General features: G+C 27.2%; 7 protein-coding genes and 1 long non-coding RNA gene across 13 annotated transcripts; 3 read left to right on the top strand and 5 right to left on the bottom strand.

Annotated features, from left to right (window-relative positions):
• The first annotated feature begins 31,019 nt into the window (after window positions 1-31,019).
• LOC114127588 (mRNA (2'-O-methyladenosine-N(6)-)-methyltransferase) lies at window positions 31,020-41,290 on the top strand. Of its 2 annotated transcripts, none has more exons than XM_027991867.2 (13): window positions 31,020-31,228; window positions 31,889-31,999; window positions 32,728-32,942; window positions 33,007-33,159; window positions 33,221-33,351; window positions 35,692-35,846; window positions 35,917-36,148; window positions 36,885-37,005; window positions 37,066-37,207; window positions 37,389-37,564; window positions 37,705-37,964; window positions 38,214-38,477; window positions 38,563-41,290. In XM_027991867.2, exons 2-13 carry the CDS (start codon window positions 31,963-31,965, stop codon window positions 38,768-38,770), a joined length of 2,094 nt encoding a protein of 697 aa, XP_027847668.2. In that variant the 5' UTR covers window positions 31,020-31,228; window positions 31,889-31,962; the 3' UTR covers window positions 38,771-41,290. The 2 variants fall into 2 exon arrangements, with proteins under 2 accessions (XP_027847668.2, XP_027847672.2); XM_027991871.2 differs by lacking the exon at window positions 31,020-31,228 and adding an exon at window positions 31,251-31,702.
• Window positions 41,291-45,002: 3,712 nt separating this feature from the next.
• LOC114127591 (neprilysin-2-like) lies at window positions 45,003-61,735 on the bottom strand. Of its 3 annotated transcripts, none has more exons than XM_050208172.1 (11): window positions 61,592-61,735; window positions 59,211-59,344; window positions 54,298-54,426; window positions 53,900-54,145; window positions 53,216-53,349; window positions 51,559-51,932; window positions 50,284-50,586; window positions 50,078-50,186; window positions 49,785-49,953; window positions 47,729-47,979; window positions 45,003-45,514 (listed from the first exon to the last, which is right to left on the bottom strand). In XM_050208172.1, exons 2-11 carry the CDS (start codon window positions 59,278-59,280, stop codon window positions 45,173-45,175), a joined length of 2,127 nt encoding a protein of 708 aa, XP_050064129.1. In that variant the 5' UTR covers window positions 59,281-59,344; window positions 61,592-61,735; the 3' UTR covers window positions 45,003-45,172. The 3 variants fall into 3 exon arrangements, with proteins under 3 accessions (XP_050064129.1, XP_050064128.1, XP_027847675.2); XM_050208171.1 differs by having other exon boundaries at window positions 45,015-45,514; window positions 53,138-53,349; XM_027991874.2 differs by having other exon boundaries at window positions 45,017-45,514; window positions 50,090-50,186; window positions 53,138-53,349.
• A 14,304-nt stretch (window positions 61,736-76,039) lies between these two features.
• LOC114127594 (uncharacterized) lies at window positions 76,040-80,696 on the bottom strand. The gene is made up of 2 exons (XM_027991878.2): window positions 80,589-80,696; window positions 76,040-76,947 (listed from the first exon to the last, which is right to left on the bottom strand). Exon 2 carries the CDS (start codon window positions 76,938-76,940, stop codon window positions 76,155-76,157), a length of 786 nt encoding a protein of 261 aa, XP_027847679.2. The 5' UTR covers window positions 76,941-76,947; window positions 80,589-80,696; the 3' UTR covers window positions 76,040-76,154.
• A 4,261-nt stretch (window positions 80,697-84,957) lies between these two features.
• LOC114127589 (atypical protein kinase C-like) lies at window positions 84,958-98,402 on the bottom strand. The gene is made up of 11 exons (XM_027991872.2): window positions 98,144-98,402; window positions 96,715-96,874; window positions 90,354-90,515; window positions 90,173-90,283; window positions 89,948-90,111; window positions 89,101-89,335; window positions 88,794-88,974; window positions 88,532-88,632; window positions 88,296-88,465; window positions 88,069-88,184; window positions 84,958-85,186 (listed from the first exon to the last, which is right to left on the bottom strand). The coding sequence occupies exons 3-11, from the start codon at window positions 90,379-90,381 to the stop codon at window positions 85,126-85,128; spliced, it is 1,167 nt and encodes a 388-aa protein (XP_027847673.2). The 5' UTR covers window positions 90,382-90,515; window positions 96,715-96,874; window positions 98,144-98,402; the 3' UTR covers window positions 84,958-85,125.
• A 6,036-nt stretch (window positions 98,403-104,438) lies between these two features.
• Window positions 104,439-106,598, top strand: LOC114127592 (uncharacterized). 2 transcript variants are annotated; one of them, XR_003592689.2, is made up of 3 exons: window positions 104,439-104,796; window positions 104,886-106,013; window positions 106,338-106,598. XR_003592689.2 is itself a non-coding variant. In XM_027991875.2 (2 exons), the coding sequence occupies exons 1-2, from the start codon at window positions 104,595-104,597 to the stop codon at window positions 105,941-105,943; spliced, it is 1,260 nt and encodes a 419-aa protein (XP_027847676.2). In that variant the 5' UTR covers window positions 104,439-104,594; the 3' UTR covers window positions 105,944-106,123. The 2 variants fall into 2 exon arrangements, 1 of the variants encoding a protein (XP_027847676.2); XM_027991875.2 differs by lacking the exon at window positions 106,338-106,598 and having other exon boundaries at window positions 104,886-106,123.
• A 6,952-nt stretch (window positions 106,599-113,550) lies between these two features.
• Window positions 113,551-119,874, top strand: LOC114127590 (protein TRC8 homolog). 2 transcript variants are annotated; one of them, XM_050208173.1, is made up of 9 exons: window positions 113,551-114,005; window positions 114,087-114,321; window positions 114,447-114,721; window positions 114,782-114,972; window positions 115,232-115,487; window positions 115,548-115,777; window positions 115,836-116,082; window positions 116,140-116,463; window positions 118,335-119,874. In XM_050208173.1, exons 2-9 carry the CDS (start codon window positions 114,132-114,134, stop codon window positions 118,368-118,370), a joined length of 1,749 nt encoding a protein of 582 aa, XP_050064130.1. In that variant the 5' UTR covers window positions 113,551-114,005; window positions 114,087-114,131; the 3' UTR covers window positions 118,371-119,874. The 2 variants fall into 2 exon arrangements, with proteins under 2 accessions (XP_050064130.1, XP_027847674.2); XM_027991873.2 differs by having other exon boundaries at window positions 114,393-114,721.
• An 11,688-nt stretch (window positions 119,875-131,562) lies between these two features.
• Window positions 131,563-135,217, bottom strand: LOC126552975 (uncharacterized). The gene is made up of 4 exons (XR_007606420.1): window positions 134,808-135,217; window positions 134,371-134,470; window positions 133,120-133,376; window positions 131,563-131,873 (listed from the first exon to the last, which is right to left on the bottom strand). It is a non-coding gene; the product is annotated as an uncharacterized LOC126552975 (long non-coding RNA).
• A 5,107-nt stretch (window positions 135,218-140,324) lies between these two features.
• Window positions 140,325-143,236, bottom strand: LOC126552967 (uncharacterized). Its single transcript, XM_050208163.1, has 2 exons — window positions 140,532-143,236; window positions 140,325-140,490 (listed from the first exon to the last, which is right to left on the bottom strand). The coding sequence occupies exons 1-2, from the start codon at window positions 143,234-143,236 to the stop codon at window positions 140,325-140,327; spliced, it is 2,871 nt and encodes a 956-aa protein (XP_050064120.1).
• Between the last annotated feature and the right edge of the window lie 943 nt (window positions 143,237-144,179).

The following is a 144,179-nucleotide window of genomic DNA, read 5'->3' as shown; positions in this document are numbered from 1 at the left end:
TGTAATGTATTTAAAGGTATATATATATATAAGATATAGAAGGTATCATTGGTGGCAAAATGGGCATTTGCCTCTATCTAATTTTAAAAGCAGTCCGATGGGCCTGTGACTGCCTGTTGTCGTTTAACCATTATTATTATAACAATTAATTCAACAATTAGTATTTAAAAATTTAAAAATTATAAAATAAGTCAAGTGCAAATGGTAATTTGATAAAATGTAAGCAGATATTTGTTTGCAAGCGAAACGATCGGTATTTTTACGTACCTATTGGAACCGGTAAAAACTTTTGCCCCCTCTATTGAAAACCGAAATTACGCCACTGGAAGGTATCTATTTACTTTCCAAAAAAATAAATAAATTAATCTATATATCTGTATCTGAGATACAAAATATTGTGGATCTTAAAAGAAGTATCAACTAAGATATTTTTTAAAGTACAATTATTACTATATTAGTTGAAACAAAAATATACTTATAGATACTTATACATTTTATTGTATATTTACTTATTATTTCGCAAAACTCAACCATTGGATGGATTTTTCCCTCAAGACTACAGCCATCACTACCCTTATATATCACATAATATATTTATTGTAAAATATATATATATATAAATTACAAATTATATAATATATAGGTAATTGAAATACAAAAAATAAAAATTCAATATTAATTTAATAAGGTTTTAAAATTTTTTTTGTATTGTTAAACTATGATGTATAAATTGATAATTATTAATTATTATTATTTATTAATTATATTCAAAAACTAGCAAAAAATGATAGTATTTTAAATCATGTGTTATTTTTTTTACTTTAATTCTGCAACTCCATATTTTTAAAATATTAAATATTTATGGAGAAAATACTCCATTTTGTTAAATTATTCTTAGGATATTTTTTAAAAAGAAATAAGTACCTGTATCTGTGGATAGATCTCTTTAAAGTAAAGTATTTGTACTTGTATTTAGATACTAATTGAAAGTATCTTAGGTATTACTGTTTATAAAAGATTGATTGTTTTCCAGATTTCTTTGTAGGTAAAGAATAAATATAATCTAGTTGAAAAAAACTAATTCAAGTCAATGTGAAAATCGATAATGAATATAACATATATTCAATATTGGTTAGTATAACCTATATTGACTATAACAGAGGCGGCCAAACAGTCGATCGCGGACAATTTCAAAGTTAATCAAATTAGAATTAATTTTTAGGGCCACGCGCCCTATATGTTTCTTAATAATTATAGTTATTCAATAATAAAAAAATTTCTATGAAAGCCGATCCTCAAAGGTGAAGTATATTTTTAGTAGATCGTGACCAAAAAAAGTTTGGCCACCCCTGAAATATAACATCTTAGTTATTCGTAGATCGAGCTCCGAAAAATATAGTTTTGAAATAAATGCATAATTATTTTTAAATATGAAAACACCAATCTTTGATTACACAATAATATATATATAAATACACCTTTATAACTCCTGTAATATCGATATTATTTTATTATACAACTATTTATTAAATGTATCCATCAAGGCGTCAACTAATAATGATTATAGTAATTATTATATACTGTATTTTTATTCACTTAGTAATTTAACTTGTAATATATAATAATAAATAACTATAAAATTAAAATGTTATATATATTTCATTATTATATTTGTTTTACTTATAGTAGTAAACTAAATTTGCTAATTATAAATAAATTATTATTTTTATTTTTATTAAATATTTATATTTATCTGTTAGTCAATTATTGTTTAACAAATTCTTGTATACATTTTCTACTTTAGGGAAGCTACTGTAAGTTTAGAATGGACATAGTCGATAGGGATTAACAAACTAAAATAACATTTTAAAATTAAAAATAATATTTATAAGAAAACATGCATTATTTTACTTTGATTAGTTTTCTAATTAAATATTCTATAACTTTATTAAGACATTAAATAGGTACCGAAAAAAATATTGTAATTTTTCAATTTTATAAATATTATTTACTTTTTCAGTGTTATAATTTATGATTGTTATGAGTGAAATAATTTTATTATGCTTCTATATTATATAACGTTTAAAACACTGCATATTAAAATAGCTTATAATATAATATAAAATATTTAGTTTAAACTTTAAACTTAAGTTTATATAATAAAATTACACTCTTTATTCGTATACACTCCCCCTCTCCCACTATTAACAATAATTCCAAAATATTGTATTTCAAATTGAAAATGAATATGTCATAGTGATTAAAAACGGTTTTATATTTATTTTATCTAAACAAAGATTTCTGAAATGTATAGTTGATGTTAACGTATGATTTAAAAAAAATGTAACTATGAGTTATAGTGTATATAGGAATGTTTGTTTACTGGCAATTGCACAATGATAATTAATTAATTATATTAACATTAATAACATCATAACAATATTTTTTACTCAATATAAATTTATACCTTATAGGTAAGTTTAATTATACTAATAAAGTAAAAAAAACTTCTTATACTTGGAATATTGATGAAATGTAAATATATACAAGAGAATATAGGTACTATAGAATACACATATTACAGACGACCATTAACGTTATAAAATATAATATACTCGTACATGCATTTAGCATACTATTATAATATATGTTTTAGCGTATATAAGTCGCTAGCATAGATAGAACCTAAGTATAATATTGTATTGAGGCAACATAATATTATGTTGTTAATTAATACCACTACTGTCATAAAGTTCGACAGGATTAAGTGTGTGGCAGTTGTACACGAAGAGACTAATGGCTAGCATACGCGAGCCTCAGAAAAGTAGGTATTATGCTTGTTTTAATGTAATAAAGGTGTTTTCGACCATAAACAATTGTGTTCAACTTTTCCTTAAATTATTTGACGTTTGGCTTTTAAGAAAATACTGAAGGGTATAATAAATACTATATAAATCGGCAATGATGTATTAATTAAAATACATTAATAAATTGTGCTAGGACGGCATACGTATACTATTTATATGAGTCGAAAAGATCTAAAAAAAAATAACGGCCGTGAAAAGATAAATGTAACATAATATCATCGCACTTCACTGTATAAACAGTATTGGATCTAGGGGAGGGGCATGTGGGTATCCTCGTCACAAGCGCTGTTGTTATAAGGCGTTCTTATTAATTTATGAAAAATCAAAAAAAAAAAAAAAATCATCAACATAAAATATGTATACATAAAGAAAAAAAAATAATATTAAACATTAATTATTTAAAAATATATAATGTTTATTTTTAAACTATTTTTGTCTGTTGTTTACTTCTTTTATACAGTTGCGATGTACGAATGTGCGATAATATATATTTACCCTTCATTTTTTCCTTAGGAGTAGTCGATTTTATTTAAACATTACAATTTTGTTATATAACATTCATTTTACAAAAAAAAAAAGATAAAGAATTCAATAAAAGCTTAGTGGGACCGAAAATATAAAAAGAAAACTTGAACTTGAAAATTAAAAGGAAAGAGTTCAAGTACGACTAATTGAACTTAATGAACTTGCAAAATCCTTTGCTTAACACATTTCTTAAGTTTAATTGGTGTTCCTAGATGAGATTTTTAACTTATGTTTATGTTTTTATATTTTTTATTGATATGTTAAAACATTATGTGACAATGATTTTAATAAAAATATTTTGTGATATAAAAATACACCTTTTGATTTGTGTTTAAAAATTGTGTTTCACGTTGACGCCCGGCACACCTAATAGTTTTATCTATGTACATAAGGGCGCTGATTTTTTATTAGCCTCGAGCGTCAATTTTCCTAGATTCGGTATTGCGTATAAGTTGACATGTTAAATTAAATTTTGGATATAGCAATTATTAACTTGAAATGTAAGAGATAAAAATGACATTTTAGGTTTTAGTATAGTCGATACGAGTAATACTCGACATAATATTATATTTCATGAAGCAACCATTAACAAATTAATTTTTTTTTCTAATGTAACAAAACGATAAATAATGTTATAATTTATTATTAATATTCTCTATTTATTTAAAACAAGCTATTTTCTTTTGAATATTTTATCCTTTGTTTATTTTGACGTTTGAGCTTCGATATTTTTACTTTAATAATTGAAATATTTAAATACAGATATTTTATTTATTGACGTAGATTATATTTTATCCCAATACCAATTTCTAATAAGACAAAAAGCATGTATAATCAAGTTAGTCAACATAATAAAGCTTATTATATTTTCTAAGACAAAATACTAAAGGGCTAAACAAAAAATTATAAATGTATAATAATTCATTAAAATTGAATAGATAAATCATAAATCATTGGTCACTATAATTCATGTTTAATTTAGGACCATTAATTCGCTGTTAATTCATTTCTTTAAATACTTCACATCTGCTATACAATAATACCGACACAAGCCTAATCTAGATTAATTGAATCTAAAAAAAATATATAATTACTAGAGACTAAAGAAAATTGATAGAAAAAGCTTAGTTCCATTTTTAAGTTACAAGTATAAAAAAAGGCGAGTAAACTAGATATTATACAATTATTATAGGTATAATATATGTTGTTTTAGGCATAAAAAACTTAAATATTAATATCTTGATATGAAAAATAACTTATTGAACAATATACATTTATTTATAATAATTACAATATACCTAACTGATTTTTATATGTTTTATTTATACTTTTTTAGTGCTCTATTTGAAATAATTTTTAGTAATTTTCCAGAAATATAACTATTAAATGAACTTTATTATTTGTACCTTATGAATCGAATCAGAGCTAACCTTTTTAAGGCATCATATTATTCCAAACTCTAATAACAATAATAACACCTGTGACATATCAGTACCTACATATTATTACAATAGCAATTAATAATAAATATAAACCACAATAGTACCCCTAATATTTCTACATCAGAAAATAAATCAAAAATGTGTTGATTTCTTAGAAGTTTTATTAAATATCTTTAATAAATAAAAATGTATTTAATTCTGAGATGAAAAAAAGGTAACTGGATGGAATGACTTAATATTAAGGATATTTAACTCAAAAAATTATTCAAATAGAATCTAATTTTTTAATAGTTTCAAAACAATTATACATTTTTCGGATGTTACATACTATAATGTATTAATAATAGGTACTTGTATAAATAATTGTTTAAGATCTGAGCTCTCTTAAACTACCTCCTTCAAATATCAGCAAATATTTATACACGAAACACGTTTAAACCTGTATGAATATTATAATATAATATATTTTGTGTGTTCTATTGGTATACTTATTAATATTTTTACTCACTTCATACATTAACTGTATTATTTACACAGAGTGGTCGAAAAATGACTCAAAATAAGTGAGAAAGGTTTCGGTAACAAACATTCAACTAATATCAATAAATTTCTTTGATAAGGTACCTACTAATTTTTTTATGTTAAATTCTTTATTTTAAAAAAAAAAAAAAAAAAAAAAACATTAATTTCATTAAACAGTCAATAGACAAGAACTGACTATTATAAATAATACAATTAATTTATTAAATTGTGACCTTGGAAAAAAATGTTTGCGTTTTAATAAAATAAAATACCACAAGGCTTTCACAATCAGTGTCAAAATACATTGGCTGTCTGTATTTTACAATATATTATATTTTATAATATTCTTTATCATAATACAACTTATTATTTCTCAAAAGTTATAATAAAAATATTATAAGACTTAATAAAAAAAGAAAATACCTACTACAATGCATATAGTATCATTTCTTAAAAGGGATTGCAATGTTTTAGATAAAACTTGTTATAATAGGATGAAAATCAAATTTAAAAAAGTCGGCAAGTGGGTACCGCTCTACTGTACATTAGGGGGTGGGGTGGAACTCGGACTAGAGTAGGTTAAATTTGAATGCAATGATAGGTATCATTGTATACGAAAAACGATTCTGAACGGAGATGATTTGTCAGTCTAGAATATTTAACGTTAGGTATAAATATAAACAATTTTATGAATTTTGAACTACAAAATAATTTGCAAATATTCATGGTTTTGACTAGTTTTTGTCAAAATTTGAACTTCAAATGCTAATAAAAAAAAATTGTGCCTATGTATTCTTATAATTTTTTTATCGCTATAAGAATAACTTATGAGGAACTTTGTATTAATTTTTCAAATATTTTGCCAAAAAAATTTTATCGACACTTCAAAAAAAAAAAATTCTTAGGAAAATTGATAATTTCATTTGTCTATAAATAGCTTAAAAAAAGTCAAAATATTTTGAAAATCAAATCACGTAAAGAAAATGACAATCTAAATAACTGGTAAAATTTTTAAGTATTTACGACTTATACTATTTGAATAATAACAAGTATCAAAAATCGTTTGAGGCTAAACCGTTATTTAACGCGGTTTTGTAAAAATTTAAATTTCAAACACTCATAAAAATTTTTTGTCTCAATCCGGTAGAGTTTTTTTACAGATATTTGAAGAAAACTTTATGGAGAATCTTGTACCAAATTTTCAAAACTTAGTTATAAAAGAAAAAATTGTTACGATTTTCCAACCACAAAATTACTTGCAAATTTTCGCAATTTTGACATATTTCGTATAAATTCAAACTTTAAGTACTTATAAAAAAAAATTGTGACTAACAATTTTTTTATCACTTTAAGAACAACTTATAAGAAACCTTGTATTAAATTTTCAAGATTTTCTGATCAGCAAAAACATTTTTATCGTTATTAAAAAAAAAAAAATACTTAGAAAAATTGAAAATTTCAATTGTCTATAAATAGTTAAAAAAAAGTCAAAATTCTTTGAAAATTTAACTGTGTATGGAAAACGCTAATATAAACATTTGGTGAAAATTTCAAGTATTTAAATCGATTAGTTTTTGAGTTAAAGCAAAATAAAAAATTCGATTTTGACCAAAACTGGTTTTGCGTAAAAAATCCCGTTTTTCTCTCATTTTTTTAGGGTTTTTCCCTATTCATTTAAAAAATATTAAAAAGTACCAACTAGATTCAATTTTCTTTTCAAAGAGGGGCTGAAGTCAAAAATCGAAGCATTTTTACTGTTCCAAATGTTATCGACAGACACAAAAAAAAAAAAAAACACACATCATTGTAAAATCGATACATTCATCACTCCGTTCAGAATCTAAAAAAATGAAGTGATATTATCCACCCTTCGCTTACACTAATTTTTCCACTTTTTACACATATTATAAACAATATATAAATATGTACGAGTATATATGCAAGTATATATATATACTTGTATATATATATATATATATATATATTATATACACAGTATACACACCTAAGCATAAAATATTGTTTTTTAATGAATAAAAAATAAAAATTCTACGAGTGGTTCTAGATGAAATAACAATCAGATTATCACATTTGAACAATTTTAACACCCATGAATAGGTACCTACTTATATAATATTATTGTACTGCGCACAATTCATACTCACCTACTATTAGGTATTATCGTATTTATTATTTTTAATTCGCACACACGCGAATTGCGACCGCACGTATAATGCGTGTAACTGTGCAGGTACTTTAACTTTGGGATTAGATTTAGAGAGATATTACTAACAACCCCTTCCCCCATAAGTTCGTGTTAATTTTCATGCTTAAACCATTAATTAATTCCCAGTATCATAAAAATATAAAATAACAAGTATACAAAAAAAATGGTTTTGAGTCTGAACAACTGTTTAAAGTGATCTGTACCTGTTTCAAACTTCATAAAAAAATAATCCTAGTTTTTCCGCCGATGTATACGTGTAAATAATAGCACAATAATATACACTCGAAACGACTTGCTCGAAACACTATTACTCGAAAATTATAGTCGTCAATTCAGCTCGGCCGCTGTGAAATGAATTCTGTACGTAGGTACTACGTGCACAGTGTGGCGGGGTACAGTACACGTAGACAAATACACCGCGTTTATAGTAATTTAACGTTCTCGAGAACGGACAAAATCAGAAACACTAAATAAAAATAATAAAATAGCGAGGATATTACACGAATAAAGTGTCGACGCAGTATAAAGCCGTGATGTCCAGTTTTCCGGTTTTACGGCGAAACGTGCAAATCCGTGTGGGTTACCTATATAAATATATATTATTATATACCACGCCATGTTTCGATCACGTCGTCGACGACGTTTTAATATCGTTTCGTTTATATAATGTGCCGAAACGAACGCGAAAACACGCACAAACGCCATAAACCTCAGCAGATAGACATTGAATATAAGAAAGGAAGAGAGACGGACAGACAGAGACAGAATCAACTTAGAAAGACGCTTAACGAGAGCTTTTGGTACAGGTGTACACAGCCGTTACTTGTTTGTAATAGTAATTTAGTTAGAAACTAACTGTTAGTTCATAATATTATTTTGCAGTTTACCGTGAACCGAAATTAAAAATAACGCACTTTCCATTATATAATATTACTTTTTTTTTTTTTGGAAGTGTACACAATGGATACAATGGAACGGGTCCAAATTTCCAGTCTCCTCAGCACCCTTTCCCGCCGCTACCGAAGACACACAATTTTTGAGATAATCCCACAACACTAAACTTTTCTTTTCCCCTCACACCAACAGGTTTTACAGTATCGAAACTGTAAACACGAGTGAGGTTTTTATTAAGCGCATACGAAGTGATTCTGTACGGAATAGGTTTGTCAGTCTAGCTATTTACTCGTATTACTAAATATATTTATTATTTTTTAATATTTATACGCGTATTGAAGTAATTTATTTTAGTATAAATTACAATAATAATAGGTTGAATTGATTTTTGCTAAAAATATTGCATTTTAACTATGTCATTGTAATATATATAATATGTATAAAATATAATAATATATAGATACGTTAAAAGTTTCGTTTTTTTGTGAATAATATTTAAACTACAACAAAATAACTAAAGTAGTTCTTAAATAAATAAATAATTCTTTGTTTAAATATCAAATTAAATTTTTTTTTAAAAAATGCATTTATATTTTGGATTTTTGGATTTCAGTACCAACTACTTACGAGGAATATTATGTATTACATTTTTATAACTTAATTATAAACATTAAACATTTTATATATTTTCAACTACGAAATAAATTGCAAAATTGTTTAATTTTATCAAAATTTAAATTTAATATTTTTGAAAAAAAAAACTGTGCCAATACGTATTTATTTTTGGTATTTTTTTATTAATATACCAACGCTTATAAATTAAAAGGAATATCATAAGAAAAATGGTTTTTTTGACAATCAACCTATGTGATACACAAGTAGAACATACATCAAAGACACAAGTAATTATATTATATTATAGAGACATAATTATATAGATAGTATAGTATAATATTTTAGGTGTGTATATAAGCATAAAATTAAAATAACATTATAATAATAAATATAAGATTCTTAAATTATTTAGATTCTAAGCGGTGAGGTTTTATAGTTTATTTGCTTATGCTTAACATTTGATCAACCGCACTTGTTCACATAAAAATAAAATAATTTTTATTTAAACGAATAATAAGTGATTCCCACATCTATAGCAAAAAAAAATAACATAATTTTATACTTCCATACGATCACATCAGTGCGTGTAACCATGGTGAAGGACAGGAAAAAGACACCGTTCGAAATTGCAATTTTTGTTCTTCCGCTTTAATAGGTACCTAATAAACACAACTATATAATTGTAACTCATAAATACTGTCGGGGGACACTGACAACGATCTACTAAATATTTTCGACGCAATATTTGTTCTAACACGTCAGGTCGTCAGCTATTTAATTTTTTAGCTTTACATTATTGTGTTTATTATTATTTTTTTTTTTTAATTGGTATTTTAAAATCAAATTATGACGTCGTTGTGCACTGTTTAAAAAAATCATCTACATTAAATTTCATTGCTTTGTTGTTATAATTATTATAATCATCCGTTGACATATATATTTATTTATATATATAGTGTTAGACTGTCAGAATAACAACCCAAACAGTCCCTAACAGTCCCACAGGACCTATAGACTCCACTTATTACTGTATAGCGCGGCCTGTGATGCGTGTGATCAAGAGAATGTGTTGAAACATTTAAAACGATGATAAATTTGTTTTCATCTACCCCACTTGATAGTTTATACTCATCCGCTCTCTTAAACTGGAATTTAAAAGTTGTTGACTTGTTTTACTCACCTACCTATTACTATCGCCGGTGAGAGTTACTAATAAATTAAAATATATAAGTAGGTATACAAAGTGCAATAAAAAAACTGACAAAATGAAATGAAATTGTATTCTAATCAATATTTTTAATTTATTCATACATATTAATATATATAATACTAAATGTGTAATATTTTTTTTTATTTTTTTATAATGAAAATTTAAAAAATTTGATTTGAATACAATTTTTTTTTTTTTTTTTGAAATAGAAAATTTGTAGAACATGTTAATACAAAAATGTTGATGATTAAAACATTTATGTAAGTAAAATGGTTTATTTTTTACAATTTTAAAAATATATATTTTTTTTTAGATTAAATGTTGATCTAATTAATGAAGAAAAAACATTTTCAATTCAAAAAGCATTGTATTTTAAAATGTTTTAAATGAAAACATGTTAAAAGGTATACCTCGAAAACTAAATATTTTGACTTATATAGTTATATAGATATTTTATAATATGCAGACGTATAAACTTACCAAATTATAGGATGTTGTATAAAACTCAAAAATGTATAAAAAGTTATAAAAATTATAAGAATAATAAATATTTATCAAAAATAATCTTACTCTACAAACATATTGATATTTTAAAACTGTGACAACTAAACTATTTAACTCAAATAATTTTTTTTAAAAAAAATCATGTTTACAAGTTAACTATTTTAAATTATCTACGAATATTCAAAAAAAAACATTAAGTTTAATTAAAAAATTTTATTTTAAAATGTTTTCCACAAATATAACTCAAATAATTAAAAATGAAATGCAAAAAAAATAATTTAAAAATATTGATTTGAACAAAAGATATTTCTTTTGTCAGTTCTTTCTGTCTTCTATACTTATATACTTATACACCGTAAATTGTGTGTATATAAACAAAGACAAGAATAATAATTATTTATACTATCTTTAGTATCAAAGACCTATATATTGTCTGACCTGATTAAAAACAGCCATGTTTATACTTAGGTTTAAATAAAATTCTATTATATGTATATATATTATAGCGATTATTATTATTTTTATTTGTATTATTATTTGTTTTAACTTGAACCCATTTATTTATACAAGATTGCCTGATTGCTGCTTGAGTTGAAATTGGGAAAACGGTGGAAAATAAATTAAATTTTAAATCTTATATTTATATCTCGGAATTTATAAAATTATGAAATCAACAAGAAATAAAATTATTACTTATTACGCGTTTTATGGTAGTACCTACGTTATTATTTTTTTTTTTTTTACAACGTAGCACGGCGTATTTGCACGACTATAGGCGTGTAATTTAAATAAATAGAATCAACACAAATTTGTAATGGTTAAACATGGAATGATTTATTACCAGTTATGCACATTGAAATATAATACAAAGATTGTTGAATTTTAAGATAACGAATATATATTCTACCCAAAAAATAGTATAATAAGGTACCTATAATTTAGGTAACTTTTTCTGTCAACTGCAGGAAATTAACCTAGAAGTGTATGCTGCGCGATATTACCACCTATAGATATTGCAACGAATTGTCTAGATCTGATTATATCCATATAATTAATATGCTACCCACTCACAAATTTTAGCTTTATATAAATTATTTATCTACATTCAACAATATAATAGGTATTTGTGTCACTCTTTTTATATTGGGTGAGATTCATCAAGCATGCTAATCCCCATTGTTTCCTTAAATAATGAATTTTGATTTTTGGAATTATTATTTTATACTATTTGTTAATAATGGGTATTAGTTATGACGATGAACGGAAAGAAGTAGTGTCAATATAAACTTTTTACTCAAATGACAAAAAAAAAAAAAAAAAAACCACACGTTTTACTGTGAATTATGAAACAGAAGATATTTTTGAAAACTTTGATATATTTAAATACGTTCCAGACTTATATTGAAACTAGTAGTTATTGAGTTATTAAAACATTTATACTAAGCATATATAAGTTTTTAAAAGTATTAAATAGACGCAATTTTGAATCTAGTATTTATTACTCTTTTGAAAAATGTTGATAAATTAATAATTACTAATATTTTCATATCATCATTGCTAATCCCATACCTATTTCACACTTATTATTTTGGAGCTATTATAATTATTACACACATATTAAAAATTATCTTTATTGGGTTATTTTACCTTATAGGTAAAAAGATTACTAATAATAATAATATTTATCGGACAATCGCCGATCTTTTCTTTTCGAAAATATTAAACACACTTTTTTTACACTTTTTTACTTTGTCAATGTAACACATTTATTGTTTAAAATATTTACATAATATTTAATCGTTTAAGTAATAAAAAGCATATTTAATGTATAAAAATATTAGCATTGCTTAGATGAATAAAATAATAAATAATAACACTTTAAAAACGATAATTTATTATTAAAATTGTTATGATATTTTTTGGTACTTTTAGGTCACCAAGTTCCGGGCCCTAATTATTATCATTAAATAAAAGTAGTTGGTATCGCTTAAGAAGAACTTTTTAAATGATATAAAAATATAGATATTTGAAAATATACTCCTTAAATATACTAAAAAAATTTCAAAAATCGAAGTTTGACAAAATATATTACTGAATGAAATAATGAGGGGGGGGGGGTGAACATGCTTGATAAATCATTCTGTATATTATGTAAACCAAATATACATATCTCATAGGTACTAACTTAGACATACATACAAAATAGAATTGCGTATGAAGCAGGGGCGTCATTTGCGGTACGCAGGGTATACATTTGCGTAGGTGCCTAAACTTCTAAATTGTAATTTTTGGCCCGCAAGGCACACGCACACGGCCCGCTCGGCCACATCACAAAAAATAAAAATTATATTTATATTATTATATTAAAATAATAAATTAATATGTAAATATTATGATAATTGAAAATTGATTGATTGATCACCTCTTTATAATCACAATACAACCGTTGTATGATTATTACTAGTAACCACAAAATTTACTGATTTATTTTGTACATATCTATTGTGTTGCTTAATATTGTTAATTGCTTTTATTTAATTTGACTGTTGAAGTTTCAATTTGTATTAAATTTAGATATTTATAGATTTTTTACTGCTCACTGCTTGTATTATGTCATTTTACTTTATTTTAATTGTGTTAATAATTATTATTATACTACTATAATATTAATAATGTCAAATATGTAAAGAAAAAATAAATAGTGGTCTGCTCAATAATTATGCGTACCAAAAAAAAAAAATTGAAATGACGCCCTTGGTATGTAGGCTTGCCACATTTTTATCTATTATAAGTATTTAAGCACAGAGACGAAACTATGTTCATAATTCCCCTTCGGTCGGATTCGTATTTTAATTTAGAATACATTATATATTATTATAAAACAAACACATACTATATTATAAAAAGATCCACAGCTACGTACCAATAGCATGTTCAACTAACTATTTTTTTTTAACAATATGTAAAATAATCTGATTAATAATCATGATACCTATTAATAATAATATTATAATGTATAATATTATTTTATACATTATATTTATAATATCATTAATATTTATAATCTTATTTTTGGAATTTTTAAATATACTTTAATATCGTTTTTTGGTGGATTTAAGATTGTACCATTTAGATAAGGAGTGTGCTGTGGTGATACAAAATTTTGTTTTTCAAATTAGAACCACCCTTTTCACATTAAATTATTCAGAAACTACTTGTTTTGAATTTTGATTAAGATAAGTTAAAATTTAAAAAAAATCATTCACGGAATAATTTAAAATAAAAAATACAGTGAAGTTTCATTTGAGAAACAGAAGAATTTAATGCCACAGTATAATCATTAAAGTTTGATACAAAAATCTTTAGTATTTAAAAGTATGGTTTAATAAGGTACATATTTTAAGATTGTCCTAGTTAATCAAAAAAGAGGGTGAATATGCTTGATGAATGCCCTATATATAATATATTTTCTAAATTATAATACCTACACGTTTCTAAATTCCAAATAATTTTCCATCGGATCAATCTATTCGGACGATTCGAAATCAAAATTCATGTGCGCAAGGTCGTATATTTCACACGAATATATATCCTGTAACCTCATATACATTAATTTTTCTATAATTTAATTAATATAAGCATAATATAGCGCCTGCTACTGATTATTTGTACAGCGATTTGTAGGTATTATGTACCGATTCTTGTCGAGCGAGCTCAAGAAAATAATATTACATACTTGATATAAAAATATACTTACCACGAAAAAAAAAATCATGCTATGTGTATACGCAGGTTACTATATTACCCTATATATTTCGTAATATAATATATATTATAGTGTATAATTAAAGTCTAGACGCATTCAAAAACTTAACCCACATTTTGTGTTACTTGCAGTAACTTACAAATCAAAACCTACGCTGTTAAAACCCAATTTTTTAAATTTTTACTTCCTTAGCAATAAATATTTTTAATAGAATTACCTTCTAAATAGTTGACACATCATATTACAATAAAGAAAAAATATTAGGACTTAGATTCGGTTCCTATATATGAATTCATATTATCTGTACAAACGAGTACCATGATAGATACAGTATATATTATGATGGTGTTATATTTAATATTATTCGATGGACATCAAAACATAACGGATATAGGGCACATAGGATCTTATCAGAACTCGAGGGAAAATAAAAATAAGTAGTGTGTGTAAAAAAATAAACTTTTTTTACGCCGGACGAAACTTTCATCTCGCTCGAGCGACCGAACGAATAGAAATCCGACGTGTGCTCTGAAGTGTATACAAATAAAATTAGTCGAGTCGGGTGAATTCTGAATTTATTAATGATTGCTACCGAACGCGCAGTATTTCTTGTTACTCCAGTATATTATTATCGTACGTACCGTACACGCGTTCGTAGCTGCGCAATAAATATAAAACTATTTTTGTACAAGTTTTCTAATACATAACAAATAACAATGTAATAAAAGTATGTACATACACAACCACTTTTACTGCATACACGCGGTGTACCGTGTTTAGCAAATCTCAACTTACGCATATAATAGGAAAACTGCTTAATATATATATATATATATATATATTATATTATACTTGATTGATAAACGTCCATAATAATATATTATATACTATTATATGTGCATTGTGCATATACACCGCAACGTGGTGCGGATGATGCAGCTTTCGACGAACACGGCACCCTATATGCATATTGCATGTTATACGCATTATCATATATTAATATAATATAAACGAATAAACGTGCGCATAAATGTATATGTATATAGCATTTTAACAGCATCGAATGCGTTTCAATTATAATATAGTATAATAATAATATAATACTACTACACAATCGCACACTTAGTGCATTAGAACATGAAGTGGAATAATTGTATTTGTTTAATATATAGGTATAACGATATAATAATAATAAGTAATAACATATTGTTACGAATGAATGTTTTCTAATGTATAATATTAATTATCTGTTATATACTGAAAATTACACAGAATATTTTTTTTTTTTACCAATCGTTATTATAGGACGGTGAGAAGTCGTGTGTTCGAAAATTATGTTGTCGATTAAAAACTATTAGTAAATAATCGATTGATTTTTTTTGTTCTCTCTCATAAAATAATAATAATAATAATAATAATTTACATTTTCTTCGTAACATTTTTTGGTCTAAAATTATATTTCTAATTTCTTCAAAATATTAAAATATTTAGCCGATGTTTTAGCGTTTATTCTGGTCGTGGTATTATCAATTAACAACAAAACACTATATCATACGACTATACTCACAGTTAAGTACTAACAGTCGATACTTCGTAGCGTCATAACTTTGATTAAGTCTAATTACGATGCACATACACGGGCGTGGGTGTATACGTAGATACTTTTATTCGTGATGTTTACCACAGATATTACTAATTTTAATGATGGTTGGTTAAACGCAGACTTCTGTAAGACAGACACTCGAGTGTAGCAGCTTCAGCAAAGGAATATCCACTAGTCCACATTGTTTTTATATCTTACAACTAATTCTTTCTTCATGTTATATTTTTCAATTTTTTTTAGGAATTCTACCCTATAGCCAACATAAATTGTTCAAGTAGGTATTTGTTCTGTATTTTTTGTAGAAAAGTTATGCATTTATATATGTACCTAATTGTTTCGATACCAATCTTAACGCCAGATATATTATAAAATAATAAATTATATTAATTGGAAAATTATCTACGGTTTAACCAAGATTCAGTGATATTGGTAGTGCGTGGTATTCAGAATCAATCCGTTGAGCTACTAACTATAATTCTGATGAACTTAACAAAGATCATACTTGTTAATTTTATCCACGGTCTAACTGTTCATCATATTACCGCTGAAATACATAATTGTATATTTTTGAATAAATCTAGCAATTTTGTTTTTTATTGAAATCATTCGAATACATAGTTTTGAGCTGTTAAAAATTTTCTTCTACCTACTAACATAAATAAATAATATATTTATTTGAAAAGTATGCACAAATGTGTTATTTAATATACTTACAAATTTTATTTTTATTCATATATTATATAATATTATATTATTTTCGTGATGTACGAGTATATGTCTAGGCATATAGTCAAAGCATTTAATTTTTATGTAATTTCACTATCCACCTAGACATTTAGTTAAATGCCTAGTAATTTAATAAACTGAATAACAAATATCCTTACTTTTAAAACTAAAAGGAAATCAAATGCTGGCAAGTTTTGATAAAGTAAGCAAAACTTTTTATTTTTCTTATACTTGGTAGTTAATCTTTCTATTTGAATGTGACAATAAATAATGAAAATGAGATAAATGAAAAACATGCCAAATGGATATAAAAAATACCAATATGGCGTTAATGGTAGTAATTTCAAACTCAGCTAGAATTTCATTATTATCATTATTTTTAAAATTAATATTATATTTTCCAAAGCAAAATCATTAAGGACTGTAAATAATGAATATTAATCTATACATGTATTTTCAGTTTGATTTATCTTAATGGTGAACAATAAGCCATAATGTATTATATATTTCGTAATTTCCTTTCTTAATATATTCATGAGTTGTATACAAATTTTCAAACAAATTAGGGCAAGATTTATATACTGCATCTACAAAATGTTGATTATCGTCATAATTTGTCGCGATAACAGTACATGACAATCATAAATTTATCATTTTGGGTTCTAACCGGAGTGAGGAATTTTTACAATACTATTTAAAACGAAAAAAATCGTGGTCAAGTGGTTACCGTTCTACTGTACATTAGGTGCCGCGTGGATCACTATTATACATAGGAGTGTTAAATTTGAATCGTAATGCGTACTTAAGATGATTCACAGGTTTAGTTTAAACCTTTAGTTTAACTTCTCAAGTCACTACAACATAAATTATGTTTGTGTTGTTAGAAAAATTCTTACAATTGAGCTTGCTTTTCTAAAAATGGTTTTAATATATATATATCTTTGACGTAGTTTATAATTGTAAAACTAAATGACACGAATAAAAATAACAAGTACGAGATCTTTACTCAACAACGTGATTGCAATTTGTTCAGAAGGCAGCACATTGTATGCTCAAATAAATTTATGAAAATATATGAAAAAAGTTTAAAATAAACGTTTTTATGTGATCTATAAAACTAACCTTCGCGTTTAATATAAATTTTGTATTTTCCATTTTAATAGTTCGTAAAAAGTTCTGAAACATTTAAGTAAAATTTCTCTAAGCAAATATTTAAAGAAAAACATTCATCAAAAGAAGACAATATAAGTAGGTTCCTATAAGGCTATAATACCCACGCTTGTTCCGCTGACAATGGAAATGCTATTATACTGAATAAGTAATTTTCATGAATTGAACGTTGATTTTACTAAAATATCAAACACATAAAGCAATATCGATGGGTATTTTATAAAATATAAAATATACATAATAGAATCCGAGACTTTTATTTTTTATTTTCATTTATTTAAGGTTTTTAATATTTAATCAATCGTATCAATACGATATTTTATGTGTTTACAATCTTACAATAAAAATATTAAAAGATATAATGCATAATAGTATAGAAATATTTTCTTCATTATATAGTTGTCCGATATATTTTCAAGCAATCATTGAGCTAGACGTGGTTTTATTCCTAGTGTTTGAGGTATTTTTGCCGATTTTGAAATGGAGAGCTCCTTCGATTTTATCAGGCTTTAGTGAAAGTTTTCTAATTGATATGCTATCAATGTTTATAGATATAGTATATAATCCCATGGTTTTATTTTGAAGCTGTTATAACAGCGCATGAATCATGTAGGGCTTTAAGTTCTATTTTCAGGAATTTATTTTGGATAAATTGTAATCATAGGCAGATATTTCAGGGGGGACTTAAGCGTTAAGCCCCTCAAAACGTAATCAAGCCACTCCGGACGGTTGAAGCGTTTAAAAATATGTGTTAACATGCATAAGACAAACATAAGCCCCCGGCCCCCACAAATGTGACCAATTATCCGCTTAGGCTTGTAATTATGTAATTTCTTCTCTGAGACTCTGTAGAAACGTATACCAGAAATATACGTAGGTTAAAAGTAGTTTTAAAAATGACATAATAATAATTCTTTGTCAGACGTCTTTAACGTATCGTTTTCATTTACCTACTATAGGTACCACGTGTAATCGCGGAGGTATTGGCTCGCAAACTGCATCTATAATAATAAAATAATATCGGCAGTGATGAAACTGTGTATTGTTCATTTTATTTTTATTACGCCCGTATCAAATGTATGTACGCCTGTATGTACTGATCCTCGCAACGCAATTGTCAATATAACATGTACGTTTACTAAAATATATATTTTATATTTTTTTTTAATACACACACACACACCCACGCAGTATTAATGTATGGGTAAAATTTAAAAAATAAAATATTTTAAATTAAAAGAACTAAAATTAAGTATGACGCGTAGTTATATTATACTCAAAACGTGTAAAATATTTGTAAGACGAGAATTTAAAAATACAAGCATGGTATTCAATATCTAATATGAATGCATAATATATATTTTTTATATAGTGTGGGATTTATTAGATAATTTATTAGACCACTCGTTATTATATAATATTAATTTCACGTTTATTGAACCATTCGGTCTCCACTCCATCGTATCTCGTCAATTGGTATAATATTATAAATTATTATACTTACAATTTATAGTTTGGAAGTTTGGAGACAAATTAAATATGTATATGTAGGTATTAGGTAACAACCACTAATTTTATTAATTTGTTTCCAACGATATTGTTATTATATTACTTCATACTTAGAGTGATCACTACCAATAGTATATTAGTATGATTTATACTGATGCATAGATCAATCACAATGATATTAGAGATGTATGTCATGCAAGACATTAAATTTTACGTTTGTTATACATTTATAATATAACTCGGTAGACGTGATACTTTATTATTATTGTTAATAATGTAATAAAAATGGAATTATAGAAATGTTTTTTATTAATTACATTTAAAAAAAAACTGTTAGCGGTTATGAACAAATTTAAATATGATATCTAAAAAGAGATAAAATCTCTAAGAATCTCTCTCACCTATCTTTCACACACACAGTAATTGTACATATAACCACCAATATATCTAGATATACCAGGCATAATAACTCGTGACTGTTAATGGTCTAGATTGAGGATTCCCAACGTTTTTTAATTCACAGCTTATCATTTTGTCCTTTTATAAATTTTCGCGACACACACATTTTATTGGAGTCTACGGAGTCCATGTTTTGCAACTCATCTGTACGGCGGTTTTACTCTGAGAAAGTGAAACTCGGTTCAAGAGTAAATAGAAATAGTATAAATATTCGATAGCCGTGTTTGGATGTCTAATTATTAAGTCAACTGTGGGGAAAATCAATAACCGGCTTTGCATCCACCTACGGTGTATTGGCTAAAGTCGATTGGTGATTATTTTGTTCCTTAAAGAAGTGTTAAGTCAAAAGCAGCTGTGTTTGTGGGTCTGGTGGGTGTGTATATGTCATCACCGGATACGTGCCAGCACCTACAGTAGCTAATCGATTGCTTCGACCCGTCGCTAATTATATTGTCTTATTGTGCGCTGAATGTTTATTTGTATACATATAAAAAAAAAACTATTAGGTTGAAAACCGTGTTTGATCAAACCGATATTTTCGAGTTCGTGTAGAATATTATTATTATTATTATTAAATATATTTAACACAAAGAATTAAGACAAAAATATTTTACGGTAAACCCGAAGAACTTCACGACACGCCATATTGTGTGTGTGAGAGGGCGGATGGATATTTGTGTGTAATAACTAATAGTATATTAGTATCTATACTAAATCCGGTTATATAATAATATACAATTATGTGTGAGCTTGTAGTGAAATGATCTCACAATTCGCATTATATATGCGTACAAATAAGATACGTATTTAAAAAGTACGATCGTTTTATAAGCTCTCCGCCGGGAAGTCTGTCTAGCCGCCCTTGATATAATGCATGCACAATACAATACAATATACGTTTTACATAATAGAAATGTAAGCGCACTATGTGTGACGTGTATGATATTATATAGCAAATATTATCGTTTTCGTACGCGGCGAATAATAATAACCGGAACAACGGTGCAGCGCTTTCAGTGGCATATCTCTCAAGATGGAATTATACATACTGTACAATATGTAACGTGCGAGAAGTCCCGCCAAACAATTTTTTTGTTTTATTTGTTTTATTCGCATATATTGAGCCCAGGAATTATTTTTTATTGTAAATTTCCGTTATTGCGTCCATAACGACTTGAAATACAACGGTTTATTTATTTTAAAAATTTCCATCTTTCGAGCGATAAAAATTGTCTCCCTTTTAATGTACACAACAGATTATTTAAATATTACAAAATCGTCAAATTTTACACATTTTATAGAACTTGAACGGAGTAATAAATGATAGACGAACAATGTTAAATTATTTATTGTAAAAATATTGTTATTGAAATAGTTATTTATATACTACTACTATCTATATACATACCTAAACATATATTTTAATAATATGCAAATTTCTATTTACATAAAGTATAGTTGATAATCTGCAGTCGATATAATTGGGTATAGATTTCTAAACATGCACGTGATTATTTTATTTTATATCAATGTGTATTGTGTTTTATAGCTAATCTCGCCAAAATAAAATTATAATATAAAAACATTAAAATCTCAAATATCAGACTATAATAATTATAGTTTATTAATTATTAATAAACTAAATAATCAAAATTTAAAAAGTATAAAAGTCTGTCAAGTTAAATTTATTTGAAAATAAGATATTATTATTGAGGTATGACTTATTTATTCGTACAGAGAACGTATAAAATATATAAAACAAAAATAGTAAAATTTATTTTATAATAAGTTTTAATTTACAAATATTAATAAAAATACATAGTAATAAAAAATAACTTAAAAAATAAAAAAAATTATAATAATATTTACCTAAAATATAAATAATGCAAAATATGAGAAAAGTTGGTAATTACTTTGATGTATATTCTATATATATCGAGAGTACCTCACCATTGAATAAGGCATTGTAATTTTAAAACCCTTGCATACCTTAATACCTACATAAAACAGTTCTGAGCGTTCTAATACAGTATGACTATAAATTACTCTAAGTATATTTTATCATTTAAATATCTAATTTTATACAAATTTGAAATTAAAATGTCTATAAAATAAACTGCATTTATATATTATTTTTTTTTAAATGTTGTAGTTACAATATATAGATTACACCTTACAAGAAACTTTTTAATACATTTTTAATTCTTAGCTATACAAATTAAACATTACTATTATGAATTTTTAACTACAAGATGATTTGCTAACTTTCGTGATTTTGATTAGATTTTAACTGTATACCTAAACGTTTATAAAAATAAACATATTTTTCAACTATGTTTTTTTCAATATGTATACTTCTTAGTCGATAAATACAAATGAGGAATCTTATATTAAGAAATCTACAAAATATTTTTAAAATATTATTATGTATAAAAAATACTGATATTAAGATTTATTGACATTTTCAAGTATCTATGTTTTTCATTTATGAGTTACACTTTTTTTCTTTTTTCTTGTTATTTTAAAAGGTACTGTGAGTTCTACCTTTGACCCCTCAAAGTAACAACTAAATTTAATTTACTACCAAAAAAAGCCCCCAAAGTTGAAAATCAAAGACACAAAAAACTACATCATTTAAAAATCAATACATTCATCGCTCTGCCTAGAATCGAAAATTTAATTCGTTAGTAGGTTCCTTATTCAATATTTTTGCTTAGGAAACTATGTTTTAAAAAGCTAAAACATGATTGTATAACAATTGCTCGTCTTACCTTTTTACCTGCAAAAAATACAAAACAATTTCGCTCCATGAAATATAAGTGTTGTTCTTTCAACAATTTTCCAATACTTTATTTAAAAATATTAATACATGATCAAATGAACATTTGTGTTTTCTCATTACGAGTCATAAAATTAAAATATACAATTTTCAAAACCGATACACTATAATCCAATAACCGGGTATTTAATATAAAGTACGTACTAGTATATTGGCGTGTGTAGTTTTTAATTAATTGTAATTTTTAAATAGTGTATGAGTGTTCTAATGTCATACAATGAAACAATTTTTAAAATATTCAATAATTTACTTTTGTTATTAGTCCTAAACCTGTAAAATTTGGAAAAAAAATTATTAAAAGGATCAACACCTATTTTTTTGGGCTCAATCGTGTTGTAACGGTTTTACAAAATTGGATAAAAAAAATATATTTTTCTAAGAATGTATATACCTAACAATTATTACAATACTAGGTATAATTTTCGACTTTATTATACCAAATTTTATTTTACATGGTGTTAGGCCTTAGATTTATACTGTACATAAATGAGTATACATCTGATTTCGTATATAATATGATAGAGCTATAGCAGACGTTCTCGTAATAATAAAATATACTATAAATATATTATTATATAGATGAGTATATTATATTATATTTAAGTATACTATCCGGAAACGTGTGTTACCCTTATTATTATATGAAAACGTTTATACATATATATTATATGTATAAGTGCATAGCTATTTATTTACAGTCAACAGTCGCGTATAAATAGACGTACAATAGAGTGTATTATTGTTTATTAACGTTTATAAGCTCAAAAGTCATATGTTATACAATATACGTCCTATATTAGATTCTGAAAGAAGTGATGAATGAATTAATTTTACAATGATGTATGTTTTTTTCCTGTGTCATCTATGTGTCTGTGTACAGCATAACTTGTCGAAATAATGCTTCAATTTCAAACTTCGGGGGTGGTATTCGATGGCAGTGAAATCCTTGGTGCATTATAGAGGTAAAAAATAAGAAGGTTCCACTAGTTTTCAAAAAAATCGGCAATAACAACAAAAAAATGACAAAAAAACAGGAATTTTTACGCAAAACCAGTTTTCGACAAAATCGATTTTTTAAAACAGGTACTTGAAATTTTCACCAAATGACTATCCAAAAAAATTTGAATATTTAATACAAGTTTTCGTATAATTAGCTCTTATTGAAGTTAAAAAAATGAAAAATCGTTAGTCACAATTTTTTTATACGTGTTTAAAGTTTAAATTTTTATAAAATATGTTAAAATTGAGAAAATGTACAAGTAATTTTGTAGTTGAAAATTCAAAAAATCTTTTGTCTTTATATCTAAGGTTAAAAATTCAACACTAAGTTTTCTTTCAAATAGCTATAGAGAAAACTCAAAACGTCATTATAGGAAAAAATATTATAAGCTAAATAAAGCCGAAAAAAATTTTATCAGCGTTTATACAAAAAAAAACTAATCAAAAATGAATATTTAAAATGCCTATAAATAGCATTAAAATTTTTTTTAATTTTGAAAATTAAATCATGTAAAGAAAATACCTCTAAATAACTAGTGATTTTTTCAAGTACCTACAAATTATACTTTTTGAATAATAACAAATATTTAAAATTATTTGAGGATAAATTAGGCAATTTCAAAAAAATCTAAAATTCAGACGTTCATAACATTTTTTGATTTTTCCTAAAATGACGCTTTGAATTAATTTTCTCTATAGCTATGTAATGATATGCTCACATATCATGATTGTAAATTTCTTATTTCTATTCAATAAAATAAATAACGGTTAAGTTGTCGCTCGCAATGTCTGGTGTTGAAATATCTAAGTGCTCATGCACTCATCAGTTTAATGGGTGCTCATGCACTGAGGAGAGAAGACGAGTTGGTCAAGCCGGCCAGAGTCGCAGGCGGCCCATCAAAGGTCTCCACATTTCAAAGAAATTGTCTTTATACCCGGCAACAGAGACCCTTATTGGACCATCCATTGTCTCCGTCGGCACACGAAATAGATCACATGTACCTATGTCCTATTGTGCTACACTGTCACAACTATGTATAATATATTAATATCTTACGTGACCAAATAATGTAAATCGTTCCTTCCATCACTGGTTTAAGATGTATGGGTAATAAGGATTATCTGTTTGCGACAACTTGCCGTTATTTATTTTATTAAATAAAAACAAGCAATTTACAAACATGATAATATAAATATATGATATGTATACATATTATATAATATATTACGTTATATACCTATTATACACATATTATGTGAGCATAATTTATCATTACATGTATATGAAAAAAAACTTATGGAAAACATAATGTTGAATTTTTTTAACCTTACATATAAATACTAAAAATTTTATGAATTTTCAACTACAAAATCATTTGCAAAATTTCGTGATTTTGACATATTTTGTAAAAATTTGAACTTGAAACACTTATAAAAAAAATCGTGAGTAATGATTTTTATTATTTTTTTTTTTTAACTAAAATAAGATCAATTTATTAGAAACTTTGTATTAAATTATCAAGATTTTTTGGGCACCCAAATTTTTTTATCAACATTTCAAAACACAATACTTTGAATAATCGAAAATTTCAGTGGTCTATAAATATCTCAAAAGCCAGAAATTTAACAGTGTATAGATAACGCTAATATAAACATTTAATAAAAATTGAAAGTATTTACAGTGATCTGTTTTTGAGTTACAACTATATACATTTTATGTGTTATAAAAAATCGATTCTGTCGAAAACTGGTTTTGCATCAAAATTCCCGTTTTTCCGTCAGATTTTTGGGGTGATTCCCGATTTTTTTAAAAACTACTGGAAACTTCTTACTTTTGATCTCTAGAATGCACCAAGGATATTCAATTTACTAACAGAAATCACCCCTGAAATTTTAAATTCAAACATTATTTCAACAAGTTATGATGTACACAGACATAAAAACAAAAAAAAAAAAAACATAAATAATATTATCATTGTAAAATCAATACATTCATCACTCCGTTCAGAATCTATTATATACTTAATATTTCAATTAATAGATTTTATAATAACTATTTAAAAAATACAACAAAACAATATTATAATGAAATATCTATTTATTAACAATTATAAAAATTAATTTCAATCACTGTTGTTTGTTAAGCATTGATTTTAAATAATTTAAGTGAATATACTTATTACGATTACCTATTATTGTTATAATTTATAGACATTAGTTTATTTTATGATATTTTATCGATGTTAAAATAATTTAATTTTAAGAAAACAAAGAAAAATTGTTAAATAGCTATGGTAAATGTAAAAGCACAAAATATAATATGTGACACGAGGTTAAACTCTAAATAGATACTGATAACAATATTTTTTAATAATTTTTATTTATTATATCATATTGACAAACTTTAGTGTTTACAATGCTTAATAAACTATTTTATCTTTATTTACATACACTCGTCAAATATTTAGACATGAATAGACAAATTATTTTTAAATATCAAGAGATTTTTGACTTTTGTACTGTTTCAACATTTTATATAATATTTATTTATTTTTCACATCATATTTACATATACCAGATTACCAGCTATATACATGTGTATCACCATGATCAGACACATTCACATGTAATTTTAATATAAAATTGTTATATACATAACACACTATATTTATTTAGGTTTTTATTTATACTATAGTGACTAGATTATTAAAGATTGGTATAAACTATAATAAAAATTAATCTTTTACAATCTTTGAGATAGGTACCTAATTGATAAGGTTTTAGTTTAATTTACTTTTATTATAAATTATTTTATAATAGATGTTTTAATTTTCTTATACAAGTTTAAAAAATGATCTTAGGTTATACACTTGTATAATATATTAAAATCAAGTATAAATTACAACTTGAATGTCTTGTTTTTTTAGATTCTGAACAAGGTATTGAATGTATTTTTTTACAATGTGTGTTTGTGTGTGTGTATGTGTCTGTGTCTGTGTACACCATAACTTGTTAAAATAATACTTCAATTTAAAACTTCAGGGGTGATTTTCGATGGCAAAATGAATATCCTTGGTGCATTAAATGCTTGATTTTACTATATGTCTATGACATATTGTACCTTTACACAAATACATAATCGAACGTGTCCTTCGTGATAACTGAGTGACTTACTAATCAACGTACAGCCAAAACTACCGTTCACCGATTCATTTGAAATTATTTTGAATTAATGCACCATTGTTATTACCATGTACAGATGAACTAAAAGAATTTAGTAAAATTCACATTTTAAAGAGAAACTCCCACATTATGATTTATTGTGGGCTCACAAAAAAATGATTATTTATTTTTAAATCCTATGTAAGAATTCAACATGTTTGGAGGTTTCAGGTTATCAATCAATGACGCACAGTTGACCTAGTCCTAGTATGGCTATATCTATTTAAAATTAGTTAATCATATTTTAATATTTCATAATTTGCAATTTGTCCTTATATATTATAATAAAACGATATTTTAGTATATATTAGGTATTTATTAATTTTATTGTTATAACAATAAAACATTATTCTCGTTGTTTATTTGTTTTAAGCCATACAAGTTCATTATTTAATTTTTGTATATTTATATTTTTTTAATAACTATTATTACCACCCTACCTGATTTATTGTACCACACTAAATAAAAAACTAATCCACAATCAACATATTAATTAATTTTTGGTTATTAGTGTTATTACAAATAACCGATAAATACCGATACTATAGGTATATTTAATATTATATAATAAACGTATTTTTAAATTAGTCAATAGATATTATAAAAATGATATTCCAACATTTATCAGAGGAATATCAAATAATATAGCATTAAAATAAAATTTTAACTGTAATAGTAACTTTTTTATTTGCACCTACATAATTTAGTTAGACGTTAGTTGACTTTATTATAATATTATTATTTTTTTACTGATGTATATGTATTTTTTTAATCTATATTATTTTAAACTAAAAATAATTATTGTGCATGTATTTTGTCATTATCGCCAAAACAACAGTGCCAAAAAGTCCTATTCCCATATTATTGGTAGGTATTTGGTATATATGTATTAGGCTAGACGCTTTTATACCAACATACTTAAGTATATATACAAATGTCCTATACAAATACATTGGTCAGTGTCGTGAATTATTCTGTTCAAATGTAGCATATATGCTATACATACATCACTACGTATAAGATATTGGATCATGTAAAATAATTGTTTTATACCACGTGCTGAAAATAAAAATAAACCTATGCCCTAACGCCCTAAACTCCTGAAGTTAAGACGGTCTATACTTCTTCCTATAGCAGTGTTTATAATACGATATTATAATTAATGTGACATAATTTACTAATGTGCTATTATTAAATTAACATTTTAAATACAACCTATTAAATTACAACCTTTCAAAAAGGCAAATAACTAACATACTAAATTCATTCTACATCATCGAAAAAGGACGTAGGTGTATAGAAATTAATTCGTTGCGGAAGTACTATCCATGATATTATGATAAGAATTTTACTAATTTTTATAAGTATATATATTATCAGTACATAAGTGAAAAATACAATTTTCAAGTAAAATGTAAAATAATTTTTATCTTGATATTATAATAAGTAATAATATATAAAATGGTTTTTGTATGGATAATAGTGAATTGTTTGTATTAAGAAAACGTCAACGCTGACGTTCTTTTAAGAAAAGAGAGTTTTATAAATATTCCACCACTTCACTAAAAGTTAAGCCCAATTTACGCCACTGTAACCTATAGATAAATAGGCGGTCGACGGCTGGTATTGCTAAGCTATAAATATACCTGCAACATTAAATCATTATTCTACAACCAGTCCACGTCTCCTTAAGGTATAAATATATAGTATGCATAATACGCATCGAGTTTCGCGATCTCGCATGCATAATGCATCCTTTATTCATTTATTGTATTATATATTAGGAAATGTTACGCACCGACATCCGAACGCGGCGCCCTTGCGATGTACCTACCCGTTTTATACATAATATGCGTTTTTCATAATGTCAAGGGGCGGCTTTCATTTGGGCGAATAACCAAAAATAACATATCATTTGGGCGAAATTTACACAGACTTATAAATCGCTGAACTGTACTTTTCACGATATGGACAACGTTTGCATCCATTTCACGAAATGGAGCCACGTTTCTCAACTTCACGTAGGTAATTACACAATATGGATTATATTTCGTGAAATGGATATCTTACCATCATCGATTTAAATCAAAAATTAAAAAAATATATAATTGTTATATAATATTATTCCTAAAAAATCATTTATAAAATTATAACTAATTGGCGTGACAATAATTAATTCTTATCTGTCCTATCATAAACGATAGTCACACAATATTATTATTAGGTACCTATTATCTGTTTTGCAAACATTATTGTCGATCAATAACCGTAGATAATCTTCGACAATTCGATCAAGTAATGCATGCCAGCTCTCATTTTGCTAAGCGATTTAACATAATTTAATAATTAGTGTCAAGCGGTGGTGTCGAAGTAAGTATTATAAGCGAACTGTAGCAACAGTACGTCCAAACGTTTTGTAACATTATAACGTATAAATAGGTGCGGAAATGTAAAAAATTATATCGAGTAGGTACAATAATTAACCTTATTTTTTACACCCTATATGCAGTAGCTAATATTAAATGTGCAGTAGAAAATTTAAAAGAGTGCATTACTTTTTGTACCTACTTTAAGTGAAGTTACTTTGTTTTTAATTTTAAAATTTTTATTTATATAGGTATTGAGGAATTGTATAGAAGATGATCTTAAATTGTATTTATTATAACTAATTATTATTAAATACCAAAAAGAATTATGCTACGAAGCTATATGTGGCATGTGTACTACTAAGTCTATGTTTATTATTTAAAAATATTTTGTAGTATGAAATTAGATGTGCAGTAGTAGATTACCCTAATTTTAGGCCTTGTAAACTAGATATAGTAGATACATATATTTTCTTAAATTATCTGTAAGTCGAATTTTTCACTTCCGACAGATTTGAGTTATCGAGGTTCCACTGTATTATTCGGACAAAAAATCGAAAATAAACATGTTTACACCTATGTATGTATTTCGTGAATCTTGATAGTGACGACGTATGGAACGACTTGCAATACGACTGTAATTAAAATCGTACCGTACCTACTATACATATGTTTTTCTCTGGTTGAGTTCAGTGTGCTGGTGGATTATTATAAGTACCTATATAGTTTCTGAAAATGTAAAGCTCGTTACACTACTGCAGCAAACGAGTGCAATAATCACGGAACATGGATGGCTAGGAAATGCAAATCGTATATACATAATTACCATGTACTATGTATGTATGTATAGTATATTAGCATACATAAATATAAATGATATTTTGTTATTTTGCTCTTAAGTGCTTAACCTTCCGACTCATAGTTAATTACCTACATCTGTCAAATTATACTATTAATTAAAATAATCAAGAAATGTCGTAGCAATAAAATATTAAATTTTAGTATGTGTGTATTTTACACGTACCTATATAATATATTATATTATATAGGTACATTGTATATAGGTAGGCGGCAAGTTTGCAGTAATCGTATTATTTCGCGAAAAAAAGCCGTTTACTACCTTGGCGTGTAGCGAAGGATGCAGCCAATATGAATGCGCCGGGCGATTAACGGTCGTCATCTCTATATTATTATAATATTTGCGCCGCACGTCCTGTCCTCCCTCATCATCTCGAAACCACCCTTCTAAAACTGCACCCGCCGTCCGCGTGTACTTTTCAATGTTAATTTTTTGAAAAGCTTTTTCGAGAAAAACGGTTTTCGAAATATCAAATTGCGCAGTTTCGAAAGATCGCTCGTCGCCGCCTCCACGCCACCACCGCCGCCGAAACATCCGCCGTGAGTCAGTCGTCAGCCACCAGAGGGCGCGCGCGCATGGAGGCTTACTACAACCACGGACAGCGGCTATTGTCTCGGTGGCGATGGCGCGCACTCGCACTACCTGTGGGTTGGACGCGGCGGTGAAGTGGCGCGCGGTGACCGTGGTGGTGGTCGTGGCGAAGGTGGCGGCGGGCTGGTGGTGACGACGTAACGCAATGGAAAGGACTTTTTATCATTATCAAATTTAGTTTACTTTTCGTTGTCGTTCGGCTGGTCGTCTCTGCGACCGTCGCCTGCGTGATTTTACTTACGTCGTCAGATCAGTTGTGGCGGGACCGCGACTCTGACGCTGCGTGCCGTTTTTCCATGGATCTCAACCAGAGGTGAGTGTAGACGTAGTCGACGGAAATGCGCCGCGCGCATCCGTCGTCGTCCCGACCGTAGCCGCCGCAGCGCGCGTCCCGTTCGCCGTCGCGGCGCGTACGCATCGCTCCCGAGTTTTGATTCTTCCGCCTTTTTGAGCGCGTTGGCAGTCTCCTTTGTCCCTTTCAACCGTCGTCACTTCTTGGATGCTCGAGCGCTACGACCCAACGGCCGCCGTGTGCTATCCATCATCACGGGATATGTCCTGGTCTTTGATTTTTTTTTCTGTTTGTCTCGTTAATCTTTGGTCCATAACTTCGGAATGCAAAGCTCTACAGCATGAGCGATTTTTACATGACAATTGACTTTTTAGTTTTTTCCCTGCAGTCAGCGCTCTAAAGTATTTCCTATGCTACGATTTAACTTCACGGGTTTGTCGGATCGCTTTACAGCGTCAACGTGTTCTAGATTTTCTCAATTCGTTAAATTTTACGGTAATTATATTATAATATACAATATAAATATACTTTGAAAAGAATCTATCAATTTACCTAAGCTCTTTTCAATGTATTTTATATTGTGCAGTTATAAATCATAGATATTATACAGGTTATATACACTACCTATTTTGGTAGTTGATTACATTTTTTTAAACTACTTTTACATGTTTTTTTTTTCAGATTGTTTGTGCCAACATAATTATTGAACACCATAATAATGTTTTATAAGAGCCTGTGAAATAACTAAATAAACCATGGAGCTCCAAAATTGCTTACCTTCTATGAAAAATGGTATGTTAATAAATTTTTTATTCTATATTAGGTAGGTACTATATTTTTGTTTATTAAGTGTTTTAAACAGTTTAATTATTACCATTAAATTGACATTTTTATGTTGGTACAATATGGAAAGAATTATTATACTCAGATAGTTGACATATTTGCTAAAAATATTTAATTTTATAACTAAAGTAAAATTAGTTAATACTTTGGTATTCAAATCATTAGATAGTAAATGTAATGTTACGTACCTAAAAAAACAAAAATTTTATAGTTAGGTACCTATAGGTTTTTTTTAATTTTTTACTCAATTTTGTGTGATAATATTTCAAAATAATAGATTTTTCTTTTTAATTTTTTAATATTTAGTATTTGAATTAATGTAAGCATATAGGTAATTAGTTTTACATAGTAAAACTTAGTAAACTTACTCATAAATAATATATTTTTAGCTTGATAAATGATTCAAAACAGTGTAATCTAGTAATTTTTCTAATATTTAAGAAACAAATTCAATTTTGAAATTTTGTTGTAAATTTATATTTTTAATTAAATGTTAAAACTATATTGTCATTATTTTCTCTTATTTAATATCAAAATCCATAGAGCTATTTTTATTATAATTTTGGAAATTTTATTTTGTTTATGATTAAAATGTATTACACTTAAGTAGTTTATAAACGATGCATTTTAGGACAAATAATTTTAATTAATGTATTACTTTATATTGTGTATTATAGATTACAAAATGAATGAAATGAATGACCAACAAGAAATTATGAATAATGTACAAGGGTGGAACACAATGGCAATGCCAATGTCATCACATGATATTATGATACCAGTTCCAATAAAAATCCAACCTTCACTTGGTATTTTGGACCAAAATAACATCCCAATGAATAATGCTAGTCCACATCCAAGCGTCATACACACGAGCCCTCAGACACCTCATGTCAGTAACTTATTTAACATACTAATAGGTTTTATCTATTTTAACATAATATAAAAATTTTTAGGGCTTGCCAATAAATACATATATTGAACCTGAATTACCAATAGAGTTGTTGCAACAAGGATGGAAAAAATTTTGGAGTAAACGTGAGAATCGACCTTATTTTTGGAATAAGTTGACTGGTGAATCTCTTTGGGAGTTTCCACCTTTGAGACAGGTGTGTATGAATTCAGTCATAAGTCATATGTTGTATTATGATATACAATCAAAAATTTTAGTTTGACGTTACATCAGACCCTTTGGGGATAACAAGCGATGGTCAACATAATGGAACAAATCCAATGTTATTGAAAAAAAGACCTGCAGAAGAAATAGTCTTAGGCCCTGCAACCAAAAAAATGATACTAACGTAAGTTTTTAATTTTAAAAATTAGTAGAGTAGTCGGTCTATCAGGAGTATCATATAAAATGTGTTGAATAAGTTTAGTTAATACCATGCTTATATTTTATACATATATACGTAATACGTATATAATATATATATATACATACATTAAATAAAACAATAACATATTGTTATTTATCGGTCATTAACATTATCAAACAAATACATGAAAATATTTTCAAAATCTAAAAATTATATTATATTATTATTTATTTATTTTCACAAGTAGTACTGCTATTACATTTATTATTACCCAATTATAGCCTTTCATCAAGTATAATATTATATAATAATATATATTACCTATTGTGTCCACTTTAAAATTAATTTTAACACTGGTACTCTTATGAGTAAATATTATAATATAATAGGATTAAACTTATAGAAAAATGAAGTTTTAAAAATTCTACTGTTAAAATTTTTTCGATATTATATTGAACCATTTTATCATTTATATAAATTTCTTTTTATAATTTAAATTTTCAAGAATTATTTTTTATTATTTTTTCATGAGTGGTTAACATTTAGTTAGTATTTAATTTATTATCTTATATATTTTAGTATTGAAAATCCTATCCATAAAAAGCCCTTAGCAACTATTTTTCATACACCTCAACCTTTCAATTTCATTTTTAAGTAACTTTGTGAAAACAAAACTTAAAAATAATTTTTAATATTAATGTTTTATTTATTTTGCTGAACATATTTGTAGAATTAATCTCCATATTCTTCTATGTATCACAAAACACTAATCACATTGTAATACTAGTGGTTTGTTACAAGCAATGGAAACTAATGTTAAAAAGTATTTTTTTACTCTGTATATGCAATTATAATATAATACATTATACATATATCTGATAAGCCAAAACTCAATATATGTATCATTTTAAAAGTTGGTGGGATTCAACTATTATATTATATTATGAAAGTGGGCTGACTCAATTAGTATATTAATATTTCATTACAAATGATGTTGGGACTCAACGAGCATATTTTATTTTATAAAACGGGACTTAATTATGTTTCTCTATAAAATTTAAAGGAATTCAAATATCATATTTTGTTATATTTTATTAAAAGTTTGTAGAACTTAACTAACATATTTCATTTATAATAGTTAGCAGAACTCAATTAGTATATATATTTATAAAATTTGGGACTCAATTCATATAATATCATTTTTAAAAGTCTAGGCTTAACTTGTGTATAATATTATCATTGTAATAGTCAGGATTGAATTCAAATAAACAATTATAAAACTTGAGAATTCTCAGAAAATTTCCAAATTGTGTTTTTTTTTTTTTTGGAACTTAATTCAAATGTACTGGTATTTATACATTTTAAAGAAAAAATTCAATTTATCGGATGAATAGTTTCAGAAAACATGCATGACAAAAATTAGAGCTTAAAGTATAATTTTAAAATCTTATTAAATTAGAATACATTTTTTTTTTAATTGTACGTATTATTTCTTTCTTAACACTGTGATGTAATAAAAATTATTATTATTATTAAAGTAATAAATTATTTACTATTATAAATAATTATTTCATTTTATTGTTACGCACATTACGAAATAACATAATTTAAACATATATTTTTAGGAAATAAAATTCTAAATTTCTATTTTATTTTATTTAACAATACTATACAATTTTACTTCCAATTTAATTTACAGAAATTACATAATTTACTATTCAATAAATTGTTCAAGTCATTATTATTTTAATAGATGCCCAATCCTAATTCTGATGTAAAGAAAAATACATACAATTAGAAATAAAATACATGTTCAAATGTTTAATTATCAATTTGATTACGATTCTACACAACGGAGGGACTTTTGAACAATTTATTGAATTTATAATTTATTACTTTAATAATAATAATTTTGATTACATCACAGTGTTTAGAAAGAAATGATACGTACAATTAAAAAAATATATATTCAAATTTAATAAGATTTTAAAATTATACTTTTAGCTCTAATTTAGCTAATTTTGAGTTTACAAGTTGATACATCAAAATCACTTGAAAAAATCGATTAATCGGAAAATGATATTTAAAAAAGGGGTTGCCATTTAAAAATTAAATTTGTGTTGCACATATGCGCAATACTTGAGTTAAAAAAATTTTAACTCATAGGAATTTATGATCTATAAGTGTAATTTAATGTCCTGTAAACAGAATTGTAAAATATTAAAAGGGTAATGAGTGATAAAGTGTACCCTGTTTCTTGGGACACACAGTTTATAGATTATATTACTTTAACAAAATACCAATTAAATTTTTTGTTTGTAGTGGTCCATGGGAACTTGAAATACCTACAAATGTTGTTATATTTGAGCGATCGCCATCCACAATGTCTCAGCCACATCCAGATATTGAGTTTTATCGTGGACATTTGGTAGCAAAATTAAGACAATGTTACCAAGAACTTTGTCAGTCCCGAGAAAGTAAGTATTGTGATTTAATTTTATGAATTAGAATTACGTTGCATTCATAAATATTTTTTTTCATTATTAGATATCAATGCACCAAAAGAATCTTTCAACCGTTGGCTTATTGAGAGAAAAGTAGTTGATACTGGTACTGATCCATTATTACCCTCGCAATGTTATCCAGAAGTTTCTTTAAGAATGTATAACGAAATAATGAATGATATACCATTAAGATTGGCAAAGCCTAAGTATACTGCAGACGCTCGGAAACAGCTGTCCATATATGCTGAAGCTGCAAAAAATCTCATTGAGTCTAGGTATATTATTTAATTTAAGAATATAAAAAAAAAAATCTCCTCAATGTTTTGTTTAAGAAAAAACATTTTTAGCTTTATGATGTTGTGATATCAATATTGTATTGATCTATCTAAAAATATTAGTATTTAATACTTTAGTTGTTTATTTTCACTACAATCGTATTGTGAAAATATAATTGTAGTAATAATTGTAATAAGTTGTTTTTACCCTTATACATAATGCAAATTTTAATCATTTATAATCTAAAAAAATTCTACAATATTATAAATAATTAAAAATTACCTTGTTTAAGGTCTGAAAAGTATAGTTAGATAGAATTTCATAGTTTGAATTTCTTAAGTGTTCAGTCTGGCAACTAGAATAGTAATTAAGGATATTCATTAAAAAAAAAAGAAAATTATTTTTATTACCACATTCTTCAGTTTTAAAATGATAATTAAATTTTCATAAAAATTAAAATAGTCAAGAATAGCTGTACTATGCTTTTCTTAAGGAAAATTTATTATGTCAGTTACAATAACAATCGCATAATGATCTGAAAAACTTGAATGCCATTAGGAATCAGAAATGTTTGAGGTTGTTTATTTTAGTGTGTTTTTCATTATTAAAAGACATATTTTTAATTTCAATCAATATTTAGAACCAAGTTATTATATGTTCATTTAAATAAAATAAATTTAAAACTTAAAGTTAACTAGTATTTATTTGTTAAAAATTCATTTGTGGGCTGTATAGAAACACATTACAAGAGAGTAGAAAAGTCGTAAAATGGAACACTGAAGATACATTGCAATGGTTAAGGAAGACAGTGGGTGCTACTTATGTTGATTTTCAAGAGCGATTAAACCATCTTAAGGTAATAATCACACAAAAATATTTAAATAAAAATATTATGTATAATTAATATATTTTATAGATGCAATGTCAACCACATATAGCTCAAACTGTCAAAGATTCTGTGGAAGGCATCTGTTCAAAGGTGTATCATTTATCAGTAGAATATGCTCGCAAGGTCAAAGAAAAAAATAGTGAGCTTTTGATTGCTCAAGGAATTACAGGTTAGTTAATACTATTTTTGTTTTTTCAATTTTTAGTTATATTATATAGAATCAGTCGATAAACATCCTAAGCATTATGATATGTTATTTAACTTTACATAAAGTAGTTAATTAAATTTATTATTTATTTTTTTTTTTTTAAATTTATAAATAATAATTTATTATTATAATATATTTTTAGAAATGGCGCCAGCTCCTGCAGTATTAACTCTACATAAAGTCTGGTGTTATCCTGTCCAATTTGTCACACCTGCTCCGCGTCTTCCTCCTGTTGAATACATGGCTGACAAAGAACAGACTTATGTCCGATTCAATGGAGAAAGGTTACTCATCAATACTGTGTACCTCCAAAAGTTGGTAAGTAATTGTGTGACTTATTATCTACTACAGAATTACTACAGTAATCAAATATATAATATAAAAATATATATATGTAAATAAGAATAAATAAATATAAATGTATAGTATAATTTTATAAAATGTGTGATAACTTACAGGAACAATTGTATCGCTACAGCTGCTATGAAGACAAAAAAATGGAAAACTTCATGGCAAGAGTTTGGTGTTTATTGAAAAGGTACAGTGTCTTCTGCTCTAACAGTCCTGATACACAAGTATCAGTGCCAGTGCCTATCCTAGAATCTCTGCACAGAAATTTTGGTGTGACATTTGAGTGTTTTGCGTCACCTCTGAATTGCTATTTCCGGCAATATTGCTCCGCGTTTCCAGACACCGACGCCTATTTTGGATCCCGAGGGTTTGTTTGCTTCTCTTAAGATTTTATTGAATACAGAACTACACATAAAATTATGTTATGTCTGTACAAACCATAATGTTCACATTATATCTATACATAATATATTAAAAGCTTTTGGAGTTTAACTATAAACAAATTATAATTTGTAATGTAATTTGTGAATATTTAGCAAAAAAATGTTTTGTTCTGTAGATGATAAAAAAAATTTTATATAATAATTATTAATCAATAATAACTTTTATATATTAGATCAATTTTGGATTTGAATGCTGTAAGTGGATCATTTGTAGTAAATCCTCCTATACACTGTGATGATCTAATTGAAGCTGCTTTAAATCATATTGATCGATTGTTATCTGAATCAAGCGAACCTCTATCTTTTATCATATTTTTGGCTGATGGAGAAACAACATTTATTCAGAAATTAGACTCTAGTCAATTCAAACGACGTCAAGTAGTTATACCAGCGTATGAACATTATTACAGACATGGTTTCCAGTACAGTGTTCCAAAGTATATATTCAACATAGATTCAACATAGTGTATAATAAGGATTATTAAAAAATTATTTATTTCATAACTCTGGTTGGTTTTTCAGGACAGATGTAAACATTCGTTCTCCCACAAGCACATTAGTTGTATGGCTTCAAAACAATGCTGGGTGTCAGCGATGGAGCCCTAGCGAAGACAGGGTTGAAGCTTTGTTGGAAGCATTCCGCCCAGGCCGTGAACGTGATCGTGACCGCCAGGAACTGCTTTCACCAACACCAAACTCTCTATTAGGCCCACCGCCACTTCCTGTTTAGAGTTAGTAAATATTGTATACATTAGTTGTATCAATGTATATATATATTTATTGTATGTGTATGTGTACATGTTTGTACATCCACTAACTTAATAGGCAATTATGGTGTCTAGTTTTATTCAAATTTATTTATATTTTTATGTTCATTATACACCAGTGTATAATGTACTCTCATTAAATTATAGTTTTTTTTATACATTCATATAATGTATATGGTTATAATATAATTATTGAATCTTAGTTAATGCAAACTCTGAGCCATAATTGCTGTTTAAATTTCCTTTACCTTATAATAAGTGAAAACATTTTTAAATGTTAAAAATATTTGTGTATGTGTAGGTAGGTATTTTTAGTTATCGTTTTGTTGATTTATCTATTTGTTAGTATAAGATAATTTATTATTCTGTCGTTAAAATCGTCAGAGTATAAATTTGAAACAATATGTATCAGAATTTCGTCCAAATATTCATAATGGTTGCAATGGATTATTTGCTGTTTTTAATATTTTTTATAAAAACAACATTTTCCTAAAGCACATTTAAGAATATCGAATTAATATAATTTATAATTTGTAAGGGCTTAGTACTTAAGTGTTAAGTGAAAAAAATAGAAACCTAATAATCGTCTTTATATAATTCCACTTAAACAACTATTATATAAGTAAAATACCTATTAATTGAAATTTTAAAATACCTTAATTAAGCTGTTGTCACTTGTAAATTTAATCAATTAATTGGACAACAATTGATTGTTGTTCGAAATTTATAACTAACCAAGTATTAAATTGATTTTATTCTATGTATTACAGCTTAGTTGCGCACAAATGTACATTAATGATATTCTATTTATTGATCATCATTAGCGGACTTATATCAGTACTTAAGTGTTTAATTATTAATTTCAATGTAACGTAACTCTTATATCATATTGCTTTAAATGTTTTCTATTTATTTTATCCTTAAATATTATCAAGCACAAACATCTTAGTTTATTATCTTTTAAATATATTATTTTTTTTTAGTTTTTATCCCATACATCTTATTATTGTTAAACATATATTTATTATTTTTCTTTGAATTATACCTATTGTACCAATTTTACTCATCCTTAAATAATCAATAGCTTTAAGCATTTACCAAAGTTTTAATTGTCCTTTAATTCTTATACTCCTGTTTCATATTAATTGTGTTTTGTCTTTGTGGGTAGTCACAGTAGATGTGAATATATAATATATTATAATATGTAAAATGACATAATTGTATAATACTGTTAAAAAAAAAAAAAAAAAAAATAGTGAGTAAGATACATTTAGTTTATTTTGATTATTGTAAGATTGTCGTACTTTGTTATATCTTTAAGCTATTTGTTAGATAATTCAACCCTCCTTTTTTAATTTCATTTTTGTGCAATTCATAAATATTATGTAGTATTCAAAAATATTATGTAGTATTATTATTCAAAAATATTTTCTATTGTTTCAAGTTTTCAATTTAAAATTTTGTCATTGTAAACTAGAGTAGAAACTGTTTATAATGACAACCGGTTGAAATAACATATTGGGTGTAATTGATGGTCCCTGCAAAGTTTCTATATTGTATTTGATAATTTATATCAATTATTATTATGTTTGGATAACTATACTGATGTTATGGTAGTTATTTTTGGTTATATTGGAAAAATCTTGTCCAAAATGTCCAAAAACAAATTTTGAAGAACTAGAAAAAAAATAGAACTTGATTTTTGTTCAAAGTTCCATCTAAAGTAAAAGATTTTTTAATAAAATGTAAACCAGTTATTATGACCTATTTTTTGTGATTATAAACAATTTCTACTGTACTTGAATTTTCATAAATGTTTAATTTTTTGTATTTTACTTATTGTATTATCCAAGTAGTTAGTTGATGTATTAATATTTTTAATGTATGTAAGAAAATGAAATTATTAAAATTTATTGTACATCAGGGGTCGCCAACAATAAATTATTACTATTATTATATTATGATTATTAATACTATGAATAAATAATTATTGTTAAGAGCTTATTTTTTTATTTTGCTTATCAAACAAAATCTTCCTTAAGACCTAAATTCTTCTGGATGTTGATCACTGGGGGCATAAAATTTAAAATGTAGCTCACTTGGTTGAAAGGGTTGGCGATCCATGTTGTATACAGTAAACATAACATATTCATTACAATGGTTATTTTGTGTTTCAACATTATTGTCAATTTGGGTTGAGTAATCTTATGTTTATTATTTTTTTTTTTTTTTTAATTATTATTTATCATTATTGTATAACAAGCTATATTTTGTATGTAATGTGATTTCTATTTGATTTAATGGTATCGAATTTAAACATGCAATGGTTTGAGCGCGCATTACATTATTTTGTTTTTGTAATTTTTACATAAATATTATATATTATATTATATAAAACTATTATTTTTAAGTTATTATACCAGAAATTTGAATACTATTCACTTGTTTTCACATCAGTATACATTGTGTTTATTATGGTTTTATTTTTATAATTTATTAAGTTAATGTTTCCCCTCCCCCTAAAATAAAAATATTAAAATATATACGCTTATTCACTTTAAAATGCATTTTAAATTATGTTACAAAGTTGGAACTGTCAGAAGTATAATCTTTATGGTCAATGTGGAGTCAATGCAAATGTGTTGAATGTGCTATAATACTGGCCATTCATTTTATAGAAGCATAGCTAAATTTTTTTGTATAATATTATTTATAGTACAATTGATTAACATTAGCTAAAGATTAACTTGATGTGGCTAATTTAGACTATTTTAAATAAAAAATTGTGTTTTTTTTATTAATTTTATTGATAAATGGAACTTTTACTTTCTTACAACAAAAATAAGCTTATTAAATAGTCATGATCAAATACTACTTTCATAGTCTTAAATTATTCCTGTCATTAGAGAACTGGGAGAATTTAATGTTGACTGTTAAGGAATTTAATATTTTTATGTGCATGTGTTAATGACATGTGTATTATAATGTAAAATGAATAGCTAAGTTCTCCTGCACTTGATGACACATTACACAAACATTAAATAATTATTTTTTTTTTTTTTTTTATCAAAAGTATCAATCTTTTGCCAATTATATTAACATATTTGTTCATATTAAAATCAACTTTTTAATAGTTTTTTTAAATTTAATTTTGAAGGATTATGTTTTCAATTTTAAAAAAGTAGATAAATAGTTTTCAAGCTTAAATTTAAGGACAAATTAAAATATGCTTTTAGAAATTATATATGATAACTTGGAAAGTATATTGCAGTATTATACAGTTGACATGTATATTTTGGTAAAACATTACGAATGAAATTGGATTCCTTTAATCACTGAATTTAGTATGATTTCTGTGTATCTATACATCATTTTTACTTGAACTACTTATAGATATTTACATTATAAGCCTTACGACCTTAAAACTCTGCCATTGTAATATTAATGGGAAAACCATCAAAGCTTAAAATATTTATTTGTAATAAAAGTTTAGTGCAGATTTTTGAAAATTATTCAAGCTATAAAGAAACAAACATTTCTTTTTATCTCAGTTTTATTGCTATAATTTTACTATTTGATATCACTGTTTATGTATTATTAGTAGGTATATTCAATTTTGTATAATATCTATACTACCAATAGTTCTACATTTATACTATAATTTCAAAATCGGTATATATAACAACTATGTAATTGCCGACTGGTGTTAATAAAAATAATAAAGGTATGGAGTGTACTTTATCAGATAGGTCGACAAGTAACTATAGCCTATAACTAATATATTCGATTTGTATTCAAAGATAAATCCGCCTATGAAAAACAATTTAGAGCTCTATTTCTAAATGATAATAGTTATAATATTATCGTTTTTTACATTTGTAAATCCATAGACACATACAGCTTATAAATAATACTATGTTTGTGGTTTCATACCTATTTATTTAAATTTAAAATTTTTTTTTTTGAAAATGTCATCTTGTAATATAGAAAATAATAATATATTATAAAGTAATGATGAAATATTTTCAAAGTACTTACTTACCAACCAAATAAAATTTTCTAGGTACCCACATCTATTATAAAGCACAACATTATAATTTTATTTATATGTACCTACAATCTACATTGAAATGATATGAAATTGTTTTTTCTACATAAGAAATCAAGCATTTATATATCTATGAATCGATTCCCTATTAAATTATATATTTTAATATTTTATCACCACGATATATTATTATGAGACCTTTTTAAGAGTTGTTTTTTAATTATTGCAAGGGTACTGCGTATGAAATGTATTGGAGTAGATATTGACGGTAGGTAGGTACTGTCTTTAGAGCTTACTAAAATATATAGGTACGTGGTGCCTTAAGTATAACCTAACTTAAGTAGTTAAGTATTTTCCGTTATGAACTCAACAGCTATAGTAGTATTAGTGTTGATATGACGTTATTCATTTCATCTAAACTTTAAATTATTCTAAACACTAAAATAACATTAATAACTCAATTATTATGAATTAAGTACCTAAATAAAATACAAACAATTACTTATTATTACCTAATATCAATGACTTTATTGAAATTCAATGATCATAAATTATAATAGTATAATTTTAACATTATTTAACTACTTTTAAAATTTTTAATATTAGTTATACCTAATTTACAATGTAGTATAGATATCTTTAACACACAATGAATGAACATTTCACATTCATATTAGCATATTCGAGAGTTTTTAACATGTCCATATTATAATATTAACATTAAATACCTACATTATTTTTATATACTTTAAATTATTTATAAATTGAATATTTATATAAAATATTAATATTAACTGTGAATAAATTGAATAAAGATTTGCAGTTAAATCACATTGTACATTAATTGCTTACATTGCCTAATCTGTCTTACAAGGTAAGATAAAGAGGTATCTATCCTACAAATGCGTGTGCAGTTTCAAGTCACGTATATGCCATGCAACAAATATTTTTACCAGTCTATTTTTTCATACTAAAACATCATAATTCATAGGCAACCTTGATAAAAAATAAAATATATTGACAAATAACAGGGCCCGATTTCTAAATATTCGTCAATCCAATGCAAAATTGAAATTATTAGTCGTCTATGTTTCACTTCTATTTTAATAACTTAAATATTAGGTAGGTATGCAAAAAATAATATCATTTTACATTTTGCATTTAATTTGTAAATATTATTATAGGTCATTGAATTATAAAATAAAAATTGTAAGCTTCACGATTTCGAGAACAGGAAGCACAAGTCTGACTTTTGACTCTTGAACAGTTCTTATATAGTTCGGTAGGCGACAACAAAGAGCGTACACAGAGAATAGTGCCTACTTATAAAACTATAGACGACAACGATCTAACGGTAAATTGTTTTCCAATCATTGTATCATCATATTACGTCGATTAAAAACGTGTTGAATTAGCATCGGGCGAAACTAATGTGCTGTTGACTTATAAAATTAGAGCGGATTCAACTATACCATAAGACTTAAGAGTTAAGATGACGCGTTGATCTGTATTTTATACATTGATTTTTTTTTCAATATTTAAATTTTTTTCTGGTAATTGATGTACAATTTTTTTTTTAACACTTCAGTAGAATATAAAAGACGTAATCTGATACGAGTACTCAATCATTACAAAAATAAAACACTTTTTGAATTTTTTTTTTATCATGATAATTATTGTTAAATTAATTTTTCACTATACGTTAAAAAACCATAAATACGTACATAAAATAAAAATTTATTTTTCAATAATATTATACCTACACATATTTTTGTAGACTATAATAATATATAATGTAGAAAATAGAAATAATACCTTTTAGCTATGTCGTACGTTTTAGAGACTTTCAAAAAACGAAAAAAAAATTAATAATACATAATTATAAATTTTAAATAAACAAATTATACCATAGATAAAACTCTGAGAGGTTTGTAATGAACTGGAATTTACAGAATTGGACGGTAATGGTTTGTGGGTGACAAATGGTCGAGACTATTACATTTGCCAATTTTTTATCGTACATAGTACTACACACGAGTACCTAGGAATAACATATTATAATAATATTTTAAGCTTATACAACAATATTATATTGTACCTAGAATGATAATAATATATAATAAACACACGAATGACATTTTTTAATACATACACATAACACACACACACACACACACACACACGCTCACACGTAACATGGTTATATAGGTATATTAAAATACTATTATAATTTTGCACAGGTACCACTTATAATAATAATAGTAATAATATTAGTATTAATAATAATAATAAAATATCACGTTAGGGGCGGGCAGTCTCACCACACCTGACACTTGTTGACCGGGTTCATGTTGGAGCCCAGCGGACACCGGAAGTCTTTGCTGAAGTCTTTCAGGTTGGAGAACGGCCCGATGACCCGGAAACGGTCGGGCGAGTGGGAGTTGGTGATGATGTCGGCCTTTAGAGCTTCCGGCCGGTGCTTTGAGCACCACACGTTGGCGGCGCTCACCCAGAACATCTGTTCCGGCGTGTAGTCCTGGAGCCCGGGCAGCCGCGGTTCGACGCCGTGCCGTTCGCTCCACACTTTGTACGCGTTGTACGCCTGTTTCAAGCCACCGTTGTCCGCGATGTTCTCGCCCTGTGTGTTGATGCCGTTCACCTGCGGAAAACAAATCTAAGTTGTCGTTATAGAGTTGGTTATTACGGTTTAAGCGGTCTCGCGTTAGGTACTGCCCAGCGCCTGGTTGAGACTTTCCGGCCCACCGAGATTTTAAATTTCTATCGGCGCATTCTGCATAGGTGGAGATTTGATTAAATTTTATGGTAGGCTAAAATCGTATTATATCGTATTAATATGATAAGCTACGAAGACTACAAATCTAATATTCAATAATTTGCCGATTTTTGAAAATGTCTCCTCCCTTAAAACCTGTTATAGAATAATATTATACGGTCAATTGGAATTGTATATATTTATTTTTATAAACATGCACGCAGCACACGACTTTTATTTACTCGGTACACAGTGACGTATTTAGGGGGGGGCAGAGAGGACTTGGGCCCCGGGTGGTAAATTTTGGATATAATACGGTACCTAGGTCATTTGGCTGATTAAAAAAAGTGATGGCACTCAGATAACCTGGGGCGCAAAATTCCTAAATTCGTCTCTGTTGGCACATACTACGATGAAAACGTGTATTATCGATTGACGATGCTTGAGAATTGAATAACCAATACACTATACAGCAGTACTATACAGCTAACGCATTTATTGTTATTAACCGTGTATTTGTATCTATATTTTACTATATCCAAAAAGACTAGACTATTTTTGTTCAAAAAATAATAACGGCCCAAATTTTACGAGGACCACCAAGATTTTCCCGATAGCTCGTCGCGGCCGGTTCAATCCGGACCTGGTACTGCCGTAAATTTTATTGTTCAAAACACGGAGCTTGCACTGACGTAATATAAAATGTGCAATTCTCTTATATTTAAAATGTCGTGTATAAAGTTCATAATAAATATTAAATGCTATACGATTCGAATTTTTAACGACATATTATGACGTTTATTGAGCTGATAATACCTATCCGTTTTACGGAATTATTAGAAATTATGACTGAACATTGGTAATAAATAAATAATCATCTACGAATATGAAGAGTAAGATGACGGTTTAAGATAGACCGTTGGAATTATGCCGCCAAATATAGGTACTACCTTTATTGAGCTCAAAAACACGTCGAGTGCTGACGTCGACAACATATTCATTACATTATATAACATTATAATATGCCCAATATTTAACATTATATAACAAGCTATTTGTGTTTGAGCCTCCGCACAGATGAGAGGCTGAAATTGTTTAATTAATCGTTGTCTGAAATTCCGGATATTTTTATCAATAGTCGATTTTCGGAATATAACCAATTCATAATATTACATTATTATATTTTACACTATTAAACTATTATATTATACCATTCGAAATGGGCTCCACGTGGAGCCTCACTGATTACTTTCTTAGCATTAGCCAATGAAATAATAATAATATTTTGTTTAGTTGTAAGTCGTTTTTCTTGGAAATATTGAACCAATAAATATTAAATATTAATAATAGTTACTACTAATCTTTTATTTCTGTACAATTATTATAGCTTCTGTATACGTATACCCATTTGCAGTGTCGTAGCCAGCGAGTAAGCCTGGTAGCACTTTTATCCAAAAATAAATATTTTATATCGTATTGAATGTGTAGTCTATATGACTGCCGTAGATAAGAACTATTAGTATTAAAATTTAAAATAAATGCATATAATATGCGTTTAATAAATGTATAATATTTTATATTATTTTTATTTAATAAAAATATTCATTGATAACCTTTAAACCATAATATCGGGCCTACCCAAGAAAAAGTGTCTAGCTACGTCACTGCCCTTTTTGCTATTTTTATTATGATTTCGTTTTTAGTAAAAACGCAAAACATTGGTAAAAGAAAGTACTGATATTATTAGATTAAAAGGAACCTTTTCGTCGCCGACTCATCGTCCTGTACGGTATAAAAATGTGCCACACTGGACGGTCGCCCGGTTCAACTCGAGCCGCAGTCAACGTTAGGTTAGATTAGGTTAGGTTATTATTATTATTATTATTATTATTATGATGGTTATATTATTTATGATAAAAGATTTGAATTCAGCTGCAAAAAAATGTCCATAAATCGTATACGGAACACGGTTTTCAGGTGAACAGTCATAACAAAATCAAAAATATTACCAACATTTTAAACGAATGGAAATTCAACCTCGAAATTCATCTGCGTAAAAGCGTTGTCGTATGAAACTTATTTTAATAAACACACACACACCTTGAGACCGACTTCCTGAGACGTGTAATTTCCATACTGCTTGATGATGCACATCACTTTCTCCAAAAAGTGTTTTTTCGTCTCCTCCGCCCACCAGTCTAGTAGGTTACCATGCTTGTCGTACTTTCTGCCCTGGTCATCAAAACCATGAGTGATTTCGTGACCGATTACAAACCCAATGGCACCGTAATTCATGTACCGAGGACGATCGCTGGAGAAGAATGCTCCTTGTAAGATACCAGCGGGTAACTCTGAAAATCAAAATTCGTTTTTATTAAAGTAATCACTTACGCTGTAATAATTGTAATAATTACAATATTATTTTTTTACTTATATTGTATATAGTATTATAGTTATATTATAGTTTTATTTTATATTATATATTATGGTAATTCAAATTTATGTATTATAACTTGACGAAAACTCCTTTTTAAAATTACTCAAGCAGGCAGTGTACTGCATTATACCTAAATAGGAATATTTATATTTTCTAGTCTTCTAAATGTAAAGTAATTTATTTAATTTTTAAACAAAATGCTTTTATGAGATAAATTAGATATCTAACTAATTGTTTGTGGCAAGATTTTATTTTATTTATTTTTATTTTATTTTAGTTTTATTTTAGTGCATACTTAATTTATCTTTTGTTAGATTGGTATCTGTGTATGTTAACTGTTTTAAACTTTTAACTATAGACTATTTTTTTAAATTATACTTTCATGTTATTCTAATTTTTCTATGTATCCACTACCTATACTTATATTATAAAAATGTTTATAATGCAATTGCTCGTCTTTTGTAGCATCGCATCGTTTATTTTCTGTAAACACCAATACGAATGTAAGAATATAAGCTTCTATGTATTACAGTTTATTCAAGCTAAAAGTTACCACTAAATATTTCAGTTGGATGACTTTTTATTTAAATGTGCAGGTTTTCGGGCAATGATAGAGAGTACAAAAGTACACATTTTCAGACAAATTTTAAATGTTTAACCCTTTCGGTATGCGCATACACAATACAACTTACATTTTTTTTTATATTATAAAATAATTTTTTTTATACATATTTGAGTAGAATTTCTTTTTAAACAATTTTAAAATGGTTTTTCCAACTACATAATTGGAAAATTAAATTTAACGATAAATTTAATTCAAACAAATAATCTATTTTTTATGACATTTTATCGACGTTCAACTTTTACTCAAATATCGAAATTATATCCCCGATATTGTTAAATAACTCTTTAGATGAATTCACAGTAGGTATATTATATAGGTATTACTATTTATTATATAGATATAATAAAAATGCTATCTTATAAATGCAAGTTTTAAATTATTTGTTTTTTATGTAGATACTAGATACATTTGGTTATAATTATCTATTATAAAGATTAAAGATAAATAGTATAAATTAATTATCTGTTATCATATTCGGGAGATTTTTTGATTATTATTTATTTCTGTAGAATATTACAAGTAGCTAATAGATATCTATAATTCTTTGTATTTTTAAAAAATGCTAATATTTTATGTTATAATCAATGGATTTTCTATTCTATGTATGTCAAGTATTGTGTTTAGTGGGAGAAAAATTAAATAAACTCCTTAGCGTCTCTTTTACAATTTTAAAAAACCCGTTTTATTTAATTTATTCTTTATAAATCACCTAAAATATATTATGGTTAGGCTGAGAAAATGGACGCATCATAGCTCCCCACAAATACAAATATAAGTACTGTATGCCGTAAATAATGTTTAACTTCATTTAATTTTATATACTGAAAACCTGACAACGACTTTATTAATTGTATACGATAATAAAATATATTATAAAATCGCCAAAATACATGCGCAGTTACGGTGCATCGGAGAAAATAAGTGTTTGATGACAACTAAATATTGTTGTTGTATTTTAAACATTTTAATCACTGTTGTATACCTGATTTTTATTTAAAAGTCGAATTTTATTTTCACTAATTAAAAAACAACACGATTTGACACCGAATAATATTAGGTAGGTACATATTAGTAAACATTGCAATATTACTTACGGATACTGTTTTCATCATAACTGTAAAACGCATTAATAATCGCCGTTTTACTGTGACTAATCCAATCCGATTTATTGACAGGCTGTCTTAATTTCGAATAGCTGTAGTCAGTGAAAAATTTAGACAAATTTAATACTGACGTATAATAGTCTTTTTCGTTGATTTCAAGCTAAGTAAAAATCGCAATACATAATTATTAACCGAATACTATTATAATTCATAACAAAAGCAATTTTTAAAAGGTTTTAATCGTGTATCGTAATTATCTCCTATTCGCTTTAGTTAGGTCTTACATAATTAATTACATTTTCATAGAATGAATTTAACTTGCAGTCGTCCAATAATTCATCTGGATATGCAATGTGACTAGTCATCGAATTTGCTTTGTCTATCGCGTTTCTCCTGTAAAAAATAAAACAAAAATAATAAGATTTTCATAATTATTTTTACCGTCAATATCGTTGGATAATGAATGTATGAACCGAACCTCGAACTTTACCTTGTTTCATCATCCATCCAATCATTTGATGATAATATTTTGTACATTTCCTCCTTAATACCGTTCACCATTTCTATAGCATTCTTTTTAGCGTTTTCGTCGAAAAACCGTTTAACGTACAACGACCCAACAACCAATGAAAATTTTTCAGAACTTATAGAAACGCATTCCTTCCATCTGGGTTCTCTTTCAGTCCTACCGGTTAGCTCGGTGAAGAATTCCAACTGTCTTTTTCTCAATTCTTCAGTCAAAAAATTGATGGAGTCCGAGGTAAATCTCCAAATCACGTAATTCGCTTGGACCCTGACAAAAAAAAAACCATATTAAAAATAGTACTGTTAAGAATATTTTTATCAAATTTATAGCATTTTGTGAAAATTTTAAAATTTTATTCTATACGTAATTAAAGAAATTATAATCGATAATTATATATTATTATTATTATTATTATATCATTTGTTTTTTTTAGATAATTTTCAATCGATTTAGATTAGATGATAAACACAAATCATTGGCTACTATACTACTATAGTACTATTATACCTATTGCTGTTAACACGTTCACGATCATATGACATATTTAGAATAGTTGACACCAGGTTCTATATAAAACATGTTAAGTATAGTAGAGTTAACATTGGGTATACTTACTATTTTTATAATACGGAATTATTATCACTGCCCACTGGTTTATATTAACAAATTAAATTTTTGAACACCTCTATACGTATCGACGTTATCGACTATTAAAATCTGACAATATTAATATTATTTATTGTAAACATATTTTATATAGTAGTTTTTTAAACAACTTTTCAAATTATGCCGAGGTAGTAAACGTGTTAATATAAAAATGAAACAAGGATAATATTCTGAAAAAACTTTGCATTTGTTTTTGAATATTATAATATTTAGTAGTTATTTATCCTACAATTTTATAGATGAAAATATTCATTTTTTGATTTTCACTTTTTACTTTTTACGCGCCATTGTAACTTTTTTGTTATTTTCGAAACGGACACCTGTGTCATTTAAATCGAAAAATTGATTAACAACTTTAAATTATTGTGTCCTGCTTCATCTTAAACCAATGTTACAAAACAAGTAACTAACGCTAAAATGTTAATCGCTTTTATTCGAGTTTTTTTGCCCTAAAAATTTGAAGATTATATTAAGTCATCATAATGACTTGATATTATACCGTTCAACAATAATAGCAATGTATAAAACGAGTAAACGACCTGAAGTCGTACGAATTCTTTGTAAAATAATTACCTTTTGGGAGTATTACAAAGTAGGACTTCGAGATCCGACAAATACTTCGGTGAATTTACAATTATAATGTCGTCGTAGCGTATTGTCAACGGATTCAATAATTTGTTCAGGTACTCTTTCCATGGTATGCTCGGGAACTTTTCTTGTAGATCGGTGATTTTCATCGGGTTGTATAGCTTGGTGGCGTCCCGGCGCTCTTCTGCTGATAGCAATATCTTCGCCAATTTTATCTCAAAGTTCAACGATTCTTTCAGCTCCTTCATGGCTCTTCGCCGGTCAGCGCCGAGGATCACCGCGATGTCCACCATGTACCTGAAGTACCCAATCACGACTTTTTCGTCGGTGCTCATAAGTCCTAACGACGCTTGATCCAGCTAAAATGTCGATAGGGTGCAAATAATATCCGTCAAACATATCATTAAGTAATTCGACTGGTAAAAGGTGGGCTAAGCGAAAGTTTCACTACTTTTCATGACAGTAAAAAGTAACATTTTAATTATAGTTTATAATTAAATAGTATTGTAATTCTTAACTTTGGCGACACTAGTTACATTACGTCCTCACGACGTTTTAAATTAACTCATTATCATTACAATTGTAAATATACATTTTGCTTAATTTTAAAATTCTTAGAATAATTATTGTATAATGTTAATTTGTTATCGTATTTTGTACTAATGTTATCTTTTTTAAGAAATGTAAAAAGTTGTACTTATATATGCCTAAGTTTAGAATGATTTTTTTTAGGAAAACTTTAAAAACAATAATAATAAAAAAATAGTCACATTGAAATATTACTTTAATTTTCTATCATAATAAATATATTAAAACTTACTATTTTTTAGCGTTTAGCTCTGAATTTTTTTTTCATTTGTGACCAAGAGCGCTTGTGTCTACCCTAATTTAAATACTTTTTATAATAATATTTTTATTTTGAATAAATATTAGGTATTGATTAATATAAACAAATTATGGTATTATACATTTTAAATTTAAACATATTTCCTTATAACATTTTGAGTCAAAATAAACAAAAAAATTGTATTATAATAAAAAAAAACAAACATTTAAATTTGACATATTTTATTCGTAACAATATTGTATTTCATGTCAATATTATCGAATGTGATAAGCTTCTGTTTGTCGTTTGCAGCAAATAGAGTTTTCATTACTGTTACTTATAATGCCTAAAAAAGAGGGCTTGATCTATACTTTTATAGCTTTTTTGTGAATAAATATCTATTGTACCGAAAACTATAAATGAAACATCTAATTAATAAATTCATATAATAAATTCATAGAAATACTATAGAACTTATGTAATCGAATTCTTTAACCGTTGTATATGTCGTGTGTTACTTTGCCCTCAAATTTCCCTTAGTCCCTTTGACCTTTTACCAGTTAAACTGTCATAAATTATGAAAAATATGATGTATAATTTTATAATAATATAATAATAATAATATTTATATAATATTTAATTACAATTATATTTTTATTATTATTATGACTTATGTAATAATAATAATATTTTTTGTGGATGTTGAATAATATTATTTTATTATGTAGATCAGCTCACTTCAATTGCTCTTAGCATGGAATTTTTTACATCTGTGCTGATGGAGAATCTGATGAAGTAGTCAACACTGTAGCCTACCTCTTTAATCTTGTACACGCTGTCCTTCCACGTGAACTCCTCATCATTCCATTTCTCCGCTTCCAGCACCGGCCATCCACCAAGGTTTTTCAGCATTTTCTTTATCGGTTTCAAGCCATCTTTTTCGATTTTTTCTGCTCATAGCGATTATATAACAATATAATATACATAGCAACTTATTAGAAGATATAGATGACTGTCAGACTGTATAGTTTTAAGCAGAAGACGTCGTACACAATGTGTACAACATGCCAAATTTTTGTTCACCAGTTTCAATACTATGCTGTTAGTTTTGATATAAGAGATATTATTGAATTGACCTATTAGTCTATTATACCTATTACTTTAAGGTAAGATTATTATCACTTATCGGGGTCTCACGTAGCTTTTTATTGATATTACTCGTATTATCTTTAAGTTCAATAACTTTTTTTTTGAAACGATATATTTTAAAATTATCATAACTTACTTAAAAATAAAAATATAAAAAAAAAGCTACGCAAGGCCCTAGATAATAATCTTACTTTAAAATCGTATAATGGGTCAATTCACTCTAATATCAAAACTAACAGCATAGTTTGGAACTGGTGAACAAAAATTTGCCACGTCATATTGTGTGTAGAACGGAGACAACACATGCGGGTATGACGTCCCTTAACTATTAAAAATCTTCCATCATTATACCTTTGTCCATGCACGATTTAAATAATAATTTCGCCATTTTGATAGGTCTCTGTTCATCCGGCTGAATGGGTTCGGTGACGATAATTCGCAACTTGTTCAACAGTGTATCGCTAGCAATGCTAAATGTCGTCTGCGACGGTTTGTCATCATCGATAACAGTGTATTTTATAAAATTACCACATGCGAACTGATAGAAATCATCACAAGGATCTACTGATAGATCCATATTGTTGATTACAGAAGCCGCTATGATAACGTGAAACAGTTTTAGTATTATATTATTCATATAAAATATATACTATATAGAAATAATGAATTTATCTATTAAATTAAATTAAATTTATTGTGAATCAGTATTTAATCGAGTCGTATATACCTATCAAATAAATTATGCTTACCAGCTTTCACACAACCGGGTGTAAAGCAGTATGCATTCTCTTCTTCGTATTCCTTACTCTGGAACAGCCGTCTACCTCGTAATTTGACAATAAAACCATTATTTTTAGCTGATAATGATGGAAGGCTTTCTATGGACATACAGAATTGGTTAAATATTAAAATCGTATAATCGAATTTAATTATCATAACTCTAACACGAATTCGAAATGCACTAAAAAGTATCAAAATGTCAAATAATATGCAGTCAAAATCGTGAAAATATGCAAAAAAAATGTCTTTAAAGTAATTATGGTAAAAAAAAAAATGTATAATTTTTATTTGCATAATTAAGTACATTCTTAATGAAAAAATATTATTTTAGATAATTTTTGAATGCATTAATTTATTTTTAAAATTATATTTATTATTAAAATGAATAATCATTTGCATTTCCAGTTTTTATTTTCATGTGGCTGTGATGACATTTATCTAACGTCTTTTTAAAGACTAGGAACGATTGTTCGAAATCAACTGGTTATTTGGTTATGTTAATATTTTATGGTCTTGATAAATATTATTTATTTATCATATTTATACTACTATTTAGTCCTCACAAAATGTATTTTTGATTTTTCTACTGAACAATATACTCATAAATAATACTCTAAATTTTAAAATTTTTAATTCAATATGCAATACATTTTGAATTTTGTAAAAATACGTAGAAATATGCAAAAATTACCATTAGTTTCAAATTTTTTTTATTCTTAAAGATTACTGACCAAAATCCAAAAATATGAAGAGGAAAATAATGTGTGATTGCATAAAAATCCGTGCTCTATCATAAACTACAACCTATACACCTATAATGGATAATATTTGTATGTAGTATAACATAATCATTAAAGTATAAATAATGAATATTGAAGAATATGTAACGTAATTATAGTATAATAAAACTGGATAGTTGATTTAACATTAATTATAACATTTTAAATAATTTAGGTATACACTGATTATATTTATAGAATACTAGCTGACCCTGAGCACTTTGTTGCCCGTTAAAAATGCCAACTATATAATATGATTTAAACTTGTTTAATTTGTTTTTTAATATTCGGTTTAATGGTGTTTAAAATTTAAACATTTTCATTCACCATTTTGAATTTCAAAAAACTTGCGCAAACACCACTTTAAAATGCTTTTTTTTTTTACCACTAAATTTGTGGTATGAATTTACTGTGTAAATGACAAGCCTCAATCTATCATTGTTTAGGCTCTACGTTTATCAGTCAGTGAGTTAGTCAGATTATATTATAGTCATTCAGCTTGACGTTACCCGTGAGACGCTTATGATTATGTAAGCAGTATATTATATTATCAGGTAGACATATCACCTGTGGTGGATTGCGAACCCCGCGAGATGTGTACCTACGTAATTTTATAATTTCTAATCCTTAAGTTTCAAAGTTATATCAATTTTTTTTTATTTTATTCAACCTATGATGGATTAGATACAATAATGTACCATCTCGTATTTTTTTTATATACCTAGTTGTCATAACAACCTGACTTATATATAAACACATCCACAATTTTATTATTACAACTAATTATTATTAACTTGCAATCAATATTCAATATCAACCATTTATAAACTAAAATTTCCATCGTAAATCTCAAAATCTTTGTTTTAGCACCTACCAGGGATGGAGGTGGTGTAGTGAAAAATACTTTACGACCTTTTCTCATACCTACCAAATATACAAAAAAAAAACATAAAAATCGGTCTAGCCGTTTCGACGGAGTTCGAACACAAATTATAAGATTTATTAATAATATCCTTTTACCCCTTTTAACCCCCTTGGGAGTTAAATTTTCAAAAACCCTTTCTTAGCGGTTGCCTACGTTAAAATAGCTATATGCCTATATGTATGTCAAATTTTAGCCCGATGAGTTCAAAGTTTTGAGCTATGCGTTGATAGATCAATCAGTAAGCCGTAAGGTTACGGTTTATACATACAAATTACAAAACAATAATTAAATTAAATCGCAGTGTAAAATTAATTGAAAAAAAATAATATATATAAAGGACATAGGTATATGAAATAATTAGATTGTGTACGTAATGTATACAAATCATCGTAATAGGTATTATATCTTGAAAAAAAATATATTGTAAAACTATCATAATACACTTACTTGTACAAGACAAAGACAAAAATCTTTCAGGTATTTCGCGGATATAATCAATAAACTATATTATTATTTATTATACAAGTAGGTACGTAATTTGTAACCATTTTGAAAATTAGGTAAATCATAATATTATAATATTATTCACCGTGGAAATCAAAAAAAAAAAAATTCATAAATTTCTTGTCAATCCTTTTGGAGTAACTCTTCATCTATCGTTTCCTAGATTTAGGTATTTTTTTAAAGTTTTATTTTATTGTAAAATTAATATTTCGCTGTACATCTTTATATTCTCGTCAATATGTCTTTATTACAAAGTTATAGAGACCACTTCAATTATAATACTACAGCCAGGGCCATATACAAGGTGAGGTAAGAAATTAATAAGCAGAACTATAGAAATATGATTAAATAAGTACTAATTATATTTTTGTAAAATTGAAACTTAAGTGTATTTATCGAGAGAAGTTAAGAAAAACAATACGTATATTTAATAACAACTTACTAGGTATATGAAAATTATTATTAATTTAAAAATGTTAATTATATATACTATTTATATATATAAATAAATGTGAAAATGAAAATCTTTGAGTGATATGTTCTCGGAAATTATTGAACCGATCGTTATGATTTTTTTTTTTTTAATTGAAGAGCTCATTGCGGAGAAGGTTTATGGCATTTGATCGATTCTCTAACTTAAAAAACAAAGGAGTTATCAATTATTATAAATAATGGCCTGTTACGTAGACTATTACCTATTATTATTATTTTATTTTCGGTAACCATAGTAACAATTTTTATAATTATTATTTATTTTCCCCATTTTTGTAACATATTTCACTGATAATTCGCTCCTATTGGTCGCAGGAGAAGATGCGCATGTAAATGTAATGATATGTAATGTAATGACGTCACTTTATAGAAAGAAAATAAACTATGATTGAATATAATAGTTGTAGACCTACTGTTATATTTTGTCAAAACCATAACAACAAAAATAAGAATTAGCGAAATAAGTCAATGTCCACAGTAAATCTCAAAATCACAGCCACATAGACTAACACAACAATATTAAAACCACGAGATGGAACATTATTGTATTTTATCCACTATAGTAAAATAAAATTTATATAACTTTGAAACTTAAGGGTTAGATATTATAAACTTACGTATATATCTCGCGGGGTAATAATAATAATAATAATAGCCTACATTATAATATACTACTCGCATAATCATAAGAGTCTCACGGGCAACGCCAAGCAGAATGCGACTATAATATTATTACTTGACTAACTCACTGACTGATAAACGTAGAGCCTGAACAATAATAGATCGATGCTTGCAATTTACACGGTTCATTCGTAAAATCGTACAAAATGGTCAATGGAAATGTCTTAGTAAATCATATTATAGAATTGGCATTTTTAACGGGCAACGAAGTGCACGGGGTCAGCTAGTACTTTATATGAGTATATAATCAATCGACTGCGTTTATGTAAATTTAGAAAGAACTCAAATACACCATTTATATTATTTATATCTATATTAATACCTATTTATAAATATAAAAAAAGTTTCAGAAATTTCTATTTTAAACAATGATTAGATGAAGGTTCCAATAATGTATTATATCAAATTAATTAAAAATTATTGTTTAGTGTTTACTTAGAAATAGTATAATAAGTAAGTTAATCAGTCTGCATATTATAATTTGTATCCCAAAAATAATTATGAAAGTATAATTATACTCGTATCTGAGTTGTAAATCGATTAATATTTACCATTTCAAGGTGTTTCTATTATACATTCTCTATAATTTTATTTCTCACTCAATAATAATGGCATAATCACCGTTCATTCCTATATAGGTTTTTAACAAATTATTGTATTAATGTATTATTGTTTATAATTTTAAGGCAAGTCTAATACTATCGTTGACTGTTTAATAATGATTGTGACAAATCAACAGATTCGAACTTATTAAAAAAATGTAAACAAACTTTTACTAACTAGCACCAGTATATTATAAATTAAAAGAAAAAAATATTTGACTAAAATTAAATATGCAAAACAACACAAATAATTTACCTGTAGTTATAACTACTCATAAAATTATGGGAAAGTAAATAAAGTTCTATTATACGAGTATATAATATTTATGATTAATGTGTATCCAAAAAAAATGAGTTACAATAATTCGTATGTTGGTACTTGGTACCGTAAAAACTCAAATAGGTTTATTTTCAATGTATACCTAATATTAATTACGCCGTATCCACGGTTTTATATAAATATAATCAAAGTTACAACCTTATGTTTCCTAAAATATAATATTAAATATAAATATAAACAATACTCCCTACATACCTATTATACTTTTTATAATATGAACCATGTGTTAATTAAAAAAATAGAATAATTTTTTTTTTAACTTAGTCAAGTTATTATTGTTTCCATATTAACTTTAAACTTGATAAGTTAAATATATTATTATTATTAACTATAAGCTTCATACTTAACGATCTTGTGTCCACTTAGATTTACATATTAACTTAATTTAATTGTTTTCATTACTATATTCACCCATGCATTTGCATATACCTCTTTGGCCTACGGGCTACGCTCAACGAGTCCTACAATTATTTTATCGACGTTACCGATTACGCTTATTATGTCATTACAGCATTTGTAGGGTTTAATTAATTTAACATTAAGCTTTTTTTAGTTTTACGTGTATTGCATCTGTGGTTAAATAACAACATGAACAGAGCTAGGGTCAGGAACGAGGACGCCAATAGCATTCTGTCGGCGACAATGGTTAGATTCCGTTTCAAATTTGTTCTCCTCTTTCACCCTTTCGGTTTACTAAAACGGAACAAAAACCAATTAATATTCTAAGGTAATAAAGTATGAAAATGAAAATGTGAGTAATATAATATGTAATATGTTGTCTCTGTAAAATGTATAACTCGATAATAGATGTGTATACTCTTGCAATTTATTAGTCAGTACATAGGTGGATATTGGGAGGAGGGCTAAAGCCCCTCAAAACTTAATCAAGCTATACCAGACGGTTGAAGTTTCTATAAATATGTAATAAAATACATGGATAAAACAAACATGTTTTTTTCAAACAAGCCCTCCCACGAATGTGACCAATTATCCACTATTATGAGTCAGTAGATATAAAGACGATCAGATAGGTAATTATTTATCATGCGCATACACATACATAATAAAATATTCTATTTATTAGTAATTACTAGTTTAATTTTAATTCGACAATAAACGTTTAAATTTGAAAAACAAAAAACCATGGGAAACATGTTAATATTTTATCATAGGTACAAATACTCGTATTATCTTATTATAGTATATCATTTAATATATTACCTAATAGGTATAGTGCTATGTTATATTATATTAATAATTGTCGACTTTCAATGTTCTGGTTTCCTATATAATATGTGACAAAAATAAATCATCGACTGTATGATTTATTGGCATTTAGCATAATAATAAAATAACAACAGTCAACAATACAATAATAATAATATATATATAAAAATACAATTATGTGTACCTATCCTTTGTATTAATTGTTATTCGGTAGGTTGCACTAAGTTTTGTTGAAAACATTAGATTTTGAAATGTAATTGTAATGTGTATACAAATTATAAAATATACCTATGTAATACGTAAAATATATGTATTACGTATCCTATTTATGGTCCCAAAAAATAATATTTTTGAATTATCTCAAAATGACTAAAAACGTCATTTTTCGTTGAAATATCTAATGTTGTAAAAATTTAAACTTCAATTGGCTATAAAAATATTTTACTCATATATTTTTTGATTTTTTAATTTAAGTATGAATTACTTATGAGAGACTTTGAATTTAACTGTCAAATTATTTTATAGACAAAAACAATTTTCATCAACTTTTGATAAAACTGAGTTTTCTAAAAATAGCTTTTAATTTGTAACTTACAAATTGTAAGTTTGTTTTTAGATTTTGCAACTCATTTAGGCAATAACGGTGAACTTAGTAAGTTGTGAACTAAGTCCTCCATATTTATTTATTTACGGAGAAAAATTCCATCATCAAAAAAATTATGTATAAATATAACAATTATTGTAGGCACAAAATGAATTATAAATATGTGTAGATATGTAGGTACAGACGTACAGTATAAGAATAATTTTGTATAAAATACAAATAGTAATAATATGAATAGTAATAATTATTATTACAATGAATATAATACTTATACATAGTTTATATGTTGATAACATTATAGGATTAAATTAAATCATAAATGTATATTTTTTTAATAAAAATAACTTATTGTTCCTGCCTTCTTGGTATTTTTTAGGTTGGTTTTGAAAATAATTTTCTCTAATAAAGACTATAATTTATTATTGAGTAGTTTGAATAAGAAAATTAAATTTAGAATTTTCTACAGTTTTTAAAAAAAGTCATAATACAAATTGATAGAATTATTAGAAGTCCATTATAATGATTCATAACCAGTGTGAGGTTGTTTTTGTATTTTACATTTGAATGAAAGGAATCATAAGAAAGAGTTTTGGTTAGATTCCAAGTTTTGGGAAAGAGTTATGGAACAATTGGGACCAGCGTACTCTAATTGGGATTGAAGGATTGAACTAAAGAGAAATATATATATATATTTAATACAAGCAGATTATAAAATTCTAAGCAACTACGTTTAAAAAAGCCAAATTTTGAAGTTGTTTTGCTTTTAATTTTATTTATCTGAAAATTTATTTTTAATTTAGTAACAAAGAAGAGGAAAATACCTAAATCATATATGCATTAATAGAATTATAAATTTTTTCAATTGTATTTAATTTCAATCCTTAACAACCGAATTTAATTAAATAAAAAAAAAAATCGTCGATAGGTTTATTTTTCTCAAATTACACGATAATCCAACTTTGAATACAGCCATTTAAGTTTAACTGAAACGCAATACAGGTATTTAAATATAGAGATAAATTTAACTTTGAAATAAGCCATACCTGAAACTATTGACCGATAAAAAAGTAGTTCACTAATTCACTAACTAAACAAAATTATTTACGTACATGAAATTGGCCGAACGATTTAGGCCAATCATAATAGTCAGTCTTGTAGAGGTTTTTTTAAATCAAAATTACACACGAATAGTATAAACAACAGTCAATATAAATAATTTATTAAAATTAAAAAAAATAAAATATTATCGAATAAATAATTGTAACTAAGAAAAAAGTTTATTTATAACTGTCGTTATCTATTTATAGAAAACAATATAAGCCATCAATTTATTTTGATTTTTATTTAAAAAATGTGCACGTAGGTCTGTACAATATGTAATCAGTAATCAATCACAATCTTAGTTTTAAATATACTCACAATGGATAATAACGGGTTTGATATTTAAATTTTCTCCAAGTTTTAAAATTTAAAATTTCCATTAAAATAAAATATTCAATCACACCTCCATGCGCATAACTAATGGAACCATTTAATATTTTATAAGAAAAACAAAAAGCTTGGTAATAAATTAGATATATAAATTTGCTATACAAATCAAATCAATTAAATTTACTGTGTTAGTTAGTGCTAGTTTAAAATCTATTCTACATGTTAAATAAAAAAAACTATTAAAACACAGTTAATACAACTACTGTATATAATACAGGAAAAACACAACAACTTTTCCATAATGAGTTCCCTTTATTACTCAAAAGCTACTCATCTAATACTAACTAACTAACTGTTACAGACTACTCTCCTACATATCTAGTAACTACTTTATAATATTATATAATATATGATTACAACATAGAATGCTTTTTACAGTCCAGCCAACATCATTTTTAATATACATCTTTATGATAAAATTACAATTATTGTTAATGCACTTTAAAACAAATTACTAATAAATACAGTTACTAGTTAGGTCATAGAGTAATATTACTCTATGATTTAGGTACCATAAAACTTTGAAATTGAACAATATTTAGAGATTATGTACCTATTACCATTGATAGACTCGGGAAATAGGTATTATTATTTTAAGCGACCTGCGGTAAACATTGTAAATTAATGATTACACTAAAGATTATTTTATCTAGATTATCTAAAATAATAATTTTTACTAAACTTCATAAATGAATCTCAATAAAATTATGTTATAATTAATATGCGTGGCATTAAATTAACAATAGTTTTAAAAAATATTCCCAGTAAGTGCAATGGCCCTTTTGGCCCCCCATGGGAGCGTCCTTGCCGAACGCACGTCTCATTTATCCATTTATGTGTGGCAATGTGAATACACCCATACATAACTGTACGTTTAATTTTGAACGATTTATCGCTGACGTTTTAAAAACGCAGACGCATAACACGTTTTAAAATTAAAATATAAAAAATAAACCAATATATTATTTACTATAGTTTTGACCGTTGTTGTGAATTTAAAACTTGCCATGTTGGGCGTTTGTAAGACGGAGACAACACAATGTGCGGGTATTGTGCCCGAGGCTCTACTTTGATCACACGGTTAAAAAGCATTTAATTTTTTCATCAAATTTTACAATTTTTCTTCCTTAGAAACCCAACTCGGACAATTGGACTACTCTGAGGATTTAAAAAATTTCGCCACCGTTTTTAATGATGCAATTACCATTAAACTGCTAAATATTATTTTCGGCAATCTAAATATTTTTTCTAAGGCGTACTATACATTAAAATTTAAAACCTTGCCCGAGAATAGACTTATCAATGAGTGAAAACATATAAAAATTCGTTGAGTACTTTTTGAAATAAATACAAAAAAGGATCTTCATTCTATAACATAAATTGAGATATAGATATATACATAAGGTATATGTGTACAATTATTATTCAATGTTAATTATCATACACGTGTAAATGTAAAAATGTAAAATAAATAATATTATTAAATGACAACGTGTATTTGGTTCAATTTGGCAACGTTGAATTTGAATCCCTTATCGTCATTCACAAATCTAATAGTCGAATGACATTTAATAGATAAACGTGAATAAAATATTTATAAAAAATAAAAAAATAAAAAATAATCGGTGTTTAAAATATTATTGTATTTTGTTTGCTACTATTACAATGTACATGTCCCTTCTTATTCTTTATAGTTAATATTATTATACAGATACATTATAATATTCAATATTGTCTTGATGATAACGCTGTGACATCGGTAATTTCTGTCCGGTTACATTTTAGTATTTTACCGCTACCAATACCAAATGGCAAATACATACTAATATAGGTATTGAACTATTGAACCGCAATAACAAAACTGCTATCGTTGGTCGAATTATTACTTTAATTATGACTATTAACGCTATCTATTGTCAATAAATGAACTAAAATTTAGCGCAACGCATAATCGCGACCAGTGAGCAATCTATACTATGTATAATCAATGCTATTACTCAAGCAGTAAAGCATAATTATTATTACACTGCGTAATAGTGTACCTGAGTGTGCCTTTAAAATACACTTCATACGTGTTTTTTTTTTTTATAAAATAGCAGTTCTTGTCTATAAACCAATTTATTTGCTTGATATAGAAGTCAATATTTTAGAGAAATACGATTTCGATAATTTTTTTTATACTATTAGTATAAATCGCAATCCCGTATGTAGTATTTGACATTTGTACAATATACATTTACACTTGATTTTAATAAAAATGTTAACAATTTACGAGAAAAATAAATTGTATGTAAAAAAACAATTTGATTTAACTTAAATGCTCTCCTTTTCTTTGCTGCGTCCTTGGCAACCGTTCATTTCACCAACCTTTAGTTACTGCATTGGGCGGTATCGTTGACATGAGAGTGCGCGTGCTCAGACAGTTCTGCATCACTCACAACATTACTTACACTCACACTAATACTCATTTACTATCAACTATAAAAGTACCGGGTGGCATTTTATAATATGCTATTGAATGGGTAAAACGAGTGTACAAATTGCCAAATGCCATCTTTTATTATTAAATAATCACATATAGGTCTCAATTTTTAATTGTAAAATGTAGATAAATGCTTTTTATTTGTTTTCGAAGAGTCCAAATACAATAATTTTTACACATTTTCATTTTCCAGTTATTGTAACTATACAATTTAACACTCTTATCATTATTACCGCTATATTTAATAATTGTATTATAAACCGTAATTACTACTATTATACTATATATAGGTCAAACATATAATTAATAGGCAAAAATATAGATAAACAATAGTAGTATAGAGGACGTAGTTTTGAATTTGGAGCCACTAAATAAATAATAAAAATATATACAATATAATATCTAAATTTTGCAACGTAGCAATTATCAAAAATTATAGCAATCGTTCGTTTTTCGGCTATTAAGAGTTTCACCGATTTTTATTAGAACTCATTGTTAGCAGTTGTGTTTCACCCAGTTAGCTGCATTTTCCGTCCGAAACAACCAGGATCCCATACTACCGCGACGAGATTCTCCGTTGCCGTATTCCATACATAATATTCCGACGACTGGCGGGCAAATAAAAACCAATAGAACTATACGGAGCCGTTTTTGGATATGCAGGGATACACAGAGTTTAGGGGCCTTTTAAAAACAAAAAAAAAATTTACGCGTGTACAATGTAAATGTGTACACGCAAATAATAATATGATTACCTATGATCGAAATAAAACAGACAAACTGTTATTGACGGACGTACGATTATTATTTCACATTACTTTTCAAAATTACGTATAAAATATACTTCGGTTTTTAAATGATATTTTTATACCTATCTTTTCGTTAAAAATCTATTAACGTTATAATTTTATCACCGAAATATAGTAATAAATAACCTTGTACGTCGATTACTCGTTGTTAATCAAATTTATCAGAATTAATCGCGTGATTTTATAGTGTTTAAATTTTCATAAAATTAATATTAGATATTTTAAAATTATAAGTTATTATTTAAGCTTGACTGTCAAATATTCAGTTAAGATATGTTACGGCAAAATGCTACAACGTTAAGATGCAAATTATATTTTTCGGAGCCTCCGACAGTCGAGGTCCTGTACTCGTACCCCGAGTGCCCCCTTACGACATTGCTACTATATTAATTATATATTTATTTAATTAAAATCACGGACTTAATGCTCAATTACAAAATATAATTAATGACAGTAAGTTGGTGTACAGAGTTCGATAAAATATAGAAAATGCAAATAGGCTGTTGGTTTTAATTTTTAAGTGAGTTATCGATTTGTAAAATATTGAAACTTTAAAATACTCTTAACTCACTTAAAAATTAAAGTATTCTATAAAACCCTATAAAATGCCATAGATAATATTATTACCTTTAAATTTGATATTAGGTAAATCGACTTTACTTGATATTAAAGCTAACAATATAAAATCGATTACGCTGAACGAACATTTGCTGTTATATTTGTGTAAGTCGAAGACAACACGCGCGGGTGTGACGTCACGTAATATGTTATATGTGAGTAAGACGAAGACAACACGTGCGGGTGTGACGTCACATAATATGTATTTATCATATTATATCTTCGTTTATGACCTACGGGTTACGGAATTTCTAGTTTCTACATTACCATTGCCCCCCTAAAAAAAAATAATAATAAGGGAAACTCAAAATAACCCCAATTTGGCCGATTTATGACCATTCGTGGGTCGTAATCACCAGGGTCCCATGCCGACGAGTACGCGTAAATCGTTCTAGTAACAATAAACAACACACCAAAAACAGTGTTCGATGTACATCATTGTACGTAGTAAACTAATCGTGTAATGCGCACTAGTATAGTGTAGGTATAGCGGCCGTCAATGTATCTGAAAAAGTTTATTTTTTCCGGTTAAGTTTTTTTTTTTTAAATTCTGAACACCGGCTGTTCTCGAAATCGTATAGATAAAAGTTTATCAAGATTCGTGTATGGAATCGTAGACATTACGTTCAAACCGTTCAATTATTGTTGAATAGCGATGCATTTGATATTGCTACATAGCTCATTATTTATAATTTATCGAATCAAACTGTACAAAATTATAAGTAGAACGATTTTGAAAATTACCATTTTTTCTCCACATTGGTAGACTACCGGTCACCGGAGTACTTTGGCATTTGGCTTTCTATTAGTATATTATGCGTACTGTACGCGTACTGCCACATAAGAATATAATTAATGTAAATAATTATTATTATAAGTTTATTTGCGTTGGTAACTGCGACAAAATATTGTAATTTGTACAAGAAATCAAGTCGATTATTCATTCGATTCTAAGTACACGTTTCAAAGAAAATTATGAAATATTGAAAAAGATATAATGAGATGGTTAGGTCAGATTACAAAGAATATCTCCAATTTAAACACATTTTGTGTTGCTACAATTTCATATTTACTCGACCAATTGACAATGAGATGTTTACAGCTTAGGAGGATAATAAAAATATTAATTTATTAAAGTCGATAATGAAAAAAATATAAAAATGTACAACAAAATAAATTAAAATAATATTTATTACAGAGATTAATTTATTTAAAACAATTGTATTATTGTACATAACATTATTTTGGTGTAAATCACACTCTCGAATTATTCAATACCTTATGCTAGCCTTAGATCATATACTACGGATGGAGCCACTGCAGCGTATTATATTTATTCAAAAAAATGTTGTCGATATATTAGCGACGAGTCTCCAAATTAGGTGTTCGACATGCGCGTATACTCATCGCGTATATATCGTTGTTATCACTTATGAGTTTTCAGGGAGAATCACGATTTACTATCTTAAATCGTATAGGGAGAATGCAGTTAAGTTTTTGAATAAATATGCGACAAGTAACTTCAAGTATGTGTACTTACATCGGTCACCTAATTCGGAGACTCGTTGGTAATAGCGGCCACAGCTGTGGCTTCATCCATAGTATATAATCTAAGATTTTTATAATCTAAGATTTTAGTGTATCGCAAAACGCATTCCTATCCTAGAATATTCTTAAAATATTACTGCTCTGCATTGTTGCTTTGTTCTGTACAACGACCGCGACGGTGTCCTGCAAAAATTATAATAATAAAATAATACCTAATAATATTCTTAGTAGTCAAAATCGATTTGCGTTCAAAAGTGGTTAGCACTGAGCATTATATTAGTCTGTGATTCACTGTTCTCATCTTCCGAGCACTAGGTCAAAGACTTGTCAAAATCCACATTTAAAATAGATAACGGTAGTGAAATCGTGTCATAATCAGATTATATAGCCATATAGGCGTCGGTGATATTAATAGGCAACTACGTGAATTATAAAATTATAATATAATATTAATATTAAGTATTGTGTATACAAGTCCAATCTAAATATCTATAATTAACGTTCATTCTTTTTTTTTAGAAAATCAATTTTTAAAAAATGCATTCAATATAATTTTTCCTACATTACCATACTCAAAATCATCTTTACTCACATAATAGTAAATCATTCAACCTCTCGTATTGTAGATTTTATTCTTTTTATAGAATAAAAAATATACATTATATAGTAGGGGACGTTACAGTCAATGTAGCAAATAATTTAAGAATGTTCTTTGTATTTGGAAAAAGCTCTGTAAAGTATTGAATTACTCCTACAGCTATTGATAAGGGGGCAACTAAACTGTATGGCCTCTTCTGACTACAACACTAGTGTACAACAAAATTATAATATTATATTATTTAATCAAAAATAATAAAACTACTATACAGCAGTGCGAACTATATTTTATTTTTTTCTGAATCTCTCTTTTATGTTTAATACCTACATTTTTAACGCATATTTAACAATTCGCATTTTACTATTTCTAAGCCTTAATTGTCATAATAGGAGGACATTTTAAAAAAAATGTAGCATTTAGAGATTATATTTATAATGATACACAAATTAAATAGTAAATAACTTTTTTAAAATATACCTATTAGATTTAATAAAACAATAATTGTAAAAAGTATAAATTACAATAATAATAAAAGTATATAATACTTGGAAAGTTGAGAGTAACTTAGAATTTTCATTGTAGATTCAATCGTTATATTATGTATATGCGTGAGACTCGGAACTGATTTTTTTTATTTCAATTTGACATCGTGTAAAGGGTGGTTCGATGTAAATTACGACTTTTATTTATAGAGTCCTGGTAGCTAAAAAAAATATATGGCACCAACTTTCACCACCAACGATTACCAAAGTATTCACACCACTGTTAGCCACATTGTTATATCTGTGAAATATATTCATGATTGAGTAATTGAGAATGTTTAAGATGCTCAACACAATAGAAACAATTTTTTTAGATTTAATTTAAAAATTAAAAGAAAAAACTTGTCGCTATACTTACCCCTTTTTTAAATCATATTTTTCTTTCAACTCAAATTCATGAACTTTTTGTTTAATTTATAAAGATAATATTAAATACTATTTTTGACTTTCCGCAACAATTGGTATCAAAAACAGTTATAAAAGATGAAAATTTATCAGTACTCATTAACAGAGGCAACACTACAAGTTATAAAAATGAAAGTAATTTCTCATGTGTACTGTGAAAAGAGAAAAATTCTTTTAGTTCGTAGTTCCTAATTATAAATTTTATAAAAAAAACACACCGCCAAATAAAATATGTGTACTTGGATGTATTATTTATTATAGATACATTTTTTTCGTGTTAGTACATTTTTTGTGTAGGAACTTACTGTTGCATACTTAGGGGTAATTATAAGTACATACGTATTGAATACAATTTTAATATACACTTAAACAAATTTTATTTTTCTATACCGTTAACGAAATAGCATTTGATATACGACAGGAATAAAATACTTGTTATGTTCTTGTATAATAATTATAACAATGCATGCGACTTTTTAACTTATGTAAGTTCATTAACACATTTATCAGAATAAAATAATATCATTGATCATAAATATAAACTACGGAGTAATTATAGTTACAAACAATTTATAAAAATAGGTACATATTAATACTTACTATTTACCATTAGAAACAAAATTTTCATAAAAATAAGTTGAAAACGGGGCTCAAATACGAATTAACACATTGGTTTGATTACAAAATAAAAGATTGTGGAACTTATGGTACTAGTTTCAAGTGCTTGAGACGAAAATTGAATGATTTATTAACGATTCAAAAGTGAAATTGAATATTTTTCATATAATGATGAAAATAAGGTTTTTATTTTTTTAATTATCTTGAATAGTCATATTTTAAGGGTTTTAGCACATAAACTATAATTTATAGTATACAATATAGATAGTATGGTGTATTATTTTGTGTGTGCTTTTATATAATATAATTTTTTAGAAATCTAAATGTGTATTTTTATTGTTAAGCGTGAAGTTACCTCTAAAATATTCTACTATATGTAGGTAGGTGTAACACATATACTATAATCATAGACTGGAAAAACTTGTAACTCCGTAATCACGATACGCTTAGGAAATTAGCATAGTTAATATGCCATAGTATGCATTTCAAGTTTTTATAATCTATTATTATTTTTTTTTTTTTTGCTAGCTTAATAATTTTTAACCGAATTTTTAAAAGTATATAATATTTTCATTGGGCGCATGTAAACTAACTCCGCCACAAGTATCTTTTTTTACTATAAACTCCGCCAGTGAAGAAAATCAAGTAGTAGTATAAAATTAATATGATCCATTATTAAAAAAAAATTTACAATATAATATAATATCATATCATTCACATTAAATATTTAAATCATAGTAAAAAAATTATAATACCTAAATAATCATTGTACCTATCAATATAAAATCATATGTTTCATACTTTCATAACTTCATAATAATAATTAATAATTATCCACATCAAATACTTAAATCATAGTGCCTAAAAAAATTATAATAAATAATCGTTATACCTAATAATATAAAATCATATTTTTCATAATAATAATTAATAATCGTCCACATTAAATATTTAAATTATAGTAAAAAAATCATAATAAATATAAATAATCGTTATACCAAAAAATCCAAAAATATATAGTTAGGTCTCAGGTATGTCATGTATGTAAACTAAAATTATGTGATATAATTTGTAAATATTTTAAGTTTTGTATTATTCCATTGGTGTACCTATTATAGCATCCTGTAAGACTGTCAGTTTTTTTTTTTTTTTTTGATTTCGAATTTCGAAACTGGCGGAATTTACATACACCCATTCCAGGTAAGAAAAAAAAACTGGCGGAGTTTACATTAGACCTTTTCATACCTTTTTATTTTGACCGATATTCTGGTGGAGTTTACAATCGCCCTTTTCATTGTACCTAATTAATTTGCTCAAAAACATGTACACTTTTCTTAATTACTTATAATTCATAATAACCCAGATTCTAGAAGTTTTTTTTATAAATACCTGGAGAGTAAATGTATGTGTAAAATGTGATCTTAAAAATTTAGCATGCAGAGATCATATTTATTACGATACACAAATTAAATAATTGATTAGTTTTAAATATACCTATCACATTGAATGAAACAATAATCGTAAAAAGGCCAAAATACAATAATCACAAGTGTTTTATAATTTGGCAATTGTACGTGACGTAGAATTTTATCTGTAAGTTCAATCAGATGCTTTGGAATTTTTTTTTATTATTTATATTTGACACCATATAGTGGGTGGTGCGACGAAAACGATAACTTTTGTGTCCATAGAGCCCTGGTTGCTAAAAAGGATAGATGGCACCAACATTCACCACAAATTACCAATGTTTTTACACCGCTGTCTGCCATACTGTTGTATCTGTGAAATACATTCGTATTCGTAATTAAGTAATATTATTTAATACGAATGTTTAAAGTGCTCAAAACAATAAAAACAAGTTTTTTAGAGTTGATTTAAAAATTAAAAGAAAAAACTCGTCTTAATATAATTCAATAATTAGGTACCTACATGGAAATAACTCGTATTAGATTAAGTTGCATTCTTCATAACTCAGTGGCTCGTGTGCTTTGAAAGTGGTAGGGCGATATAAAAATATAAAATTGATTATTTATGGAAAGTATCGAACAAAATAATTTTAATAATAGTTAATTAATTAAATCCATTTAATACATATAAATTATTATATAATATATATATATATTATATATATTATTTAGTTATTATGTTACGAACGCACAAAGTAAATAATAAACACACGCAAGTTCGGAATCCGTCCACTTATCGGGCGATTAAAATCATCGCCCCGGCGGCAGTATTATTAATATATTCCCCCTTCTTAGTTTTTGTATTCTGATCATAGTTATTACGAGCGACTTTTAACATTGCCCAAGCATCGCGGGTCCCGGAAAATTGTTATTGGTCATCGATTCTCAGAAGTTACAGACTAATCGTTTAGTAAATATAATTTATATATATATTATACATTCGTTTAGTGACGGTAGAACTAAAGATGTGTCGTTCGCGAATCAGACTGTACATTGAACGGGGCATAATTCAAAGTAGCGAACGAAATAGATCCGGATAGCATGATTTTTTTTCTTGGTTATGAATTACACTGAAACCATATTACCCGTGCAGTGGCGTTTCATTGTGTGTGTGTGTGTGTGTGTGTGGGGGGGGGGGGTTATTAATTTTTTATTAGAAAACTATAAACTTTATCATTTCTAAAAGAAAAAAGACGATCTGTTTTTGTTTTTAATATCACATGTTTTTTAATCATTTATTTAAACCAATCTATTATATTATAAATCAGAGGCGGCCAAACGATCGATCGCAGATAATTTTAAAGTCGATCATGTTAGAATTTAAGTGTATATTATACACTTTATGCTAGTATTAGGTGTATTTTGGTACTTGTGTGTTATTGCGACTACCTTGATGTCGAATGCATTGCGTGCAATTCACGTCTTTTTAATACGTTTATAATAATACAAAACTACCCAAAGCTTATGTCAATGTATTTTTTGATAATGTTGTGAGCAAAATAATGAGCATCGTTTTTTAACCCTATGACCTACCTTAGGTGGTGTTGCATAGCAAATCGAGGGATAGTTTTGTTTTGAATGTCCGAGCGAGCGCAGCGAGCGGGTGGCAAGGCTGGCTCCTAATTATCGCTAATAGAGTTAGAAATAGAATTTACTTGCAAAATGCAAAGGTCAAGTTGGACTCGGCGTCGCTATAACCCATAATATGTGGTATTTGCGATAACGCATATGAGGCCCGCGGTAGTCGCGATAACGCACAAATACCTATATTTTTAGTAGATCGTGACCAAAAAAAGTTTAGCCACCGCTGTTATAAATAAATATTTACTGATTGTACAACGATGAATCAGTATTGACTTAACGCACACAATAATAATATAACGTGCATCAATATCGTGCGGCTATCAGCGCGACATCCGCTAAATTTAGAAAATGTATTATATAGACATATAGCAATTTCCAATAATTATAATGACATACGTGATACGTACACGAAGTAAATAATTATCGACGAAGAGTTTCGCCGAATTCATTAACAATAAATGGTGAAAACAGAGACAACAACAATCAATTGTCTTTTGTAGGTACCGGATTTGAACCATCGTACTAAACAATATTAAGGGCGACCCTACAGATTATTTGTGGCACCCGAAAACAATCTACTACTAAATCTGGCCAATACCTACACTAACGCCAACTATTTGTTAGGTAGACTTAAAAATCAAAATTAATATTTTGCTTACGCCTCGTATAATCCGGATAGGTAAATTTATGCGCACGATGACATCGAGGAACGGGAAAGGTCTATCACTGGAATTAGGATGATGCAATTTAATTATGAAGGAGGGGTCTCTATGGTCGATCCGGTTTAGTTCAATGACCACAGACGGCACAGAGCTCACAAAATAAGGACACAACTTAAATGGTCTACTGAAGACGTGGAAGGACTATCGAACTAAACGACCTGGGTGTACTCTCACAGTCTCACACAACGAATTATTATTTATTAGCTGGCGGAATTACGCTTTGACAATCTCTTGGTGGTGACGTGAACTCGAGGACAATGATACACAGTACTTGGGAGACGCTGGCTATGAAATTAGGTGATATAAGATGGTAATAACTTACGAGACGGGTAGTGGAAATAAGATTTCTTTTTTGCCCTTACAATATTAATGGGTATAATATGGTATAATATATATGTGCATGATAGATGAATCACTGAATAATAACGATAATAATGTAATAATACGCTATGCGCTAAATGCGACTTACAATAAAAGTATCAAAAATAACAATAAACGACGAAAAACGCAGCAATTGCGGGAACAAGAGTTTTACGTACGTATAATATAGTAATAATAATATTATAATAATGTTGGCCGTAGAATAATAACAATATTAATAATGGGTAATAAATTAATACGAAATAACATATTATGATAATATACAAACGGCAAAAGTCGACCAATAATTAAATAACAGAATAGAGAAAACAAAGATAACAAATATATTATATAGTTAGTATAATAATTAAATAAGGACCACGACTAACAGTAGTAATAAGTAGTAGTCCGTGATAAAGGAATGAGTGGTGTACGGGGGAGACGGGAGATAAAATTAGGAATGTGCCGTCGCGCAGCGATTAGAATGCAGCGATAGGGCATCATTAACCAACACATATTTTTAATTATAATATTTTTTTTTTTTGTTAAATTTCCAAACGTTTTATTTTATAATTACACTTAATGTCTACGGAGTGCTGTAATATAACTTCGAATGCTTAATGTTAAACCATTTAAAACAAAGCAAACATATTTTTGGAAACTGTTTTAAAATTTCTTTAAAAACTTTCATGTATTAATTGTATTGTTTTTTTTTTTTTTAGAATCTTTTGTAGAACTAGAACCGAATTTGTGTTGTGTTTGGTTATGAATTTTTATTTTAAATTTTATTTAATTTTTTTTAATACAATTATTTTCATATAATTGTCATTTAAACATTTTGAGAACCTACTAAATATATTACCTACCATCGGCATACATTTTTCAAACACTATTTCTTTGGGTACAACACGATTGCGAACGAATGACGCTTATCAAAGGATATGTTTTTTTAGCCGAAAAACGAATGATTGCGAACGTTTTTTCAGACTACGTTGCCAAGTTTATTTTTTCTGAACATTTTAAACATTTATTTATTTTTAACATTTATTATCTATTATAAGCATTTTTTTTATTTTAAATATAAACTATTTAATAATATGTATTAATAATACAATTAAAACAACAACTCTTCGTTACAAACTAAAATAAAATTCTACAAAATAATATCATGTAATGTTTAAAATGTAGATTAATTAAAACAATTTTCGTTGTATAAATATCAATGCAAAGTGCATTATAGAAATAAAAAGTAAAGTTTTCAAAAAAATAAAGAAAAACAAGAAAAAAGTGACGGAAAACGGGAATTTTTACGCAAAACTAGTTTTCGACCAAATCGATTTTTTATATGGTTGTAACTCAAAAACTAATCACTGTAAATACTTGAAATTTTCGCCAAAATTTTATATTAGTGTTATCTATATCCAGTTAAATTTTCAAAATATTTTAACTTTTTTTGAGTTATTACAGATCACTGAAATTTTTGATTTTTTTTGTAGTGTCGATAATTTTATAATATAAATATAATACATTCAAAATAATAGTTTTTAGAAAATTGTTTCTACATTTTTATTTTTTTTTTTAAATTTTTTCCTTAGTGGGAATTTCCAGTTTTTCTTAAATATAAAATGCAGCGTAATAGCAAAAAACCCTTATTTTATTACTATTTGATTATTTTTAAAATTATTGTTTAAAAATTTGTTATTGACACTAAATCTGACAACACCGCAAAATTAAAGTCAGGTAAAAGTTCACAAGAGTGTTACCGGAAAAGGTCCATTCTCAATCGTATATTACCCATTTCTTTTTATGCCATTTCTCGTACCTACCACGGAATAAAAGACCATTTTTATCATTAATATTTCAGGTAATTTTAGGTGTCTATATATTGCCATGGAAGTAATACGCAAGCGGTCCCCATGGCGTCGTAGATTTCAACCAAAAAAAAAGGTATCTATATATTTGGGGATAAGCAATATGAAAACAGTTCGGTTTATATGAAGTGATTTTCAAAATAATTATATTAATAATATAAAATAATATTTTTGATATTACAATATTATAGTATGTATAATGTATATATTATAGATAATATTAAGCTTTCATACAATATACGAATCATATTATCTTTTAAAATATGATAAATGAATAATGAACATGATGGTAATGCGTATAAGTGTATTAGCTAACCTATACACAATAATATATAACTCATACTGTTCACATTATTATAATACTTATCAATATAAAATATGTAAATACCATTTAATATACCTTCTTGTGTAAGAAGCTATACGACTATATTAGAGATAAGAAAAGCGATTTGTTCATTAATATTAATAATAAATATGTTAAAATAAAAAATCATAAAATATACTGGTCGGTGTTGGAGTAGTTTTTATTTCCACCGTACTATAGCTGGAGGTTATTGTTCATAATGTTAGGTCATCTGCGTCAAAGATATAATAATGTTCCGTTGCCAAATCCCGCTCCAATAACGGCGGTACAATTTCCTCCTCCGCCCGTATAAGCTGAGGCTGCTCCATCGGCCCGGGCTGTTCAATAGACCCGGACGGTTCCATCGAATCGGGCTGCTCGATCGACTCGGGTTGATCAACATCTGCCAAAGCCTCTTCAAACCATGGAGGCATAGTATCCTCGTCTACGGGTATCACAGCTTCCTCCACTGACGCATCCATCTCTCTTAAACGTCCTTCCTCTAATGAAGGTACCACCTCCGGCGAGGTTGGTTCCACTTCCAACGTCTCAGTAAACAGGTCTAAATCCTGCACCGTCGATGTCGAATCCTCGTTCGCCAACAACACTGATAATGGTATGATCTCTTCTGTCGTTGGCGGGTTATGCAGAGGAGCCTCAGACTGAGCATGTGGATCTTGTTCCTGCCGGCCCCGCTGCAGGTCACTACCCATCTGCATCAAATAACGCGCGACTCCGAAGCCCCTCATGAACAACGTCCAAGTCATGGGATTATCCCTAATGAGCGTTAACGGTGCCGTGGCCACCATTAACTCTAGGTTCCGTATCTCCGTATCATTATCAAGGACTCGAACGGTGTCATTAACCAATTCTGAGCTTAGGGACATTCTTCTGGCCATCCGTCTCAACAGAGGAGTGGGTAACGACAGTATTCTGCGCGGTCGACGACGGTTTGCAGTGTCAGAACGCTTCGTCCGATTTCGAACACCACTTTCGACCATTTTTAATCTATATTAACATAAAAAAATCAGTATATATATCGGTAAAATATATTGTATTAAAATGAATAAATATAAGTTAAGTAATAATAATTTATTATACATTTTATAATATAAGTAATATAATAGCCAGTTTAGTATTATCAGAATTGTATAGGCAGGTAAGTATAAGAATAACAGTATAATAGATTATTTGAGTTTAATTTTTAGAATTGTCTATAACTAGTTGAAATGCTCATTTTTATACCGTCCACTTTTTAAGCGATTTTCCTAGTATATGTGTGCGTAATAAATGAATAAATGATCAGTGATTGCTAATGTGTGTAAAAGAAATAACGTAACACCCCCCCCCCCGCGCCGCAACCACAACCACCAACCGCGTACATACCCAAACATGACAATAATGTATTACAAGGACGTTTATTACCTATTTTGTTTATTTTATCAAAAGCATCAATCGTTTATCAATTGTATTAACCAACCTATTATCTAATACGCAAATTGCAATTTCTAAAAAAGTATTTGACTTCGTTAAAATTTACTTAAAAACTACTCTCTATCATAATATATGATTTATTAATTATTTTTTTCACTTTAAAAAAATTAAAAGAAAAGGTCAATTTTAAAAATGTAGAAAAGTCTGGCTTTTTAATAAACTGCAATTTACTTTGCAAGTTAATATCATGGCAAATTTTAAAAAATATTTTTATGACTAATCGCGTGTATGGTTTTTCACAAAATTTGATTTTTCGTGTATCCACTTATGTTTTTAGGTATATTTAAATATTTTAAAATAAACATGAGTATATATTATTATATGTAATAATAATATATAGAAAGATACACCTTATAATATTAAAGAATAAAAATAAGTTTCAAACCTCGAAAAAATTTATTAATTTACGATGAAAAGTCAACAATTTTTAGCGAAAATAGTAAATAAGATATTTGAATCATTAATTGATTGTCAGTAAGTCCAGTGCCAGCCCGATGGTTTTTGAAGCCAGGTGCAGAATTTTGCGGGGCACCATATATATTAATTTATTAATTATTTATAAATAGTATAATATACATTATAGTCATTCTATAACCTAACCATTTATCTACATTTATTTTATTTTATAGGGACTTACTTTAATTTTATAAACTTTAAGCCCCTTAAGGTATGTTAGAAACCCAACTTTGTGCGTATAAACTAATAAAACCCAATACACATTTTAATATTAAATATTTATATAAGACACAATGTACAAACAATATTATTATTATTATTATTATATTGAACATAAATTAAATAATTAAATAATCATGACACAATGAGTATACGTTTACTTAGAATAACAAAATTAACATAATATAATATTATTTAAATATTTTTTCCGTGCTTTTTTTTATGCAAACAGATCAATGTAGCTCAAATAATCGGTAATACTATGTTCGACGCTCGAGCGTTACCAGAGTGTAGTCTTTTGTATGCAGTATTGAAATATTAGTATTAAAATTATTAGGTATCGTAGTTCTCGTTAATAATAAATTACGAAAACAAAACATTATCATTATACTATTTTATACTAAGGTATGTTATTTTGTTATAGGCTACAACTATATTTTGTACTGTTATCGATCGTCTTCAAAGATAATATTATGTACATCACGAGTGACGAGTGTATAAAACTGTATAGCTACGTATAATTGGTATTGTGTTGATTTTCGTCGATAACAGCCATTTCCCAAAGAAAATAACACGGGTCACAATAATTTCTGTATTATATTGTTTATATTTTATAGATAAAGTGATATTCGTAATAGTATAATTTTTGATGTGTGGTGCCCTGTGCGGTCGCACCGTTTGCCCCTCCTCCCTTAGGGCCGGCACTGGACAGTAACAAAGTCACTTGATAGTAATATGCAACGCACATCCATTTTCCAAAATTATTATTATACACGTCATGCATTGTGAATAAGTGGAACTTAATTTAATATATATTATATCAAACAAGGGCGTCCATAGGAAAATTCTCAAGGGGGGGGGGACAACATTTTAATTCTTTTATAAATAGGAATGGCTATATGTATAGGTATTGTAATATTGTATATACTATATAATATATATATATATAATTATTAGGGATCGGATTTATACGTATTTATGAAATCAAAATATGTACATAAATATGTTCCAAAAAAACTCAAAATATGTATTTTACTAATATGATTTATTTATTAATATTTAATTATATACCTAATATATCCATATGAGTTCCTAATGAAACAAATTATATTTTAAATATTAAAATTATTTAAAAAAGGTATGAAAAATTATAAAATATAAATAAAAAAAAGCTAAAAAATATTAATTATCTTTATTACAATTTATGATAATATGCATTTTTAAATTTTCAATCGTTATTTATCGTTTATCGAGGTCATAAATATTGAACATTTGTTACTACGAATATTTTGTACTTTTTGAAATATGGGAAATAAAATTGTTTGTATTGAAAAATACAGTCGTATACCTATATAATTAATAATTATTAATAAATCGCCAATGAACAAATTGTCGAAATATGAAGGAAAAAATAGAACTATTGAGAAATATGTAAAAATGTGTAAAATAAAATATAGTTCATTTAATTGGAATTCCTTTGATACGAAATTATCTCTTACTGAAATTAGTTTATCAAGTCACAGTAAAAATATGTATTTACGTATATAAATCCAAGCCCTAATAATTAAACATATTTGTAATCATAAATAAAATATTATGGTGATTAATAGTGTAAACATACATATACATATCGTATCTATGGCAATACACAATATTTTAAGTAAGGTGGATATATATATAATAGATATATATATATATACGTATCCACCTTGATTTTAAGAATTTATAATTATCCATAGAATAAAAACGAAAAAGCGTATTGTTATTAATAGCTGATTGATTACCTGGATTTTCATAAAAAAAATTATAAATTATCTTAGGTATATTCAATTAAATTTTTTAATCCTATCTAAATAATTAAATAGATTCTGACCACAGTAAACAATATACTAAGATTTTATGATTTAACCTAACATTTTCCAGGGGCCCCTCCCTCGCCCCCCATATGGGCGCCCTTGATATCAAAGGTAGATATTTAATTTTAAATCGCCAATTCTCAAATATGTAAAAAGTGAAACAGAAATTTTTGTGCATGAAAACTATATAGGTAGTTTATAAGAAAAAAAAAATTGAAAATCAAAAATATACTGATGATATTGTATTTTGTACAAATGTAGGTAATAGCTACCGTGGCTGTGCGAACTATTTTTGCTAATAATTGAGATGAAATCATTTATCACTAATTGTTTGTGTGAATAATTTATTTATTTTGCATATGGCATACCACATACCTACTTATCAACTTAGTTATAAAATATAAAATGTTAGTTAAATATACAATAAGTTAGACAGAGATGCGTTAAACTATGATAAATGAGTAAGAAATTATAATTCTAAACAGGTATTAGATAAATTTAAACTTAGAATTACAATAACATAAAAATTTTTAAGATGTGACAAAACTATCCTAAATTATAAAATATCCTAAAATATTTTTATCTTAAATAAATGTGTAAATAATTATTTTGAATGTTACTCACCGTTAAGTCCTGTTGAAATTAACGAATCCGTATGCCTTGACAGTAGGGTACTGTATGAATAAATTCCGAGATCAAATCTACAGTTGTGTCGTTACACAGGCGTTGTCGTCGACTGAAATGGTCGCAGCAGTACAGGATAGACGGACATAAATTTTACATTAGTCCAAAGACCAAAATCCAAATACGCCTATTGTGTTTTGTTATGGGCGATAAATGTAAATAGATAATGGTATAATAAGTACCTATGTATTTAATACTTAAAAATTAAACTACAGACTAAATACGCAGACGACAATTATCTATAATAATGGCCACCTAAATACCTACCGTCTATTAGTTTAAATGAAATAATATAATACTGATTACAGGATGGGATAAATGATTAACAACCATTCTATAATAGCATTTTAGACATTAACACTAACTATTTACAAATCAATCCTAATTACAAACGACAACAATTGCTGTACAAAATAATATGCAGTACAATTAATGGTAAAAATAATTTTTATAGTTTATCGAACTATTCGGTTTACTATTCCTAATTTCTTCCTATATTTCATACAATAATTAATAAATGTGTTTTTAGTATGCAACTACAAAATAAGTTGAAATACTAACACCGACGGGGGACGTTATTATATATGTATAGTCGTATAGAGTCCATCACTATAGCTTACATAGTATAATTATTTTGGCGAAAATGTAATTCGTTTGACAGAATTAATTATCAGTAGTCAAAGGGCATGGTACACTTTTAAGGTACACACACGATTACACACAATATACTTTTTTTATCTGTCCGATAACGCAAATTTTTGTATTATAAAAAATTATTTTTATTTGACCAGAATAACACACAATTCTACATAATAATTGCTGCGATGTTGAACCAATTATTGTAAGAAAAAGTGATATTATATGTACCTATAAATTGGTGGTTTTCAGATTAGGTTGATCGGTTAGTGTATTCAAAATGAACCATAGACTTAATACTAAAAGACTGGCCTTGCCTATAGAGTAGCTGTAGTAGTAACCGATCAGTTATATACTGCAGTAATGTACAGTATAATAACATCACTATATATCAGCGACATATTAGTGTTGTCATTGTATATATATATATAATATTAATAAAGTGCAATCACAAGACACAAACAAAAAGCACATACTATCTATGATCGTTCTACGGGTACGAAAGACCAGTGTATTAGTAAAAGGTCTATGAAATAAACATGGCTGTAGTCAATTTGCATCAAAATTGACCCAAAATATATACAAGATGTGTAATTTGAACCATTTTTTGAAATGCCTATGTAATTTGTGCCAAAATAAGGATATGTAATTAAGTAATTTATATCACCCTCAGGTAGTCTGAAGTATAAAATGTCGTTTGCATCAAAATTAAAATCGATTATTAAACGGGCGAACGTGAATCCTACACGAGACCTAGCTGGTAAACAAAATACATATGTTAGTTCCTACACGATAGAATAAGGTACATACGTAAGTTCTTACACAACAAAAAGCAGGTACATAATATGTAAGTTCTTACACAGTAAAAAACAGGTACATGTGTAAGTTCCTACACGGTAAAAAAAGGTACACGAGTAAGTTCCTACACTACGTATATTAAAAGTTATCAATCTAATATCAGTTATATCATATTATTGTAATAATATTGTCATACATTTTAACCCTTTATTCTACATAATATATAATTTATAAGCTATCTATCTAATTTAATTTAAAAATTTAAAAAAAAATAATTGTAATATAATAATAATTCATAATTGTAAAAAAAAAATATAAGTAGGTAATGCATTCTATATAATATTTAATAATTTACCTAATAAATATTTTCAATTTAATAATTATGAATCATTATTATATTACAATTATTACATTACAATATTGTTATAAGGGCGTATATCGATTGCGCCGAAATGACCTTTTTACCTGTGAAAAATCTATCGACTCCGCCGAAGTTTTCTTTTTATTGATTCCGCCGGTTAATATTTGTAAATTATTTATTTTAATAAAAACAAAATTTCCCATTTAAACAGATTATTGCGGATCCAATTTACTTAGCCCAAAATCATTTACCCTCGACGTAGGTGTGTTACCTGTTACAAAGCAGAACATTATATAGACACGGGTAATTTTAGTGCAAACATTTTTGTAACTTGGATTTTGCACAAAAGAATATTATAATATGCCTATGTTATTCATCAATTAATATGACTGAAAATATTGTATTAGTTTATTTTAAAAACCACAATACTTATAGCCGTGTTAATGACATCATTTCTTCACATAATATATACCTTTTGTATTTTACGCCGAGTGTAGTGCCTATTGTGGTTGTATATTATAATATGAATATATGATAATAATATGTAGTTTACATATTATAGTCATCAGGACTTTTTTTTAACGGCTAATTTTCGGTATAAAAAATCAAGATAAAGAAAAAATTCGACGACAGATAATAGATAATGTTCTCCTTTTTTTAATGACACGTGAATTTTAATTTTAAAATTAATAGGTTAAGAGAAATACAGTGTTTTAGTAACAATTTTCGAGTCCTCCTTACATGTTAGGGAACGGATTTCGAACGCTATTGCGCTCTTGGTGGAATCTATTTAAACTTGTCGTCAAATTCAGTGCTTATTTTTTTTTACTAACAAGGCGACTGTAAACTGTTTATATACACTTTATTATACTCTACATTGTACATCAAAATATCAAAATTTTTATTTTGGCTAGGGCATGGATTTTAGGTTTAAAACAATTATTTTGAATTAATCGGATCAGGAACTTATGTTGTAATAATGACGTCTGACGAGCGAGATTATAGTCTATAGGTAATTGATGCTGCCGACTATTCAGAAACTGATGAATGAGTAGCGACTGTGACCCTGCGCTCCTGGTACCCTGGGAGTTGTTAGTCGCACGAAATATTAAGTGACGAAAAATTTAATCGAACAAAAAACATTCGAGTAGTAGATTACTGGATATCTGGTATCTGATTTTCTTGACTCGCATCTCGTATGACAATTTTCGATAAAATATTAGATACCTAATCAAATATAACGAGTATAATAATATTTAAAGTTTTGATAATGTAGAACATTTTAATGACTTTTATGGGTCTTATAATATATATTTTACAATGGCAACGTTATCTTTGTAGAGATGGCGCTTTGTTCACTATCGATAACATATTATTAATTTAATATTAATATATTATACATATTTTTAATCTAATACTTAACTTATTAACACAGTTATCGCATATAATCGACTATTATTATTATTTATTGATGTAATTATTAGTATACATCGTGGAAATATTACCGAATTCCTATAATAATTTTTAGTTAGATATTAATTAATTATAATATATAGTTACGTATAAAACGTATATTTAAAATTTAAATTAATAAATCGATTACATTAAAATAAAATAAAATGGGCTTATCTACGTAGGTACCTACATATTTTAAATGGTCTCGAATGGTTTAATACCAGTGCAGGCGCTACCCTTTCGCTGCCCTGTGCCAATTATTAAATGAACTATAATATACCGCCCTTATATAATTTATATATTTTTATTTATATACAATGCCGCCCCTAAAATTCTAAGAAAAATTGCTGCCTTGTACGGTAGCACAGGTCGCACATGCCTTCCGTCGGCACTGTTTAATACAGTTTATTTAATAATAATTTGAGAAAAATTAAAAATTTTACTTTTAACTTTATTTATTTATATGTAGGTCTCGAAAGTTTTTAGAAACTTCTTAGACGATGCTCTACTGGCTACAAATGTGTTTCATTAATATGTGAATCAGAATAACTAATTTTTGTTTTGCATTTTATAAGTCATGTTTTGACATTTTTAGGTCATTATTCCACATATTTAATCATTTTTACTGATTTTATACTAATTCATTTCTTATCGTTTCTTGTCGACCATTAAGCCGATAGCTAAAAACTTGGAAATTTATAAAACAAATATTTGTGTTTTTTTTTATTTCGTTTTTTGTATTTTTTTTTTTTTTTTTTTTTTGATTATTTGTAAGCTTTGATAAATTTATATAGAATTTTAGAGTAAAATAGAGTAAAATATTTTTAAAAATGTATTTTTATTGATTTAAAACGAATATTTGTAATTTTTTAATTTTTTAAGGACATCAACTTCCAAGTCTTATTTATAAGATATAATATAAAAGGACTAACCTGATTTTTCAACTAATTATACTTTGAATGTATAATTAATAAATTAGATAAATTTGTAAACCGTTAAAATTCTGATAAGGTCATGTGTAAAAAATTAGGTAAAAAGAAAAACATGTACAATCGTCAATTATGTATATATAATAAAGTATATATATTTCTAAAAATAATAATATTAGTCTTATAAAATAAATGACGTTATCGTCGGCAGATTCATATTATTTTAATAATACAATTTTGTTACGATGGAGAGGGTGGTCAGCAGACCATCTCCTAGACGGCGGCGAGTAATGGCTGCTTACATTAAAAGTGGATTCACATAATCAAAATCCTCAAAGTTAGACTGATCGATGATTTGCCTGAAAAATTTCAAAATAAAATGAAACAATGGTGAATACAATCAACAATTCGATTTATACAAAATCTTAGTCCGTGATACAAACCGATGAAACTTTAATATTTTACATAAAAATAAATACTCCATACAGTTTATTTCTATGGCTATTTCAGTACCCCTAAATGAATATTCAATTTTTTAGTGATCTTTAAATATATCTTTTATACACATGTATTATATATATATAATAAATACTATTAATATGTGTTTTGAAACTTAAGGACAGCAATTGCATCTTTAAATGTTAAAACCCGTTTGGTGTTTATTTGTTTTAACATAAATAAATAATATAGAACTAACAAATCTTCAAATACCTACTAATATAATTTTTATATAATTGTTTTGTTACTAATGACCTGAAATTATTTTGTCTATCTTTGGCCTAATACCTTTAACTAGTTCAACTAATTATAATTAAATTAAAATTATGTTATGTTAGCAACTTATGGTTCAGAAACAGTAATATACCATAAACCTATTATTTTATTAATATCCAAAATTATAGTATTATAGTGTACATTATATGATATGTGTTAATATTTTTTTTCAGCTATTCAGTGGCAAATGCCAATTAAACTTTTATGGGTTGCCTACTAATTGATTTTTGGAATCAAGTGAGTAATACGACTTAGAGTAAAGCAGCGGTTCTCAAACTGTGGTACGCGAAAGACTACATGGTGGTACGCGTAAGGCCAAATGGTGGTAGAACGGAAAATTAAAAATAAATATTCGGTTCTGATCTCATTGAAAATTTGTTATTTTATTTATATTTTATTTTAAAAAACTAATGAATAAAAATAGTTATGTTGTAATATTTTACTCCCATATTATTTAAAATAAATGTATTTAACTAAAAAGTAAAGTATTTAATTGTACAATTTGGATCGTTCTATTTTTAGTCATTAGTGGTACGTGACTGATTAATAATACACCTAAATGGTACGCAAAAAAAAAAAGTTTGAGAGCCGCTGGAGTAAAGTATAATATTTATATCTCAAGTTTATATAGTCATATTTTAAGTGGGTATTTTTTTTTTGGTGTTGGATCGTGGAGTTGCAGTGGGGAACTTTATCTTAGCTGTGTCATCCTTCCTTCAACATCTATATAATTAATTGTTAAATGCATAAATTAATAACTATTATTATATACATTAATATAGAGTTTCCCAAACTTTTTCTCTGCCGGACCCCTTAAAGATAGTAAAAATGCTGATCCCTTTAATAAAAATAAAATTTTCGTATTTATATATACTACCTATATAGTACAAAAAAAATTCGTTGTCAAATAAATTGAGGCGGCGGCGGCGGCACTTTTCAATAGGTGTGTACCAAACTAGTCGCGAATTCGCAATGTGTAAAATCTATATGTATAAATTATAATAATCTATCTATGTATAAAAATAAATGACTAGGCTGACAATGCTAACATTTAGAAAAATGTGATATGGAGTAACATTAGAATACGGAGAACCCCTGGTTTTTTATTATCGCGCCGCCGCCGTCTCAATTTATCTGGTAACGACTCTTTTTTGTGTATAGTATTTTCAATTTACGTTCGCAGATCCCCTTCGGTACATGTGCGGATCCCTAAGGGTTCGCGGACCACTGTTTGAATTAATGCATATTGCATACAATATATAATGGGCCACACATCCGCACGTAATATAGTAGAGAGGGGCTATAGAATTTCAAATTACTATGCTTATCCCTCCTATCACAATATATAGGTACTAATTAGGAATTCACACAGGTTGATAGTTCACGTAAATAATTAGTAATTATTATCATTTTTTGGTGTTCTTGAGAATTTAAAAGAATCCAACATTGCATAGTTACCTATTAGTTAATATTATGCACATGAAAGAAATTATTGCATTCTAAAATCAGTTCTGGGTAAAGTTTAGACTATAAAATAAAATATTATTTATAACCTTATAGGTCGTTTTTAAAACACCATTCATACAAATATTTTTAATCAATTATAATATAATCAATAATATTTTAATACTTAAATAAGTGACATACTTATCATCAAAAATATCCCTGTTCAACATTTACATATCATGCTTTGCTAAAACTGTATGTACTAATGACCTACTTCACCCTTTGAAATAAAACATTATTTTATTAATGGTAGGAGATTTTCTAATGAGCAATGAATGAAAAAAAAACAATAGTAAATTTTTAAAATAACAACATTCAAATTATAGGTATGGCTAGACATAGGCTTGTTCAGACTTTGGTGGCCGAAGGGGCACAACAAATTTTTAAGCTATGAGACCTATTTTTTTTTTAGACATGAAGAAACATTCATTTTTTTATTCACAACGTTAGGAATATTTTTTATTATAAATGCGTAACTAAAAGAATTACAATCAATCAAAATCTATAGGTACTGCAGGGTACACACACGCCTTTTTTTTTTTATCTTAGCATGATTTTGTTGGAGGGCCTCAGGTTAGAGGTATGGAGGCACAGTCTGCCGGGGGGGAGTTCCCACCCGGCCCCTCCCGTAAACACGCCTATGTGACTAGATAAACAGTTTATTAGGTTACCTACCTCACAAGGTATTTAACTTATTTTAAATTAATAATTCGATTATTCTTAGTAATAGTTGTAACCTATATGTATTTGGTAGATAATTGGAGTTGTATCAATGTGTTAAAAATAAAAATTAAAGTTTTCAAAAATTAATAATATTAATTTGTAGTATATGAATAACATTTTATTATTATTAATTTTTATAAAATATTATATTAATTTTTTTAGAGACTTTTGTCTATAAAAATTAGAATTTTATCCTTAGTGATAAATAAAATAAATGATAAATATTAAATCTACTTACGGATCATCAGGCGTTAAATGTACAGGTTCTTCTGTAAATTCTGATGCGAAATTGGCAAAATCACGATCAGAATTTAGTTGCGGTTTATAAAGAGGAATAACTTGCTTTTGTTCTAACTAAAATCATATAAATTTTTAAAATTTTAAAAATGTTATAGTAATTTTTATGATTTAAAGTAACAAAAAAAAAAAAAAAAAAACATGAAGTTATGTATTATGATAATTTACCATTTCCCAATCAATAGATTTGAAGAATGGATGAGTTTTAACATCATGAAAACCAGTGTATTTATTGCAACCCAAACGATCAATAGGATTTTTATTTAAAAATCCTTTTAAAACCGAAGCAGTTTCAACAGAAAGTGATCTTGGAATATGAAGATGATTTTCCAAAATGGCTACCAAAAAAAGTTTCAAATGATGAGAAAACTGTTTTAAAATAACCATTGTTTGTACTATACTACCTTCGAATAAACGTTCCTCAGCTAGGTTTGATGTTTCAGAAAATGGACATTTGCCAACCAACATTTCATATAAAACAACTCCTAGAGCCCACCAATCCACACTAAAAAACAAAACAAATTGAGCCCACATTAAGTATTTAATTTAATAAGATACTAAATACAAGCGTAGAACATATATTTTTCATTTGACAACAATAAATCAATAAATATTGATAACCATATCTGTTATCTATGTTAAATTTTGTTTTAAAAAAATGTATACCTAAATCCATAAGCTTCTTCTTTTAAAATTTCTGGAGCCATATAATTTGGAGTACCACAGAATGTAGAAGTTGTATCTCCAGGCTTCATTCCTTGTTTACACATTCCATAATCTGTCAATTTTATATGGCCCTCATGATCAAGTACTACATTTTCCAATTTTAAATCTCGATATATTATACCTGAAATATACCAGAATAAAAAAAAAAATTGTTATTGTTGAAGACTATTTGTTAAAAAAAAAAGAAGTTATTTACTTATAAAATTTAAATGAATTAAAATATTGATCAGGAAACAACTGATTTTACCTTTAGTATGCAAAAAGTTCAACGCTAAGCCAATTTCCGCAACATAAAATCTAGCATGTTCTTCAGGCAGTCGTTTTCGCTTTTGCATAAAATTCATCAAGTCGCCTCCATGAACAAATTCCATTACAAAGAATAATCGGCTATCTGTTTGGAAGGAAGAATGGAGACTAACCAAAAATGGATAGTTAGAACCAGTTTCAAAAACATATTTCTCTGTTTGTACCAAATTATTGTTCTAAAATTTAAAATATATAAAATATTTTATATATTATTTAACTATTAAATAATTTATACATGCTATAATAATCTCACCTTGTTAGTTGTTATCTATATATATAAAACTAAACTAATATCAAACAGTAAAGAGGTTTTATTAGTGTTTTTAAAACACAGAGATAAATGATTGTTTTCTCTAAATAGAAAAATTGGTATACATGAAAACAATCTGAATTTGAAGATGAAATTATATTAGTATTTATAACGCACGAATAGAATTAAATAAAAATAATGTATTGTGGGTTATACATTTATAATAGTAAATAGAAAACAAACAAAAAATGTATGGTTGTACATAAGCTTACCAGATTATTCACCAAACCATAACATTTTGGATGATTGGCTGTTGTTTAACAATCAAACTATGGTAACATTTAAATTGTTAAAATGTAATAGAATATTACCTTTTTTATTCCAATTCCAAAAAAAAGGAAAAATAAATCATTCAAAATTATAATAGGATTCAATGCTTAATTGTAAACAAATATAGTGTGTGATTATAATATATTTATTTCAATATTCAACATGTACGATAATGTATAACTATTATTAATTAAAATATATTATTTACTTCAGTTATCAGTTTTTTGTTTATAACTTTCATAGCATAGATTTTATGGTTTTTTTTAAGTTCAACCATAAGCACTTTAGCAAAGCTACCACGACCAATAGTCTTAATTAGTTCAAAGTCATCAATAGAATACTGGCAAGAAACTTTAACTTCTTTATCATCTGCTAAAAATATATTAAAATATTAAATTATAGGTATAATAATAATATTATTTTAAAATAATACTTTTAGCTGGTGGATGTTCAATGGAGACAGAATCAGTTGTTTGATCAATAACATTATTTTGATCAGAACAATCTTTAAAATCTGGCAAATCAATATCAGAGCAAAGTGTACCTAAATATTAACCCCATATTCATTAAATATACATAATAATTTTAATAAAATATATTTTTATATAAATTACTTTGATATGTCATAGAATCTCCATCCATGTCATCACTGAAAGAATCATTAGTTTCACAAGCATTTTTACCAAGTTTATGAATTTTTTTTGATTAAGCTGTTCACATTGAACACATTTAAATCTTTGCCGTCCTAATCCGAGACAAAATGTACAAAATGCTCGCTGATAAAAAATAAAAATAATAATTAAATAGTTATAAATAAATGTTATGATTATATATCACTTTAAATTGTTACAAAATATTTAAAACCACTATTATAACTACATACTACATTATTGTCATGTACTTGATGTTTACTAGAACTACTATTAAATATTCCCATATTGATATAATATATTTTTCTTAAAAACTATTGAATGAATGTTTAAAATGAAGAATACAGAACAAAACTAACAAACTTATCATATTGGTAAAGAAATACACACTAAGTCTTCCAAAATTAATTATTATTACTATTTTTTAATAACTAGTTGATAACTAGTTAAATGTCAAAACACATCTTATCTTGCTTTTATTGTATACAGAATACAGATATTAAATGACCTTAGACCTTTTTCTATCAAATAAACATAGTTTATATAATTTATAAATTATCTAAGGATAATTAGTCGACAATACTAATAGTATATAAATGAATACAATATTCTACCGATTGCAGAGGCGTAACCAGGAATTACCCGAAGGGAAGGGGGGTTTAATGACCTTTTTTTTTGCTCACCTCTAAAATATATTGCCCAAGATCGGTACAACGGGTATGGTTGATTTACACTTATTTTAGTGGAATTGCACTTGAGTTGAAAAAAAATAATGATCGAACTGCACTTAGGCTCTAAAAAAGTATTTCCACAAAAATATCATGCATTTGATGGGGTCAAACGTTTAGAAAACACTCATTTCCTTTCCTACTTACAGGCTTAGAACTGACAATGATTTAAATTATTGGTGTGGTTAAAAATGAAAGTTTTATACATACATCATGTTATAATATAATATTATAAATATATTTTTTAAATCGTCAAATATAATTATTGTCATTTTTACATTTTTTTTCTTTTTGATCATTTTTTTGTAGTTATAAACTAATAACAAACATCAATTAAAAATTTTAGCTTAGTAATTCGCTTTGAGCATAAAAGTTAATATATTTTTCAATATCATTTATTTTTTCTGGTACCGTGTAGTTGAAGATCTTGTATTCTGCATCAAAATATAAGTATCTATTTTTAATTATGTTGAAACATCGTTTTTCAGTTTATTTTTTAGATTTATAATCAGTTGCAAATTTTGTATTTAACAACACCACAATTGCGATTAATGGAATCTACATCTTATAATTCTACATAAAGGAAACTTGTCATATAATATATTGCGTTCTAACCACGCCAATAATTAAAATCATTGTCAGTCCTAACTCCTAAACCTACAGTAAGTTGAAAGGAAATGAATGTTTTCTAAACGTTTAACGCCTTCAAATGAATGATAATTTTGTAGAAATACTTTTTTTCAATTCAAGTGCAATTCAACCATTTCCTTTTAGGTAATAAGTGCAATTCGACTATCCCGGTTGTAAATGCGCTAAAATATACCGAGTTGTACACTTATTAAATAATACATTTTATACATAAGTATAACAAATTAACAAAACTATAAATTTATATACACTATACATTATAATAACAATATGTTTATAAGGTCAATGGGGGGGTTTGAACCTCCAACCCCCCATCGCTACGCCACTGACTGATTGCATATTTTATATTTTCTTAAATTGGTACATTTTTAAAGTATATTATACATAATATAATCAGTGGTAGTACTACATTAAGTAATTGAAATTACTACACTTTTTTAACGAGTGCTTTGTTTGGAAAAATGTAACTCCAAATATTTTAATAAAATATAAAAGCATTTTTGAAATTCTCTTATCATCTTAAAATAGAGTATAGCAAAACTGATATGAATTACATTTATTTATTACTTAATGAATACCCCAGTAGACCCAATCACTATGTATAAGTATTGTAGATGTAATATTTAATTTAGGTAGGTGGTGCGATGACAAACAATGGTAATCCATAGGACTTAGATATACAACTATACAAGTTACAGATATTTGGATATAAGTAAATAAAATTTGCCCTGTATTATTGTGTAACATATTTACTGTTTACAAGTACCTCCTATCTCAGATTTTATTTTTATGTAATGCTATTTAAAATTGATTTATCATGTTGAACCTTTTAGTTTCAAAAATATGTCCATTCAGTCAGTATAGTTGTCTCCTAGTCAAAATGTGGCTTATAAATAAGCAAATAATAGATTACATTAATTTATATTTTTTGATTTTTTATGAAATTTTTAATCAAATTAGTTTTAATAATGAATTTATTTATTTGATTAATCTGAAAAATATCTAAAAATCTAAAATATATAAATTTATAAATTAAATGTATTGGACTATATTTAGAAAGATTTATAATTTTGATATAAATAAATATCTATTTTAAATCTATCATATACAAAGGTAAAATGTTGTTAATCTTTATTTACGTTATTTCTTTATTTAAGTTGAAATTATAAATTATGAAACTCTAAGTTTCATATAATATAAATTACTGATTTTAAAGTTTTAGTAAAAAGTAAAAAGTAATTATTGGATATATAGTTGAAAAATTAGTTAGGTAATCTGATTTTGATCTAAATATAAATATAATTAATATATAAAATTACAGGAATTTTCAAATTAGTAATTAATTTGCAGCCTATAATTTATACAATCTATGATTTTATCAACTTGGATTTAAATATTTCTCATGAATAAATATACTGGGAATTTAAAAATAATTCTGTCACATTGAGTTAGTCAAAAAATATTTTAATGTGTGATTAGAGTACAAATTATTAAGAAAATTTGTTATTCTCTGTGTAACAATGATTTATCCTTAACTCATTTAAATTGTTTATTTTCATCCACAAAATATTGATTGTAGAAATTAGAAACATTCCATTATAATTTTCTTACTCAGTGAAGTTTTAAGCTATTTATTATTATTATTTCCTCTTTTTATATTTTTTCATCTGTAATATTTGAATTGGGTTGGTAAAAATGTTTAGGCTTAGTCAAAAAGGTTGAAAATTGTAAATTGTTGACAATGTGTTCCTACTACAATTCAAAAATATTAAAAATGTATAGGTTATTTAGCAGGGTTTAAAGTTTAATTTTTCATAAAATTTATCAAAATCACAAAAAATTCAAATTATTTTTTAGTTTCACATTCATAAAATGTTTAATAGCTATCTTTTTAAGATTTAAAATTTTTATACAAATGTCTTCATAAATTTTCTTTACATACATTAAGAAAAGTTGAGTATATATGTACAATTGTTTTTTATGAATTTCTCAAGTTAAAATGTTGGTGACATCAGATTTCATATGTTATCTAAATAACAATTTACTGTTAAACAAGTAATCATATTTTGTTTGATTCAATAACTATTAATTAATAGAAATATATAATAATAAGTAAGATTATAATATAATTATATTAAACTTAAGCACAGAAAGTTCTACAATTAAAATTTTCTCTAGATAATTTAAAATGAATAACTGCTGAACTTCAAGTTTTCACTGAATTTTATATTAGCATGAACTAGTTATTTAAAATATTTTTAATATTTTGATGCTATTTATAGGTATTTTATTTTTTGATTAACCCAAAATTAAAATGTTTGTTTTCAGTAAAATCCTTGATGATTGAATATGTGGACTGTGGAGTAATAACCAGTTGTTCATACCTTTATATATTATTAAAACGTGAGGAGATTTCTTATGTCAGTTACATCTGAAGTTCTACTGAACCAATTTTCATTATTTATTTTTCTAACGCAAGTACTCGATGTGTAGATGAGCAATCAAAAGAGAAAAGTCCAAAAACTTAATTATTTGAATAATTGTAATAAGTATAAAGTTTGCCGTAAAAATAAGTTTTATTATTAATTTTTAATAAACCAATAGTAACAATTTATAAATAATTTATCTTTGAATAGAAATAAAAATAAAATAAAACTATTTTTCACCGATTTCAACTCTTTAAATTAAAAATTTTGAAAAATCTTTTCTCAGTGCATGGTGATTTATAATATTAATCTATCCTCAACATTTAAATTCGATAACTCTAATAGGTTTGGCTTTGCGTTGACTATTATTCAGATACACTATCCTTTATATATATATTGATTTTTTATTTTTATTTGAAAATAAATAATTTATAAACTGTTGCTGGTAATGGTTTTTAATAAAAATTAGTTGTAATAATAAAGTGATGAATGTGTCAACACATACATTGGTTGTTATACCAAATACCAATTAGGTGTATTATAAAAACTACAAGAAGGCAAATTATAGTATCTTATCCACCGTAGTAAAAAAAAAATGATATAACTTTGAAACGTAAGGGTTAGAAATTATAAACTTATGTACACATCTCGCGGGGTTCACAATCCACCACAGGTTAGGTTAGGCTAGATACTGCTGGCATAATCATAAGAGAGTAAAAGTTTGAAATTTTTAACGGTCAACAAAGTGCACAGGGTCAGCTAGTACCAATTAAAAAGTAAAAAAAAAAAAAATATTCACAATTTTCTTTTATTATAGTTTTAAGTTTAAATTTTTACAAAATGCATCAAAATTATAATTTATTTCATAATTAAAATTATAAAATTTAAATACAGTTTTTTTTAAATGATGATAAAAAAGTTTAGTCAATCAAAAAATTAATACAAGAATTCTCATGTAATTAATTATTACTGAAACTTAAACATTATAAAGGAAAACACAATTTATTTTTATAGACATTTTAAGTTCAATTTCAAGATTATTTTAATGATACTTATACTCATTAACATTGTATCATTAAGTTTCTAAAACGATCCATGAAAAAAGACTGACATTTAAAATCAAAATAATTATTAAAGTCACATTCTTACATTTCTTATTACCTATATATATATAGGTACTCTTATAATCTAACCTAACCTAGACAGTAGGTATAAACATACAACGATTCTATAATTTTGCTTCAAATATTTTAACGGATCCATAGTGTAGAGGAGATATTATTTTACATTATGAATGCATATAATACACTCACTCTCACAACTAAATATTTTAGTAAACTATGGGATAGAAACGTGTCTCTCAATTTTTTTTTTTTTGCAACAATTGCTGATACACAATAACTAGTGTCCGCCTATAAAAAGGCCTCGGCCGCAATATTCCTCTGGGGCCTCAATTTTTTTCCCTTTATTTACTATGAACAAGGTTGTAAGTTAGGGTAGTGAATTAGTGTATTTTCTCCTCTCTTTGCCATGATTATAAAAGCTCAGAGCCTCGTCCGCGTTCATGGCTCTGCGGCCCTGACCAGGCCAACACTGACAATAACTTAGTGCTATTATTTCTAACTTGGAACCAAGAATAAAAATATAAAAAACTACCTGGGCAATACATAGAAAATGTCTTTCTTAATTCTTTATAAATTATGTAATACAGCTCACTTGCTATGAATTAAGACAATGCATATTTGTAAAATAAATAAATTTGCATAAGATTTGGGTATAGCTCAATAGTATCTGTGCCAGATTAACCTGAATACATAGTTTACACTAACAATGATTTAATCATAAACAATTTTGTAAAAGTATTGCATATTTAATATAAAATAAAAATAAAATAGGTACCTTCTATATATATAAATAAATAAATATTATGTTACAAAAATAACTAATTATTTATACATCTGTTTTATGATTTACAAATTGTTGATTTATAAATCATTGTTCATTATTACTGTAAAATGTATACACAGATAAATTTGAAGGTAAATGGCTTGTAGATAAAAAATATCTCTTTTTGGTGAAATTAGGTAATTCTTCTAAATTGAAACACAGAGTAATTCTGAAAGTAAAGAATACTTAATACTTCTGTTGCTACTTGCTATATTATGCAAAAGATGAAACAAATTATTTTTTGTATTCATAAGGTCATAACTCAAAAATATTAAAGTATTGCAAAAAAAAAAAAAAAACAGCAATGTACAAATACAGCTAATGTTCTTAACATTAAGTTATAGAATAGATAAATTTACATTAATAATAAAACTAACAATACAATGTTGGTTCTCCTGAACACAAATTTACTAGGTGTGTTGCAAATGCGTTAGAAAGAGAAAAGAAATAGTGCGCTGACATACTGATAAGTAGAATTGTATAATTATATATAAATAGTAAGTATAATTTAAGAATATTCTATAATATAGAATATAATTTGAATATCATAAAAATAATACACAATAACACATTTACCTTTTCATGAATTCTTTTTTTTCGGGCATCTAGCTTGAGTCCATTAAATATATTTTTCAGCTGTACAATTATTTCGACACCAGATTTCTGTTTCACATTATATAGACTGATGATATCAGACCGAGCTTCACTTTTTTTTTTAGTTCCAAACCGCATCAGTCTAAACAAACGTTTTAAAATCGATTAGATAAAAATTAACTATAGTTTTAAAAATAAAAAATACAACCAATATTTGTAATAAGTTTGGTTGATAATTATATTATTAAGGTCTGAAGACCTACAGCCTTCTATATTTTTTTAAATTTGTTTAGAAAAGTCAATGAAGAATGTGATAAATATGATAGTAACTAACTCTAAAATAAGTTAACAACAATAAAAGGTTATATTATTCAAACTTTTTTTTCATATTTTTGAATATTTTCATTAATAATGGATAAAATTACATATCTGATCATATTGTAAGAAAATTTTTTAAAACAAATACAGATATGTATAATAAATGAAAGTTTTATTGTCAATTAAATTTTTTTTTTCAAATTGGAAAATAATTAATTGTATGTAGCATTCCATGTTCTTCAGTGTAGGTATGCATATTTTTAAATTTTTTATATCTTGGAGTCCATGACTCTAATCATTATGAATATAATGTAAACACAATATACATATTGCATATACTAGGGGATTGGAATTAATTTCAGATGAGACACTCGTTATAACAGAATTATAACAAGCTCCAGATGTATAGGTAATTGATGGGATAAAATCGAATAATGTCAACAGTTTGGTTAGATTCTATGTTTATTGACAAAAATATTCTAAGTGTTTATACTATCAAAAGTTACTAAGTCTAAATGACTGTATAAATTGTGGTAGCAGAGGTCCAACGGTCCAAGCTCTGTAGTGATTATACGTCTGAATAGACCCTGTTAGCCTGAGAAGTGACTCGCTTGATAGAGAAAACTATTCCCAACGTATTTAATATAATACCTATGTGACCATAATAATATATAGCAACTATTTTATTTTTAAATTATAATATTTTTGTTAAATGCCTGCATACTGAAATTAAAATATAATATATTAAATTTAATCAAAATACATAGGTATGAGTACCTATCATTCATGTTGTATAAAGCTATGTTGATTGATAATAACTTAATGAAAAAACTCACTAAGAAAAAACTCTTAAGATGTAAAGAATAATAATATTCTTAAAATTGATTTAAGTTTTTTAAATGGTATGAACAAATTATTTAATTTTTAAACTATCAACAACTCCACGTTATATAAACGTAGTACTTACGATTTATAGGTAGGTACTAACATTTTACTGTTTTATGGCTTATGCATAAATACAAGTTGACTTAAAAATCATATCATTAAATACAATAAAATTATACATAGGTACTTATACAAATTAGATACGAACCTATTTACTTTCATATTATCAAATGTAGATTTTAATCCCAACACTAAATCAATCATTATTTTTTTTCCCTGTTCAGTACAATTTCTCATAAGATTTCTCTTTGCATTTGATTCAGACATCATAGTTTAAAAAAATTAAAAAATATTGCTTTAATAGCTTTAAACAAAATCAGCACTGGCGAGCGAATACTCAAAACTCAAGATTCGAAAGAACAACTAACAAGTAACAACAGTGACTAGAATACCAGAGCTAAGTAATAGTTTTTTGTGATAAGAAACCTTGTATGTTAAGTTGCATTTCATTAGGTTTCAGGAGGTGCTGTACTATAGTATTGAAACCGTGAAATAGATGTCGCCCTTGTAGAGCGTAATATTAATAGTTCTAAAAGTTAATAAATAAATTCCAAAGGCGTCATTACCACAATCATTATACCGGAAATATTGTATTTTAATATAAATAAAAAATTGAAAATTAGCGTTAAAGCCAACTATAGAAAACCTATGTCTTATATTAGTCTAAAATCGAATAAACCAGGTTAATTAAAAAACATAATATTAACTTCATACGTTCATACCTCATTCTTCATTATTTTTTTCTAATACATTAATCGTTATCTTTACACTATTTAGTTAAAAGTTTAAAGATATCATTTATTTTATTACAATTAAATATTTACAGTAAAACCTCTCTATAACGGATTCGCTTGGGACCAACATTTTTTTCCGTTATAAAGGGTTTTCCATTATGAGGAGGTAGAATTATATTACATTATTTGAATCGGAACTATTGACATTTTCAGATATAGGGAGGATACCGTCTAATAGAGAGCCCGCCATAGAGAGGTTTTTCTATATATTATAAAACATTTTACGGAAACCAATATGTATACTAATTTACTATACATATAGTTTTAAACATTTTTAAAAACCGAATAATTTCGTTAATTACTGGTAGATGTAAAAATGGCCATGGCTCAAGGATTTAAAAGCACATGTGTCGACATGTAGAGTACATGTAGAGTAGCTCTAACCCCATGTGCCGAATTAGTTCCCGTTTGAAAAATGTATTTTATAAGTTGAGCCGAATTGGTTCCCGTTTAATTACTCACATTTTCCTTCTCAATTTTACAGGCTTAAGACTGTTAACTTAAAAGTAATGATATAATACATGCAATTTTAAATCGTTGATTTAGAAGTCAACTATAGTCATTACTAGGTATAAGTACAAAATACAAATAATAAAATATAATAAATACAATTATTTAAAATCGTTGATTTGCAAATTTATAGCAAACTTTCTTAAAGTATTCAATTCGCTTAAGCTTATTAATGTACTCAGTCATACAATTTTCCAAGTGTTTATTATTTTTTTTTCATTTACTAGGTAGTAAGTTTCCTAGTATTATTACTTCGAAATTTAATATAATTTAATGTTTGAATGCTGTTTAAAGTCTCCATAAAATAAAAATGTGGGTAAGTGGGTACCGCTCTGCTGAACATTAGGTGCCGTGTGGATCACTATTATATATTATAGGAGTGTTAAATTTGAATCCAATGATAGGTATATCATTGTATACCAAAACGATTCTGAACGAAGATGATATTTTGTCAGCCTAGGTCCTAGGATATCATTTCGAATAGTTAATGAAAAAGGTGGTTTATGTTTTAAGGGCCTAAATACACCATACACCAAAATTTAAGTTCTTTTATAATTATTGTAAGTTAAACTTATGAAAAATCTTGTATTAAATTTTCAACTTTTAGCTACTTATGCAAAATTTTTTATGAATTAAACCTATAAAGTAATTTACAAGTATTCATGATTTTGACAAATTTTTGTCAAAAATTGAACTTCAAATGCTAATAAAAAAAAATTGTGCCTATGTATTCTTATAATTTTTTTAATCACTATAAGAATAACATATGAGGAACTTTGTATACAATTTTTAAGTATTTTGATTGGGCCAAAAAAATTTTATCGACACTTCAAAAAAAAATTCAGTTGTTTATAAATAGCTCAAAAAAACTCAAAATATTTTGAAAATTAAATCATGTAAAGAAAATGCCAATCTAAATAACTGGTAAAATTTTCAAGTATCTACGACTTATACTTTTTGAATAATAACAAATATTTAAAATCATTTGAAGATAAATCGTTATCGTTACGATATTTCGTAAAAATTTAAAATTCAAACTTAAAATTTTTCCTTTAATGATGCTTCGAGTTTTCTCTATAGATACTTGAAGGAAAACTTATGGAAAACTTAGTGTTGTATTTTTAATCCTAAAGTGACTCAGTCTAATAATATTTCTCTTGAATAAACACAAAAATTTTTATGATTTTTCAATTTCAAAATTACTTAAAATTTGAACTATAAATGCTTATAAATAAGAACAACTCGTAAGGAACCTTGTATTAAATTTTCGAAAAAAAAAATATCATAAAAATCGAAAATTTAAGTGGTCTATAGATAATTCAAAAAAAGTCAAAAATATTTGAAAATTTAACCATGTATAGATAACACTAACATAAATATTTGGTGAAAATTTCAAGTATTTACTGTGATTAGTTTTTGATTTACAACCATACAAAAAAATCGATTTGGTCGAAAACTGGTTTTACGTAAAAATTCCCGTTTTTCCGTCACTTTTTATTGTTTTCCTCGATTTTTTTGAAAATTGTTGGAAAATGTTTACTTTTGACCTCTATAATGCACCAAGGATATTCATTTTGCCATTGAAAACCACCCCCAAAGTTTGAAATTGAAGCATTATTTCGACTAGTTATGCTGTACACAGACACAAAGAAAAAAAAACTAAATCACTAAATAAAACTAATCACTGTAAATACTTGAAATTTTCACCAAATGTTTATGTTAGTGTTATCTATATACGGTTAAATTTTCAAAATTTTTTGACTTTTTTTGAGTTAAAGAAAAACACATATCATTGTAAAGTAAAGTTAATACATTGATCATCACTTCGTTCAGAATCTAATATATTAGGATAGATAATTTACTAAAACTTCCAATATATAAATATATTGCCATCTTATTGTATATTATAATATAGACTATAGAGTGTAGCCGTATAGATACATTTATATTTTGTACCAATTATTAAAAACTAAAAATTTACTGTACACAAACGAGAACCAATTCGGCTTAACCTAATAAAATACCCTTTTCAAACGGGAACCAATTCGGCTATTTCCTACTCGTCATGTCGAGACGAGATCGATTTAAAGTAGTAAATCAAAGAACATAATAAAAAAACTACAGCTGTTCAAAAAGTACTTTATAATAAATACCAGAAAGTACAAATTAGTAAATAAATAATTATATGTATTGACACAATATCAATTTAGTTTCGTTAATATACCATTCAAATTAGGATATTATCACTTTATAGTTCATACCCAAAATGTTTAATTAACACTATATAAAAAATCAGCGTTATAATTATTTGTTAATACATTTATTAACTTTTTGAATGATTAATCAATAATTATTTAATTTCTTATTGTTACTACCATCATTATTTTATTAATTTGATGTTTCGATTATTCAAAACAGCTGCAGTTTAGTCTGTATAGATTATAATTTATAAATAGGTTTATAATTTAAAAAAATAGGTATTGTGTTATTAATGTTATGATTTATTTAATGAAAACCTATACTTTTTTAATTAATTATAAATTATGTTTTAATTAACGTTTAAAAAATATTTATTCAGGGAATTGCATGTGATTGTGGGTAATGTTGAAGTCCAAGGATTTTTATTATCCGATAAATGGCACATAATATATCTTATACCCAAAAATTAAAAAATTTAAGCGTGTTATATTATTATACATTATAATGTATGTATTATTAAATATATGATAATTCATTTATCAATTGAATACTCTTGATGCATTATAGAGGTCAAACGAAAAAAGTTTCCAGCCGTTTTTAAAAAGTTCGGGTAAATCACAATCAAGTGACGGAAAACGGGAATTTTAACGCAAAAACAGCTTTTGACAAAATCAATTTTCTTTAAATAGTTATAACTCAAAAACTAATCACTGTAAATACTTGAAATTTTTGTCAAATGTTTATATTAGTATTATTATCTATAAAAGGTGATTATTTTATCAAACAACACTCATTATTTCAAAAAGTATTGATTTTTTTTCAAACTTTAAAGTTTAAGATCGATACTGTTTTAGAATTGTAGAACTCTTCCATATTTTCAGCCTTATATTTATTAGGTAAACCGCTATCAATTTTTGATTTTCAAATGACAACCTATACTTAAAATTTCATAAATTAATTAGGCTGCTTTTTTTATGAATTATCATATAAAAATTTTCATTTTTCGTTAATCTATCAATGAAATATAGCTCTTCAAAGTTGGGTAATGTTTGGAAGTTATCGAGTGTAAATGTGTTATAACTCATTAATATTTTTATAGTAATAATATTGGTCCTTTTACTTATAATTATATGACAATTGACAATAAGATATGGCAGGTTAATAGGTACAAATATTATCATTACTCTCCGCTACACCGCGGAGTCGACGATATCGAATTCATTACTATTATTGCTACTAGACTTAACAAATAAAAATCCCAGTTCTGATGGTGTTAATTTGTACTGATGTATAACGCCTAAAAATCGTCTAAAAAAGAAACAATTTTGAGCAGTTATAGCTCACCTATGGATCAACGAAAGTTAAAAATTTGAACATTTTTATTTTAACGAAAATTCATAAAAAAAAATGACTATTAATTTATGCAATTATTAATAAAGATTGCTATTTTAAAATCAAAAGTTGACAGTTTTTTTACTATTAAATATAAGAGTGAAAAAAATAAAAAAATTATACAGCTGTAGAAAAACATATACCTAAAAATTTGAAAAAAAAATACTTTTTGGACTAATAAGTGTTGTTTGATAAAAGAGTTACCCTGTATACAGTTAAATTATAGTCAAAATATTTTGGATTTTTTAAACTATTTAAAGACAACTTAAATTTTCGATTTTTTTTAAATATCGATAAAAAAATGTTGGGTTCCTAAAAAAACTTGAAAATTTAATACAAGGTTTCATATAAGTAGCTCTTATTGAAGTTAAATCAAAATCAAAACTCGTTAGTCACAATTTTTTTTTTTTATAAGCGTTCAAATTTAATTTATAAATATAAACATAATATATGAGTTCAAGTTTTTATGAAATATGTCAATATTTCAAAAATTTGTATGTAATTTTGAAATTGAAAATTCATAAAAGTTTTTGTATTTTTATCCAAGGTTAAAAATTTCAACACTACGTTTTCCTTTGAATAGCTAAGCTATAGAAAAAACTTGAAGCGTCATTACAGGAAAAAATGTTATGAGCGTCTGAATTTTAAATTTTTACGAAATCCAAAATTCACGCCTAAAATAACGATTTACTATCAAATAATTTTAGTTTTTTGTTATAGTTAAAAATTACTTGTCGTAGAAACTTGAAACATACACCAGTTGTTTAAAATAGAATTTTTTGTTGATTTGATTTTGGTGTATTCAGGTCATTAAAACATTAACTACCTTTTCACCATCGACACCATCAAATTTAAAATGTATATTCTAGCTGGCTAATCCTCTCTGTTCAGAATCATTTTTCGTATACAATGTCACAATACCTATATCATTGGATTTAAATTTAACACTTCTATACATAATTATAGTGATCCAGAAGGTACTTAATGTACAGTAGAATGGTCTACTTGATCACGCTTTTTTTTTTTAATTATATATTTTTTTTTTTATTTGAATAAATAAATTTGTATAATATATTATTTACGGTTGACTACCACCGCAACGCAAGAGGATATTTTATCAGTTTTATTTTTAAATTTCATACCTACCTATAATTATTAAGCACGTCATCATAATAATAGGTATATAGTGTCAACTGTTAATTATGTCCAACTGAAAATAAATATTAAATTCTAAACAACGATAGTAAAGGTGTCCTATAGTACGAGCGTTTAATGAATAAAGTATATATCACACATAATATATTATGAGTACTTAATATGGTTTAGAATTGCTAAAACAATGGATTGACTGATTGTTGTGAGAATTCATTTGTTTGATATTTAATTCAAGTATTTATAAATACTAATTAATATTAGAATATTACTGCGATGTACGAAGCAGCATCTATTATTATAGTGTCTACTAACATGGGCAATCGAGTATTTTTTATTTATTATATACGTTGGCCAAATTTAACTGGACTTGTATAATTTGTTTCTTCACAACAAGTCATTATTCATTATAAACACTTCAATTCAAAATTATAACAATATTTATAATTTATATCAAAATATAGATACTAATATAATGATTACATATAGCAGCTACCTACTAACTCGAATTTAAAAATAAATTATGTAATTATTGTATAATAAGTTATAAAAATGTCAGACGATCGAGTCATTAACGTGACTAATTGCACGATATACGTCGGACGTGTACGGATCATTCTCGAATCACATCCAAACGTTGATGAGGTCGCTAATGGTGTGATCGAGACATCGCGTTCAGCCGAAGACCCGCAAGACGACCCCGTCACGAATGCGCCTAAAAAACAGACGGATTTCGTTAGCCACTGTAGTACAAGTATTTTTCATTATATTATCCTTATGATTTCATCGGTATAGACATATATCGAGTGATATATTATTGTGAACATCATTGCGCGTTTCCAGAGCCTCTCGACCAGCGTCAACTCTGCACCGAACCGTACGCGGCTCACCCAAAAATAACATCGGCCGGCCCGACAAGTCAGCCGTCGGTCTGTCCAAGGTCATCGGACACGTCGTGTTATTTACACGGCGGCGGTCGGTGTAATCACGACGAGTGGTCCGGCACCGGAAACGGTAATAATATTAATAATAATAACAGTTGCACCGTCGCCGGAAATGACGACTGTAAAGCCGCCGCCCGGAACAGCGAACCGCCGGGTCAAAACGACGGATGTTCGCCGGCCTGGGGAACCCAGAACGGCGGCCGATTGTCCCCGCTGAGGCTGACGACGTCCGGTCGGTACCGGAAAGTCGCGCAGTCCGGTCGGCCGACGCTGTCCAGGATACCGGTGCCCTGTCTCGGCCGGCCCGAACCGCCCGCGAGACAGGATCGGCCGGTGGACCTGTACGCCGGTTCCAGGCTGCCCGTGCCCGTTCGACCGGGACCGGCTCCGGCGCGGATTCCTCGGATCGGCCGGAACTGTGACGCTCGGCCGTCGCTGTCGCGTGACGACGACCGAAATTACCACACCGCCGTCGACGACGCGGACCCGGTGGTTGTGACGACCGTCTGTGACCCGACTGGGCCGATTGACACTGACGACGACTTGCTCGATAGTCATCTGGGCGACGACGACGCGGACCCGGTGGTTGTGACGACCGTCTGTGACCCGACTGGGCCGACTGACACTGACGACGACGTCTTGCTCGACAGTCACCTGAGCGACGATGATAATATGGCGACGGTGGTCGTTGTCGGACAGCCGGGCGTGTGCGTCGACGAGTCGGCCGAGTGTGTGGACGAGTCGACCGAGTGCACGACGTCCGAACGGTGGCTACTACCTCTGGCGCTCGAAGATATCAGCTCGACGGGTTCGCGACCGCTGACCGTCGCGAGTTTCGATGACGACGGCTGCAGTTTACTGGAAGGCTGTCGGTCCGGCGACCGCGACAGTCTGTCAGACCTAAACCAGTCCGTCGACTCGTGCGTTTTGCCGATTCCCGACGACCTGACGACGTGACACTTCCGACTGGAAGACGGCGACGGCTCGCAGCTGTATCATACAATATTCATAATATTATATATTATAGGTAATAAGTGAGCGCCGCTTCAGTAGCCGACAGACGCAGGTTTAATAATAACTGTTACATAATTGTTTTCTATAAAGGTATAATATAATATAAAACGCCTACAATACTGATACTTCTTGATTTGTTTGACATCCTCTGAAGGAGAATTACAATTATTTTCTATAGATAGGTTTTTGAATATTTGTCGATAAATCACATTAGAGTTTTTAACTTAATTTACATATTTCTCCATACCAAATATTTGGTTGTGAGATACGTGGATATTTTGAAAGTTATATCATATCGGCATATCGCACTAATCAGAAATTTTATTTTCATTTACAGATCTTGAAATGGTTCAAAATTGTAAGTCTAAAGATCAGCACAGCAACATACCGATAGAAAATATTCTATTTAATTTAGCTTTGTTTATTTATACTGTTATATAGACAAATAGGTTGCAGTGAGTTATTTGTTAGTAATTTTAATGTTTTATCACAAAAAAAAAATAGTATGCATTTGTCTGTAATAACCTATAACATGAACTACCAAAAATAATCTGTCTATATAATATTGATTTAATAAAATATATTATCAAACCTCTCTTATAAACCACTATGATGCTTATTGTTTAAGTCAGCCTCAACAAGTCCACTGTTAAGCGTGGCACGATTTTTGTGACTAACTCTAGAGCGACACTTTTTATCGGAACACCAATTAAATAGCATTACCTACTATTCAAAGCTATAATATTTACATTAGTATAAAAATATAATATAATATACCTACGTGCACCCATTACGTTGAAATGGTCATCGAAGAGTCGCAGTGGTTTTCTATATAATATATAATATTATAGGTATCTAATTTTATTTTTTAATTAAAATATATTATGCAAATGTAGATAATACTATATTAAGATATCCTGTATGATCTATTGACTTAGGTATATTATATGCATGTTAAAAAATATTTTAAACCTTTCAAGTGTTGCTAGCATAATAAGATTATATATTATATAGCCATTATACATACCTATATGGCTAAGCCATATAGTCATATAGGTATGTATAATAATAAATATTATAAGTACCTATAATAATAAGTACTATAATGTCGTTATTAGATCTTGGATTTTTTTTAAAAAAAATAATTAACTTATTAATGAGGCAATAAGGGTCCTTTTCCACGAGCGTTTTTAAATTTAACACTCACGCGTTACCATTCCATTCACCACTTTATATTCATTTTCAAAACGACATCATGAACTCCGAGGAAGATGATGCCGTTACTCTTGTTTTAATAAAAAGAAAAAGAAATAAACAAAAAAGAAAACATCAATTTTCGGTACATCTACTTCTTCAACCAAGATCAATTAGTTTTATACACTATATAATGACTTATAAAGGATAAAAACAATTTTTTTTGTTATTTTTGTATGTCTCGACAATCTTTTAACGAATTATTGAATCTAATTATAAAAGATATAAGTGGTGAGGATACAAATATGCGACGATGTATTCCAGTGATTGAGGGAATAGCTGTTACATTACAGTGAGTTCATATGGTATTATATATTTTTTATTTTAAATTAATAAAACAAACTATTATAAGTAAAGTACAATTTTCTTTAATTAAATAATTTTTTTTAGTTTAAAAACAAATTCAAATAAAAAAACTAAGTATATTTACTCTTTGTTAGTGTAAATATTTTTGTAGGTAGTTATTTTTTTCGTATTTTTTGTTTCTTTTTGTACCTCCTGTTTTCGTAAACGTAAAGAATAAAATAGAAAAATGTTGTATAAAATATTCTTTTTTCGTTAATTTTTATGTGCGGCCCTCGTAGTAAATTATCCAATATATTTGGCCCACTTAATACTTTGACTTTAACATGCCTGCTTTAAGCAGTACTGGAACTCTAAATTTTTATCCTAGATCAGCAGTGGCTAAGTTTTAACAATAAAGGACTGACATAATAATTTTCTAGACCAAGAAACATAAAAAGATCATACATTCATCGATTCATCAAAAGGTTTTTTGAAAAATAGTATAATATATAATACTTAAACATTATGTTGCTATATATTTTTAGTTTATAGAACAAAAATAGTAATACACGAGGTAGGTAGTGGTTTTATATACAAATATTAAAAACATTAATAATTAGATTACATACCTATATAATTTAATATTATATCTTCTTATAAATACAGTATAATTCTTTTTTATTAAGTTTTTCCATTTATTTTTAACATTATGATCAAAGTATGAGGGGTGAGTATGAAATAATTCTATTATACTATGATTAACTATTTATTTAGAGAAATTTATTTTTATTTTTTGTTACCTACTAAAAATTACTTAAAAAAAAAACCCTGAATACAGCAGATTTGAGACTCAATTAGTAGGGACCTTAAATCATAATATATATTTATATACAACTGAGAAGACTGGAAGAAATTGGTATAATATTTAAAGACCTAAACAGTCTGTACACTAAACTAAAAATAACAATCATTTTTAGTAATTATATTTTATCAAACATTGATAAAAATGTTTTGTTTTTATATTATTATTTTAATAATATTGTCAGTATTTTTATTAATAATTAATAAATTTAGCATATTTTATATCATCGTAATAAATTATTATGGTTAACCTTTGCCAAATGGTTGAAAAGGTCTAATTATACAAGCAATGCAGGTTTCCTAGAAACTGGAATTGGCTTGTCTCTTTGTTTATCATCTGTAAGTTTAGTTTGGTTGTTCAATCATTCAGTACTTAAATTTTCATTGTTAAGTATTTTAAATTTTTACAATATTAACATCAACTTTACTTTAACTAGGGTTTTTTAAAATTGTTTTTAGTTTGTGTTGTCTATAATACTGTTAAGTGTCAATTATAAATTATTGTAGGCAATTTACAGCTATTGTAACACTACAAAATAAAAATTAGAACGTTATAACTTGAGCAAGAATTTATATTCAATAAAAAATTGTAAAATATGCAATTAATATTATATATACAAAAAAAAAATGAAATATACAATAATAATAATAATAAAACAATTAACACATCTTAAAATTGATAAAATATTGACATATATAATATGTCTAATGGCTGTGGATCATTCTGTTAATTTGTGTGACAAACCGGTTGCTATAACAAGACATATACATGTACCGATGTATCTGCATGTAGTGTAAACACTCTTTGATTTTTTTGATTTGTTACTACTTAAATATATTACAAGAAACAATTACATTGCATTTTAAATTTTCAAAACTGAATGATCTTCTGTTAGACTGTAACATTATATTCTTATGTTTATTAAAACTGTCTTCGAAAGCATATGACGTAAAAACTTTTAGGAACAAAATATACCATAAAACATGTATTTTTTGCGTTTTTATAGTAAAATATGCAAAAAATATTCATTTTATTCAATATCTGATATCATGCATTTTGTCCAAAACCTTAGATCATATTATATACAATGGAAAGAGCCATATCCCAATATTTTAAAGCACATATTAGTGACGAGTCGTGAGATGAGATGCGCGATCTACGTATGCACATATATACTCTTTACATATTTATTCAAAAAACTGCATTTTCCCTGGGAACACATGAGTGATAACCACGATATATACATGACGAGTATACATACACATGCGCAAATCATCCCACGACTCGTCGCTTATATGTGCTTCAAATTGCTAACAAAGACAAGATAGGACATGGCTCCATCCATTGTATATTATAATCCAAGTCCAAAACATGCAAAAATATGTAAAATAAAAACACCGTCTAGTTATAAGATTCAAGTTCCTCAGTCGTACAATTTGTATTATTATGTACTTGTATTGCTTAAGGTCAGGTATAGAAATATTTCAAGTATTGGTAAGTATTGTTTTAATATTATATTTTATTTACATAGCTTTTAAATATTACCTTAAAAAAATGATTTGTTTTATTTTTCATGGATATTTTAAAAACATTGTGTCACTAAATGTTCATTTCAAAATTGTTTACTTGTAGACATCTTTTATTATTTACATATGTTGCAAAAACTTATGCTCTCAAACCTTTTTTTCTCTTGAAAAATTTAAAAGATAACACATATTAATATTAGCAAAACAAATTGGCTTAAATAATTTTCTTATGAAGTACTTGATGAGTTATAAATAGTTGATAAATTTGCATTAGTAAATATAATTAATTTTCTGGAGCCCCCATTAATATTATCAAAATTATCGAAATTTAGGACGTATTTTATTTGTCTACATTTTTTTTTTTTAATTTGTATAATTAGATACAAAAAAAAAAATTCATTAACTATCTGCAAGATACACAGGTATTCTATTAAATATTTATTATTATTATTTTTATATTGTATACTTTGTATGTCTATATATTTTATATTTTTTTGTTTTTCTACTTTTTGTGGTTTCTTTGAAGTAAAATATTATATTTTAGGTTGAAATTGTAAAAATTGGATTCTAAAGATATTTTCTATACCAGCGGTTCTTAACCTGTTGTTGGGGTCCGCGGTGTAGCCTAATACGTTGAGACAAGATATAATTATAAATGTGTATGTTTAGTTATGTCTACTTATGTAATTATAATATAAAATATTTATTATGATTTTGGTTATGTTAATATCAGATGTAAAAAGAATGTATTCGAAAAATATTTGTAAGGGGGTCTGTGATCTACAAAAGGGAAGAACCACTCCTCTAAATCATTTCCTACAATTCTGATGATGGTTTAATAGTGATAGACCTTGAAAACATAAAAACATAAATATATTTTATAAATATGTCATTGATAATAAAAAAAAAAAAAAAAAAAACAGGTAAGGCATTTAAAAAGACATGTTTTTAAGCAGAAAACAAACAACTATTGAATTTAATAGGCAGAAATTGATTTTATAAAACATAGTATGCAATTAAATATACTAATATTATTTTTATTTTTTTGAGAAAATAGTATCCAAGTATCAGTTATATAACTTCCTTATAAGTCATAATAATAGTTTTAGGTTTAACTGCTTGTATTCATATAATAGTTTAATCAGTTTGTTTTCATTTTTTATGTTGCATATGAGTGTATTGATGTTAAAGCTTTAAAATATATTAAACCTATGTACATTGATAAACTTTTATAAAATAAATTACTTGGTGTATTAATTAAATTTGAAAATTATAAAGTTGGAGACTATTAAATACCATGGATGGTGTCTTAATTTCTGGAATTGAGAAACTACACATTTTTGAAAGTTTGAAATCAATAAGTTCTCTATATGAGGTCTATGTTCATTCCATTCTAGCCAATTTTATCAAAAGAAAACTTCTAATTGAATATTATAATACTAATATTATGATGGAGGTAGCTCATACCATTTCATTTTCATTATTTCCATAGATAAACTGTTCTGAATTCTATTAAACTCTCTGCACATTAGTTCTGCTTATTGAATATTGATCATTAATACAATATATCATTATTTTAATTTAAACGTGATATTTTAGGTAATTCAATTAATAAGTATATCAAATTAAGTAATTACCAATATTTTATACTCTATGAAGGTGATAATAGTTTATTTTTATTAAGTTCACTGACTAGGAAGAAATAAATATTTGATCTTAAAATTAAAATAATTACTTTAAAAATTGATATATTAAGTGTTGAAGATAGCTTTTTAAAGGCCTATATTGACGTTTTATCTTCTACCATACTAATCAATTGTTAGTCAATTGAACTGGATAATTAGTGTTGGTTACTAAAACAACATACATTAAATATATATTAAAACCACCTACAGCTTCACGAATGCCTGGATCGTCATATTCTTGATCAATATATGGAAAAGCATCAACAATAACTTATTTTTATCTCAGGGAATTTTAGTTTTATTGCACATACTACTACAAAATAAATTAGAAACAAAAATTATGTTGAGATCTTATAGGCAATGTTTAACCTTCAATAGTTAAAAAGAAATGTAACATTTTTTTGATATTTTTATGATTATATTTAATGTACTTTTTAGCTGCAAATACACTTAACTAAAGGTTAAATATCAACGGATAATACTATGGTTAGTTTGTTCTGGTCATTAAGTCCTTCACACAACAAATTTTTATACTCGGGCATACCAGCACGACACCTACACCAGAAGCCTAATCTTAAAAAAATAATCTCAACTTACAATGTATGTAGTTCCATAATGGTTTCTGACCAAGGCCGGTCATTACATGACGAATACTCTCTCTAGATAGGAGTGTTAATACCGTGTCAACGACAAAATATATACTATTACCGACCCAGGCAACCACAACCGTAGAATGATGAGATACCAACGATCTTATAACGCCGTTCATGATACAATTCAGCCGATGGGAATGACAGGTTTTCATATATACATCGCGCCAGCGTTAAAATAAAAACTTGAATGTGAACTTAGATACTGTTAAAATGATTATAGGTAGTCATTATAGAAAATGCTTAAAAGTACTAATACATATCGTAATTTCTCGACTGCCGAGAATAAGATATAATTAATATTTATTAACAGACTTACTATTTACTAATAAATAATAAAAATAACGGTTTATACTTGATAGTACGAGTTTAGTATGTTATCGATGTTATCATGGCTGAGAAAAATCGAAAGAGAGAGAAAAGTAGATAGGATTATAAACGGTAATATATATATATATTGCATAATCGACGAGCGTTATAGGTTAAGAGAACGCTATACCCGCATGTGTTGTCTCTGTCTTATACACACGTAATATAGTTAAAAACTGTTTTCCTCGATATTTAAATCAAAATTACCAAAATTTTAAATCGCATTGTGAAGAACTTTACCTGTGTTGAAGCGTTTTAATTTTTTTGATAGAGGCAACCATGAACCAATCTTTTTAAATAATTAAATGAAAAAAACCTTAAGTTCTTATACCGATAACTTTAATTGTATTCATGTTATCAAAAAAATTAAAATGCCTCGACACGGGTGAAGTTCTTCCCAATGGGATTTATAATTTTGGTTGTTTTGATTAAAGTATCGAGGGAGTAAAGTTGTCCCGCGCAAAACAGTTTTTAACTATGTTACGCATTTATAAGGCAGAGACAACACATGCAGGTATAGCGTCCTCTTAAGGAGTTTAGGATCACAGATATATAAAACAATTACACAACATTATTTAATAACAAAACAATCACGAATGGAGTAGTAACTATTAAATTTGACACTTACACATCTTCTCCGTTTAATTTTAATAGGTATGTGTTTAGTTTAATAGTTTATTATTGTATATATATATTATAATATTAGCATATTAATTGGTTGGTACTTGGTAGGTACGTCTATAATAAAAAAGAATGGAAATCGCGGTAACACAATATTAATATTAATATGTTAAACAGTGTGGTAGACACACATACTTATAATATAATATATATAAGTCTATGGGTAAACACCAGTGCGCGGTGTTCGCCGTTATCAGTGTTATCACCACTACTAAGATAGCCTTGAGTGGTTTTATTTTATAAATTATAACCGTTCTGGGCGTTCTGTAAATTCGGTAGCTGTTGTACTGGCTCACTACAAGTAGACAACTTGTCGTTAAATGTTCGCGTACCGCAGTTTAAACGATTTGAGGACGAAGCTGTGAAGGTTATTAAGTCAGACTTTAGTATTGATATTAAACTAATGGCACTGTATATATAAATATCCTGTTAGCCGACACTACGGATCACATTGTTATCTCACTTTACTTATCGATTTCGTTGAATTTCTTTTCACTTTTGTGTAAACGCATAGGTTCAACAAACGTACGCATATCATGCTTAATATGTATAATATGATAAATACCAGTTTCTTTATCGCCCAGCGGCTTCCGTGTGATTGAAAACCATTGTTTCTTTTAAATAATTACTCGTCAGTTGTCAGTGTTGGCTGTACCTATAATTGTTGAATGTCGATTTTTCACTGCCCTTCAAGTATGCATTTTTATATTATTTCGTCGATTTTATTTTGTCAATATTCAAAATATTATCCATTGCTTTTGTATTTACTTTCAGGTTTCATTACTGTTATTTGATTAAATTTTTAATACCATTGCCGTCATGAGACTTTGTGATTTTCTGAGGGTTCCAGCTTTATTTATTATGGACCAAATATTTAAAATTAGTTTTGGGTTTGAAGATATTGATGTTACAATAAGTAAATCGAATAATACCTTTGAGAATGACGGTTTCATACAATGTTTCATGCTTGTATTTCCATTTATCATGAAAATAATAGTGTCTTGTTTAAGTAAGTTGGATACATTTTCTTAGAAAAATAGTATAAAAACATTATCCATTAATTTAATATTATTTTACCAGTATTTTGTTCATCGTTTTGTTTATTTGTTCTACCTACCCGGTACTTGTACCTAGTGTACTTACATTCAGTTTCTGTCTGTGTTGTACTTTTTTCTTATTGGGCAAATACACTAATACTTAATGTGTTATTGAAGAAGTATGAAGACTTTAAAACAATTATGATATTTGGAGTTGTTGCATGGGATGCAGATATAATTGTACATTATTTTAAACATTTACAAATAATAAATGTCATGTACCTGTTATGTTTTAATGTAACACTACAGTTTTTTCTACTACAAGTATTTAACTTTTCACAAGTCTATACTACAAATCATTCAAATCATAAAGTAAATATACTATTAAATTAATTTTCATTTTGAATATAAATATTATTTTTAATTTTTCAGATTTTTAATTTAGGTTTTATTATGCCTACTATAATAACATTAATACCTGGTACGCATAGCATTTTGAATGCAGTAACTGTGTTATCAACATTATTGCCATTGTTTATCTTGCTAAAAACATTATGGCTGAATATATTTACAATAATAGATTTAATTTGCCATGGATATAATCATATCTGTCTGACTATTAAGTAAGATAATTTTATACTTAGTTGTTATGAATATAAGGGCCGTTCTTACAATATTCAGTTGTTAGTGCCTGATAACGCTAACTGAAAGAATTTATCATGAGTTAATCGATAGAATTCTACCGGTTAGTCTTAACCAACACTTAACCGGACATTGTAAGAACAGCCCTAAATCTGATATGCCTATAGTAGCTATAACCTTAACACATTCCATGTAAATTATTTATACCTACTATTAGATAAATTATGTATTTTGTTCCAGTAATCATGAAATACATGACCTTATTGCAATTGAATGGTCTCGCCTCAAAATCACAAGAGTTCTACGAATATTTTGGACTATACGAGTATTGGAACAAATGGCATACTTGTTAACTTATAAGGAAATAAAAAATGAAACTTTCTTAGGAGTTGTAAAGTATTTATTAATTAATGGTTGTGATACATTTACTGCAGTTTTAGGAATGACAAGTTTTGTATCATACTTTGGTCATAATGTAGAATCATTCTTTCGATGGGTAAGATAACTAAATTTCTGAAAATTGATTTAACATGTTTTTAACAGTTTATTTATTTAGCTATTATCTACTGAAGATGTGGAACAGATAAACATTGAGTACGTGTCTGCAGCATTGTTTTATGTACTAGCTTTACAAACTGGACTAACAGTGATAGAGCCAGAAGAGCGTTTTATACGACTTTATCGAAATTTTTGTTTAGTTTGTGGTATCATATTGATTTACATCCATATTTTGGTTGATTCATTATTAATAACTTTGAGCATTACTCAAAATTCTTCACTCAACAAGTATGACATTAATTTTTATCAATAATATTTTAAAATTAATTTTGCTTAATTTTTTTAGGCATTTAAAACCTCTTTTAATTTGCGGATTTCTTTTGATACTTTCAATTAAAATATTGATATACTTGTGGTCTTACCATTTAGTTTGCAATTGGCTACTAGCATTTTCTTCCTTAAACATTCAAGTTATTATAAAAGTATTAGTAACATTAGCTATCTATTCATTAAATATAATTAATGACCACCACATGATATTTGAGGATAAATTGGACGATTATGTGTTCTATATCAAGTCATTTGGCTGTGTGGTAATTTTAGAATTCCTTTAATTTTTTTCATAATTAAGATAAAGTTTTTTATTCTAGGTGAATTTCTGTTTTGGCGTCTGTATTTTTCTAAATGGTGTTTATAATACGGCTTTCATATCTGGTAGTTTAGCCCATGCACCCATGGTGTGTTTGGATGCATATTTAATTGTATGGTGTGGCATTAGAGATGGATGGAGAATATTCATTAGACGTCGTACAGCTATGCTCAAAATTGAATCGTTAGCAGATGCAACTAATGTACAATTGTCAGAAATGAACGATAATTGTCCAATATGTTTTCAAAGAATGGTTTCAGCAAAAATTACTAATTGCAATCATTGTTACCATGGTACATGTCTGCGTAAATGGCTCTATTTACAGGTAAATAATTTTTTTTTTTTTTTTATTACAACTAATTATATAAAATAAATCAATCTTAAGTTAACGTTTAATTTTTACTGGTATTCTTGTTGTATGCTGTCTATTGCACACTTGTTGTTCAACCATGCATGTGTTTGCACGTCATATGCAGTTACACCTGTCATCTGCCACACATCTATATATATTATATGGTCATTCCCAATGATTGGACAGCGATCAGATTTATTTTAACAACGTATCTATAATGTAACAGAGAATAATTATTGGGGGACTGATATTACTATTGAACATGTGGATGTAGATAATTTGAGGGATGAAGAGGGACTTGATTTTTATAATAGAAATTATGGTAATAAACTTACTGGTCCATGAGTGTTTGAGATGTATCAAAAAGATGAAAATGGTGTTATTGATATAAGATATTTTGTTGTAGAAAAAAGAGACTGACAGATATTACATGGAATAATTCAAAATAAATTTGAAATTGGTATAGAAATACACTTGGATGAATAGCTTGCATATAAGACATTGGAAACTAAAGGGTACATACATAAAACCGTCAATCATTTCCAATTTTTTGTCAAGTTTTTCAAAATGTTGAAATATGTTCAAATTTTTTGTGCCTACTCAGTACTCACAATATGTAGAAAGTTTATGAGGAGGTTTAAAACTTAGAATAGTTAAAAAATCGCATGACACATTACCATCATTGCTGTCTTCGTATTTGACATAACAATGATGGCATCTAAAAAAAGATAATGACTACACATTTGAATGTTTTTTAATATTTTTTACCTATAGTTTAAATAATAAAAATAAATATTGATCATTGGTCACTATTAATTTTCAACACATATTGACGCATATTGTAATACATATTATAATGCATTAATGCATATTTTTAATACATTTTTCATGTACAGGCATCCCCACCGCCATGAATTTTATCAAGGGGGTGCATTGTGCATAGTATATGCTGATTTCTAATTTGAATATATATCAGATGTGGCCAAACTTTTTTTTGGTCACGATCTACTAAAAATATACTTCAACTTTGAGGATCGACTCTCATAGAAAATTTTTTTTATTATTGATTAACTAATACATAAAAAACATAGGGCGCGTGGCCTTAAAAATAAATTCTAACATGATCGACTTATCGTTTTTGAAATTTTGAAATTGTTCGCGATCAACTGTTTGGCCGTCCTTGATATTATAAATATTATATTATAATTTATAATATAATACCATTCATTTTTTTTTTTTTTTTGAAAAGCTCGCGGCACCCATGTGTATAGAATTAGATTGTAATCTGTATTATTGAATTATTACTATAATTGTATATTATTAAGTATGTTATAAATTATAATCTTACATTTGTATTAATTTATGAATTTTTTACCTATGTAGTAGACATGTAGATACATGCGTGGTAGATAACAAGTGTGCAGTATACGGCAATAATACCTTTTCACTTTTCAAAAGTTGTAAACACTGCAGAAAAAACTTGTCGTTTAATAAATACAATTATTTTAACATAATAAATTAACAGTAAATATTAGTGGGTATTTGATTTTAAAATATTTAAATACAAACTGAGAAAGTACCTATTAATATTTTACGTCTGAGAACTTTTTTTAAAAAGCATTTAAATAATGTATTTGAGTATATATTTAAAAATTATTTGAATAATTTAATTCAATTATTTTTATTTAAGTAAGAAGTTCACAAAAGCTGACTATTACAGTAATACAAATGTGCAGTTTGTAAATTATTATAAATTAAATTCATATAAAATTTATTTTGTTAACTAAATTGTATATTATTTAATTTTGTTGTTTTTTAAAATTCTATTTTATTTTCTGTTTTAGGATTACTGCCCAATGTGTCATGCTATTGTATCCTAGGCATAATTGTTAAAAAATGGACAGTCACAGAATAAAAACCAATTTAAACTTTTAATGGTCTTCAAAATGTTATGAAGTTGATAATTCTTAGATATTTTTATTGATTAGATTTTATTATTAAGTTTAACTTAGTATGCTTATTAACTTGACAATTGTAATTCAAATAATTGATAAAACAATTTAATTTTGTACTTAATATATATGTACTGTATTGGGTATGTTGCTAATTTTTTTTTTTTTGTAACTTAAGAATAGAGAATTTAATAAATTTTCAGAGTTAAAAATTTAAAATAAGACTAAATTTAAGTGTTTTAAGATAATTAAGCAGTATACAATTTCTTAAGCCGGGTTCACTAGAGGACAGACATTGTTGCTGAATATGTTTGTTGATAATGTTTCCCCTAGTCTGTATGTGTTTTTCATGTGTGCATGTACAATATTCAAATATTCGCTCAACATGCGATATTCAAACAAATATCAAAGAAAATGTTAGGCAACATTGTTTTTTTGTGTAGATGTGATCGATCAATTTATAAGGCAGAAATGCTTTATGTAAGTTGTATGAACACTGCTGACGAACATTTCAAAGCACAGTAGCATCAGTTTGTTGAGTCAGGAAACATATTTCATATATTATTATATATTATTATATTACATTTATTTTTTTACATATATTCATATATTTTTGATAACAATGTTCGTCCTAGTGTGGACCTTTCTCTAAGCATAATATGTCATATTGATGTTATGTTTGTTGAGTGCTGATATACCTACTTAAAGTATTTGTTATTTATCAGTTTTTTATGTAAAATGTTTTTTTTCTTAGATAAATTATTTTAATTCATTGCTCATATATTTGTATAGTTATATTTATTAAAAACTAATATATTTTAGAAAACACATTTATAATTAAAAATAAACCATAAAACATATTTTTAGTAACCTACTTAAGAGAACACCACGCCCGCATATGTTGTCTGTCTAATACACTATTAACATAGTTAAAAACTGTTTTGCGTGGTATGTCTCCCTCAATATTTATATAAAAATTACCAAAATTATAAATCACATTGGGAAGAATTTTACTTGTGTCATAGCATTTTAATTTTTTTGATAACATGAATAAAATTAAAGTTATCGGTGAAAACATTAGGTTTTATCATTTAGTTAATAAAAATTATTGGTTACACTGTCAAAAAACTTAAAACGCTACTACACAGATAGAATTCATTTCAGTGTGATTTATGGTTTTGGTAATTTTGATATAAATACCAAGGGAGTAAAGTCATCCTACGCGTGTATAAGACAGAAACAACACATGCGAGTGTGGCGTCCTCTTAATTACATTTATTTTTTTGATTTAAGGTTTTTAAATTTCAGTTAAAAATAATTTATTTAAAATTTATCACAATGTAATAACTAAATTATAAGACATGTATAATCATGATTAAATATCTAACTATATGCCTAACCATAATAAAACATTAAAATCCAGTATTAATAAGTTGGTATTGTTTAATGTTATCACTTATCACTGGTTATAAAAATATTACTCATTTTTAATGTATTAGTTGATAAAAAAATAAAAAATCAAGTATAATTTCAATGAAAACACTTAAATTGTTTTCAAATACCATTTAAAAAAAATTTTCAAAAAATATTCTAATACCATTATATTTCAATCAAGTAAATATCCTTATTATTCAACATATTATAATATATTATAATGTATTTTTCAATTTAATTTAAATTATATAATTTTCTTCCTTTAATCTCTCTCAGGCTTTTAACAATAGGTATTTTATGTTCTAAACAAGTTATGAATTTTTTTAATTAGAATGTATCAGCATCTAAATTATTATTACTAGGTTATCAAATAATTATTTTAATTATAGTAATAAAATTATTGTATAAATATTTTTCAATCCCAATTATTGTGAAAAGTACTATGAATTTTTCTTTTGTTCCCCAAGAATAGTTTAAATCCCTTCTAGCATAAAATTTGAAATCAGAAACTATCTCCCATGATGATGGTTTGAGCATATTTTGTTAGTTTACATTAATAACTATCACAAATATGTGCAGGTAAATCAATTTCATATAATTGATCAGAAAAAAAATATTATTATTATTATTTATTATTTATTTATTTCAGCAAAATCAATTTCATTATTTCAATACAATAATTAAATTACAAAAATTAAATTATTACAATAATAGTGTTAAGAGCTGATACATATACCAACTGAGTAAGTTCGTTTCTAGTATACGGAGTTCCTATACATATTAATTATATAATAATATAATAAAATAAAAATGCCATGCCATGTGTCTTATACAATTGAGAATGATGTATTTTACTTCTCTAAATAACATTATCTTATAATTATGTAACTAAACGATACTAATAAGATAATCATTTATATTTACACATAGATACTTTTTAATAATTGATTTCTACACAAATTCTCATCAAGGTCATTTACTATTTTAGTAATTACATTTTTTTATTAAAGGGATATATCCCTTGGAATATATATTAATAATTAAGCCACTATGGATAATTTTAATAAGTTAACTTTAAATAAAATTCAAAAAGTTATCACCTGTGAAATGTAAATCCTGATAATAGGTATGTATAAATATTCACATATTTTATTTTTCTACAAGAGAATGAATACAATTTTTATTTTTGTTTTGCACATGGAAATCTCGAATTAAAATAGTTAGTATTAAAAAAATGTTAACTGTGATTTAATAACACACAATATTTGTAACAAAATTAAGGCCTCATTTACTTGAAGCCACTAGAGCAGCGCCACAATTCATGCTTCCAGAAGCTTTTCTGTGTTTTAAGTTTTTGATAAAATTTAGCTTAGTTTAGTTTCGAAATGGAAGTTAAAGAGCTAGCATGCGTAGCATATTTGGACAGCTGTGTTGTACTTAAACAAAAAAAAAAAAATAGAAAGTATTGGGTAAATCTATTACTGTCTGACCGTTCTATTAAAGATCTTTTCAATTTATTTTATAATTATTTAAGAAAATATGAAGACAGTATTTTAATTATTTAAGAATTTCTGTTAATTCGTTTGATTAATTAATGGAACGACGTTAAGAAGATTAAACCGACGAAAAAATAAATATGAGAGAATGTATTTCATCACTCGAAAAATTAGTCTTAACTTTAAGGTAAAGTATAATTTTGGTTAATAAATACATGTGTGCAGCTGTCAATAATCAATAAAACTATAGCATTGAATAGGTAGGTATTGATCTTACTAAAATATAATTATTCTAAAGATAAATGCCAAATACAAATATACAATACCTACCTATATTATAACACCTTTATTATAAAAAAAGTAGGTCAGCTTTGCGGTGGAGGAATTTTGTCCATGTAGTCCCTTTGGTCCTCGGACAGGGTAGTGTAATTTTTCAGTATTCGATTTGAATGCAATTATTGTATTCGATAAAAAAACGATTCTAAGCGGACGAAAGAATATTTAAATATTATTCGTTTCTATCATGACAAACAAAGCGTTAGAAATTTAAATCCCACTTTTTCGGTGTTATTCCAGTGGTGTTAAATAACTAGGTATTGAGAAAATCGAAACCACTCTAAAGTACCAGCTCAAGAACATTACCTTTCAGTAAATATGCTACACTTGATGCTTTTGAGCAAGTTTAGAAGGAGAAAAAGTGTTTACAGAAAAAAAAGAAATAAACATTGTAAAATCAATATAATGCTTCACTCAGAATCTAATATATATTACAAATAAAAAACATTGAAATATTAAAATGTATGTCTCAACCATCAACACAAATCGAAACATTTGCAAATTTTGCAAATTGTTTAGGTGCCATTGATGGTAAGTATATTAAAGTAAAACCCACCAATTTATACTGGTTCATTGTACTACAATTATAGGTATTATTTTTCTATAGCGTTGATTGGTATTTATGATGCTAACAACTCATTTGTAGCCATAGCCCATAGATGTAGGTGCTTATGGAAATACTATTGATTCTAAATTTTTAAAGAATCTATGATTTACAAAAAAAAAAATGATGAACCATTCTCTGAATATTCTTAAAATTAAATTTAAAACTTTATTTGGCTTAAAATATAATCAAAGTTTGTTGTGTCTTACACAATTTTGTTAGGGTAAGAGTCTTACCGTAAGACTGTAAGAAATGGAAATCGGTATTAAGATATTACTTTAACAGTTCAAAGATTGGAGAATATAGAAAACACAAATGTGACTAGACTACAAGAGGGTCACAAAATGCACTAACTATATGAGAGATAAGTTCGCAAATTATTTTATAACTGATGGTCAAATTGAATGGCAGTATAGAACAATTTATGTTTTGTATAATTAGGTATATTTTAATAACTTAAATCTAATTTAATATTACATAAATGATTTTTAACGCAGATAAAAATTGTAAATAACGTAAAATTTGTATAACGTATATACCTAAGTAATATACATTTCATTTTATAATAATATTCACAAATTTCTTTTTATCTTGAAGTGTATTATCGTCACAGGAAAATATATCAGTTAACTCTTCCCAGCATTTCTTTTTTATATGGTGATTTGAATACTAGCTACAAGCAGAGACCTATATTGCCGGGCGATTACCTATCAATTTCGATAATTAAATTTTCTGAGTCAAAGTTGGTATCCATGTTAATTCATATTGACAAAATAATTAAACAATGTCAACACGCACCACTGACAGTGATACAAATAAAAATAATACACGTTTTCACATTATAAAAATATAAGTTTAATATAAGACAGTAGAACTATTATTTTGATCGCGCGTTCAATATGTTTGATGGCGCAAACATCCATGAATGGAGCGACCAACTTTAATTTAATTATTAGTATCTTGTGGTGGCGCTGCTCTGATGGCTTCGCGTGAAAGAAGTCTAAATCACTATTGACCATTATAAATTTAATAATTATTTTTAAAATATCTACACAAAACCATAAAAGTGTTTATTTTTGTTACTAAACACAACACATATCTACTCTATATTATATCTATATTTATAAAACAAAGCTGAAAAGTTTTTTCACTCAACGCATTAATCTTGGGAACTACTACTAGTTAGATTAAATTTTTTTTTTTTGAATTTTATAGTTCAATTTTTGAGAAAGGTTATGTACTTTTTAAAATCAACCTAACCTGGTGGGTATAATATGATATAGGTACTAAGTATGTAAATTAAATTCATCATCATCAGTTTTTTTACCGTAAAATAATCACTCCAGTGAACTATGATTATGGGCAAGCCTGGGCATACCTAATACAGTACCATGTGAAAAATGAGTAGTTACTGATGTAACAAGATTCAAATTGATATCAAATAATCCAAATGCTGAAATTTGGTCCGAATCGCAAGCTGATATTTGATTCATAAACATTTTGATCTGAATAATAAAATAAAAAATAAAAAATAATAATAAATAAAATACAAAATAATTTATATTTATTACTTGTCGTTTAATGTCCAAATGTAAATTGGAAATTCGGTATAATCGTAGATATGTTATTATTTTCAGTCGCTGTAAAAATAATATGAGAATACTTTTTTTGTAATGCAATTAACATCAACGTATAGGTAGTTTAAAAATTTTAAATTTTAAATATTTATAATATTATTTATATTTGAATAACCAGGTTAAAATTTAATTTATTTATTCCATAGTTTGTTCATTATTTGATACTCAATGGAATATTAAAGTTATCAATAATAATTCAGAAAAGTTAATTCTTATTATTTACACATTCTATAATGATTTTCTTAATAAAACAACCGATATTCTTATAATAAGAATACAATACAATTTTACTCTAATTATTTATTTTCAAGTCGTTACACCTTATAATTGTAAATTAATTATACTTATTGAATTGGTTAATGTATCTAAATCGAAATCAATATTCACAGTTCTACTTTTAGTTATGTTATTTAATGCTTGTGTTTATAGTTATTATATAGTCATTTTAATATTACTTATTCGTTTAATATTACTCATCGAAAAATATTAATCAATTTAATTAAAAATTATTTTCAAAGTTATTTAGTCGTAATCAAAATAGTGTGAAATTTGTTTAAATTGTATACAAATAATATAATGTGTACATTCCATGTCAACAGGGTAGGTTAAGAATTTATGTAACTATTGAATTTGATATTTCATAATATTACATGAGCGATGCTTTTACATATACGATATACCTACATTTATTAAATGCACTATACGAATAAAGTTTAAAAAATGAGTGGAATGTGATTCAAAGAGACCGGGTACACAATAAATATGAATTTTCATATTGTTTTAACAAGAAGTTTAGTTATCGAGCTATTGTAAGATTACTATAATGGTCTTTATGTATTTAGAGTGACAGACTGACAGGCAAACAATAAAGATATTAATGGTATTAAACATTAAAGCGAAATCTCCAATGAACAAAAAGAAGTGTAATAATGCACAAATTATCAAGCTTTTAGTCACACTCAAAACTACTATGTGCACTAAATAGTTTAAAGTGCAGTAAAGTACACACTTCAATAAATTGCCTTTAGTCAAAGAAATCAAAAATAAAATGTGTAAACGGTGGTGAATGATAAAACTCAAACTGGAAAAGATGGTTAAGTCTACAAGCATCAAACCAATCTTACCAATCTGCATATTCACGACATTCAACTACGGGGTCGTGCTAGTAAGTCTAACATCAATGTAATACAACGTCATTCCAATATCATTCCATAATCCTACTATCTCAAAAGAAACAAAACAATTCATCCTGATATGATACTGTCAACAGTAGCAGACGAAATAAAGTCTGGATCACCATGTTAATCTATTGATTACATAATTATTAGAAAACACCGAGGATATCACACGTCATAAATGTATAAATCCATACGACTAAATTTAAGACTTTATATTAAGGAAGGAACCACTTCATTGAAAGTCAATCCATCAACGTAAAATAATTATTTTGTTAAAAAATAAAAAGTTTTTAGGTATATTTTACAAAAAAAGTATGGCGGTGAGGTAGGTGAATAACACATATTTTAGTTCCCCGATAATTTTATTATTAAAACGAAAATGATAATAGACATAAAAAATGTGACAATTTGTGTATGAACTATCAGTGGCAATAATATATGCAAGACATTTTTGGTTATGTCTTAGATTGATAATGCTCTATTGTTGATACTTAAATAAAAACTGAAGCATATTAATAAAGCTAAATGTGAAGAAACACAAAAGCATTAAACCGTATTCTTGAGTAAATATCCTTAATAATTCACAGAGTTCGGAGTGTAATAAACGCATGTTTTCTATTACATCCACTATTTCATTGTGTGTCCATTGACTGGAAACGGGAACTAAGCCGACAGTAGACATCTCCAAACATCGTTTAACATCTGGAATCTGGCATATATATTTTGAAGAAAGTAACACGAAGTGATCGTAACTATATTATCAATAACAAATGGTGGAGCAAATAATTGAAAGATTAATAAAAATGACACAATATGTTTTTGAGGTAAAAGATAGAAATTTAATGATTTAAATCCGACAAAGTATGCAAATAATGTAATTAAAATCCAACTCCATTGTTTTTTCCCCATGAACGCTGTGCGATTGATAATTTTGTTGATAGTGGTGTAATATTTTGATCAAACTCGATAATGAAAAAAGGAATGAAAACAAATTAATTTTATGGTTTAATCTGAATTGACCATTTAAAGAGAACGATTTTGGATAATTTTTGGCAACGATTTAAATTTTAATTAAAAAAAAAATCATCAATAACATACAATTACGCATCAACGAACTTTCATACAAGTTCATGCACTTAGAACTGTTAAGTTGAAATTCTGACATAAATAAATGATATTTACGTTGATTTATTGATACACAAAAAAAAAACTTAATTATTCAATGGACATATAAAAATCTATTGGCAATATAATTATATACTTAAATGGTTAGTTAACGTTATGTCTAGGTTCCTTAATAGATGATATTATGATGCATAATATAATATAAATATTTTGAATAGCATTTATGATTTCTTAATATTTAGATTAACTCCCCAATTATGGCACAATCAGATAAAATATTTAATTTATAAAAAAATATTATATTGAAGAAGTGCACGAATCTTTAAATTTTTTACAATAAAGAGTGGTATTTTTTAAGAACCTTTACAGATTCTATTAGTGTAGAAAACTAGTGATATACCTATAGGTCAGGGGCTGGAAACCCGCAACCCGTGAAGTATAATTTCATACAAACTGTTTCATTTAAATTAAACCCATAATCTTGTAATTATTTCCGGTCTGATCGATAATAACATAACGTTTAGTATATTCAATAATCAAACCAATAAATGAAAATAATATAATACTATTCTAACCATATAGTAGGTAACCTATTCCACGTTTGTCATAAATTGAGAACTATATCAGCTATACTGTCATAAATAGCTAAAAATTATATTTTTACATTTCTTATTAATTAAACTTAGATTTTTATTATTATTATTACACAATAAATACATTATAACGCTACAGCTGGAATAATTGTAAAACAGCAATAAAAAAGCATTTATATAAAAATAGTGAAATAAAATGGTTTATTTGGAATCAGAATGACATGAAAGGAATTTACGTTTAAGAATCGCATATTTATCTCATACATAAAAAAACGTGGTCAAGTGGATACTGCTCTGCTATACCGTATTTGAAAAACGATTCTAAACGGAGATGATTTGTCAGCCTAGGAGGATATATTTTTCAGTCGATGGTGAAAAAAATGGTTCATGTTGTAACTTAACCTAACCTGGACTACCCCAAAATTTAAGTTTTTTTTATAAATATTGTAAGCTAAACTTATGGAAAATCTCTTGTATTAAATTTTAAACACTTGTTAGTTATAGAAATTGTTTTTATAAATTTTAATTACAAAATAGTTTGTAAATATTTATAATTTTCACGAATTTTTATTAATATTTAAACTTTAAATTAAAAAAAAAAAATTTTGCATAATATGTATTCTTATAATTTTTGAACCACTAAAAGGATAACTTATATGGGGAAATTTGTGTTTCAAGTATTTTGACTCAGCAAAAAAAAAAATTTTATCGATATTTATAAAAAAAAACTAATCAAAGTGAATATTTCAAATGCCTATAAATAGCATTAAAATAAGTGAAATATTTTAAAAATTAAATCATGTAAAGAAAGTGCTAATCTAAATGATTGGTCAAATTTTCAATTATCTACGACTTTTACCTTTTGAATAATAACAAATACTTAAAATCATTTGAAAATAAATCGTTATCGTTACGCTATTTCGTAAAAATGTAATATTCAAATGGTCATAAAATTTTTGTATGTATGCATGGTTCTAAGATCTATGTATCTTTTCATCTATCCGTGCTGTGAATTTTTTCCCGATTTCACCTGATTTTATAAATTTGTTCACACCATACCGTCCTTTGATTTTCATTTTACTTGTCTCAAGTGTTTTTTTAGGGTAACTTTTAACTTTTTAAGAGTAACACCTTTTTATTACGTATTTACAATTAAAACAAACAAACGAATATAGAATTTCGTTGAGTAATTCACGTATAATTATAAGAAATAGATACCTGATTGTCCATATTGTCGATAGTCTGGCTACAATGATGATAGGTAATCCAAAATTTTATAACATCTATAACTTGAAGTATATGAATTACTGAATTGAAGTTTTGCCAGCATAAATAAGTTAATGTAAACAATACAATCAACCGTACTATTTCCAAAAAAGTAAGTAATCTTGAGTTCATATTCCGCACTAATAACGTAGTCGGTTCCATGGTATAGGATATATCAATTGAACCTATACACTTGGATAACATTAAAATAGTTTTTAAGGTTCCTAGAAAAATAGTCATTTCGATAAATCTTGTTATGAAATTAAGATACAAATAATAACCGTCAACCGATCTTTTATAGTAAATATTGTTATAATAATGAAATAATGATGTCACACGAATTCAACTGCCTACCGTAAATACAATAACAAACAAAATTACTTATTCATATAAAATTATTTGGTACCATTGGAAAATATTATTTATTTAATCGGAAGTTACTACAAACATTCTAAATAAAATATTGTCAAGTTCGTAGTGATTGTATTAATACATCATTATGTGTTGTTGCCATACAACATTGTAAGTAAATAATATTTGTTATTATTGACTTAAGCATTTCATAATATTTCATAAGTAAGATTATTTTAATAGGATTTTGAGTAAAAGGTTATGTGTACAATAAATATGTGTTCACGCAGTATTGTGTAGGTACTATGTATATTTGTATGTTATAACTTATAACTTATAAGTAATAATCTATTATTTTGTATTATTTATGTGTACGTCAAAAAAATATGTTAGTGTGTATATAAAATTCTTTAACTTTTATAATTCTAGAAGAACATCGAATGATAAGTTTTATTTTATTTTTTGAACTTAAGTCGATTTCATAATGTATGAAATATAAACTATGGAATGAATCCTTAAACTAACGAAATTTATTTTACGAATGTACGAGCACATTAAGTTTTTACATGATAAATTATCATCGCGAATGCATTAATTTACATATGAATGTGAATGTGAAATTTATATTTAATGTTATAAACTATTTTTTGAATGAATACATTGAAAAAGTGTTTGAGACGTTTGAGTTTAAATAAAAATAGTGGGCAAGTGGGTACCGTTCTGCTGTACATTAGGGGGTGGGGTTAACCTCGGACTAGGGTAGGTTAAATTTGAATGCAATAATAGGTATCATAATTATTATTGTATTTTATGAAATTATTCTTAAGTGAACAATTTTTTTGTTACTGATATTTCAGAAATCATCTTACCTATGTCAGCCAACGTTTACTATGCAGTAAATTCAGAATATGATTTAAATTTTGTGTTACGTCAAACAATACATGAAAAAATAGAGTTTCTAATAAATGATTATATTCTCAAAATGAAATGTGTTCTACATAATTAAGTTAAATATTTTGTATAATTGACTAGGTATTTTATGTATTAAAAAAAAATATTCAATAAAATAAATAAAGATTCTGTATAAAATCATGAATTTTGATTTGAGTATATAAAAATATCACCAGGGGTAGGTATATGGAAATTGAAAAAGTTGTATTAACTAAACATCTTTTAGAATGTTAAATCAAATCAAATTTCCTATGATAAAAGGTTTTTTTCATTTTCCTATTCATATAATATAAAAGTAAAATCTGTTTTGAAGTCTTGAATAATTTATAATAATTTATCTGATATTTGATTGGTAAAACAATTTAAAATTATTAATATCCATTATACAAATAAACAGTCAAGTACAACAATAACCCCCCCCCTCCCTAAAAAAAAACAAAATAAATAATTGTGTAGTTTATTTATATCATCATTCATTAATAAATATTGGTTATTGTAAATTTTTTTTGTGTATGTGCTTGCAAATAAATATGAAAATGGAGGGATGCAATCTACTAATTTGTTATCAGAGAACAAATTTATCTTTTATAATAAACCAGGAGAGATTATTAAAATTATTATATTAATTATAAAGGGTAAATATTAAAATATTAAACCAAACAACATCATAATTGTAAATGTAGGTAACTGTAAAAGAATTATAATTTTTTAAATTAAATTGTTTTTTAATATTTATAATTGGGATACATGTGTTTGGTTTTTAATTTTGTTTAAAGAACATCGGTGACAATTAAAAAAGTTACTTCATGTTAAAAATTGTCTCAGAACTCTTAAGTCATAATTATATTTTAAAATTATTAAAATACAAAACCTTTATATTTATATTCAAATAACATAACCATATTGATATAATATGTATGTATGGTTTAGAAATTGAATTTTTAAAAATCAAAACTCAATACACCCTGAAAGAAATTTTTCTTTTTCCAAAAAAAAAAAAAAAAAAGTGGGCAAGTGGGTACCATTCTGCTGTACATTAGGGGCGGGGTTGACCTCGGACTAGGGTAGGTTAAATTTGAATGCAATGATAGGTATCATTGTATACGAAAAACGATTCTGAACGAAGATGATTTGACAGCCTAGGATATAATTTCCAGTGGTTGGTGAAAAAGGTGGTTTATGTTTTAATGGCCTGAATACACCAAAATTTAAGTTCTTTTATAATTATTGTAAGCTAAACTTATGAAAAATCTTGTATTAAATTTTCAACTCTTATAGCTACCTATACAAAGATTTTTATGAATTGTACCTAAAAAATAATTTGCAAATTTTTGTCAAAATTGAACTTCAAATGCTAATAAAAAAAAATTGTTCCAATGTATTCTTATAATTTTTTAATTACTATAAGAATAACATATGAGGAACTTTGTATAAAATTTTCAAGTATTTTGATAGGGCCAAAAAAATTTTATCGACACTTCAAAAAAAAATTTTCAGAAAAATAGAAAATTTCAGTTGTCTATAAATAGCTCAAAAAAACTCAAAATATTTTGAAAATTAAACTGTGTACGGAAAGCACTGATATAAACATTTGGTGAAAATTTCAAGTATTTACATCGATTAGTTTTTGAGTTATAGTAAAATAAAAAATTCGATTTTGACGTAAACTGGTTTTGCGTAAAAAATCCCGTTTTTCCCTCATTTTTTTGGGGGTTTTTCTCGATTTATTTAAAAAATATTGAAAATTTTTTACTTTTGACTCCCAAAAGTACCAACTAGATTCAATTTCCTTTTCAAAGAGGGGCTGAAGTCAAAAATCGAAGCATTTTTACTGCTCCAAATGTTGTCGACAGACACAAAAAAAAAAACACACACATCATTGTAAAATCAATACATTCATCACTCCATTCAGAATCTAAAATTAAGTGAATTTTCATTAACTGATTATTTAATTTATTATTGGTTTTGCGTTACACATACTAAATTAAATTATATTTGTGTTGTATTGTATTGTTCTTTTTTGAATAAACGATGGTGGTGTCCCAGCAGTAATGTTAACACGCTTTCCGAACACCATCGATTCCAAATTAAAAAATAAAAGAACAAAAATACCATCTGAACTTTACATCCTATTGCCGAAAAGTCCAGATTTATAGCTGAGTTATATATATATTATATATATTTATATTTATTTATATTTATTATATCTATATATTTGTAATCGCTTGCAGCGTTCAATTCCGTTAAGATCGCCTAGTGTTGGTAACCAGTGGATGATCCTCCCGGCTTTAACAACCGAACATCAAGTCGATGATCGAGCAAGCACTAAACGGTGGTTGTTCAGCGTTGTATTAAGATCACATATGTCTGGCGCTCCAGTGCGGCATCAAACTCGGATAACAGTGATCCTCTGGCATCATCGTTACAGGTCCCCATTTTCATTTTCATGAAAGTTAGTGTCTAAATTGTAATTAAAAATATAAACTCGTATAATTGTAAAATATTTCAGTAATCAATTATATTAATTGATATAAGCTATCTCTATATATTAGATGTATCAGTGAATTATAAATTATGTTTCAGGATTTAAATCATAAAAAGTAAATACTATTTGGTGATAAATAATTGTGATGTATTTAATATTTCAACCCTCATCTTTTGAAACTCAGATGATTACAGAATAAAATAACCTAGGTGGGAACATACATACATACATTACACCTAAACACATTATCCTCTTCTTCCGCAGTCGGGTAATTAATAACATCGTGTGCTAAAATGTTGTAATTTTAAATTTGTATTTTAATATTTCAACAACTACAATCAAAATGATATACTAACAGTGGCGTAGCCAGGATTTTTTTTAGGGGGGGTTTTTTTAGTAATGAAATAAAATAAATCTACAACCGTATTGAAATAATAAAATAATTGAATGATAATGATTATTATCACCAGTGCAGTCGATAACGTGAATACGGCATAACAGAATACATTTTACCACGAATAAATGATTGTTTTTCTATATTATAAACATTATATTTTTGATAAAAATACGGCCCAAGGGGGGGGTTTCAACCCCCAAAACCCCCCCCTGGCTACGCCACTGTATACTAAAATACAATATTCACTTTATTTTGAAGTATACAATTTACGGAAAGTAAACATTAATTCTAAATAAGATTTAGTGTCATTGTAAAATTTCAATATTAATGGGTGATCTTTCATCTGAATCAATGTAATTATTCCACTAATCAATAATACAATTATTTGAAAATAAACAAGTAAAATAAAATAGAAAATAATTTGATACCTACGCTAACAGATTTAAAACGTAAAATAAATACCCAATATAATTGTATACTATAATTGTATATAAAATACTTTTATGTTATGATAACATCAATGACTATTTATAGGTCGTTTATATTAAATTATTGTAAATGACAAGTGACAACATTAAGTAGGCAAAAAAAGCAATAGGTACTAAAAACATTTGGAATAATTATATTTACCTACTACTTAAATTATATTTATATATATTTTAACATTTCATCAAAATACATATACTAGTTTAGAAAAATTGACGAAGACTTAAAAATGATTATGAACTAACATAGAAAACATAAACACAACACGATAATTTAATAGAAAACGAAATAAATAGTGCTGATATAAAAGGTTAACAAAAAATTAAATAAATACTTACAGTTGTAACGAAATTTAAATTGATATCGAAAAACCAATATGCCGAAATTTGTTCCGAATCGCAAGCTGATATTTGATTCATAAACATTTTGATTTGAATATTAATAAATAACGAAATGAATCAATCGCTATTAGTTTTCTGTTGTAAAAATAACAACTATTAATATAATAATCAAATATATTTTACGTGTCGTTTTATGTCCAAGTGTAAATTTGAAATACTATGTATGACCGTAAATATGATATAATCTCCAATCTCTGTAAAAACCGTTTACAAATACAATTTTGTTTTATTAAATCTAAATGGTATATTATTAAATTTTTAGATAAAAAGTAATAAGTTCTTAGCTCTTATGATAATAATGAAACCGAAAAAAAAAACAACAGAAAATTGAAATTTCCGCTAATTGTTTATGTTAGAATTGTCTATGTATAGTATAATAAAATTTAAAAAAATATTTTGACTCTTTTGAGAAATTTATAGACACGTATGGAATTTGATATTAAATACAATAAAACCTGAAAGAAATTAAATATTTAAACGAAGAAAATCGTTTTTAATATTTTTTTGTAGTTAAAAAACATAAAGGTACGGTGAGGATTAGAAACATTTCCAAATAATGATAGGTACCCAATATTATATTAGATTAAGATATCAAAATTTAAGTATTTTAATTTTCAAAGTATAATTTTCAAACAAGACGGATGAATAACACATTTAGTTACCCTTTTATTTATGATTGAAATGATAACGATAATTGACATTAAAAATATATAACAATTTGTATGTGTGTCATCAGCGGTAGTATTTTATCATAGACACTGTTACTTTGTGTGTTGAGTAATGTTCTATTGTTGACAAAAAAATAAAAACTGAGAAGCATATTGATAAAGGAAGATATGAATAATCCCAAAAGCAATGGACCATAACCTAGACTAAATACTTTTAGCAATTCGCAGAGTTCGGAGTGTAATAGCCGGGTGTTTTCCATTACACCCACTATTTCTTTATGTGTCCATTGGCTGGAAACTGTATTTAAACCTGTAGGAAGACATTTCCAAACATCGTTTAATGTTCGGAATTTAACAAACAAGTTTTGAAGAAAGAAAAACGAAGTGATTGTAACTACATAATCCATAAAAAGTGGTGGAGAAAATAATATAAAAACTATTTGACGATACAATATGTTGTTTTTCATAAGGAAAAAGATAGAAATGTAAGAATTTATATCCTATAAAGTATGCAAATAACTTAATTAAAATCCAATTCCATTGCTTTTTTTTTCCATGAACGCAGTGGAATTATTAATTTTTTTGAGTGTTTTAATTTTTCGATAGTACCATTTATAAACCTGAAAAAAAAGTAATAAAAACAAATTAGTTTATATTATTTTACAGTTAAACCTTAATAAATTATTTCAAGAGAACAATTTTGTTAAGTTTTTGGTAACGATTGTACAATCATATATACATATATCATATATTACAGTTTCCCTTCGCTGTCCATTTTTCTCCGATAAATAGTGTATAATATTATAACTTTATTATAATTATAAGAAATTTAAGCAATAAAATATGAATAACCGTTTAAAGAAAACAAAAATAATTATACTTTTTACGGCCCATAGACCATTATACTACATAATACAATAAAACAATTGATATAAAAATTACAAATAAATAACTTACTTTTTATTAGACATAATAGAATTATTTGTAGGTATGTAAGTACTAAATTATGAACAATGAACTATGAACATCTGAACATATAACATTACATTGAATATTAACAATTTAAAAAGTAAAATGGTATATGGTAAGTACTTTCTCAGCACCACACTAGCTAGAATTTACTTCTGATTTTTTTGATTTTTTCATAATATTAAAGGTACCTAGGTTACGGTAAACAAATTATAAATTTTTTTTTAATTATTATTTTGATTGAAGTAAGTTCTTACTTTACAAATTATACTTTTTTTCTTGTTTACCGTTCTTTAAAAATTCTAACTGGTACTCGTATACAGCTAACTTAAAGACGTTTGCCAAATAGTGGACTATCAATTTAGGTAATAGGTATTTGTTATAAAATCTAATGTAAACGTTAAACTAAACTTTAATAAGATGCATAACAGATAAGAGCTGAACAACGGGTAGCAATACAGGTAGATAAAATTATACATGCTAATGAGAACGTAATTAAAAATTCCAAACAATTTGAAACACAAACAACCATACGTCGTATATTGTATCTAATCAAGAAAAAAAATACTCTATAACTAAAAATAGTACTCCCTGAAGTGATCAAAATATTATTTTTTATTTTATTGAAGTTGGAATGGAAATTATCAAATATCCAGTAAAAGTTAATTAATTTTCTGATGATTTAAAAAACTGGCGAAGAAGTTAAAACCTATCCAACAAACTTACATAATTAACTAATGAACCAGGTTTTTAAGTCCTCAAATTTAAAATATCGATGCTTTATATTCACTAAAATATCACTACAAACTACATTTTACATTTTTTTCAATATTTTACGTACGAAAAAAATTTCAGTTTATCTAAATCTACATAAAATCCTCAATAAAATTCAGTAGCTATTTATATACATAAATAATACAATTTAAGTCAATTTTTGATGTAATCATGGTGAATTTTTTGATGAATTCAGAATTGCTTTTACCTTGATTATTTATAAATTTTTGATAAATTGAATGTGTGTAATAACTAATAAGTTAGGTACTTAGAATTATATTACTGTTAAAATATTTTGAATGGAATTTTATTTAAAAACTAATAACTTATAAAATTGTACTCGTAATACTGTTTGGCAATACGATAGCACATGATTTCAGTCTTGTAAACTTATTGAATAAATGTATTTAAATACGGGTTTGAACATCTTAAGGTATTTGAAAATTAAATACTTTTCAAAATGCAAATGATTATTCGTTAGTCGACGAGTATTTTTTTGAAAGACTTGATATTTTATTTATAATATTTTTTTACTCACAAATGATACGAAAATGTCTAATGATAGGTACCTAGTTGAATGTGACATTACAGTTTTAAATTAGTAAACATAAAATTAATTTTGTTCAACCGACTAGTAATAGATAAGAATAATGAAAAAAGTATTTGAAAAGTATTCAAATTCATGCCGAATATTTGTATTTGTTCTTAAATACTTTTTCTCAAAAGTACTTGTATTGTATTTTAAATATTTAACAAACAAACAAATATTAGGTATGTCCTTGAGTAATTCAAGTATAATTATAATAAATAGGTGGATTCTTGATTGTCCATATTATTGATGGTCTGACTGTGATGATAATAATCCAAAATTATATACCTAATATCTATAATTTGAATTATATGAATTACTGGATTGAACTGATGCCAGTATAAATAAGTGGACGTCAGTAATACAAACATCCGTACTATTTCCAAAAATGAATACAATTTTGAGTTCATATTCCGAACTATTAATCCAATCGGTTCCATGGAATAGGATATATTAATTAAACTAATACATTTGGATAAAATCAAAATAGGTCTTAAGGTTATCTGAAAAACAGTCGTCATTATGATAAAAAGTGTTACAAAAACTGAAATTAAAATAAGTGTATATATAATAATAGTTATTCAATAATAAAATATATCGTTAGCTATGAAATAATGACATCACTCGAATTCGATGACCGTGAAAGCAATAACAAACATAATTATTTATTTATGTAAAATTATTACTTCAGTGTTATAAAAAACGTTCAAAATGAAATATTGTCACATTTTATATCAACAAGGTATGCAAATAATATATGTAATTACTAATTATTGACTTAATCATTTCACGAATGAAATTTATTATGAAAATTATTTTCATTTTGCATAAAACTAATAAATAAATATAAAAACATGTTTGTGTGTACATAAAATTGATTATTTTCCAATAATTCTAGAAAAACATTAAATGACAATTTTTGTTTTACTTTCCTGACTTAAATTGGTTCTATAATGTATGAAATATCAATTAAATCAATCAATATATTATTATGCACATTTTTTTTTATTGTTATTGATCTTGAAATATTAATAAATATCTGCTTTGATAACTACTGGTATAACTATTAGCGTTACATTTTAATAATAACCTATTCTATTAAAAAAAAATTGAGTGAAGAATACAAGTAGAAAAATAGAGAAAAAAAGAAAACTAAATTATTAGATAAAAACACTGTTATCGGGATTTGGACCTAGATTTATTCCAATAAGATGACTTATGTTGAGCGTGATGGCACATGCTTGGTACATTAATACCCACCTTTAGCTATAAATTATTCGTGTGCCGTTCTTAAGTGGCCAACTCTGGTCCTATTAAATTTGTTTTGTTTGTGGTTCTAATTTTTGATTATTCCTCATCTCTTTACTGTTTGTTTAATTTAGTTTAGTTTGTTTGTTCGAGTGCCTCATATGTTTTACCATAGGGAGGTTGTGTTTTATTTTATCTATTTTCTTACATCAGTGTAAGAATTTTGAGATATTGTTTATCAGTTGATCGGATAGCAAATTTGACTAGTTTATCTTTCCTTTCATTGTTTTGCCTATTCCTATGTGTTTAGATATTGATATGAGAATTATGATCGTTATTTTTTTTTTTTTTTGCTTCTTCTAATCTGTTTTTGATTTGTATTGCTATATCACTAGGGTTACTTATTTTTTACACTAATGAAGAAGCCCGTAATGAGTCTTTTAGAAGTTAGAATAATATATTTTTCATTTTCATCTTTGTTTATGAACTTAAATGACCAGAAATATAGCTACTGCTTCATTTGTATATGTAGAACATGTTGATGGTAATTTAAAAAACTATGACTAAAGATTTTTTTATTATGGATATTCCTATTTCTTCATAATTTCTAGAGTCATCAGTATATTATATTTTTTGGAATTCGTTTAAATATTCAATAGTACTTTTTAGGGATTTTTTTTTATGCCTACTTATATTTGAAAGTGTGTTTTCCTTGCGTAGCGTATTAAGTTCTGTATTTATGTTTTATTTGCTTGGCTTATGATTTTTATTTTTTTATTATTTATGGAATTTTAGAATAGTGTTGATTGTTTTGAAGTTCTAGTGTTAAATTGTTCGCTGATGCTATTGGTTGTTTGTTAATCTAAATTCTAGATAATCTTGCAGCGTATAAAAGTGTAAACTCTGTTCTTTTTAGATCCGGTGTTTCTTCTCCAACTATATTGTAAAGGCTTTTTATTGGACTACTTTTAAAGGTCCCTATATATTGTATTCCTGTGTTGGGATTCGAGTCTATTTAATTTTATTACTTTGTTTTTTACTATGTTATAAAGAATCGATTATACACATTTTATTTTAACATGGTAGATAGATATTTTCCACTTCTGGATTATGTTAGATTAGGAAATTATACAGGATTAAATTAAACAGTGATTTTGAACCCCTGTAATATTAGTGTTGGTACTGTGATGAGTTAGTGGGGTGGTGTGTATAGTGAGTGATTACTGTGGCTTTAGTGATTAATATTTTGTTCAGGAATTATAATTCACATACCAGTTAATTATTATTTAATTTAAAATAATTTGTTATAATTATTTAAATAGGTACCACTAAAAAAATAACTAAATAATTTTGTAGTGATAACCGTGTAGGACTCTGTGATTGTTACTACAATAATAATTTAACATGTTTAGCAAGCTTAAAGTTGTGTAAGAAGGTAGATAATTGCTTAAACACTTATATTTTATAATACGAAAATTAACTTTAAAATTTTATAATAATAAAATAATAGCTAACTGTTATGTGGAATTATTAGTACAGGGGGAGACTAAATACGATGTAGCTATGACAAAGTTCACGAAGAGTATTAGTCTTACAAATGGGTGAATAGCAAGTCGAGAACTGTAAATACTTTTTGTTTATTACTAAGTGCTCTATCTATATTTATACGGTTTATGTTAAAGACGAATGGTGGAATGATTGTTAATCGTTGTTGATACAGAATTTTTGGATTTTTAGGATGTACATTGTACCTACATATGCACCAATTATTGACTATTGTCTATTATTACCCAACTTATCCTTATTTTTTAAAATTCTCTTCTCAATTTGTTATCACATCGTAATTATCAGAGAATTAATAGTGGCGAAACTGGACTATTATTTTTGAAAATAGATTACTAAAAGTTGGAGCCATTCTCTTAAAAAAAAAAAAAAAACAGAGAAGGACGCCAATTTTAGTAAGTTAACTATTCTTAGCAACATCATCTTATAATAACCCACTTTCTGAATTCTATAAAAACTGCCGCGGTCTCAGAACTAAATTATTGAACTTATACTGTTATGAAGCTAATTTTTGTATAATACAACATTTCCAATATTTATAATTTATTTAACATAAAAAAAAATGTATCTGACGCTAGTTGCCATCCAATAATATCAAATGTAACACAAAAAGCACGCGCGCAGCCGTTGTTCACACATGCAGGAATTAAATAGTTTGAATTATTATACAATAAATTAATTATTTTATTTGTATTGTAAACTATGTTTTATGCTTTTTTTGATTTACAAAATTTTAAAAACAGAAACACGTAGATGACTTGATGATAATATGTTCCTATATGATTAAGTAAGTTGTTGCTAAATATAAATTGTTACCTGTTTATAAATGAATGAATTAAAAATTATGTAAGCGAGGTCCCTAGCAAATCGTTGTTCGGGGTAACCACGCTTTAAAATGAATATGTCTAACGACAAGTGGACTGTATGTATGATTAAGATATATATGATGTGTATAGACAATGAGATGTATTAAAATATAATATAACAAAGTCAATATAAATTATCAATTAATACATCAAGATATAATTGTATGAAATTACAATACAATTATTACAACAAATTATACCAATATATATAAAAGAAACAATAAAACAAAATATATTAAACAAAGTTATAAAAAATTGTACCGATATATATATATATAAAAAACAATAAACAACAAAGTTCTTACCGCGTACTGCGCCACTGCAACAGCCGACAAAACACCAATAATTACGTGGAAATTACCAACGCAAAAGAATACGGTGACTAGCTAGCCAAACGGTCGCGGCGGCCCATATATATAGGGACCGTCGTGGATAGATCAGCAGCGGGGGGAGGGGGTGTCGCGTCTAGAATATTCGAGTTTGTCGCAGTGGCCCAGGCGCGTTTGTCGAATGATCGAGAATATCGTCGATCATTCCAGAGCTGTATCCAACATCCTCCCGCCTTTGAAAGGATGCTTTCAAAATTACAAAATAAACAAATAATGAATAATGAATTGTACATCTTGTACCACTTTACATTAAATAGATAATATGATAAAAAAAAAAAAATACAAAAAAACTGGTTGTTTGTAATCTGGAAGTTGCTCGGAAGGAAGTCTTGTTAAAGTTTGACTTGGCCATTGTTCTTCAGGCTGCCGTAAGAATTCCGGACCGTTCAAATGCAACGCCGAAGCAACTAATTGGCTTGGGAGTAACCCTCTTGATGCAGGGTCCGCTGCATTTTCCGTAGTTTTTACGTGATTCCACTCACATTGTGGCAGTAGCTCCTTTATTTTGTTTACTCTATTTGTAACAAATATTTTAAAATCCTTGGGCTCGGCCTTTAACCATGACAAAACAATCGTTGAATCAGAGAATGCTTTGATGCTTTGTACAGATACTAATTCCTTTAACAGTGACATCTTATGTGAAAGGAGACGTGCTAACAAAAGTGCGGCACATAGTTCTAAACGGGGTATGGTCAAAGACTTATCGATCTTGGATGTCTTTAGCGGAGCAACCTTTGACTTGCAAGCAATGAAATGCACGTTAATAAGACCTTGATTGTCCGTTACTCGTAGAAATACCGTCGCAGCATAACCCCTTTGTGACGCATCTGCAAACCCCACTAGCTGAGCCTTTATGCATTTTCCAATGCTAATATGACGAAGTAACTTCAAGTGCGCCAACGATGTAAGTTCTTCTATGAACATATTCCACTTGGAAGAGATCTCATTGGAAATTGGAGTGTCCCAGTTCAGTCCTTGGCGCCATAGCTCTTGCATTAGGCACTTAGCCCAGAAAACCATTGGGCCTAATGTTCCAATGGGATCATATAATCGAGCGAGGACTGATAGTACTGATCGCTTTGTAGGTTGCATCTCTGTAATATTTGACCTGTATCCGAATGTATCTCCATACGGGTCCCAGTAAAATCCCAATATTTTTATAGCCAGTCCAAAATGAAGTTCATAGTATGAGTTACTGGCGCAGTCCTCCTTCGCAATGCCTTCCAATACTTCGGGGCAATTACTGGCCCATTTACTGAGCTGAAAACAGCCTTTCTGTAACAGCCCAACGACTTGACATTGAACCTTCAATATGCCTTCCCTTGTATCGGCCCCTGCAATAATGTCATCCACATAGGTATATGACCGCAGAAATTGCCTTGCCAATGGAAATTCTGGACCATTATCTTGTTCCAATTGAAGAAGACAGCGAATTGCTAAAAACGGTGCTGAATTTATACCATAGGTAACAGTGCACAACTCGTATTCCTGTACTTGCTCGTGTGGTGAACGTCTCCAAAGAATGTGTTGGTAAACACGGTCTTCTTTTCGAACGAATATTTGTCGATACATCTTAACTATGTCCGCTATGAATATGTACTTATAGAATCGACAACGCAACAAGATGTCACCGATATCGGTTTGCAATTTAGACCCAGTTGCTAAGCAGTCATTCAGAGAACGTCCCGACGAAGAAGGGGCGGAGGCATCAAAAACAACTCGAATTTTTATATCATTCTCCTTCCGTTTTACAACTGCGTGATGTGGTATGAAATATTCTCCGGTGCGTTCAGCCAACTTCATATGGCCTAGTGCAATATATTCATCCATAAAATCACGATAGGCGTTATATAGCTCTTCGTCCTTACTTAGGCGACGTTCAAGATTATATAAGCGATTCAGAGCTAATGCCCGGGACGATCCTAGGCCTAATGAATGAGCGTCATGCTTTGTATTTCCCTTATCCATTGAACTAGAAATTATGGATTTGAAAGGTAAAGCAACATGGAATCTTCCATTAAAATCTCGCGATACTGTTTCTTGAAAATGTCTTTCACATGCTTCATCTTCTGTGCTTGGGCTATGGTTTATATCAAGTTCTTCAACTTCCCAAAATCGCTGTAAAAGCTCACCTATATTTTGATTATCTGATGCCGCATGAACCACCAACGATGAAGCCGTAGAGTATTCTCTTGACCCTTCTATGGCTCCGACTATTACCCAACCAAACTGTGTGTTCAAGGCTGACGGCAGACCGGGACTATGGACAATATCCGATCGCGATTGCAAGATGAATGGATATAAATCCCCTCCAATCAGCATGTCTACTGAACCTGGTACATCAAAATCGGGGTCAGCGAGTGGAAGATGCCCGTATCGCTCACGAATTGAAATGGGTAATTTTTGATTCGGCATAAGAGCGGTGATTTTTGGCAATATTACAATATTGGTGGCCGATATTTGCGGTGCATCATACAACAAAGGAATAAAGCTACAATTGGTTGAACCCTTAACAGTTCGTACGGGCTGCTGTGCCAGACCACTAACCTCTACTCGTCCCTTGTGACGTGGTAAACCAAGTTGGATCGCACACTGATTGGTAATGGCCGAAATTTGTGATCCAGTATCTAATAAAGCTCGCACTGGCACCAGCTCACCAGATTGGTCTCGTATTCTCACTATCGCCGTAGCCAGTACAACACTAACATCCGATTTCACAGCGCCTGAAAAGTTAGTAGCTGTACAGTTCTGATCCGTGGTGCTTTCAATCGGTTTTGAAATTGCCATTGTATTAGGTGTTGATGTTTTCCCTGAACCCTTATGTTTTGAATCTAAATGGAGCAATACACTGTGTCGTCCTTCACAAGTTTTGCACAAGTACGCCGACTTACAGGAGTTTGCTTCATGATCCGGACGTAGACAAACAAAACATAATTCTTTCTTAATGACAAACTCCCGCCGTTCGGCGACCGATTTCCTCTTGAACATTAAACATCGAAATAACGGGTGATCACGATCGCAAAACGCACATTTGTTCTTGGCAGTGGCAATAGTCGATAATGAAGTCTTCACGGACATCTGGCCGCCCTTGCCCTTCTAGAACTACTGTTGCCCACTGACAGTGTACCCGTGTTAGCGCCGACGTTTTCTAAAATCTTACACCGATTCGCAGCAAAATCCAACAGTTCATCCAGCTTCGGTATGCTTTCTTGAGGTACACTTGCTTCAAATAATCGACGAGTATCAGGATCAATGACGCGGGCTCCGATGTAGAATAGCAAGAAACCAGACAAATCAACAACACCAAGTGCCTTTAGCGCAGCCACATTCTCACGAAAAGTATTAACAAAAGATGATAACGAGGATACCGATTCCCGTTGTAAACGTTCAAATGAAAATAATTTATCACAATGTGCTGTAGCAAGAAGCCGCTTGTTATCATAACGATCCCGAAGCGCACACCAGGCGATTACATAATTATCTGAGGTTAGTGGAACTGATTTGACAATGTTCAAGGCCGATCCTGATAAGCAAGACACCAAATAATGAAAGCGCTCTATATCCGTTATTGACCGATTTTCATGCACTAGTGACGTGAACATATCGCGAAACGCGCACCAATTTAAAAGACTACCGTCGAATTTTGGAAGCTCAATCTTCGGCAACGACAGCGATGCACGAGAATTATACGTATTTTCGCGTTCTACGATTGCACCTTGATGTGTAATTGAAGGATATCCACGTAATTTCGAAAACACCACTTGAATTTCTCCGCACATTTTTTCCATGTCCTCAGTAATTTCTAAATCTGAACTTGTAAATTCGTCAGACCTGTTTAATTCAACCAGTGAAGAAAGAACATTTCCTTGCTCCGCTTCAAACGACTTAACCGCACGTTCTAATGTCCCGTGACGTGCGAAAAATATTGGTC

Source organism: Aphis gossypii, unplaced genomic scaffold (assembly GCF_020184175.1).
Source record: "Aphis gossypii isolate Hap1 unplaced genomic scaffold, ASM2018417v2 Contig00007, whole genome shotgun sequence".
Classification (NCBI taxonomy): Eukaryota; Metazoa; Arthropoda; class Insecta; order Hemiptera; family Aphididae; genus Aphis; species Aphis gossypii.
Note: the sequence above shows the minus strand (reverse complement) of the source record. Positions and strands in the feature narration are given on the sequence as shown.

What these genes read in the sequence shown, in the direction of transcription:
- LOC114127594 (XM_027991878.2), bottom strand. Translation starts at nt 76,940, where the DNA reads ATGGTCGAAAGTGGTGTTCGAAATCGGACGAAGCGTTCTGACACTGCA.
- LOC114127590 (XM_027991873.2), top strand. Translation starts at nt 114,132, where the DNA reads ATGAGACTTTGTGATTTTCTGAGGGTTCCAGCTTTATTTATTATGGAC. An exon ending in TAGAATCATTCTTTCGATGG is followed by an intron (nt 115,488 to 115,547) that starts GTAAGATAACTA and finishes TTATTTATTTAG; the next exon opens with CTATTATCTACTGAAGATGT. An exon ending in GTAAATGGCTCTATTTACAG is followed by an intron (nt 116,464 to 118,334) that starts GTAAATAATTTT and finishes TTTCTGTTTTAG; the next exon opens with GATTACTGCCCAATGTGTCA.
- LOC126552967 (XM_050208163.1), bottom strand. Translation starts at nt 143,236, where the DNA reads ATGTTCAAGAGGAAATCGGTCGCCGAACGGCGGGAGTTTGTCATTAAG. An exon ending in TACAAACAACCAGTTTTTTT is followed by an intron (nt 140,491 to 140,531) that starts GTATTTTTTTTT and finishes TTTAATGTAAAG; the next exon opens with TGGTACAAGATGTACAATTC.
- LOC114127591 (XM_050208171.1), bottom strand. Translation starts at nt 59,280, where the DNA reads ATGCTATTGGCGTCCTCGTTCCTGACCCTAGCTCTGTTCATGTTGTTA. An exon ending in ATGAAAATGTAATTAATTAT is followed by an intron (nt 49,954 to 50,077) that starts GTAAGACCTAAC and finishes ATTTTTACTTAG; the next exon opens with CTTGAAATCAACGAAAAAGA. An exon ending in CTCAGGAAGTCGGTCTCAAG is followed by an intron (nt 45,515 to 47,728) that starts GTGTGTGTGTGT and finishes TGTTTTCCGCAG; the next exon opens with GTGAACGGCATCAACACACA.
- LOC114127589 (XM_027991872.2), bottom strand. Translation starts at nt 90,381, where the DNA reads ATGGATGGAGATTCTATGACATATCAAA. An exon ending in AGATTCTATGACATATCAAA is followed by an intron (nt 90,284 to 90,353) that starts GTAATTTATATA and finishes GTTAATATTTAG; the next exon opens with GTACACTTTGCTCTGATATT. An exon ending in TGAACATCCACCAGCTAAAA is followed by an intron (nt 90,112 to 90,172) that starts GTATTATTTTAA and finishes ATATATTTTTAG; the next exon opens with CAGATGATAAAGAAGTTAAA.
- LOC114127592 (XM_027991875.2), top strand. Translation starts at nt 104,595, where the DNA reads ATGTCAGACGATCGAGTCATTAACGTGACTAATTGCACGATATACGTC. An exon ending in CGTTAGCCACTGTAGTACAA is followed by an intron (nt 104,797 to 104,885) that starts GTATTTTTCATT and finishes GCGCGTTTCCAG; the next exon opens with AGCCTCTCGACCAGCGTCAA.
- LOC114127588 (XM_027991867.2), top strand. Translation starts at nt 31,963, where the DNA reads ATGGAGCTCCAAAATTGCTTACCTTCTATGAAAAATG. An exon ending in CTTACCTTCTATGAAAAATG is followed by an intron (nt 32,000 to 32,727) that starts GTATGTTAATAA and finishes TGTGTATTATAG; the next exon opens with ATTACAAAATGAATGAAATG. An exon ending in AAAAATCTCATTGAGTCTAG is followed by an intron (nt 36,149 to 36,884) that starts GTATATTATTTA and finishes TGGGCTGTATAG; the next exon opens with AAACACATTACAAGAGAGTA.